We start from the raw sequence: 144179 nt of genomic DNA, 5'->3' as shown, positions 1-144179 counted from the left end.
ATCGACATGTGGGAGCTAGCTAGCAGACAGCCACACAGGAGGAAGCCCAGAGATCAACTGTTTATTCGGGCGCATAGCGCGTGCCCGCTGTTGCGGTAGTAGTCTTCTTCGCCGATAGGAGGCCGCCACAGATACTCCCCCGCACAGACACAGCGGCAGCTGTGGTAATGCGAGCTGTGGGCGAGAAAGGTGGTAAGGACGCAGCATGGTATGGGACGCAGCATGGGACGCAGATGGGTGATGCGATGACGGGAGGCAGGTGCGGGGCTGAAGGGCGCTTTGAGTCGCGGTAGAGGCGCTTTGAGTCTCTTTAGAAGAGCTTAGCGATGTGCGCCAGAAGGTTTGCGAGGCCGTGAAGAGAGATTTGCGGGGCCGTGAAAGCCGTTGTTCGCCGCGCTGATGAGCTGCTGAGACGTCGGCTCCAGGGAGGGTGACGTCGGCTGCCGTCACGAGCGCGACCGCTCGGCGAGCACGAGGCTTTGGTGCCACGGCCGGCAGGTGATGGTAATGCGGTGGTAATGAGGTGGCGTTCGTGTGAACCTTCCAAGCTGACCTCATGACGTGGTGCTGACGGCGATGGCTGCCGAAGGTGGAGTTGGCGCATGGTGGTGGTGTGCCGTGCGGTGAGTGACCTCTGTTGCCGGGTGGAAAAGGCAGCTTCCTCCTGGGAATGACGTTGAGTGGGCCTGGGAAGCTCAGTGCAGAAGATGAAGAATTTAGGGTGGTAAGAAGGCCGAATAGTCGGAGGTGTTCGAATGTTCGGGTCACCAACTGTGGGAACTAGCTAGCAGACAGCCACGCAGGAGGAAGCCCAGAGGTCAACTGTTTATTCGGGCGCATAGCGCGTGCCCGCTGTTGCGGTAGTCGTCTTCTTCGCCGATAGGAGGCCGCCACAGACACAACGCTCATTATTGGAGCCAAACAAACCCACACTGGCTACGGGACTGCAAGCATCAGTACGAGTGGGGATTTAATGTATGGGCCAGGGTTTATAACTGAGCCATTATGGGGCCAATCTTTTTCACGGGACCCCTAAATGCCAACCGCTACTGTAGCGAAATTTTAGATGCCGTGTTCAGCTTTATTGATGACCTGCCTCTTGCTGAACAGACCCGCGTGTGGTTTCAGCACGATGGGGCTCCACCTCACAGCGCGCGGCGTGCAGTACAGCTGCTCCGTCACATGTTCCGGGAGAAGTGGGCTGGCCAATTTGGTCCAGTGTCATGGCCCGCCAGGTCTCCTGACTTAACGCCGATGGACTTTTACCTCTGGGGTCGCATCAAAGACGAAGTATACAAAAGCGAACCACGATCGCCGGCTGTCCAGCAGGGGAAAATCACTGCTTTCTGCTCGTCGCTTTCCAGATCCGAAATAAAAAGGGCCGTGGAAGATACAATTCGGAGAGCCCACCTGTGCGTTGCAGCAGATGGCGAACGCTTTTACGCTAATGATAACCTAATCAAAGTACACAGGAAGTGCGTTGAATGTGAAGAAATCCGTAGCATTTTGAAACAAACGAATTGAAAAAAGAAGAGAGCTGACAGACGTTCGCGTATACAACTCCCTCTCTCCCACACACATACACAGGTTCATGACAATAAGGTGGTGCAGAAAAACTACGAGACCGCTATCAGCGGTCATAGTGAAAACAGCCGCGTACGCACCCAAAAGCAAACAAACACACTGAGCAAAACACGAATAAAAGAAAAAGAGCGCGACCCTGAAACTGACTTGGGCAAAGCTGATACCTGTACCTGGCAGCGGAACTTTTCTGTGGGTTGGGTTTGTAACCCCTTCCCCCTCATCTGGCGTGTCAATGTAACCTCCTTTCTTCGCAGCTTTGCCTTCAAACTTAGAGCCGTCAAAAAAGAGGCGGTGCCAAGGGCTCTCATTTCCACGATTTTCAGCGAATTTATTTCGGCAATTGCCATTGCATTACGAGTGGGGTTATGCGCTATACTAAGTAAAATGACGACGGGGAACCCATTTCCGCAAAGATTACGTTAGATTGCCTTGGGAAATTTCGGAGTTCAATTCAAGAAATTAACTTTCCGTCAATTGAAATGAAATAAAAATATTACAAATATGTGACAAAAGTTACTGGCAGAAAAGAATCCCTTCACCGCATGTCTCTCCAGGGCCTACGCTTTTTACTGTGAATTTCTATCAGGGTTGGTGGACCACCCTGTATGAAGGCTACCATGAAGAATCTCACTTCAAAGGGGCATGCGACTTTTTCATTAGTGACCTTACAGATAAGTCATGAGTTTCTTAGGCGGTCACGTTATAGTGTTGCATAAGATAAAACCCCGAGAATAGGGAACACGATTTCGAAGTCGTGTTTTGAGTGCCACACTACCTCTTGTGGATTCGTTTTTCTGAATGTTTACTGGAATAGCAGCCTCGTTTGGAGAGGCCCTGTACCGCGTTTTCGAAAGCGCATGCAGCTGCTTTCCCACCGCTAATTTCGAAGGATTGTAACTGGACACACGCGGGCTGTGTCGTGCCAAAGGTGCCATGTGCGGTGTTTTTGTATTTTCTTTTTAAACAAATGTTACCGCTGCTGGGAATGTAACGATGCTTTCTTTTTATTTTGACATCCCTTGTTCTTAACAGCATAAAGCTCAATGTAAAGCAGCCTTTACCGGGCTCCCCAAAGTCTGTGCGACAGCAATAATGAAGGAAGTAGTAAGGAAGGGACTAACAAAGCTGAACAAACAAATAACAATCAAAAAGATCTATGATGAAAAACCCGAGACTGGGGAAGAGACAAAAACCAGACGTTGAAATTGAGAGTTTGTGAGCGTCGTCTGTTTTTCGTCTTTTCCCCAGTCTCGGGTTTTTCGTCATGGAGTTGTAAGAATTTCCAAAATCCTTCTTTGTCTCCTCAAAACGAAGCCAGGAAAACTGGAATCCCCGTGACTGTAGCCCGCCTTTGAAATGTAAAAGAAGGAGAAGAAAAAAAACAACAATAAAAAGGCACTACTTCTGGTGCGATTAAGTACAATCCTTGTGCCCAAACACTTCAGCTGTGAGCGTATCCTCCGATTCTGGCAGCAGCGTCATACGGTTCTGAGAATCGAGTACAGGATCTCTTCAAGCACTATTCCCCGCCACCACCCGATCATTTCCGTAACGGTACATATACACTGTAGTATTTCGGGTTCCACTTTACTGATGTCAAACGCTAACGCTAAACCTCACTGTGACAGTAACAACTGTCAGCACATTTATCTAGCACAGCACGAAACTTTGTAAATAGTTTAATGCCGCGCAGCATCATTAGTACCAACTACCGACACAGTAGATAAACGCCGACGTCTCATGTGAACATGACGGAAAGTTCTTTTGAGGCTCACGTACGTGTCTCCCAGTGACTTGAAGACACATGAGGCCATGTGGGTCCTCATGAGGTGAAGGTACGTGAGGCCATGAGGGCCCTCATGAGGTGAGGGCACGTGAGGCCATGTGGGTCCTCATTAGGCGAAAGTACGTGAGGTGCCGTGAGGACATGAGGGCCCTCATGAGGTGAGGGCACGTGAGGATGAGGACTCCTGAGGCCATGAGAGCCCTCATGAGGTGAGGACAAGTGAGGATGAGGACCCTCATGAGGTGAAGCTACGTGAGGCCATGCTGCAGGTGCCCCGTAGGAGGCACCTGCAGCAAGGAAGAAAATGCCCCAAGGACATCGAACATGAAACCAGGGTGTCGAACCGCAAACAATACGGGTTCGGTTCGGGTACGGGTTCGCGTTGCTTTGATTTCGTTCCGGTTCAGTTCCGGTTCGGCCATGCCAAAAACCGAACCGGTTCGCAAACCAGTTCTCAACCTCGAACCGGTTCACGAACCGGTTCAACGCTTCTATTTTATATGTTCCATAAAACTGCTTTTATCAGGAAATGCGTGGCTAATAGCGTACCGCTGTTGTCTGCATTGACGTTTTTAGCGGTCAGGTACTCCCTTTAGCGAGAGAAAGGAGAAATGGATGAAGCGTCGTAGACCTGCTACTTTCTGTTCCTAAAATCTCTTTTTTCACACGCACGGTGCTAGCAAGATACACTTAAAGGAAGCCTAATAAGATGGACAGCGTTACATAGACGACGGTACTTGCCGGCAGACTGTATTCGCAGCGTGAATCGATCTGAAACCGTACGGAAGCATGTCGAAAATAAGCCTGCCAGCCTTACTCTGTCCGAGCTCACAGCAGTGTACTAGTTAATCCACAACACAAAGGCAAAGGCAAGACAAAGGCAAAGGCAACAGGCGACACAACTGCACTACCAATAAGCAGAACTGCATTTACTTTTCAAACCACGGCCAATCAAACAGGCACTGTTCTGCGTACGCTGCTTCTCCACTTCTCATGTTTCTAACTTGCGTAATTTTTACTGCTCACGTGTAAAGAGAAATGTTGGGAGCTTACTTAATCACATATTCGTCCTATAGAGCTACATAACTGGCCTACTCCATCCCTGTTTCATTCGCCCGCTTGGCGCCTCGTTTCTGAAGAGTAGACGCCGCAGCGTGTGCGTGGGGCGCTAGACACGGCGCTCACAAGGACAACTGCGCTTCAGCGTGTTAAAAAGACGCTGAGAGTATACTTACTATATGTCCTCGTTTGCCTGCTAGGTGATAATTTCCGAAATTCATGATGTGGACGTGTGATGACGATACCAATGTGTCTTCGTTATGGGATTGAGAGGAACTCTTATGCTGACTTCTTTTATGTTCGAACCGTTTTGTTGCGAACCGGTTACCGCTATTATTTTTTACGGTTCTGCTCCGGTTCGGCTTCAACAATGTCATGAAAATTTCGGTTCGGGTTCGGGTACGGCTCCTGCAAAATTAACGGTTCGGGTACGGTTTTCGGTTCGGGTTCGGTTCGACACCCTGCATGAAACACAAAAATTTATTGGCTTGCACGTACCTTTAAATTGTATCCAGTACATCATCGTTTGCCGAAAAGCAAAGCATACACGATTCACTAATCCCAACACACACATAGGAGCACACGTTGCACGGACACACAACCCATCGTATGCACCAGGCAGTCCTCCAAACGTCGAACACACAATCCTCGAAAGTTTGGCACTGCAAAGTTCAATCAAGATCACCCTTACTGACGAACACGACAGTTCCTCAAACGGAATGGTTGACGAACAATTGTCCAAGCAGGTGGCACCCAGACACGCTTCGGTGTGAGAAGCAGTTGCAATTTTGAACGCGTATGCGTGACCGTTGAGACAGGAGACAACCTGTAAAGAAACCGAAGTGAATATCACGCTGGTATTGTTCCAACGGGAATGCTGGAATAGTACACCGTTTTCTAACTCACGTCCTTGCAATCGACAGTCTCACGGTCACCTATAACGAAATAATATAATTAATTTCGCTTGTAACGTACATTGTCGCTTCACCGATGTAGCCAAACCTCTCCTGCCACCATTTGCAATGCGTCCACCGTCTGCAAGAGAATGTACTTCGATGGTTAAACACGAGCAAAACGCAGGTGCGCTTCACAGCTTAGTGCACCGTCAAACAGGAAGGGAGATAGCGCGGATTCACAATGGATGCTGAGCATCGTGTCCTTCTCCGTAGCTCTCGCGAGTGGGGTAGGGGGGGGGGGGGGGGTTCTGCGGGAAAATGTACAAGGTGGCTCAGTAGGTGGGGACGCTGATTTATGTCAAGGAATAGAGAAAGAGGCGGTTGCAGGGCTGGTTTTAGGGAGTCGTAATTATAGGCAGGAAGGAGGATTATTGCTCATTAGAACGCAGTGGGTGCTCAAGAGAAGATGCTACGCGTTGCAGGTGTTATAGTTTCTGGCGCCTAATAGACTATTCGCTTCATAAAACCAAACGTTTACATATTCGCTCTTACCGCACCCTTTGTTTTCTTCCCTTGTGATCCTATTTGCTTGCGTACGTGCCGCAAGCGGAGCCCATCATGGGCCCAAGCGGTAGCAAGCAAGGGATGCACTCAATGTGGCTTTTACAGCTCACAGAGTTACCCCTTGAGACATGCTGTCTCCCGAAGATGCCGTCACTGCGGTGATTTGGAACATCTAGAGAACATCCTCCTTCATTGCGTACACTATCAACCTTCCCGAACCACACTTTCTGGGTCTCTTAGGGTCAGTTTGCCAACGCCGCTTAAAGGGGCCGTAAACAGGCCACCAAACATTTCTGAAACAATGATACTCCATGAAGGAACGCAGATCATAATACCCAAATATACATTTTGTTCGGCTCCTGCCAGCTCATTGACCCATATAACTGCTTTCAAAGATAAGTAACCAGCGAGCCTCTCTCCTAGCGCCTACGTAGCGTTTTGCCGTCCAATCGGGGGGCCGAGCTGCGCACCATGACGTTTCAAATTCCCAGCCAATAAACATTCTTCGTTATCAGCTGTGAGTCGGACCGCTGAGTTTGTTTCTGTGAAACGACGTTTTGCGCTCCGTGGTTCCGAAATCCAACGTCATGACATCTTCAACATCTCCGGCTGGCGCAAACGTCAACAGTTGGGCTGCAATGACATGACGTGATTCGAACCCGGGTTCCACCCCGTCACGACGTAACATGGCCAGCGCGCTATCCACAGTACCACGCGAGCTGGTGACGCGATGCCGCGTGGCTAAAACCAAAGTACGACAGCCCAGTTGTCTGAACCATTCGAAGATGACGAAGATGTTCCATCGCGCACCTACCTAAGGTTCCGGAACTGTAGTCCCGGATATTCATTCGCGCTCGTGGTGTGCTGGGTGTTACTGCCCAGAAAACGTAGTGCGCGTATGATACCTAAATTAAACGCATTTCTCTTTCAGTTTGAGGCTGTAAATGTTCAGATTTTTGAATAGAAGAGGATTCACGTTCATCTAGTCCAATTCCGCATTTGAAATAAAATCATACGTGAAACACTCGATCGTAATTGGTGAGGGAAGCGCTACGTCAAAATGACGTAAAGTTAGAGCGCGGGGCGGAGCTAAAATGCGAAACACTGCAGTGAATATTTCATCTGTATGCAAGTGCCTTTTGTTTTTGAGCGTTGGTATTTGCAAGGAGTTTTCACTGCATAAGTTTCAATAATATAACACAAAGAAATGTGCACCTTTCGTACCTGTTTACGGCCCGTTTAAGCGAACATTAAACTTGTAATTAAAAAGCAAGGTTGTCATCCTTCTCAAAGGCAAGGTTGCAGGTTGCAGGGCAGGCAACGGGCAAGAACGCGGGAAGCGGGAAGGGCACACATATTCAGCCGTTACACACATCACACGGTACACGGTACACACGATAATGTTAGGAAATCTTGCCAGTGGAATGCAGAAGACACATGGCGTCTGCCAACTGCAAAATTGTGAACCCTCTCTAGTTCGACAGTGGGACTGGATGTTGAAGCTGCCTGGGACCAGTCGAAGTATCTGCACATCTGATGTGTCTAGTACCCCTGTCAGATGGCGCGCTTATGTTGTTTACAGTTATGGCTTTAGGTGCATTCAGCCATTATATGTCCTTGCAACAGGGTCAGCTATACAGCTCCTGTGACAAAGGTGCCTCAACACACTGCCGAAGCCTTGCTACCAGATGGCACGAACACTATGCACATACTTTGCTTAATTCAGAAGGGAACGTTTCCACGGTACTTGATTTGTTAACGTTTTCTATGTTTTATGCCTTTCATTTCTCTGATGAATTTTTGTGCGTTGCTTTACTGTCGCATTTTCAAAATTGACTAAACACCAACCAAACGTTGTCTATGCATACTTAATGCCGTAACCTTCAAGGCTGTATACGTGCCTTTTTGACAGAGGTATAAGGCAGGTTTCACTTACAAGAGTGTTATACAATAGCAAAGGCAGAAAACAGCAATTAACAGCATTTCCTGTGCCAGAGGGAGTAGTGGAGGGGAAGTACTCAGCCTGAGGCACGTGCACAGCAGCAACAGGAACGCCAGTCACTTCTGTACTCTGAAAATCCGAAAAAGACAAGTTTTAATGTGGAAAGGACATTTATAGTATCCATTGCGACCTACGATATTAAACGTATCTACAATCTACCAATATACTACTATCTACTATACTGCTATCTACACTATTTGTTAATATGACATCAATGTATCTGCAATTGCGGTATATCTAATCTGCCTGCAACACTCAGTGATTAAAGAAACAAGCTAGAGAGGGTTCAGCAGAAATTCCATCAAGACCTCCAACCGCATGGTGAGCAGACAGCTACAGTATTATTGTGAGCCTATACATCCCACGATTAATTAAATTAGCCAATTAAACCCATTGGCTGTACAAAGCAATGCAGTGAGCATTCGCTGAGAGCATTACACTTTTCTGGAGGACCTGTGAAGCAGAATGATTTTGTAGAGGTTTAGAGTTGAATTATCATCTAATTTAAGATGTGTACTATTCTCCTGTTTATAATACTGCATTAGAAGTTAATGTTCGAGTAAACGGATTTACTTTTACATTTGGCAAGTTCCTTTAATTCGGTAAGGTTTTTGGGAATCAGGCGAGACCCACTCACCAGGGCCATCGCCGGTTTCACGCAAAAGAAGTGCAACGCAAGAAATATAATGCAAACAACAATTTGCTGCATACCAAAAGAATTCCCCGTTTCGCACCGTCTCGCCGACAAACAGGAAAAAGCCCCCTCCCTCACAGCAGCGTCGCTTTTTAGGCACTTTGGAGCGCTCTCTTCGCGACACAAAACAAGTCCAGACAACGGGACACGCCCCCCCTAAGGCGTCGGTGGCGAAGGTACCGAGATAACGATATAACGCGTGCGTATCCGAATGAAGTCAGCTTCAGCTTTGCTGGAACGTGGGCACTGTGCTCGATGAAAAGGGTATACTGGCGTGAAATCAAAGCACATCTTTACCCCGATAAACTGTAGATACACTTGATAAGACAAGCGAGGGATCCTGTCTACAATACGCTCGCCGACAAGAGAGGAAAACTCCCGTTTTGATCAAGGACCAGTGTCATACTCCTGCACAGTAAACGGCGGTAAGCGGCTTCGTCCTCTGAAGCTATCTCGGAAGAAAACCGCATATCACGCCCCCAACTGTTAAACCTGGCGGATGGGTCAGTGGTGCCTATCAGAGTACACGCCTGCGTTACAAGCCTTCGCGCGAATACGAAAGAATAAAACACGCTGTGCAAGAGGCGCGTAGATCGCCACTCGATTAATTGCAACTGCGCACGCAGCGGAGTCTATTCGTGTCCAGCAGTCGCAACTCCCGCTATTTGATGACGGCGCTGGTGGGCGCTCAATTACTGAGACAAAGTCTCCATGAAAAAGAGTGAAGGCTCCGAGCCGTCACTGGAAAGGAAGGTCTCGAGCGATGTAAGCGAGCAGCCCGCACGTGCGTTCAGAATTGGCATCCTTAGAGCGAGCTAATTCTGTCTTACGGCTGTGTGCCAGAAGGGATCCCGTGCTGGGATGAAGTGGAGGTGACGAAAAGGCACCGCTAGGGCGTCCTGCCATGTCTGCAGTGGCACCACCCGGCTTTTCCTGGATCAGGGTTTCATACGCCCTCGATCATAGTCGCACTGCCAACCCCCTCGGTGGCCAATATGGCGTCCTCGGTTAGGCGGGCGGGAAACTAGGGAAGTAGAAAATCCAAAAAGTACTCCAAAACTCTACGACAGACACTACTACCAAAATGGGAACGATTAAAATGCCAGCAGCACGCGCCTAATTAAAACCGCACAACTCTTAAGCCAACCGGCGGTCGTCCCCACGTTGGGCACCAGTTTGTGGGAATCCTACTGCCCTCCAAGGGCAGGCGGGCAGACCCACTCAGGGCAGACCCACTCAACGGGACCGCGCTCGCTTCGCGCCGCAAAACAAGTCGCGACAATGAGACACGCCCCCGTACGGAGGCGGTGGCGAACATACAGAGATATCGATAAGTTATCACAACCTTTCCCCACAGCCCAAGCAGCACAATGTACTGAAAGTCGAGTGCAATAGGGGTGGACGGGTAGGTGGAAGGCCTTCAACGGACTTGTGAAACTAAATAACATTGATAAGACACATACCGGCCACCCCTATTGCACCTGACTTTCAGTACATTGTGCTGCTGGGGAGGTAACAGTGGGCTGTTGCTATACGCTGTTCAATGTCATGAATGAGGGTCGTTACCTGTGTGCGCAACATCTTTCTTTTCTTGAACAGCTGAGGCCTTTCCATGATGCAGTAGGTATCGATGTAGCCTTTCTGTAGTCCTCCCTGTCACAGTACGGTCAGCGTCAGAGGTTTCGGCACCAGTTTGTGGAAGACTAGACAGAGAGACGGGTAAACGATGGGTTTATTGGAATGTGTGGAAAAGGCATGAATCAGGTGTAAGGAGCGTGCGTGGGAGGCAGGTGAAGATCGTTCTCCTCTTGATATAGATTCAACAATGCGGAAAGCTCTGCTTGTGTCTTGCGCGTTTATAGAACCACCAACGCATCCTTTACGTACGTAAAGAAGATAGCGTACGAAATACAAAAACTCAGTATTATTGCTCTACCACAAAACGTTAGTTATTGGAGACAGTCCGCTGTCTTCAAAGGTTCGCAACCGGTTAGCAAAGAACTAACATAGATTATTGCGATGGGGCGCCGGAGGAAATACTTATACTGGCATCGTTTTGTGTACAGACAGCATCAAACACATCAATGAAAAGTGGGACCTGGGACAAATAAAATTATACGCCAATAATACAAGCATCGCGGAAATCGCGATATTCGGATACCGCACACTGGTTGCGTAAGTCAGTGCAATGCGACGTTTCGAAAGTACAGCGATGCGAGGCGCGACAATGAAGGAGCTATTATGCCAGAACCATACACGAATGATTCATCAAGTGAAGATACTCTCGAGGACGATTTTGAAAGTGCGTGGATCTTAGACGACGATCCTGAAGGTGGTCCATTCCAAGTGGACCCCAGACCGATCGCGAACCAGCAGCACCTAGCTCAATCACCAGATACATACTAAGCAAGAGGACGAGCTGCGCACTGCTTTCAGGTATGTTGAAGTGCTGTCAAGTATAATTTCTTGTACTTTTATCTGCAAAGGGTTCGTGACACGTTTACAGGTGTGGCTGTTGGAACCCCGCTAACCCGTATAAGTATATGTGCTGCAGTGAAATCATTTAGAAAGTAACAAAAGCTGCATCCTGAAATATTCCTATGCATACCAGATAGAGGTAAAAAGATACATTAGCACAATTTTAATACTTCTGACACCGCTGCACAGCCAATTTCTTGTTCTGCGAACCTTGCCAGCAATTCTGCTTAGGAGCATGGAAAACTAGTAACTTTTGGGCTATGAAAACTAAAATGTGCGACACATGATTGTTACCGTGCTCTGTTGAAGTGTGTATTCCACCAGCATGACTTGTACCTAGCACATTTCAAAAACATAAATGATTTCGGCAATCGTGCTCGCATTACAATACAGGAAGAGGCACAATATGAAAAGCAGCTATTCTTTTTCATATCCTACGAAAAAACGCAATATTAAGATGTAGTAACTTTCAATAATTTAATTAACAGTGATTAAGCCCCTCTCAATAGGTAGGTTGTAACCCCGCTTTGCTCGATGTGGTCTGATGTGTGCTACAACTTTGCTTGCTGACAATAAATGTCGATCACAACTAGGGAGAAATTGTTTAATGCTGGCAGATTCTTAACTATATGTGCAAATTTCATAAAGGAAGTGCACTTGCGCTAGAATCCTCATATGTCCTAGCTGCCAACCTATCAGTTCTCTCATGCTATGTTCGCCACTTTGTCATGCCAGACTAAGCTGCACCATTCGGTGCTTTTTTTTCTTTTTTTTGCAACTATCTCAACCTCTATATGGCAGGATTTGAAAATGTAGGCATTCATTACATAGGATTAGAAAAGGCATTACATAGAATGAAACTTCATGAAGTGGCATGCTTCATATTGTTAGCTTCAATTCCAGGCATTTCATGAATTTTGTAGAACTATAGTGGGTCAGTATTCCACCATAGACATTACTCGAATAATTAAAGGCAGAGCATTTTTTGTGCACGACTATTGTATGCAATATTGTATGACAGCAGCCACTCCAGAGGGTACCAATCCTAACTTTTCTTGATTTATTAAGCCATTTGTTAAGTATTACCACAAAACCTTATGGAGAGCACAACTATCACCACAAGAACAAAAGTTAGCTGTGCTTACCGAGCACACATGCCATCAATTGAGAACTTTGATGCCTTTGGTGCAAAGTGTATGATGACGGAGTGGAAGGCGTCCAATCCAAACGTTTGCTTATATGGTGAGAGCTTCGGGTTGTCTTTCACCAAGTAGGAAGATGCAACAACTTTCTCCAACTTTTTGAAAATCTCTGTTCCTGTCGTATCAAATCAGAAAATTGAGTACTGTTATACGTTGCATCAAACAAGAAGCTTCACCACGTACCTTCGTGCAGGCAAAGCATTTCGCCAATGTCGTGGTGTGCGCATCTTTCATGGAGTCTACCTGTCTGTTGTTCGTGAATGTCAATGACATGGCGGAGGACAGTCTGCCACTTTGCCAGAACTAACTCGCCATCGTCGTTACTCGTTCGCGCACACCATAATGGTCGGTGACCACCTTTGTAGAACTTGATGCTGCTTCGAGTGGGATGCAGCAATGATCTTTTTACTGATACCTGGACGTATGTCAAAAGAAACATAGAATATCTCCCCCTAGGTGACACAAAACATGATACCCCAGTGAAAAGTAGCGTTACACTCTAAATCCGGCACCCGATATGTACCGCATGAAAGAGGACCCGCCAGGCCAAGTGGGCCAAGCGGTGCACATGAGGTACGGTCCTCAACCGGCAAGTACAGTTCGCGACCACTGCGAAATTCAAGCGGTACAAGGGCTTCGACACCCCATCCGTACCGGCTAGGTACCTTTTTGAGCGCGGTCTAGCAGCTGTACCTCATGTGTACCGCGTGTTTCCAGCGCAGGAGTACGAACGCCTTCTCACGATCGCCATGCGCAGCAAAAAATATTGCGCGTGACTCCGAAAACGGGGCAATAAATTCCCTTATGTGGCAGTGCCGTAATGGGTCTGCACTATCATTCTATCAAAGAAGTTCAATAACTAGAACCCGTGACCGTGAGGGATCGCACGTTTGGGAAGAATGCGTTTCTTGCAACCGCTGGCAAGTCAGTTTCTTTTGAAACGCCGTGGAGCGAGGTCGAGTCTGCTCGGTCTTTGAAGAAACTCGTTCGGCGCTTTCAAGATCGGAGTCATTTAAGGTGCGTGTTATATATATGAAGTAATTATTCGTCCGCACGACGCATTTTCGTTCATCTTCGCTCTGATTCCCAGTCGTCCTGATCGCCGTCAGGCTGGACACAACGACTTAGGAACGGAAACAACAAACTTTGCACTTCATGCACGAACGTTGATGCGTGAATTAGAGAAGCCTTGATTGCACTTTATACCTGGATTACACAAGCCAGTATGCATGATTCTCAAGCACGCTATTTCGGTTTTTAGATTTTTGTACAGTGTATTTTCTCGTAGGTTACGTCCAGGCGATGTCGTATATGGTTGAGTCAATCATCTTGTGTGGTTGCTGTTACGTTCTGCGGAAGAAACGGAAGTTGGAGAAGAACAGGAATCCAAAGGTGTGGAAAAGATAAAGAAGTGTGACCACAGAGCAACCGCAGTGGTGGAGGCGAGATGCAGGGGTCAGCGTTCATCCATATATGTTTTGCCCTGGGGCTATTAATATATCGTAGAAGAGGGGAACCACCCCGACGGGTAGGCCTAAATATGCGTTGCATGTACCGCATGTGAGGACGCATGTACCTCTTAAATTTAAGAGGTACATTTTTTAAACAATGTACCTCTTGGCCAAGCGGTACTTAACCGTTACATATGCGTTACCTGGTTTAGAGTAGTGGCACCTTTTGCTACATGCCACACATCGAAACCGTGCTGCACGTCTGAATGTGATGTCTCCATGAAGGCATTGATTTCTGTACGTCTGTCTCTAATAAGGGTCTTCACCCTCATGTCTTCGTCTGCAACTGCATTTAGTACACGCTCCAGTCCCTGCTTCTCCATCTTGTTGCTGGCGGACACTTCAGTAGACTGAAATAGGTAGACTGAAGTAGTAGGTAGAAATCAAGACAACAGGGTGTTACACCTGAAAAAAATTGCCACTGGAGCACTGACAAAAGAGAAATAAACTTTGACTTGTAGTTGCTATGTGTAATGAGCTGTAGTTGCTATCTGTAGTTCTATTTGTAGGTTCATGAACCTTTTATTTGTACACTCTAAGAAAAAAAGGGAGTCACGAGGCGTCAGATGCGCGCCTGACCCCCAATCGCCATTTCTCTGGCAATGACTCCCCCCTTCGTTCTCGCACTCCTTCGAGCGGAATCTGCTGCGTGCGGGAAGGGGAGGAGAGTGGACCCGTGGAGCCGCTAGCAGTGCCAGAGGAGGCACAGTAAGCGGGTTTCGCCGCCGCGAAAATAGTGTCGCCGCTGTCATTTCCCGCCAAATTCCGGCTATTTACTTTCCATTGGCTCCGGTCCCCCACGTGACCTTTCTCGATCATGATTGGCTGAGGCTCATTTAACCGGTGGAATCTCCCGCGTTCGTCTCTCCAAGGCGCAGACCCGTCTGAATGAAAGGTAAGCAGACAAACGTATGATGCATGTCAGTGATCAGACGTTTAATACTGTCGCCTAACTGTGTGCATGGAGGTACGCCTTGTCCCGTATATACACGCGTCCCGTATTACATCGCTTTCTGCCGGTTGTCAGTCATGATCTGGTAGACGATTATGCGTGGCGTTACTTGTTGCGTTTTGTTGCGCTATTTGAATGTGTCTGATGTTTAATACACTGGTGTGCATGAAAAGGAAAAGAGCGTGCATCGCGTACACCGGGCTCCTCGAATTTTGTCATTAGGCGCGTAACGATAGCATGTCTTACATAGCGTATTCAGCCAATTAACGTTGCCTGTGCTCGGGTTTACCATATCATTAACAGGTTCCTTTTCTTTTTGCTTTCATTCAGACGCCGACAGCTGTTCGTTGCCTTGCGATCCGCGAGCATGTGGCCCCTGTCACCTGAAAATTCTACAGTTGTGCTGGGATGAAGCGGACGGCTTCTGCGACTCATCACGTGCTATGTACGTGTGTAATAATTACTTTGTCCAAACCTAATAGGTTCCCTTAAGGATTGTATAATATGATAGTCACGCTTTCTGTTGCTCGGCACTATTTATTCTTTATTTATTCTGCAGTATTCTGTAATATTCGTGTAGATTTACTTGCATTAAAATGTTGCTCCTTGTTTATATGTTTACCGTGTCAATAAATTTGTACATGTGAATTCCTTCGTCGTCTGGATCTTCATTTTCTGCTTCTCGATAATATTAGCATTAGCAGATGGCCTGGCGAAGCGCTCGGAACAGGGGGGGGGGAGGGAGAGAGAATTCGAGTGAGAGGGTGTGGAAAGGGCACGCGGCGCACATGCGCAGTTCGATCAGCGAGCGCGCGCTTTTTGGCGCCGTTTTCCGGCTACTTTGTCGTGATTCGTTACGGATGATCACGTGGTCAAGGGAGGGGGGGCGGTGGTTTTCGTGGCGAAACTGTGGAAGCTACAGCTGCACTCCACTGGCAGTGCCCTCAAAACTTGAGACTGCATGAAACGGCTGCTCGCATGCAGTAAAACGCATAGGTGAAAAATTTGCTTCGCTAATGTGCCATGTACAAAGAATGATTGCGCACCGCTTAGACAACTAAAAACTAAAACGAAAAAGTGAAAACATGCACATACACGCATAATGCGCCTCCCAACTCATATTTGAGGCTCCCGGATGTGGTGCTCCACATTTTGGATCCCGTCAACGGATTTGGAAGATGCAGAAACGCGCGAGGGTGCTTGCACATGGTCTTTCTAGTTTTGTAACTTTTCCTTCATCATTTTAGCGGGACGTTTGCGTGAGGATAGCACGAGTGTCACTCTGTTTGTGAAATACAAGTCGTCGACGAAGCAAAATCTCAGTGGGAGGCGATCACCGTGCAGATGACATGAAGAAAGCATTACGGGGCTGAAGCTTTCGATACCGTAACGGACAAACTGTTGATACAGGTAAATGGATCTCTGATTTCGTTGTATTGCATGCGTTTTCTGCGCTTCTTTGCACAATGAATACAGGGACAATTGTGCTGTGTGAGGAAGAGTGTATGTCTAAGGGTACAAGCAAAAGTCGATCGTAAAAACGCACATGCTTCGAAGATGTTGAAACAGTGTCGCGTCTGCCTTCATGTTGCTGTGTAATTGAGCATACAAATCAGTTGTTTTTCGCCCCCCGTTTTTCGAATGTGCTTATCTGCCTGTGGTCTGCCTTTCCATTATTCAGGTGAAAGGCAGACTGGTTGGGGAATTTGCGCAGTTCAACGCAGGACGAAATTTTCACATAATGTCTGATTTTTATATAATGCAGTTGGTAGATATGTTATGATTTTGTGCACGTTTTGTTCTTATGGGAAGCTTTTTTTTTGTGTGTGTGTGTGTGAAGCATGTATGTCTGCGCAGTATACAGCCTCATCTGAGCTGTGCTTCAGAACACCGCATCAGCTGAGATTGCGTTTTATATCTCCATGCATTAAGCGTCTGTCTTTTTCCAGCTCCTTGCCTTTGAAATGGAAGCACAGTAAGCGTGTGCAGACACCCATACATGGGAGGAGAGAGCTGGAGCCATGGTTTTGTTGCTGTTGACCTTGGCACCTGCTTTGCAGAACTTAGATGCATATGTAATCCTCCCCTCATCACCTTTCTACTCTAGCAGTTCAGATAATTCTTCGGTACACCAGAACCATGCGAATACCTGCTTCTCCCCAGTGGTACACCTTCTGGTGTGGTTATTTATGAAGGTGTCTGCTCATCAGAAAGCAGTGGCTCTGTGTTGAAGGTATGATATGTGCACAATCTCAATTTATTAAATAATATAGGTGTGTCACATATTTAGTCGCCATTGTAATTTGCCAATCGCATTAGGTGCCCTGGTCAGTGCTATGTTCTGCTTCCTGCCACCACTCCAACAGAGAAGACAGATGGAGTCATCAAGAAGTTGGTGAGCAATTCTGTGTGCTGTAGGTCTATTTTGCTGAGAAGGGGTGGGTGGGTCTCCAAGATATGTGGAATATTTATACACCTATCTGAGCCATCGTGCAACCTCTGATGAACATAAAGGCGCATACAAAGATTCTGCGTAAACATGCATACATTCGGTTAATATAGAGGGTTTTTACTGAGTACATGTATTTATTTGCAGATAAAGATAAAGATAAAATTATTTGTTTTAGGTAGATTCTGTCACTGCCCCGCGAACCTCACTTTCTTTTTACAGCAATACGAAGTCCTACACGGATAGCGCCCAAGAGGCCCAACGAAAACTGTGCGAAAATAACTGAAGAAGATGGCGTTGTGTGTAGAGCACACATAGTACTTTTTCAACAGTAAGCCAGCTTTGGGATTTTCTTTGACTATTTCGCTTATATTTGGTATTGTGGCTGCAACATACGGCAGAAAATGACTAATGGGAAATTATTGTCAGTTATCTATATTTTACTGTACTTCACTGTACTGTACTTCACCTGGAATTTTTGAATTTTGACACCGCTCTGGTCGAACACTGCTGTAATTTTTGTCATTACAGGTAACCTACTTCAACTGATTCCTGTACATGACAATCGCTACAAGGAAATGGGCTTCCAGTTCGATGACCACATGTACGTCCCTCTTTTGAAAGTATATTAAAAATAAAGTACATAGTGTGTACGTGATGATGTAGCATATCTGCTCAAAAGCACAATTTTTTTGCTTGAAAAGTTTTTTTTTCCTGCAGTAGGTTCTCAAAAAATGGCTTGGGTCAATCACATCACTACAGTGCTGATGAGAAACATCATCCTTTTACCTTGTTTCATTCAAATACAAAAAGCACATACCAACTCAATTTTAACCCCTGAATTATCATATGGGATTTCTGTGGAAGAGATAGAACTTATGAAATTATATTATTATCTGATAATGTGGCACTGTTTTCCTGGCACTCTTCATAATTTCACTCTTAAAATACTTTCATTGCAGAAGCCAGGAGAGGCCCATGTGTATCCTACCATCATCCATCACACAATAGATGACCTGCAAGCTTCTGCATCATTCTCTGTTTTGACCGAATGGTTCACGGTCGTGCATCCAGCATGCTACCTTCTTTACCGTTAACGTTGTGTACAGTCCTAGAGCTTAACTAATTAACTCTTACCTTAACGTGGAATCACTGTTTGGAGCATATACAGGTAGACGCTGTGCACAAATTTCATAATGTACATCGATTAAGTACTACTAGTTGCTGTGCTTCATTGATTTCCATGTAACCCTCCATTGTAGAGGGGGTTGCCTTGGAAACCCCACCCTTATTCAGCTTTTGCGTGCTACAGCTGAGTGACAAACGCCTGTGAGATTGCAAGGACATAGCACATGTTCTTGTTATTAGGGCAAACTGGGAATTAACCTGGAATAGCAGTAAAATGTTACTCGAATGTATGATACAAAAAGATTTTGAAGACGCCGCGTACGTGTTACTAGCAGACTTCTTATACAGTAACAATGGCAGCATCAACGGAAAGTATGCAAGTGTTACTTGAATTCTGTGGCAGCATCACCAGCCTGCACATCAGTAAGACGTTCGTGCTGTTGCCAGACACCTTTTTGCATTCTATTTTGCGCATTTTTTAGGCAACTTTTCATATCGAATCACCATCCGAATTGTTCTCTCAGGTAATGAGAACTCGGTTCTCTCTCAGTTCGGAAATCCACAGGTACCATTTCCGTATCTGCCGTACAGGAAATATCAGGCTGGTGGGTTTTTGAAGGCACCACCGTGTAGATGACATTTGGCCTCACCGCAAATGAAAATAGAACAAGAACAAAAACATTCATTCTGGTGAAAAATTAAATAATTCAGCTCTTCCCGCTAACTGGACGAAACTGGTTTCAAGAAGTATAGGTCAGACAATAGCCACTGCGCTCAGCAAATGCTAGTTCTTAATCGATATGAATCATCAGATTTGTGCAGGGCTGTGAACAACGTCAGAGTTGAGTAGGTGGTTCAGGTGTTTCAATTTAAAGAGCAAAGCATGTGTAACTTAGTCACTTAGCCTGCTGCTGCTATCTTGTCTCAAAGGAGTGCTAATTATCAAAGCAATAAAAATATCTTATGTTAAAGGGACGGTCTCGTACCCCCTGCCCCTCTCATAAAGTGTACCATTCGATTGCCCTTTGTTGAAAATGGAATACTGCGAATCTACACGACAAAACACGCCACAGTTATTAAATAAACGAATTAAATTGATAAACATTGCAGAGCATGCCGCGATCTGTGTTGGCGACAATAAGACCGGCCACGTCGCCCTGCGGGAAAGTCCGTGATGGGATGCAGAAATCGTCTGCTTTTGGGCGCGCTAGTGCATCGGCGTGAGCAGACGACTCTCAGAAGTTACTGGGCACCGCGGCAACTCTCGTACATTTTCTTTCAGTTCTCAGGTGAAAAATGCACATTCTAAGAAGTGGCAATCATGGTGGTTTAGAACAACTAGGTTAATCCTCAGAGACAAGTTAAAAGTCGCAGGACAACCCCACCCACAATCACAGCTCTGAAGTCCCTGGCCATCGGCGCGCGCGGTCGCATTACAGCTCAGACCAAAAATATATTACGCGCGCTTCCATTACACTCCCGGTTGCACACTGATCATGCTTCGAAATGAAGTGTCGCTGACGACGTACATGGGGAAGGAGTGCGTGTTTATTTAAAAACCACATTAAATACTCGCGGAAAGAAAAGACGTGACTTAGCTTCCACGTATCCGATTATGCGCCACATCGTCGGAGACCCCACAGTCAATGCTCGAACTACATTCTCCGCTCGCGGAGGTATATGCATGAGTGTCCCCATTTCGAGAGAGAAGGGGATGACTCAACCCAAGGTGCTTCTGCAAGTTACAATTACCATGACAACGACGACGCACCCGCAGGCCGACGTCATACGTGACATATGCATGAGAGAAGCGCACGTTTCGTCGTCTGCTATTACGACACGTTTCGACAAGTTCCTCGAAAACGACTTGGTTATTCCGAATGAAACTTTGACGGTTGTATGTGTACAGTACTCGTAAAGCTAGTTTTGGCTAAGTTTCGGAACCGCCCCGGCTGTACGAGACCGTCCCTTTAAGCCTATAGTCTGGAACCATTCAGTAGCTTGTTAAAAATGTTGAATACCATTTGCAACAAATTATGTATTTCTGCTGTATGTTGGAACTACCAGTGCACCTTGATGTAAGTGACCAAACTAAATTTTTATTTGTACGTTCTGGCCAGGAACTGGTGCAGTTAGCGAGTACTGCAGGGAAACATAATTTATTGCAACGATGCTTCGTGGAAGGTGGAAAGTCGTGGGGGTGGAAGGTCCCCGCCACTCCCGCGGGCATCAAGTGACTACCCCTATGGCGTGACTTGATGCCGGTAGGAGTCAAACCAGATCCATGGAAGAGGGAGTCAAATGACTTCCTTGAATGGCATCAAATGACCCCCTGCCTTGGTGGAGTCATAGTGACTCCAGGAGGGGGGGGGTATATATGTGGCAGGGTTTGACTCCCCCAAAGGGAGTCACCCTGACTCCCTTATTTTTTAGAGTGTATAACAGACATATGCACACATCTATACGCATATATCTTATGTTGCCATTTATGTGAGGAAAGTAGGACCTGGACAACCGTGAGGTTAAACAGTGATCCCAACTATCAAGCGAAGTGAGAAATAGGGGAAGAACTAAAAAAAGAAATGTACGAAATTGGGAGCTATTGAGTTAATATCTAGGTACTTTGCCATGCCACAAATATATGCTGCAATAAATATAGTCTGCTATATTGTTCAAAGATGAAAGTCACTGAAAAGGTTAGCTAGCTGTAGGACTCGAACCTACATCTTCTGGATTGCCGGTCCAGGGCTCTACCAATTGAGCTAAGCTAACACGCCTTCTCAGCGACTTCCAGGGTGCGTCATCTGAAGGGACAAACCAGCCACTCTCTCTCACTCATCCTCCTTTCACTCTTACATTTTTGCTGACTCATACACACATTCATACGACGGGATCGACGCAGGCGGCAACTGTTGCACGTGAAAGAACTGATGTTCTGAGGCTGGAACAACATAGAAGGGACGAATACATACAACGCCTCAATTTGCCTAAGAAATTAACGATCAAAGATGAAAGTCACTGAAAAGGTTAGCTAGCTGTATGACTCGAACCCACATCTTCTGGATTGCCGGTCCAGGGCTCTACCAATTGATCTAAGCTAAACGCCTTCTCAGCGACTTCCAGGGTGCGTCATCTGAAGGGATAAACCAGCCACTCTCTCTCACTCATCCTCCTTTCACTCTCACATTTTTGCTGACTCACACACATATTCATACGACGGGATCGACGCAGGCGGCAACTGTTGAACGTGAAAGAACTAATGTTCTGAGGCTGGAACAACATAGAAGGGACGGATACATACAACGCCTCAATTTGCCTAAGAGATTAACGATCAAAGATGAAAGTCACTGAAAAGGTTAGCTAGCTGTAGGACTCCCCTTCAGATGACGCACCCTGGAAGTGGCTGAGAAGGCGTGTTAGCTTAGCTCAATTGGTAGAGCCCTGGACCAGATCAATCCAGAAGATGTGGGTTCGAGTCCTACAGCTAGCTAACCATATAACACATAGAAGTTCAGAAATAACTCACCAATCGCCTTCGCTGCACAGTTCAGGATGATAGGACTCATCATTCGGATCCACACTGTTCACAGAAGAAAAAAAACAAGAGCACATGGTACTGTAGAGCGAGAAATGAGGCGACCAGGCTCTACTGAGGTTGATGGGTTTAATGACGGTTAATGGCGATGAACCGAAAGCGAAAGCTCGGGTCACGCGCAGTGCTGCGCGTAACCGATGGCGGTGCTGGTGATGATTATGACGCTGCTGCTACAGGGCTCCCCCCCGTGGCGGATGACAAGGCTGGCGAGGAGGGCCGAGGTTGGCGGAAAGGTCGGGCGCCGAGGCCAAGGAGTGCAGGAGCCGGATCCGAGGCGGCGGGCGGCTCGTAATGTGCGAGCTGCGGCGCCCAATGCACCCGACGTGGAGGGGAAGGAATGCTGGAGACAGGAGCTGAGCACGGACGTAGGGAGGGCGGGTCGGGCGATACCAGAGGTGCCGACTCCAGGAATGCGGGCTTGAGCCTGTCGATGGCCACAGTGTCAGGTCCCCGCGGAAGATCGAGGCGAAAAAACTTCGCGGCTCGCGAGATGACCCTGTAGGGGCCGTCATAGGGAGGCTGCAAGCTGGAGCGCACAGAGTCCCGGCGGACGAAGACGTGGGTGGCTTGATTAAGGTCGGGGCTCACGAACACGCGTGTTGCGGGACCGGAGCGGGTAGGCGTGGGCTTGAGGTCCCGGAAGAGCTGGCGGAGACGGTCGATGTAGGAGGAAGGGTCGTGCACGAGCGGGGCCGAGGGGGTGAAGAATGATCCGGGAAGGCGGAGCGGGCAGCCGTAGACCATGTGGGCCGCGCTGCAGTCATCCTGGCGGATCGCGGCGCGAAGGCCAAGCAGGACGAAGGGTAGACGCTCGGGCCAGGTTGTGTCGCCGTGGTCAGTGGCGCGGAGGGAAGCCTTGAGCTGCCGATGAAGGCGCTCGACCAGGCCGTTGGCAGCCGGATGGTAGGCCGTGGTTCGGATGTGATGGGTTCCGAGGGCGCTGCACAGGTGACCGAAGAGGGCCGATTCAAACTGGCGTCCTCTGTCCGTGGTTACAGTGGACGGGACGCCGAATCGGGAAACCCAGGAGAAGAGGAATGCGTGGGCCACCGTCTCTGCCGTGATGTCAGGGATCGGCGTTACCTCCGGCCAGCGGGTAAAGCGGTCGATGCACGAGAGCAGGTAGCGGTAGCCTTTGGCCGGAGGAAGCGGGCCGACCAAGTCGATGTGGACCTGGTCGAAACGTGCATCTGGCGGAAGGAACCGCGATGGAGGCGAGATGGTGTGGCGGTAGATTTTGGACCGCTGGCGGGCCAGGCAGGCCCGCGCCCAGTCACGGACGTCGGCATTCATGCGAGGCCATATGTAGCGCTCTGCGACGATCTTTTGCGTGCCGCGCACGCCAGGGTGGGACAGCGAGTGGAGGGCGTTGAAAACATGCCGGCGGAAGGCCAGGGGAACGAAAGGGCGCGGGGTACCAGTAGAGGTGTCGCACCATAGACTTGCCGTCGAACCGGGGAGCGAGATCTCCCGAAAAGTGGTGGATGAGGCGGGGGATGAACGAAGGGCGGCGAGCTCTTCATCAGCCTGTTGCGCCTGGGCGATGCCGTCCAAATCGACCGCGGGGGGCGGATGGAGAGCATTGACGTCCGGCCGCGAGAGTGCGTCGGCAGCGGCATTGTCTTCGCCTGCGACGTGTCGCACATCGGTCGTGAACTCCAAGAGGTAGCACATGTGGCGGGTTTCACGAGGCGAGTGGTTGAGGGAGGCCGATCGCAGGGCGAACATGAGAGGCTTGTGGTCGGTGTACAGCATAAACGGGCGGCCCTCGAGAAAATGGCGGTAGTGTCTGCATGCCAGGAAGGCGGCGAGGAGCTCACGCCCGAAGGTGCTGTAGCGTGTTTCGGCTGGCGAGAGACGTTGGGAAAAGAAACCGAGAGGTTTCCAGTGGCCATCCTGACGCTGCTGCAAGACTGCGCCGACAGCAGCAGTGGAGGCGTCGACGAACAACGCTGTCTCGGCGTCAGGACGAGGATGGTGGAGCAGCACAGCATCTGCCAGGGCCTGCTTGACCTCTTCGAACGCGCGTTCTGCTGCCGGTGTCCACTCCAGAGTGGCAGCACGGGCCTCTTTCGGATGGTCAGCGCCGAGAGCTGCGTAGAGAGGCTGGAGCAAGGCAGCACAGCGAGGCACAAAACGTCGGTAGAAAGTCACGAGGCCGAGGAATGAACGAAGTCCTTTGCGAGAAGTGGGGGCAGGAAAGTCTCGGATTGCCTGGACCTTGGATGCGAGTGGCCGGATGCCTTGCGGGGTGATGGTGTGTCCCAGGAAGGTAAGGGTGGTAACGCCAAACTCGCACTTCGCGGCATTGATGGAGACTCCGTAGTCCTCCAGGCGCGAGAACAGGGCGCGCAGATGGGCGCGATGAGCCTCCGGAGATGGACTTGCGACGAGGATGTCATCCATGTATGCGAATGCGAAGTCCAGGCCGCGGAGCACTTCGGTGATGAATCGTTGGAATGTCTGCGCAGCATTACGCAGGCCAAAGGGCATCCGCACGTATTCAAAGAGGCCAAAAGGGGTGGTTATAGCAGTCTTCGGGATGTCAGGGGGATGGACGGGAATTTGGTGATAGGCTTTGATGAGGTCTATCTTGGAGAAGATGGTCGCTCCGTCAAGATTCGCGGTGAAGTCCTGAATATGGGGAAGCGGGTATCTGTCCGGTACCGTGACGATGTTGAGTGCACGGTAGTCCCCACATGGGCGCCAATCACCAGGTGTTGCTTTGGGCACCATGTGGAGAGCGGAAGACCACGGGCTGGAGGAAGGCCGAATGATCCCCAGTTCGAGCATGTGCTCAAATTCCCTCTTGGCAATGACGAGGCGCTCTGGAGCCAGCCGTCTCGGGCGAGCGAAGACAGGGGGGCCCCGTGTCACGATGTGGTGAGTGACGCTGTGGCGAGGTGGGCAAGAGGCGTGAGATTGGCGCAGGACAGCGGGGAACTCCGTGACAATGTCGGCGAAAGCAGTGGGCAACGGTAGCCGTATGGTGGGACTAATGGCGGCTATATGCGCTGGGGCTCCATAAACGTGCAAAGAAGTAGTGTTGTCGACGAGGCGCTGGCGTCTAATATCCACAAGAAGGTCGAAATGGTGGAGGAAGTCGGCGCCAAGGATTGCGAAGGGGAGGTCGGCGATGGTAAAAACCCAACGAAATACTCTGCGCAGGCCGAGGTCGAGGGTGACGGAGCGTTGACCGTAAGTTGAGATGGTGGACTTGTTGACGGCCTGCAAAGCCAAGTCTGGTTGTCGGTGTCGTTTTTCTGCGGGGGTTGGTGGAACGACGCTCACGTCAGCCCCGGTATCCACCAGGAAGCGACAGCCGGACACGCGGTCCGTGATCCGGAAGAGCCGGCTGTTGTCGCCCCCAGCCATGCCAGCCGTTAATGGTTGGGGGGAGCGTTTCCCGGCCACGAGCAAGGGGCCTGGCAGTTCCTTGCGGCATCGCCGAATTTTCGATGATACCAGCAGAAGTGGTGCTGAGAGGGCGAAGGAGACCGTTGACGGGATGGCGAGCAGCGACGGCAAAACGGGCGCCGAGGGGAACGTGGTCGCTGCGGGGGAATGGCGTCCACCCGGTTCACCAGGGCCGCCACCGTAGTCTGGAGTTGCTGGAGCGACGTGCTGATGGCATTGATTGCAACGTCCACCGGTGGAGGGGAGGTGCGGGGGGCCAGGGCGGCAACGGCTCCTAGTGATGGAAGGCCAGCAAAATCCAGAATACGGTCCGCCATCTTCGCCAAGTCATCCAGGCGGGAATTTTCGCCGGCGGCCAGGATCATGCGGACATTGTGGGGCAAACGTTGTAGGAAGAGTTCGCGTAGTAGTGAGTCGTCCGTGGTAGGGTTGCCGGCGAGGTCGCGCATGCGGCGTAGGAGCTGGGTGGGCCGTCGATCGCCGAGCTCTTCCCTGTTCAGAAGCTGCTGCAATCGCCGCTCCTCCGAAGCAGATGTACGGCGAATTAACTCGTCCCGTAAGGTGTCGTAGGGCAACTCGGGGTGAGGGTGGATGATTATGTCGCGGACTTCCGCCGCAGCTTCGGGAGGAAGGTTTGCGATGGCGTGGCCAAACCTTGAGGCTTGAGAAGTGACGCGGCGTCCGTCGAAGAGAACCTCCGCCTGCGCGAACCACAGCTGAGGATCGGAGATGGAGAAAGGCGGCAGGCGGAGCGGTGCCACAGAAGCCTCGAGCGGTGGAAGTGGCGGTGGCCGGCTGGGAGGCGAAGAGCTGGTGGAGTGCTGGTCGCCGTTCATGATGGTGGAACGTTGGATCACGTTCGGGTCACCAGTTGTAGAGCGAGAAATGAGGCGACCAGGCTCTACTGAGGTTGATGGGTTTAATGACGGTTAATGGCGATGAACCGAAAGCGAAAGCTCGGGTCACGCGCAGTGCTGCGCGTAAGCGATGGCGGTGCTGGTGATGATTATGACGCTGCTGCTACAGTACATGTACACCTGCTTGAAAATCATTAGGAAGGCTGGGAAACACAGTGAGCAACACCGCTGGGTCGTTTCATTTATAATCCAATGATGCCCGCCTGTCACATTTTTTTTATTTCTCTGGAAAAAAATATATGTTATTCCACCCACAAAGAGATGCAAAAGGCGCCTGACCGCAGGTCTCTGCGATATTTTCTTCTCCGTCCACGGCGCTTCGAAGCAACCGGCGCGATTTCGTGGCTTAAATTTTTCCCAATTTTGTGACCTTGTACCTCTTGAACGAGATGTCCCATTTGAACGAAATTTTTGCTGACAGAGTGGATGGTGCACGTTCCACCGTGGGCTATTAAATTTATGTGGTCACGAGAAAAGTATACGAAAAAAAATCCCGAAAACGCAACAGAGAGCGTTTTTACCGCACGTTTGGAAGGTCATGGCCGAGGCCCTGGATCTCCGACTGTGATGTTCTCTGCGTGAGCAGAAAGATCATTCTTTGCTCTTTCGTTTAACGTTAAATACATTGCTTTATCTTCAGCCATTATGCCGTAACAATGCCGTGAACACGGAAGGGTAGGGAAAAATTCTCATTTTCGCCGCAGTTTTTACCGAAAAAGGACATCTTCAAATTTTCCGATATTTTGAACTAACATAGCTGAGACATAGCCCTTTCAGTATATGCAATAAAATGTTTGCTTATTTTGGTCCCACGGGGCGCGCAATTTTGTTTTTCGAACCCCTATTGGGCAGCGCTCGCTGGGGTCAAACACACGTAGGAAGAGTGGACTTGTACCCCATCCCCCGTCTTTTTCTTTTTTTTCTTTTGCTTTCGGTGAGGGTGCCGTCATGCCACAGGCCGACGATAGTAATATGCACAGATCACTGTGATGTCTGCAGACAAGCAAAAGTTTGTTGCTTAGGCTTTCTCACCCGGTTAATCCCTTCAACGTTACGTGCTTGAAGGAAATCGGACGTGGGAACATGGCATTTGTAAATACTCCTGCTTCGCCGAGCCGAAGCGCGAGACGTCTATTCTCTTGTAATTTTGTTTTGTTATTTGCTGGTTTCTTCTACCTCTGTTTCTTCTACTTCGTCTACTACGGGTGCCTCAGTAGGCTCACACCAGTATCTTGCTCTGAGATGCTCCTGTTCACAGTCTGCACAATTTCGGTGGGGTCACTGAAGTCAGCGTCGTCAGGGCTTGAAGCCGGAGGATCTTGTTCACGTGAAGGCCCTGCCTCAGCAACCTACAGTCGAAACGTGTTGTAGCAGTTCACACGTATTTCTTCGGTGTGGTGGACATGGACTGCCTCCGAGGTGCTCAAGACGGTCTTCAAAAGCCCTGATCCTATGAAGGATACAGGCCTGAACTTCTTGTTCCAGGGTATTTTTTTCTTGTGTCGTTGAGTGTAGTCCGGGCAGTATAGTCGACTTCTGGTGTGGCTACGGCTGGCCATGGGGAGTGCAGAAGTACACGCTACGCCGACGACAAAACGAAATCCATACGTAGCATCGAGGAAAGCAAGGCCCTTGTCTTAAAATGAGGACAGCGGCGGGAACCCCGTAGACGCCTAAAGACCGTCTTTTCCCACGCAGCGCCCCAACTTTCTCACCCATTGGAAGGCTAACTACTTCAAATAATATTTCTAAAAGGAGTTCACCTTGAAGAAATAACGGACCGGACACGTCCTATAATTCCCAGGAAGACCAGACGACCAGTCCTTGGGCGATCTGTCGGCATCATCGCACATCACCTGAGTGTTTCAAATTCCCTCTTTGTTCACAAGTAGAAGAAACCAGCAAATAACAAAACAAAATTACAAGAGAATAGACGTCTCGCGCTTGGGTTCGACAAAGCCGGATTATTTACAAATGCGATGTTCCCACGTCCGGTTTCCTTCAAGCACGTAACCTTGAAAGGATTAACAGGGCGGGAAAGCCTAAGCAACGAACTTTTGCTTGTCTGCGGACGTCACAGTGATCTGTGCATATTACTATAGTCGGCCTTCGGCATGACGGCACACTCACCGAAAGCAAAAAAAAAGAAAAGAAAAAAAAGAGACAGGGGGTGGGGTAGAAGTTCACTCTTTCTACGTATGTTTGACCCCTGCGGCCGCTGCCCAATAGGGGTGCGAAAAAAGAATTGTGCGCCCTGTGGGACCAAATTAAGCAAACATTTTATTGTATATCCTGAAAGAGCTATGTCTCAGCTATGTTAGTTCAAAATATCGGAAAATTTGAAGATGTCCTTTTTGGGTAAAAACTGCGGCGAAAACGAGAATTTTCCCCTACCCTTCCGTGTTCACGGCATTGTTACGGGATAATGGCTGTAGATAAAGCAATGTATTTAACGTCAAACGAAAGAGCAAAGAATGCTCTTTCTGCTCATGTGAAGAACATCACAGTCTGAGATCCAGGGCCTCGGGTTATGACCTTCCAAACGTGCGGTAAAAAGGCTCTTTGTTGCGTTCGGGGGAAAAAAAATCGTTCAAATCGGACATATCGTTCAAGAGATACAAGGGCACAAAGATGGAAAAAATTTAAGCCGCGAAATGGCGCCGGTTGCTTCGAAGCACCGTGGACGGAGAAGAAAATATCGCAGAGACCTGCGGTCAGACGCCTTTTGCATCTCTTTATGGGTGGAATAACATATATTTTTTTCGAGAGAAATACAAAATGTGACCGGCGGGCATCATTCGATTATAAGCGAAACTACACCGCTTTGATGAACACTTCATGGGCGATGTTGTCTCTTCCACAACTAGAGCCAGTATTCTATTTGAGCCTTCTGCACACTTGAGCATGAACTAGGTAATGGGAAACCAGATGCATTGGTGTGCTTGTGCCAATTAATGCCTGTTAGTGCATTAGTGCATAGTTCGACAAAACAACCATCAAAAGTATGAGGTATCTTCATTGAAAAGTGTCTTAAATAACACTACAGTTCCTCCGTAGCTTCATATGTATTTCTCGTTCTATACAGTGTTGGCAAGCGTGTTATTATGCTTGTCAGCAGGATTCGTTTTGTCAGCAGGGGTGCATCCAGGATTTTTCTGAGGAGGGGGTGTAGTTATGGACAGCATGCTAGATACGCGATCTAGGGTCACCTAAACACTATGTGAAGACAGAGATTCAGGAGGGGTTCAGGACATCCAGACACTCCCTCTAGATCCGCTCATGGTTTTACAGTGGGATCTCTATCAGTATTTTGAGCAGTAAATTATTATACTGTCTATAATGCCATTTTTAGTACACAATTTTTTTTCGACATCTTCCAGGTGCCTAAAACTTCTTTTTTTTTTTACTAAATCTGAAATTTACTTGTAAGACCGGAAGGACTTTGCAATTTTAGCTTTTTTGTGTATGCCACCATGCGTGAATGGCACTCAGGATACTTTTGGTAAACAGCGTAAAGGAACGGCAACGATTAGCTTAAATATAGCTTACCATTCATCGCCCTCTTAATTCTCTTCAGAAAATGAGGGGTCATTATGCCAGAGCGACTCCCTTTCTTCCGTCACTTGTGATCGGTGTTCAGCAATGCCAATAGAAAATCGTCCCAGAGACAACAAAGATATATTCTAGTTCAATGCAATGGCTCAGCAACAGAACTGTGCCCATGGGGTACTTGACAAAAAAAAAAAAAAAGAATATTGGTGAGAGATCGGCCTTGACAAAGAGCATGCACATGACCCGCTCACGATCTTTGTGCTGACGTTCGTCACCAGCGTCTTAAAACATGCTAAGTCAAGCTCAGTAAGTTACAAGCATAAAGCATAAGAATTATCTGCCAAATGTACCTAAGCAAAGATGGAGCTTGCTCAAGATGGAACACCTCATCACCTGCATAGAATTGCAACAACATTAAAGGGACCGAAAAGTGAAAAATAACCCCCATATTTTTGCCCACTGTCGTGCACAACATCGTTGTTTGATAAGATACAGAAAACATTACTTCTCAATTCGGCATAATTTTTACGTATAAATATTTTGAAGATTGCCGGAACATGGACGGTGCTGCCAGCGAACGGTGAAAAAGAGCAACTTGGGTTTCAGGTCCAGGGCTCCCAGGGATTGGTCAACCCTTACCACGTGAGAGTTAATTTTGTAGAGAACAAAGCTGACGCACATTATCTTACAGCTAAACACTACTTTAAAAATGACGCTCACTTCCATAGCTTTTACGTTAATAAAGCATTCAGCTACTTCGCCGCTACGAGCTACGATCCGCCGCGCCATCTGTAAGGCCGTCTGTGTTATCGTGTTTATTGTTTACGTCGTGGGTGGTCGTGTTGGTCGCGCGGAGAGAAGTGAATGACATGTTCGTGGTTGTTGTGGTCAATTATTCGAGAGACCCACATATGCCTGGTGTAGTTTTGGTAACAAGGGAAAGGGTGCAGGCTAGCTGGTATAGATCCATGAAGAAGACCGAGAGACACGGACACAGAAGACGACACACGTAGGTTCTCTCGTAGTTTTGGTGTTCGGGGATGCAAAAATCATGTTCGTTCACCATCGGCGGCGGGCGTTTTCTACCACAAGATTCAACAGGAGAGTGCTCAAAAGCGAATGTGGTTCGAAACACTCGGTGATTAGATGTGACAGTCGTGTCGTTTGTGCTGTTCTCATTTTGCTGCCGATGACTACGAAGATGCCGTAGAAGGCGAATTGCGAAGACGTCCGAAGCACACTGATGCTCAGTACCCAGTGATTTTGCTTCACCGAGGTGACGAGTTCAACACAACGTCTTAGGTATGTACAGGCGTCACACATGTATAAATTACAATATAGCGACGACGTATTCCATTTCACTTATGTTATCCTACTTGTCCCATACTCAACATTGTCAACATCAACAAATTTAATTTTAGGGGCCTTCCAGTGTTGAAGTGGCGCAAGACTGCTTCGTGTGTGTGTGTGATCCAGGCACTCAAGTTGACATGACAGAAATAGCTGAAAGCAGGTAGGCAAAGTCCACGTGTTGCAGTGTGACATTTCTTTTTAGTCTTTGGACAGGTGCAGAACATTAGTATGACGTCAACAAGAGGAGAAGAAACCGATCAGAACTACTAGCTTGTTTGAAGGGTACAAGAATACTTCCTGTTGAGATGTAATTATGACTTTATGACTAAGGAACGCTAATTAATTTTCTAGAGATGCATCCTCTGCACTTGAATGCCCAGTGAAACAGCAAACGTTCGTTGTCTTTGAAGTCCCACTACTGGAATTGTTCAATGTGTGTCAGAGCTGCAGTGAGCCATGCAAGGTTACCACATCATATTGGTCCTAAATTTGCAGAGTTCCCCTATCTAGGACGCAACTGTCATTTCTCTTTATTGCTTTTCCGATCCTACCTTCTCAGAGATTAATGTGGTTCACCATACACTGCATGGCACTGCCTTTCTCTACACTCATGCTTTCGGTTTCTTGTTCTGTTGAATAAATCTTCACTTGAGTTTGCAGCCATCACGCTGTCTACTGTGTTTGCCCCTCTATCAAGTGCCATGCCAACAACCTACCAAACACCCTTGCCTAGTCTTACTTTTGAATGGAAACTACACGATGTGGTAACATCCACATGTAGAAGTTTTAGTCGACGGAGATTTGGTGTTTTTGTACAACCTTCATTGTACATTTCTTTTGTCTCACTTAGCATGCCTGAAGAAATGTTCTGATCTTCATCAAGATGACAGGTCATTGTTCGATCTGCAGCATTATTGTTCCTGTAATCTTTTCACCAACAGAGAATACAAAAGTGAACAAATGGTAAAATATAACTAGCTTGTTAAATTCAAACGGGAAAGACAAAACTGTCTATACTTCTCTTGTTTATTTTGTTGCAGGTTTTACAACTCTATCAAGCACATCAAAACATCAGAGGGCAGGAAGTCCTACTCTGTTTCCTAAATCCCTGGACAATAAAAAAGAAAGATATTGTTTGAGTTGTGACAAAATGTTGCTTCTGCTCTTATATTATATTTCAATTAAATGTTACGATGCATTTGTAGTGTACACTGAAGCCAGTTTCAATTTGCAGGGCTGTCAAAAGTACTTTACAAAAGTACATCTCAATTACAGTAACAGAGAACTTATGCAATAAATTATTTAGCCATTTCGGAGTACTATGCACAGTTGCACACCAATGGTGCATGGTTAACTTTGAACCCAGATCAAGGGTTAATAATACTTGAAGTCAGCCCTCAAGTCCTTCTTTACAAATGTTAGTTGGTGACGTGATAATGAATCAGTTACAAGTACTCCGTTTAGCAAAACAGAGTTAATTAAGTGTTAAATCCCAATCTTGGTTCAATTATTAGTTGACATTTGGAAACGTGGTCACTAAGAAGTATACTGAAAGGTTATGAACACAGTTCAGCTGAATGACACTGATGAAAATTATCTTACTTACTCCTCACATATACAAATGAGACATAAGTATAACCTACAAATACATCTATGCCCACAGGTTATTTAACCCTCCAGGAACAAACTAGTAATTATAATATGATGTGACAGCAAAGAAAAAGCAATGAGAAAGCTTGAAGTAAACAAGAAATGAAAATATGCTGACAACATTTCTACAGGTCAGCGCACTGATTGGAAAGCATCCCTAATAGCATGCATGACGCAGATCGAGATCCAGTGGAGTACTTTCTATTCTATTTTCTCGGAGCACCCCATATCCTCCTTGTGAATGGCCGACAGGTGGTATAACGGAATTTCCTGCAGAAATAAGGGTTTTCCGTCCAGTTTGCCGTTCAAGTAGCGCGTAAAGACCACACGGCGCTGCCGTGTATGTTGCCATGCTCTTCGGTTTCTCGGATGTATGTAAAAGACACTTGCAGTACTTCGGTGTCAAGGCACAGTATTTCGAAATATTCGTTAGTTCTGGTGCAATCGTCTGTCTGCTTTTCACACGCATTCTCTACCTCTCGGCTGCAAAAACCGTAGTATCCATCCGTAATATCCGTCGGTTTGCATTTCACACATGAACACCTGCACGACGAAAAAACAGCGCTTGTTTCGGCTTACACAAGTGTTTCTTCCTGATACATGGAAATTTCACAAAGCAGTCCATGTTCACGGCACGGTGAGCTACTGCTGAGGACGAATGTGACTCCGATTGATCTCTGGACGAGGAATCTTCTGCTGCGAAGAACACACTTTCCTGCACGCTAACGCACGAACAACAGTTCTGTGTGAGCGACAGTTCTCGAATGCGGAATTCCAGCGCACTCATGTTCAAAAGGCTCGACATTCTCGACGTAGAAAGTGGTCACAAATGCCCACTGCCATTTTCGTTTTCGCCGGATTAGCGCCCGGAAGTGCGCGTATTACATGCGTCCTCGACAGATGGCGCGGGGTCATGCAATTGTTGACAGACTGCACGGTTTCCTACTAGGTCCCTGGACATGCAATTATGGAAAATTCGATTACAGAAAAACTACAGCGACTTCAGCGGAGTTCTTTGATATTCGAACTCTTGAAGGTTCAAGGTTTTCGCTGAACATAAAGTTTCGATAGGTTTATATTCACGTTTCGGTCCCTTTAACAGAACAATGTTTCTCTTTGTTAAGGTGCCATGAAATACAACACTATTTAGCAAAGAAATGTCTTGCGTACCGGTGTCTATTAACAGACTGGTAATTTTGTGATGCTTCGCCACACGTTTTATTGCTTCTAAAAATTACCCGTAGATATATGGACGCCTGACCTTGCACGTGCGCTCGGCTCACCTTTGGGACGAGGATTCGGCATTGTAATGCGCCCTTCACGGCTCTGCACTCCCCGAGACTAACTACAACAAAGCCCTTCTCACTGACCCAAACCTTGAAAGAATCGAAGAGGCAACCAGTGCTGCAGCGTCTTTACCAGCGAAGAGCATACCACGATGAGGAATCCCCAGAACAGAGAATGACGTACAACCTAACCTTCAGACACCGCAAAAAGAACCAAGCAGCAGACAGCGGTTCCTAGAAAACTGTCGCGCGACAGCCTTGTCAATGAGGACGCACGTCCCGCTGAAAGGGAAAAGGAATTTCGGGAGAATGGGACAGGCCGACGCAAGAAGGTCAACCGCGTCCGATGGTCTCTACAAAAGCCGACGGCGAACGATGGCTGACACAGTTTTCCTGGGCCACAGTGAAGAGTGTTGCTGCGAGGAGGAAGATCGGCCTGCCTGTCACCGGAGAGCTGCCCACGAGGATCCGCTACCCCGACTTGCGTCGTGAGGCCCTTTCCGGACACGGACACCGGACTCCTGCACTCAAGTGAAGCTCTACTGTCCACTGGCGACGTGCGGCCCCTTTCCCACACGGACGTTGGCCTCCGACTCATCACAGCGACTCTACGAGCAACAACCCCTAGTGAAAACGTAAAGCATCGGAAAGGAAAGCCAATCCAGAGGAGGACGGCGACGTGGACGGTGCAAGCAATCGCCGAAACCAAGTTCTACTAGGTGAGTCCAGAGCGCACCCGGGGTCGAGGCGTTGGTTAGATCGAGAACGGGTTTGTTAATAAACAGTTCCCATTGTTATGAACTGTGTTGTTGTTCTCACTCACTCTCAGTCTCGCCCAAAAGTGGATCCTTTAGTATACAATTGCTCGCACTCAAATCGCAAGAAGCCTTGAGTTATAACATTGGTGGCAGCGGTGGGATCTTTTACTTTTGGGAAGCAGAAGAGACACTCTTTGTTCCCTCTTCGGCTGAGATTGGGAGTCGAGTGACGGCAACAATATTCTAAGTGTTGATTTCGTGAGGCAGAGTGATCCAGTGTTCGTTATGGAGGGAGCTGCGATGGCAGCCGCCGCAGGCAGTGTTAGTCACAGCATTCTGGCTTTGAGTAGTCTGATTCCTCAGTTCTCAGGGGATGTTCAGGGACCAAAAATCGGGAATGTCCTCGGGATGATCGAACAAGTTTCGCAAATGGGAGGATGGAAGGAGAATGAGGTCGTGTGCATGACGAGGTTCAAGATGATAGGAGCCGCACAGGAGTTCGTCTGGCACGACGAGAAGGCAAAAAACGCGATAACGTTCGCAGAGCTAAAGGACGCCCTCCTTAAACAATTTGATGTCGAACCGCAAAGCGCGAGGCTCCAAAAGTTTCTTAGTGTGAGGCAAAATCCTACGGAAGATGTTCGATCGTATGCGACTCGCGTCCAGATACTAGGTCAGGCGACATTGTGTAGCACTGATAATGGCGAGGAAGAGAAAGTAAAGCTGCGCAGAGAAGTGTTGCAAGAGCAAATGTGCACCCAGTTTGTCAATGGACTCCGCGATCCTGTTCGCCGGTTCGTCCTCTCCCGGACACCAAAAGATTTCGCGACAGCAGTTGGAATTGCGGCCCTCAGAGAGATGATCCGCAGATATTCGTCAGTATTCGCGAAAGAAGATCTCGACCTAGGTCGCTGTGACAGAGTTAAACATACGATAAACACTGGGGATGCTGCCCCCGTCTACCGGAAAGCATATCGGATTCCCTGTTCACAACGAGAAGAGATGGACAGACAGATGTGTGAACTAAGAAAAAAGGGGATAATTGAGCCCTCAAAGTCACCGTGGGGAGCCCCCGCTCTGTTAGTACAAAAGTCAAATGGTAAATTTAGGTTGGTAGTAGACTACCGAGAACTAAATAAGGTTACAAAAGTAGACCCGTACCCTCTTCCCAACATTCAGGAGACGTTATCGCAGCTCGGGTCTGCTAAATACTTCTCAGTTGTCGATATGGCCTCCGGTTTTTGGCAAATAGAAATGGATCCCCGAGATAAGGAGAAGACCGCCTTTAATACGACGAGTGGCCATTTCCAGTGGACAAGGATGCCTATGGGCCTTGCTAATAGTCCAGCCGTTTGGCAGCGCACGGCGGATGTAGTCCTAGACGGTCTCATTGGTCACCTCTGTCACGTGTATATGGATGACATAGTCATATACAGCCCTACCTTTGAACAACACATCGCGGACATTGAAAGAGTTTTGAGGGGACTGTTAGGGGTCGGGCTAAAGCTAAAGCCATGGAAGTGCCAGTTTTTAAAATCAGAAGTCAAGTACCTGGGGCATATAGTGTCAGCTGATGGAGTACGCCCCGATCCCGAAAAGGAAGCTGCAGTGAGGGACTTCCCGAAGCCACAGAGTGTAAGGGACGTGCGAGAGTTCTTAGGATTAATTGGTTATTACCGTCGTCACATTCACAATTTCGCTAAGATCGCCAAACCACTTGCCGCCCTAACGTCCAAATACGCGAAGTTCGAGTGGAACGAGGAAACGCAGGCGGCCTTCGAGAAACTGAAGGAATGCTTGCTTCGAGCCCCTATACTAAAATACCCCGACTTCAGTAAACCTTTCATTCTGGGAACCGAAGCGTCCCAATACGCGATAGGAGCAGCACTTTCCCAAGAGCACAATGGTCTAGAACATCCGGTAGCCTTTGCAAGCTGGCAGTTGAACAAAGCAGAGCAAAATTACAGTGCGACCGAAAAAGAGTGTTTGGCAGTGATCTGGGCGGTGCGACATTTTCGTTGTTATCTTTATGGAAGAAAATTTAAGATCATAACAGACTGTAGGCCACTTAAGTGGTTGATGAATATCCGTGATCCCAATTCACGTCTAGCAAGAGGGAACTTGCAAATGCAGGAATATGATTTTGAAATTGAACATAAATCAGGCAAAGCTAACACAAATGCTGATGCCTTCAGCAGAGCCGTCCCTGTATCAAATATAAACGCCATCAGCGAATACGTCCCAGTGATTGAGACAGCTCAGATAGAGGAGGAACAGCGTAGAGATCACGAACTATCAACTATCATTCGCAATATCGAGCAGAATCCTTCCACTAGAAATGATTACGTGTTGGACGAGGCCGGCTTGTTGCGTAGAACGTATTATGCAACGAGAACAAGACATGTCCGGTCCACGGGTAACGATAGGGTCGCTGTGCCTCGCAGCATGGTGGGCATGATACTAAAGGCGTATCACAGTGCCCCCTATAGCGGCCACTACGGTGGAAAGGAGACTCTGCAAAGAATAGAACGCTCCTACCATTGGTCAGGCATGAGAAAGGACATTGATAATTTTTGTTCATCTTGCGAAGCGTGTCAGCTAAGGAAAACCCCAAAGAACAGAAGAGAGGCGCCTATGCAAATTTTCGACGAAGTTAAAAAACCCTTTGACAGAACGGCGATGGATATAGTGGGTCCGCTGCCAGTAACAACAGAGGGCTGCCGTTATATTCTGGTATTTGTAGATCACCTCACACGGTTCGCGGAAGCGTTTCCCATGAAAGACCAAAAGGCCGACAATGTCGCTCGCGTATTCGTAGAAAAGATAGTGATGAGACACGGTACTCCGAAACAGTTATTAACGGATCAGGGTAGCAATTTTACATCAAAAGTAATGGCCGTGGTATACGACTTACTGAAAGTTCAAAAGCTTCAAACGACGGCCTACCATCCTGAGACTAATGGAGCCGTTGAGAGGTTAAACCAAACTATGAAAGGACTAGTGTCACACTTGGTTTCGGAAGACCAGCGCGACTGGGACCTTTAGAACCCATACGTGATGTTTGCGTACAACACGGCGGTCCACGAAAGCACAAAGGAAACACCGTTTTTCTTATTGTATGGGCGCGACCCCGATTTACCGCATGAGCTACTGGAGGCCCCGAGGACGCCACACTACGGGACACTCAATGACTACCGCGCAGAGTTAGCAATTCGTATGCAACTTTCACATGATATGGCTCGCAGAGCCATAAATTTGTCAGGCGAAGCGCGGAAGGCTATTTATGACAGACGGGCAAAGGATCCTATGTTCAGAGTGGGCGACCGAGTATATCTACAGGTGGCACACACGAAACCTGGCGTCTCGCGGAAGCTGTGTCCACATTGGAAGGGGCCCTACAGGATCACACAACAGCTGTCACCGGTGACGTTCAGAATACAGGAAATTCGGGGAAGGAGTTCACAGATAGTCCACGCGAACCGCCTCAAGATAGCTCGCGACGAAGTTAAATATTCCGCTGCTATTTCCGAAGATGGCGACCCCGATCAAGCCAAACACGGCAGTACAGTAAGTGATAGGGGACCGGTAATGGCTACCGGGCGTACGGGGGGACGAACCAGGTCGATATCGCAGGAGCTCCTGACATATCCACAGAAAACTGGGTCCAGCGCGCCTGCCGATTACTTTATGGATTTCGTCGCTTTAGAAGAAAGGGAACGTCAATTAGCGTGCACGACCCAGTCTCCCCCTGAAAGCGCAGCCGAAGTCACGTCGGATGGACCAGCACAACCGGCCTCAGGAAATAGCCAATCCGAGGACCAGGACACGCAACCCACAGAAATCGTTTCTGCTGATAATGGGTTACCTCCAATCATGGGAAATCAAAACTGCAGATATCCCCTGAGAAGCCGAGGTATAGTAGTTAATGACAACGTGTGGCAATTCACATACGCGGGAGAAGGAAAGGAACAAGATACCTAGTTGTAGTTGGCTGTAGAGTGTACTTGTCTTTTAAATTGTGTGTTTTGTATGTATGTATTCTGTAGAGCCTGTAGAGTTGGATGTAGAGTGTACCTGTTTCTTTTGTATTTTTTTTTGTATTTTGTATGTATGTATTCTGTAAAGCCTCTCTGACCACTTTAATTTTTATTTATATTATATGGACACTTACATTTTGCAAATGGTAGTACCACCCAGACATGTCATGTGTGTAATTCCAGTGTTCAACCTCACCCTGCCTCATATAATCACGCCTGTAGTCAGTAATGTAAACATCTCTGCATTTATTAGGCAATGGGATTGCGCTCTGGGCTCGAGAAGTACATTGTGTGCGGACTGTAGCAATACAAATGAAAGTGCTGTGACGTTCATCTCTGTGAAATTAACCGCAGTATACGCTACACGAATATTCCTAAGTGTGGATACAGTGACAATGATTGCAGTTGATTTTTTTTCTAAAAAAAAAGGGAAAAAGAATGGGCGAGTGTGATGCTTCGCCACACGTTTTATTGCTTCTAAGAATTACCCGTAGATATATGGACGCCTGACCTTGCACGTGCGCTCTGCTCACCTTTGGAACGAGGATTCGGCATTGTAATGCGCCCTTCACGGCTCTGCACTCCCCGAGACTAACTACAACAAAGCCCTTCTCACTGACCCAAACCTTGAAAGAATCGAAGAGGCAACCAGTGCTGCAGCGTCTTTACCAGCGAAGAGCATACCACGATGAGGAATCCCCAGAACACAGAATGACGTACAACCTAACCTTCAGACACCGCAAAAAGAACCAAGCAGCAGACAGCGGTTCCTAGAAAACTGTCGCGCGACAGCCTTGTCAATGAGGACGCACGTCCCGCTGAAAGGGAAAAGGAATTTCGGGAGAATGGGACAGGCCGACGCAAGAAGGTCAACCGCGTCCGATGGTCTCTACAAAAGCCGACGGCGAACGATGGCTGACACAGTTTTCCTGGGCCACAGTGAAGAGTGTTGCTGCGAGGAGGAAGATCGGCCTGCCTGTCACCGGAGAGCTGCCCACGAGGATCCGCAACCCCGACTTGCGTCGTGAGGCCCTTTCCGGACACGGACACCGGACTCCTGCACTCAAGTGAAGCTCTACTGTCCACTGGCGACGTGCGGCCCCTTTCCCACACGGACGTTGGCCTCCGACTCATCACAGCGACTCTACGAGCAACAACCCCTAGTGAAAACGTAAAGCACCGGAAAGGAAAGCCAATCCAGAGGAGGACGGCGACGTGGACGGTGCAAGCAATCGCCGAAACCAAGTTCTACTAGGTGAGTCCAGAGCGCACCCGGGGTCGAGGCGTTGGTTAGATCGAGAACGGGTTTGTTAATAAACAGTTCCCATTGTTATTAACTGTGTTGTTGTTCTCACTCACTCTCAGTCTCGCCCAAAAGTGGATCCTTTAGTATAGAATTGCTCGCACTCAAATCGCAAGAAGCCTTGAGTTATCACAATTTACCTCTCCAGCCCTTCTTGAATAAAGGATTCACTGACAGGGACTAGGTCCCCAAAAAAGGGAGTTGATGACAGTAGAATGTGTGAGGGGATCTCTGGCATCCTTGGGATCTGCGACTAAAAGTATGGTTGCTCTAACCCAGTTAGCAACAGCAAGGGTATACAAATAATAGAAGCGCAACCCAAGTGATGCAACCCACCTGATTCACCAAAAATTGAAATAACAGCAGCGCCAGCTGCAGGTGTCTCTGGGTTTGTCAGGAAAAGCAGGCGAACTTTGAGGGAGCAGTTAACCACAGTGGTGGCAGTATTCTCCAGATTCAAGTACAGGGGGTCGAAGTTGGGATGTGGATGGCAAATTTTTCAGCTGTGCCAGGGTGCATGCAGAGTCATTTAACAAATGAAGTAGACATTGAATCAATTATAACATCCAAATGCTATACATGTTGGGGGCTGAACGTCACTTTCTTTCCGCAAAGAAGGCATACCAGTTTCACTCTCACTTTCAACTTGTGCCTGTAACCATTCAACAAATGGGTTATCACTGCTTCGGTAATCAAGACGAGTCTACAAGATGAGGCAACGAGTGACACATTTTTTCTTTCCTATCAATTGGCATTGGCACCGCATGAGTGTTACATTGCTTAACAACTGAACCGTTACTGTGACTTCGACTTATAGCGTCCTCGATAAACTGCACCGGTGCGCCCCAGTGCGACCTGGTGCGGCTTGCCATACTCGATAAACTGCACTGGTGCGCACTGAACATCCTCGATTAAAGGAGTGCACCCGTTCAGTGCAGCACTGAGTTGCCCCGAACCCACACCAAGAAAATCGGCCGAGCGCCAGAGTGCAATCCCAAGAAGCATCGCGATTGCCGGAAGCACGGAGGAAGGCGGAAGCGGCAAATAGCCAGGTGTAGCCGGGCAAGTAGCAGCAGACAGTCATCGTCAGCATGGCATTCGATCGGTGCCGCTCGCCAGGTGCCTCTCGCTACGGGTCGCGCAGCCTACGAGCCACAACGAGCACAGATCTCTAGGTGGCGCATGCTAGTATCCATTAGATCCACCAGTGCAGTGCAGTTTCATGTTCTATAATGCCTCCGCCCAGGGCACCGCCAGTGTAGAGCACCACGCACCACTGTGGTTTCGGGACAATTCCGGAGCAAGTTTATCGAGGACGCTATTACTTCCATCCGCTGTCTTTTCCTGCCTCATTGATCGGCAGCTGCTGATATCGTTGGCACAGCATCCCGGTTGAGATACCTTCGTCCGCAGACTCCAAATTGCGGTTCCAGTCCCGCGTTGCTTCCGTAACGTTCAGAGGCGAAATGATAGAAGCAAATCGTTGCTTTCGAAGGCGGCACCCAATCGAAGCTATAACCGATCTGTGCAATCCATAAGCTTCTCCTTTCGCGGAACGAGAACTTGTGGAATGAGACATCGGAATTGCATGCCGAATTGTTCTTGCAGCCGGGAGCGTAGTACGTAGTTCTTGCTGCGGGGAGCATAGCAGCAATGAGGGGGAGGAGGCTTCCAGCACCGTGTGTCAGAGATTTCCGGCGCACGTCAAAAGAACCCCAGGTGGTCCAAATTATCCGCAGTCCTACACTGCGGCACGCTTGTAGGCCCCAGCTGATGAAGAAGCTCGTACTGTACGGACGTGTTCCTTTGCTGCTCTTCTTATTTCGGTTTCCAAAGCCACCTTTCTCCGAAAGTAGATATTTCTACCTGTTTTCATGGACGCAGGCGGAGGGCGCCGCCGTGTCCTTCGAGGGCGCAGCGGCAGCTGTTCCCCGCGTTTGCACTTGCCTGACAGAAGTCGGTCTCCGATGAATAGAAGCTCGGCCACCGGCCTGGAGGGCGGTGACCGTCTGCCAGCCGTGGTACCCACGCCACAAACCTCCCAAACGGAGATTCTGAACGACGAGCTCGGCCACGTCACCGGTATCCTTCAAGATAAATGTTGCGTGGACGATATGCAAGTCGCTGAAGACAAAGGTGAGCAGCCATTCCAAGTCGTCACGTACCGGAAAAGCCGACCGGGTGGCATCCCAGTCGTCTTCAGATGTGCGACAGAGTCAGATTCATTCTGGCAGGTTGACCCCAACCTCATAGCAAGAGAGATCTTGAAGGCTACTCAAGAAAAAGTGCGGCACAACCGTATCAACAAGCACGGTACTCTCATCGTCCACGTGTCCTCTGAACAGTCTGCCCGCAGCCTGGTCGCACTACGATCACTTGCTGGAGTCTCTGTTCATCCCTACATCCCAGAATCCTATTTGCGCGCTATGGGCCGCATATTTAAAGTTCCGCGCCGATACAGCGAAGAACAGCTTCTAGAATATCTGAAGCCCAGCGGAGTCCTTCGTGTAAAGAGAGAAGTGGCATATACCCGCGAGAGCGATGGTTCCGCCAACGAAATCGTCAAATCCAGTGTCCTCCTAACGTTCCAGCCCGGGCTCGCGCTCCCGCCGGAAGTCTACATGGGATTCTCCTGCTACCCGGTGTCAGAGTACGTTGAGCCGCCAGTTCAATGCTTCAAATGTCAAAGGTACGGCCATTATGCCCGAAATTGCCGCGGACCCCTGCGGTGCAAGGTGTGTTCCGGTCCCCATGACTTCAAAGACTGTACGACAAAGCGCGAGCCCAAATGCGCAAACTGCACCGGACCTCATACTGCCACCTATCGAGCTTGTAGAGTTGCTAAGGCGGCAATGGCCAGTCATCGACGGAGAGTCTTGTGCGAACGGTCAATCTCACCTCTTGTCAATAACCGGCCGCAGCCTGATTTTCTGCACCATCCTGAACCTCACTTCCCGAGCTTTTCAAGTACCAGTCAACAGCCTCAGGTTGGAAACAAGAAATTAAATAAAACATTCGCCTCCGTCGCCAGGAAGGCTCAGATGGCCACGTGTGCTTCGTCACCCCAAACGCCCTCAAAGGAACATTAACCGATGCAATCTGTGACTGGATCTCAGCGTCAAACTTGCTGTCAGCCAGCGCTCCAAAGTCACGACAATGTCTTCGGTTCCGTCCTCACTATGCTGTTCGCAGCACTACGTGCCATCGTTCATCGGATTCCCTTAGCATCCGATCTACCGGAGGTCAGAGCAGTGCTTGCTCTCGAACCACTTGTGAGCAATGGTGCCTCCACTTTGGTACCCCGGAATGCCTAATAGGACAGCGACCTTGTCAGCGCTTCGATATCACCAAGCAACAGTCTTTCAATGGAACGCAAGGGGTCTGCAGTCGAAGTTGTCCGATTTCCGCCAGTTTGTGTGGCGACACAAATTCCCCCTCATGTGCATATCTGAATGCGGCATTACCGAAGAATTTCGTTTGTCGGAATATGTCACCTTCGTCTCCGAGCCCCTTGGAAGAAGAAGCAGAGCAGCGCTCTTCGTGCGCTCCGATATACCTGCAATACAAAACCGCGTGCGGATAACAGGGGCTGGCGAATACGTATGCTGTACCGTTCGTTTGGCTTCTCTTGACATCACGGTCGTCTCCTTATACATTCCGCCGGCAACTAATTACAATGTGGATGACTTAAGCGCACTACTGGACAGCATTCCCTCTCCGTATGTCATCTGTGGGGACTTCAACGCCCATAACATTATCTGGGGCAGTACACGCTCGGATACGAGAGGGGAGAGGCTTGCTGCCCTGTTTCAAGAACGGGATCTTAGGCTTCTCAATGATGGCTCCCCTACTTTTATACAAGGCGCACTACTTTCATCGTGCTTGGACCTAACAGCCGTGTCTGCATCGATAGCGCATCGTTTCACCTGGTACGTTGACGTAGACACGCTCGGGAGTGACCACCTGCCCATACTGCTTAACATCCGTGGCGCCCGCCGGCCCCACGCTAGTCACTGCATCAAGCGGACCAACTGGGAGAGTTACAGGACTGCTCTCGAATCCATTTTCGCCGCCAATACGCCCGACAATGAAAGTGGCTTTTCTCGGGCAATCACTGATGCAGCGAAATTAGCTACAAGCGTTATCCGCGTCCCCGTCCATTTTTCTGCGGTTGATGCCGAATATGAGAGGCTCCGTGCCATTCGTCGTCGCGCCGAGCGCAGAGCTCGTCGCACCCAACTTCCAACTCACCAAACTGAAGCTCGACGGATCCAGAAGGCAATCCAAAGGCGCCTACGTAAGTTAGCGCGCGACCGCTGGCGGAACTTCGCTGCATCTTTGTCACCCCGTACACCGATGTCTCGTATATGGACCGTGCTCAGGGGGCTTTCTGCCCCAGTTGCTCAGCGGAACCCATTCCTATCGTTATCACTAGCTTCTGGGCGCTCAGTTCTGCAGATCGCTGAAGAGTACTGCGCACGTCTCACCACGCTCTCAGCCTCTGCGCTGTCTTCTGCACGTGATATCCCTATCGTGCTGGATTCCTCTTCAGACCCTGCCTTGGACGTACCTTTCTCGCTTGTTGAGCTTGAATCTGCCCTGAGGAATTCCCCCCAGCACACCTCGCCTGGAGCTGACCAGGTGACGTACAAAGCCCTCCGGAATCTCCCCTTATGTGGGCGTCAGCTCCTCTTGAGGCTCTTTAACAGAAGCTGGCGGACAGGTGAAGTTCCACGCGGATGGAAAACTGCAATGGTTGTTCCTCTTCTGAAACCAGGCAGGTCGCCGCATAATATTGATTCCTTTCGCCCGATTGCCCTCACAAGCTGCGTTGCGAAGACAATGGAGCGCATGGTTTTCCGCCGCTTGAACTGGTACCTGGAGAGCACGCGCTTTTTTCCTGAGGTGATGGCAGGATTTCGTCAGGGACGTTCAGCAATTGACAACGTACTCGATCTCGTCGCTGAAGTCCAACAAGCAAAGGCTGAAGGCAACCTCACCGGTGCAGTTTTTCTCGACGTAGAGAAAGCTTATGACAACGTGTTGCACAGCACCATCGTCGCGACGCTACAAGAGGCGGAAATAGGAGGTTGCGCCGCCGCATGGATCCAGGAGTTTCTAGCTGCATCTTCGTGCGCACAATGGAAGGTGACACCGCTTTCCATCCAGTCCGTCGTGGTGTCCCACAGGGAAGTGTATTGAGCCCTCTCCTCTTTAATGTTATAATGGCTTCGCTTCCCGCCCAGCTTCGTGATCATACCCGCATCACTTTGTACGCAGACGACATCTGCATATGGACCTCTGCCACCCGTCGAGACACCGTCCAACGCCGGTTACAATGCGCCTTGGATTCTATTGTAGAATACCTTGCCGACCGCGGCTTATCGGTCTCTCCTGCTAAGACCGTTGCCATGGCTTTCACCCGACGCTCATTCCAAAGGTATCCATTGTTCGTCAGTGGGTCATCGCTAGACTTTGTGCCTCATTGCAAATACCTTGGCGTGACATTAGACAGAGGCATGACGTGGTCCCGGCACGTGAAAACAATAGCCACCAAGACCAGCGGTTTTGTAAATGCTCTACGTTGCATTGCTGGATCGTCGTGGGGCCCTTCATGCGCTGACCTCCGTCACGTGCACACAGCGTTGATTCTGGGCACATTGCGGTACAGCCTGCCTATTCTACACGGCCTCAGCGTATCCGGAGAGCGTGAGCTTCTCAATATTCAGGCCCGAAGCCTCCGCGTCTGTTTGGGAGTTCCTAGAACGACAGAAACCTATTCTGTCCTGGCAGAGGCACGCGAAACTCCAGCAGGCGTCCTACGAGACGTGGAAACACTCCGGATATATGCGCGGTACCTCACACAGCATCCTTACCATCATCTTCGGCTCATTGATATTGACTGTCCGGACTCCAGTATTGGTATTGCTGTTGACCGCCTGAAAGTGCACCTCCCCACCACGCCATCAGTGCTTTCCTATGCCCCGCCGATGTGGACTCTTCGCAGGCCTCCTGTATGTGATCACATTCCTGGTCTTCTGAAGAAAAACTCTGTACCTCCCGTTGTTGCTCACCAACTTACACTGGAGCACCTTAACTCAGCGTACTCTCAACGACTCCCTGTGTACACTGACGGATCAGTGTCTCAAGGCGGATCTACTGCAGCCTTTTATATGCCAAATGAAAACCTTGAAGTGGCGCACAAGCTCCCCTACGAAACATCATCTACAGAGTCCGAGCTATTCGCCATACTGACCACGTTGAACCACATAGCTGTATCACCGCCTGGCACTTGGGTTGTGTTCACGGACAGTAAGGTGGCGCTCGAAGTTCTAGCAAATTATTGTTCCAGAACAATCGGCGGCCTAGACACCATGATAGTCGCAATATACAACCGACTTCTATCCTTTGGTCATAGCCTGTGTTTCCAATGGGTGCCCAGTCACACCGGCCTGCACGGAAACACCCGCGCAGACGCCTTAGCACGTCGGGCACATGGGGACGGCACCTCCAATAACTGTCTCCTACCACTTTCAGCCTCATCGTGTCGGTTACAGACACAGCGACTCCGTTATAACGGCACTCGGCAGTTTCAAGAGGACGCTGTCCGACTAAACGACCATCTCCGGTCTATCGACCCGTCGATGGATTTCGTTGCCACACACCACTGCTCGCGTCAAGAAACGTCCATTCTACACCGACTGCGCCTTAATGCCGCCAGGACACCTCTACTCCTCTGTAAAATGGGTCTTCTCCAGTCGCCCAAATGCCCCACTTGCGCTGTTGTAGCTGATGTGCCACACCTTCTTCTCGACTGTCACAGATTCGACACCCCTCGAGCCACGTTGAGACGACGCCGTCTGTGACCAAAGCAGTTCTGACTTTCTTGAGAGATTCAGGTCTGATGAACAGCCTGTGAACTCAGTCGTGAAATCTCATTCTTCTTCTGTGATTCATCTCATCATTCCTTCACCGTTTGTTAGTCATCTTTTTTTCTGTCATCTTTGTCATTAATCTACCTCATCCTTCTTTGATCATCTATTAGTTTTTCGTTATTTCCCCAAATTCTTTTTCTTTATTTCTTATTTTCTTAATTTTCTTCCTTTAATTCTTTCTTATTCCTTCCTATTTCTTTCTTTCCTTAATTCTTATCTTTTCTTTTTATTTATTTATTATTATTTCTTATTTCTGGAATAGCAAGCCGACGTCCCGTTTGGCTGACCTTTCCCCGTTTTTTTTCCTTTTCGTCTAATAAATATATCCCCCCCCCCCCCAGCTGATGCGAGCTGAAGGCAGCTGAATTGAGCGGCCCAGCTGAATGAAGCAAAAACTGCGTTCCTCGTTGGTTCAATAAAGTCACAGAAATATAATTGCTCAATAATCCCACATCACTGTTACATCATTGCTTGAATCTGCTTAGCAGACATCACTGTTTGGCGGAAGATGCCAAGCCAAATGTCATGCCGAGCGAAAACATCCCGGACCTCGAGTGTGACGTCCACACAGGGTTTGCGGGCCTCAAGCCGGAATGTCAGTGGAACTAAATATGCACTTTTCTACAAAACAGCTAAAAATTTGGGAAAAATACTTTGCGCAAATAATAAGTGTATATTTCTTTCTTTACCCTCAGGGCAAGAAGCGGTACAGAGGGGAGTGGGTTGCAAAAAGCTTACAACGACAACATGATAGTAGTATAGCAAGTAATAGCAACTTTCTGTGTTGAGAAATTTCACGCTTGGGTAACGCAATCATAGACAGCGGTTTCCAATATATTAATGGATGAAATCGAGGTGAGACAACCAGGAAGGTAGTTCCAATCCTGACTTGTACGGGGAACAAAAGAATTGGCGAGGCATGTTATATGCGAAATAGGTATGTGCACTTTTTGGCAATGATTGGTGCGGTGGGAGATGTATGTGGCAGGATGAATAAGGTTAGTTCGCAGCGAGTCATTGTGGTAATAGATTTTGTGAAAGAGGCACAGTCGGGAAATTTTCTGCTGTATCGCCAGATTATTTAGGTGAAGGTTAATTTTCATAGAAGTGACACTTGCGGGATGTTGATAGTTCCAGAGGATTAAACCGCGCAGGTCTGTTTTGGATGGTTTCGAGAGTGTTAGTAAACGTTACCTGACCTGGATCCCAGACGGAAACTGCATACTCGAGTTTAGGTCGAACGATGGATTTGTAGGTTAGCTTCAGGTGAGAAGGTGCGTGATGAAAGTTACGTCGAATGTAACCTAGGGAACGATTGACGTTGCTAGCTATGAAGTCAACATGAGCTTTCCAAAAAATTCCTAATGAACACGTCGTGTGAGTACTGCTCCGTTCTCTAACAATCGAAAATCGGTGTGGCTGAGCTTCAAATCATGCATGGAATGTACATTAGTCACCTGAACTGTTTTTTCCCTCGTTGAAGCCTGACCAAAGACAGCAGGGCTTTCCCACACGCACGCACGATGTAAGGAGTAATCTAGACGGATCCCCTGACCTACACTCTCAATGTCGTCCCCTTTATTTAAAGGTAAGGAACATGGCCACAAATTATCTGCATTTAGAAGTACTAACTGTTACCTTTTGTTTCTTCTGAAGGAAAGCTACATGATCACCTCTAAAACTATCAAAATTACCTTTATATTAAGGGGGCTGTTTCCTCTAAAATATACCTTTCCTCCTCTCTCATTTTTGTAGCCTTTATTTACCCTCTGTACCCTGTGAGATTATCCTTCTATATAGCTTAATTAATATTAATAATAATATTAATTAATATTAATAATAATATTAATTAATATTAATAAACTTAATATTAATTAAACAGGATCCCTGGACCTTGCCAGCTCAAAGGTCCTGTTTAAATAATATTTCCCAAGCATTGCCAAGGTGGCTCTGATAGTGCTTGGGGACGAGTCTCAGCGTTGTTGTGGAGTGTAACGAGAGCTGTATATAGATTTTGGATATAAGCTGCACACACGGATTATCCCAGGCGAAAGCTGTACAGTATGTTTCGAGAAAAAAATAAAAATAAAAACAAATCCGATTGCCGAACAATTTGGCACCGGTAACCATCTCCTCAACCATTACCTTGTTGGTAAGTTCACTTGGCATACCAATAGATGGGAAGCGTGTACAGCTCACTATACAAAAACGCGCACTTTAAACTGGGAACTCGTGAAAATTTTGATACACGAAGGCTGCCAGATAGTACCTGCATTAAGGCAGTTGTAGTAGTCGGTACATAAATAATAAATATTAAAACAATAAGCAGTAAAATAATCTATGTCATTCCTAACCATTCTTTCGCGAGTGTAATCGAATGTGTTAACCATGACGAAGAGAAGTGGGTGTCGATAACATTCTTCGTCTCTAAAAAAAAAAAAATGAATAGAGAGAATGTCGCTGTGCATGTTTTTAAGTGATGCGCCCGATCAATGGCGCTGTCACACAAATCTTCTAGTTTTGAATTTTTGTTTAGAAAAATAGTGAGCACTAACACACGCGCATCCATCAGCCCGTATAAGCGTGGGCAGCTTACCAAAAGGAGACTTTGCTGGTCTGTGGTGTCGAATTCTTCCGCCAGGGCATTTTTGTGAAGAATTCCGCTGCACACAGTGCTGTCACCATTAGCTCCCACGTTTGTTGCGACAACAATAAGAAAAGGCACAAGTAAGTTGATCCAAGAATACATTATCAAGTGATATACATATCACAACGTTGCGAAAACTACACAGAACTTGGATGGATGAACTGAAATGGATTACAGCCACAGCCACAGACCTTTTGCGAGCTCCTACATTTAGAGGATGATATAGTCAAAACTCATTGTATCAGTAGCAACACAATGTCCTTTTGCCGTTGTCGGCTTCACCAACGTCCATAACGTGGCCAGGACATGGACAGTCGGCACCAGCACATTCGACGGCGAATGCCGTGAATGTCTTTGTTTGAAACCGGCATGGCGTGGACGCCTGAAACAGACATGTGGCGATGTCTTTCTCATCAACGCATAACGAGTAATGCTTACCTGGTAGCTGTGCGCGCGGTGTTGTAATTGATAGAACAGAGGATAAACTGCTAGGCAAAAACTGTTTGCCAATTGATGCGCGAAACAGGCAACTTACCGACAATTTTTCAAATGGTGTTCATAGAGACGCGCACCACACGACTTCGCATAATGACAAATGCATGCCTTGACAAGACGACGAATGGAGGAAAGGGTGGGGTGGATCACGTGCGACGCGAGCCTCCGTTGTAGAGGTGACATCAAAATTGCTTCTATATTAAGGGGACACGATAGCACGGCGGCAACGCTGCGTCCCTGACCAAGCCGTCACTTTGATTTTGAAGTTAGTCACCTGCGTATAACTTGTAAACTGGGTGTCACCTTAAGGAAATTGATATGCCACTTCTGAATTACCGGTCACGGCATTTTCAGAGTAACGCGTTAAAAGGGACGACAATGAGAGTGTACTTGCATAGCATATTGACCTGGAAACGCGAAAGGTAAAATCAAGTTCAGTAAAAAGAAGCAAAGAGAAACATTCTCTTCCACCAAATCACAGGACCTCGCTGATCCATTGCCACAAAGAAATTCGTTGATTGATTCCGTGCAAGCGCCGCGAAACAACTGTGGCCTACAGAACGACGTGGAAGAGATGGAAAGAGACCAGAAGGGAGGATTCCCAGGCGAAAATCTGGAATGGGTCCAGGAATGGTTCTCCTTGAATATGGATGGTCCCAGTTGGGTTCCCTTGGGGGGAGGGGGGTGCATGTCGCCACCTGTATGGAGAACAGGGGTGTTGCCTTTTCTGGTAAGACACAAGATGTGAGGTGGTCAACAAAAGGCCATGCTCGCTGTGATCCGCGAGTGCAGCGCACAGTCAACACAGGCATATACCTATGTGACGGACCCTTCTGGTAAACGTGGGACATGAACAGTATGCTGGGTGTGTCAGGTAATGCAGACCAGGTGACGTACAAAGGAGCAAGCGACACGATAAGACTCCGCGTCTGGGAGCAATTAGAGGGCCCCATCACCTCACGGTGGCACCTGACGGCGGCATCAAAGGGGCGCGTACTTCGAGCCGATTCAAAACCATATGTGCGGGGTGCTCGAAGGGAAACAAGCAGGCGAGCGAGAAACAAAGGGACCGAGCCTTCGCGTTAAGGAAGAGCTTTGACGGTGGACAGAGGAGACCCGACAACCAACGAGAAAACATCTACTGACGATTGGGACCTCTGAGATCGCCTGCTCGCCGGTTGACACTAACCGCCTCCCGGAACAACGCCGACCAGGCCCAGCGTCATAGCCGACATGTCTGCGTCCCCGGATCTGAACTGAACACCAACGTGGTGCGACCGAGACCATCGCCCAGGGTGCCGTCGTCCACGAAGGCCCGTCAGCCAGAACAGTCTGCAAGCCACGTCGAAAGGGTGAGCCTGTCACACATGATGCGATGTTGTACGGCTAGGAAAGTAAAGATGCTATAACTGTAAAGCGGTCTCGTCTCGTTTTTCCTCGCTTCAGCGTGGGCCCAACCGTTTTGGTTGTGTTAAACATTAATGTGGATGCAACGCGAGCAGGCGGGTGCATCACACCTACACAGCGAGTGAGTGATCACATGTACAAAATGTGTTACGTAGATACAGATATATTTATTATTTGTTTCTGCTCAGTGTATGTTTTTAGCATAAAAAGGAACCTTGTCTTGAACAATATGTGCATCTCCACCTATTGTTTTCAGTCATGCATTCAGTGGTCCAAGCAGCTAGGTGACTGGATCCGGGACCACTTAGCAGAGGGTACCACTTGATCAATTCCACTGTTTCCACTTTCAACGTGCCCCCGCCACTAAATGTGGGACTTGTTCAATAAAGCACTTAGAAATGGTCCCACTCCAGATTTTGGCCGGGCTGATAGACAACGGGGCGACAATGCGTCTTTATTCAGGAAGAACTGCGCTGACGTTCGTTTGCAATGTCTGCCGAAAAGCCCAAGGTGAACCTGAGACAGCACAGCCGTTGGTAGCATTCCTACCCAACACCTCCCTGCCCAAAGCACGACATTGGTTACCACAAACAAGCGGACGCTTTTATCCTCTGGGGCATGGCGCTGGCATCCCATGGAGAAATAAGCGTATTCTCTCCACGGCGCAGGACAGAAGAGATAGTCCTCCGCGCGGCAGCTCATCCCGGTGCGGGTGTGACAGCAGGCTATAAATAGGCGCGAAGCCTCTACGTTCGTGAAGGAAGGAGGAACCGTTTGGCGCTCGACGCTCTTGTAAGGGGTGAATAAACCCTTGTATGTTTGTTTGAACTGCTGTTGTGCCCCTCGTTCCTCTGAGCGCTGAACGGACGGGCTTACCGACTGAGGTTATGGGAACTTACGTTTCCACAACTGGCGCTCAACGTTTGGGGTCCGTTTATCTCCTCCGCGGCGAGGAACACGCGGCACTGTTTGTTTGACTAGTTTGTAATAATTTTTGTAGTAGCTAGTATAGTACTTCATATGGCTGTTGCTTTTCGTGTTTGTGTTTTCTTTTTTGCTTGAGTGTTCTAGGTCCCACCCGGTGTACGAGCCATCCGGAGCGAAGGTGCCCACGCTGCAGTAAGACGCCATTGCAACGGCAGGACTCCTGTCACGCACGACTGAGTTCTGCTCGTTGGTGGTTCAACGCCTTGCTGCTGGGTCGGTTTCGCCGGCGCAAGCACAAGCGTCTCTGCGAGTTAACTTACCGGTGCCTACCTTCTCGGGGTGCACCGATAAAACGTCTGTTGCCGATTTCCCAGACGACCTTACCGCCTATCATACGGGTATGGGAATCTAGGAAGGAATTCTAATCCAACGCATGACACCGCCCACTGGCTTCGGTTGCAATCGGAATTTAAGTCCCTTCAGGACTTCCAGAAGGGGCTCAAAAACGAATTTCTTCCCCAGATTACGAATACCGTGTCCTAAAGGAATTGCATAAGCGTACTCAGCATCCCGGGGAAAGCTTATCTAAATTTCCCCTTGCGTCGATCCCTGTCATATGAACTTGTGTATGAATGTGCAAAAATGTAAGAGTGAAAGGAGGATGAGTGAGAGAGAGTGACTGGTTTGTCCCTTCAGATGACTCACCATGGAAGTCGCTGAGAAGGCGTGTTAGCTTAGGTCAATTGGTAGAGACCTGTACGGATAATCCAGAAGATGTGGGTTCGAGTCCTACAGCTGGCTAACCTTTTCAGTGACTTTCATCTTTTATCTAAATTGGTTCAGGCATTGCAATATCTGTACGGCAGAGCGGATCCCACTGCTACAGAAGAGCAGCGCGTCGCACGGGCTATCCGTCAGTGCCACCCGCGCTTCTGGCCCTACTTAAGAACCCATAGTTTACTACCCTTGAGGCGTTGGCCCACGAGGGTCGTACAATACAAGGCGGCCTCCTGGTAGAGCTCGAATACTGACCCCTCAGTATTCGTCTCCCTCCGCCCCCGGAGCTAGCGTTGGAACCGCGGGGTGCGTCGTCGGGTGGAGCCGCCTCGATCGAACGCCTGCAAGCTACAGGTTTGGGTGACAGCCCCCGTAATTTCTACAATGCGGAGTCATCCCATCGAGCCCTAGATGCCTTCCTCTACGACCAGAGGACGATGCCTGCAGGAACAAGCCTTTGGAGATCCGTGCCGCAGGGGTGTCGTGGTCACCCTGGCCTTTAGCTAGCGAAACCCCACGGCAGCGGGAGCGGCATCATCCTGCGCCCCCGCGGCCACGAGCGCCAAACGCCCATTCGAACTGTGGCAGCCTTGACCATTTTCGTCGTGAATGCCCGCAACAAGGACCCAGAAGGGGCCTCAAGATACCCCCGTAATGTGCCATCGGGAAACAGTCGCAGCCGGCGTCCACGAATGCTCGCTCAACAACGTCGGCAAGTTGCGAAGAAAGCGAGCAAACGGTTACCATCCGTGGCCTTGATTAGTCAAAAACTAGCTTTGCAAGCAGTAAGATAACGGGAAGAGACGCTTTGGCTCCTCTTGCTTTTTCTTTCCGAGATTTCATCGAGGATAAGGAACCAAACATGGCTGTTCGAATTTTGGGAAGAGATTACATTGCCCATATCGACACGGGAGCTATACGCTTTCCGTTACCAGCGACAGTGTTTACGAGCATTCCGTATGACGGCACGTGGAATTGCAATCCACAGATGCCACTCTTCGTCTTGCTTCCCGTGACGCCATTTCAGTACAGGCCGCAGTTCTCTGTGTTCGTTTTGATCGGAGACGACAAAAGCACCGCTTCGTGCACCTTCCTCGCCTGGCAGTTCCTGTTATCCTGGGCAGATACTTCATCATCCGGCAGAAGTTGACGCTGGACCTGCCTAATAGAGGATGTGGCAGCGTCCGTTGAAACCTCTGGGCTGCCGACTGCCTTGGAGTCATTCCACGGTCCTGAGGAGCAGCGCCGTCAGCTTGAACAAGTACTGCTGCAGTTTGACGGAATCTTTACGGAGAAACCGGGTAAGTCGTCCGTGTTACAGAATAGCATAGTCACCGGTAACGCTAGACCCTGGCGTTGTAATCCGAGACCATTGAGTGTACATAAGCGTGCATTATGAAACGATGCTCTTGACGAAATCTTCGAAACTGGTGCAGTCCAAAGACCTCAGCCCTTGAGCCTTTCTTGTTCTCCTGGCTCCGAAACATCATGGTACGGCAAGGTTATGCATCGACTACCGTCGACTTAATTCAGAGACTGTTAGGAACTGTTACCTTTCCCGTGCATTGAGTCAGTAATCTATTCCATGAGGAATGCAACTGTGTTTTCAACGCTTGGCTGTAGTAGAGGATTTTTGCAAATCCAAGTAGCCCTGGAGGATGTCCCAAAAAGAGCCTTTACGTGTCATAGAGGTTTGTTCGAATGCCTTTCGGTCTAATTCACCCTCCAGTTTCCAGCGGTTGATGGATACAGTGTTGGGAGATGAGAAGTACAATTTCGCAATGCATATATGGATGATGTCGTAGTTTTCTAGGAATTTTCAGAAACACTTGGAACACCTGTCAATTGTCCTGGCAAGGATGAAAGAAGCGGGCATAACATTCAACCCTCGCAAGGTGCAGCTGGCATCGTCTAGCCTCAGCCTTCTGGGCTTTGTGGTGGACGGAGGTACCATCCATCCTGACGACGACAAGCTAAGGGCGATCACAGAGTTTCCGGTTCCCGATAACGTCAAAGCCTTGCAGCACTTCCGAGGTATAGTTGGTTTTTCAGAAATTTTATTCCTAATTGTGCCGAGCTAGCGCAGGCGGTTAACCAAAGACACGCGCTGGAATTGAGGAGAAGAGCAGGAACGATCATTTCGAGCTCTATCGCAAGCAATCGCTGATAGGGCTAGGCTTGATCTGCCCGACCTGAACAAACCATTTGTTGTGCAAATAGATGCTAGCGCTTATGGTGTTGGTGTTGGCGCAGTTCTTTTGCAGGAGCATGACGCTGTTCTTTGTCCAGTGGCTTTTGCAAGTCGCACGCTGAATCAGGCAGGGCAGAACTACTCCGTGGCGAAAAAGGAGTGCTTTGCGATCAACTTCGCTTTCAGGAAGTTACCCTTTGGAGGGGGAGGTGCCCCGGTCCCTTCCTCTTCTCCCTCTACCGGAGGCGTAAGAGGCACCGAGGCGCCGTCTCAACTTCTGGCAGCAACACAAATGGCACGAGACGCATCTTCGTCTTTGGGGCACGCGGTGGTGAGCAGAGAGCAGCTCGGATAGCGGACGGCCTTTGTCAGCGGGTGTCGCAATGGATAGCTGAGCATAGACTCGGCGGACACCGGAACGACTGACGGACGGCACGACTGCTATCTGCTGGGCGAGGAGGGCATCCTGTTAAGGTACATACCCGAGGTGGATGAGGACGACGGCTCATCCCCGTGCAGAGTCGTGGGGCTACGGAAGTTGCGTAAGTCTTTCATACGTTTACTTTCATGACTCGGCCTTGGCAGGTCACAGCGGCAGCAGGAAAGCTTACGAGAAGTTGTGTCGTGTTGAGACATGGGAATGAGGCAGGATGTAACAAAGTATGTTCGTGCTTGTTCCGTATGTGAGAGAGCAAAACCCTCGGGTGGTTCCCCCCCCCCCCCCGGCTGCTTAGAGCCAGTCTGATGGGCCTTGAGGCCACGCTGGAATAATCAGTCCAGACCCCTAAGAGGCAACGACCTGTCGGGGACCCCGGTTCCCTTGCGTGGTCACACTCTTCAGGAACGACACCCTGCCGAGCCTCTGCCTTGACAACCGAAGAAATTCAAACTGACGCGTAAATATTACACCGCGTACAGAAAATTGATTGACGACAGCTGTTTCGACAGTTAGTTTTCGCAGAAACACAAACCTATGAATCAAGTGGTTATCTTTTATTTACTGGCTTTGAGCCATCACCTATAGTTTATCCACACAGTAGCCATAACCATTACACACTCCCATCCGGGCAGCCCGTGGCACCTGAAATAAGCAAATAATGAGAGCTGTATGTATCATATTTTTTTAGAACCAGAATGCGTCGAACTCCAGAGCAAGTAGTATGAGACTTAAGACAATATACTGTATGAGAGTTAGTCATTGTAAAAGGCCATTTGCACTGAAAAATACACGACCACATTATCAATGAGCGCCACACGTGATGCAACGTACTAAACAAGTCGAAGGCTCCACGCATCCGGGGACCCTTTTATGCCGCGGTTAACCGTTAACGTGTTACACGCTTGGGGTTCAATTTTCAACGATCTTCTTGCGATCGCATGTGCTCCGGTGGTGAGTGCTCCAGCGAGGCCTTGTCGATGTAGTTGCCTTCAACAACGGCGTGGTGTCAACGAATTGTAAGTATACTTTTGTTGGTGTGTTATCCGGAATCGAGAGTGAAGCTTGCTGTTGGGGGCTGTCGAAGACCGTGGGGAGGAGAAATTCATAATGGCTGCCAATGAACCTATTGCTCTTGAATGATTCTCAGCACCGATTGTTTTTTTCATATGTCCCAACCCTTGTCCTAAAAGATACCTTCGGTTTCTCCCATCGAGAACAGCTTGCCTGGCAGAGAATACCACCGGTGCTACCAATGAGGGTACTATGAAAGACGTGGAGAACGCAGCCATGTCTTGGCTTCGTCATTCACCACAGGCAGCCGAGAGGCAGCAAATCAAGGAGCAGAGAAGCCATGGGATTGCCATGGGAGCGACAGCACATGAGGCTTTCATTACCACACTTCCAAAACGGACTGGAATTTTCGTACCTGAAGCATCATGTGTGCTTCAATATGTGGCTATCTACACTTTTTACATTTTACAAGTCAGTATTTTTGGACCTTTCATGTGTTGTACATGCTGATAAGTGCACAATGCTCGGAACTTCGATACATTTGAGATGGTCTCCTTGTCCTATTTGAACATGCCATCGCCAAAGCACCATCCTTTATTCACACACTGTTGCGAGAAGAACGACACCTGGTCGCCGCATCTCATCAACATGCTCAGGCAAAGTCAGTCAGAGTCTCGTTTTCATCGGGACTTTTCTTAGTGTTTGAATGCAAGGGTATTATGAAAGGTGGTATTTTCCGGTTAATTTTACAGATTCTTCAGTGGGTACCTTGTAGTGTGTTGCAGTCTTTGGTGCCATGATATTTTTATGGTCATTGTTCATTTTTGTTCAACTCGGATATCACAAAGTTCATGTGACAGAAAAAGGAGCACTCTCTAGCCAGGTCTTTCGTAAGGTGATATGCCCAGCGATTAAATTTTAGGTAATCAGGTTATGTTTTAAGCTTTCTCTTATTACTGTGCTATTTGTTTGATAAACATTTTGGAGCATCTCCCTTCCAGCAGCGCAGTCTGTTATTGTAAGGCCATATAGCACATCTGATCTCGTAAGGCATCCCTATGTGCTCTCCTGCTCATACGTATACGTATATTTTTGGTTACATTAGCTGCAGAAGTTATCTATTCCCCTTAAAGTGCTCATTGACGTTCCCTTTATCATCCTGTTCTAAAAATGTGCCAAGTGTATAAGTATACTGTGAGTACGCGTTTTTTGTATTTCGTTGCATGGCACACGGTGTGACCTGGTTTGTTAGAGTTTGTATTTCTAGTACTTGAAAAAGTACTTGTACAACAACAGGACAAGACAATAGTACAACAGGAAGACCACAACAAAGCTGATATGTTGTATACAGTTACTGTGGTTTGCTCTTTATACTGTGATAATTTCATTTACTCTTATGCCAAGTGCTTCAATTCCGCATGCAAAGGATGTATGTAGAATTACATTTGCGAGTCTCAATAGTAAGAATAAACTAGTTGTTTTCTGAACTCGCTGCTTCAAATTTCCAATCGCCGTTGAACAGGCGCATTTAGTATTTAGTGCGGTTTTTTTTTTGTGTGGTGGCCAAGCAACGCAGAAAAAGGGAGGGGGTAGGAGAGAAGGAGCGCCCTCCGGGCACATCCCATTTGCGTACCATGCCCATCCCCAAGAAAGCCCCATGGGACTAGCCAGATACGTCCCAGAGGCATATCTGGGTGTACCATGGTTACGTGATAGGGATCATTTGGTGCTGTATTTCAGATGTTCTAGAGATATCATCGTCTTCCCCAAGTGACGTTCTAGAGGTGTTTCTCGGACCTGCATGTGTTGTCGAGGGCATTGCTATGACACATGGCGGAAGGCGAGATCACGTACACTTCCATTCAACGGGTGGGTGAGCTCGTAGCACAGTCGGTACAGCGCTCGCTTGGCATGCGTGAGGTTCCAGGATCGATTCCCTACGCGCGGAATGGGTACCGGTGGTGATGGCACTTTGTTATGAAAACTACGAAAACGGAAAGGGCTTTTTCGTAACTAAGACAACAGGTGGCGCCTAAGGGCTAGATGAGGGTTGAATAATACCCCGAGAAAGCATGTCTGACACCTCCTTCTCGATAGTCGTGCGCTCGGAAGCAGAAACTCTGTACGGGCGCTGAAGAACGGGAGGGGTAGCGCCGGTGTCGATGCGGTGATGCACACCTTTTGCAGCTCCCAACGGTGTATTGCCAAGGTCAAAGAGGTGGGAATACGTCGTTACCAGTGAAGTGAGGGATACGCGGTCGTCAGAGGAAAGGGTAGATGCAATCATCGTGGTCAGAGCAGTAGAATCAACACTCGCGTGCAAACATGCGTGCCACCGGGAAAAACAGATTTCCATATTCACATGCGTGGTAACAGCTGGCACGGAAACATACAGTTTTGGTGTGGTGAGCGAAGACCTGTCATCATTCAGCATTCTCACTGTTGGCTTCCGTCACTATTGAAGAGTGGCTTGACGAGAATGTTCCTGTTGCAGCTAATGATTTACGTGTCACATGGAGCAGCGAGTCATTTTAAAAATCGGCATGAGATCTCCAAATCTAGATTTGCGAGCGCGACATGGCTGTTCACAGGAACAGGACAAAAGTGCGGGTGACAGGATCGCTGAAGTAATCAACCACCATACCACGACACGCAACTTGCGTTCACCCTTGAGCAAGATGTCATCCTAGGGTCACAAGTTGCTTTAGCGTGCTTGCCGAAACACCTAAAGCGCGTCATTTACTCCATCTACGCGCTGAGGATGTGACTTGTTTTAGAATGCACAAGAAAAAGGAATGGGCAAATGTGTACTGCATCAAAGTGGCATACAAGGTTCGCATGCGTGGCAAAGCAAGACATCGGAAAGTGGAGGCCGAGAAACATTCATTGCTCGTACCGTGGACAGTGAATGCAGAAAAGTGACGTTTTCATAGCAACCGAGTGAAATCATTTGTCGCTGTCATTGCAAAATACTGCTTCCGCTTTCGCAGTCTTGTAAATATATCGACATAAACTACAACTTCCGATCACACAAAACTGTCCCTTTCCTTGTACGGCATCGACAGGAGGCTCGCAATTCCGCAGTGCCGCCAGCCGGCCTCCGACACGTACGCACGCACAGTGGGGCCGCGTTTTAGCGGTGTAATCGCCAGTGTACACCTTTTGAAGCGTAATTATTCTACGTCAGATGAAAGGTCTAACATCGGGCCATGTCGTGCCAAAATATAAATGAAATCAAAATGATTTTCGAGAAACAGACGCGCAAAATCCTTGTTTTTCGAAATATGTCAAAACATTTGCTTGTTCCAGCAGATATCTGTAGGAGGCATACGTACGATATATATATCACATGAAAGAGCATTAACAACTGAGTAAACTAATACCAAGTATGGTAATGAGGGACATCTACAGCCAGAGAAATCACGCGTCGAAGTTGAAACAAAACTGCGCGAGAAAACATACTCGCAATTTTTTATAGCACACAGCGTTGCACCTGCGCGTCAAAATTCGCGTTCAGGCTGCTGGCCTGTAGGCATACTTAAGCATAAAAAAATTTCACCGCAATATCTTTTAAAACTCACGAGATATGCGCGTGCAAGCACGGCAAAACTGAAACACTCGAATTCGGGGCCGGTTTTTCACGATTTTTTTTTCATGATAACTATTCGGTATAAATTATTCGTTTGACCGCTGTTGCTCATCATGTGCGATGAGCTTCTAAACATAAAAAAAAAATATATCGAGGAGGCTGATGGGACGTCCCTGCCTGAACTGATGTGAAACCGGCCTACTACTCTTTAGCACTAAACACCTCAAGAGCATACAGTGAGCGCCAAAGCATTTTGTGAGCTGCTATGTGCACACCTGAACCACGCTATACGAACAAAATATCGTTGACTGCTCAACGATAGAGTTCTCCTTCAACATGACACGTATACTTCTCATGTAACTGCTTCAGCTATTTGCGATCTTCGGTTTGATTGCCATTTCCATCCCCCATATTCGCCTGAGCGTGCACAATCGGACTACGACATACTTGGTCGCCTCAATGAGCATCTTGGCGGCCGTAAGTTTGTATTAGATTGAAGATCTGAAGGAAGCGGCGCATGAATAACAGCGAATCGGCCAAATGACTCCTCTGCTGCAATACAGGTGGTTCCCAAATGATGGCTCAGCTGCATTGAAAAACCGTGGGCTGCGTTGCAAAATGATACATTGTTTCTATGATTCTGGATTTCGGAATAATTTTAAAAAACTACGGGAAAACATACGCCGCTCAAATTTTCGGCAATTCAAAATCCGGTTTTTAGAGATCCCAGAAGCCACGAATTCGGCAGTCATGGTTTCACTTGGCATGCTGGTAAGGCCTGTGATTCACCACGCTGTTAGTGTCAATGAATGCGGTAGTTGTACTCAACCCCAAGGACATATGCCGTCATTCCAACCAGTTCAGTTGTACGCCTGGGTTTTTCCTGGTGGCTTTGTCCCATTTTCCTTATCCTCCACGTGAATGAAACACTACAATGGAGCGTTCAGAAAGGTTGCTTGATGGCGTAAACAAGCGCGATGGCAGGAAAGCCGAAGCTGTTCGAGGTGTTCAAATCGTCGGGTGATCGCGATGGCGATGTCATTGTCTGCAAGTGCCCTCGCATAACAGTAAGCAACGCAAACGGAAAGGGTGTGCTAAGAATTGCCGAGCACCTCAGCTCTCGGGACCACATTCAACTGAACAAGCCACGGGTAGACACGTGCAAGTAATTCCTTGTCCAACGCACATTATTTTTGTAATCATCTCATTTTGTATGTAATGTAAGATTTTTACTTTGTATCGCGAGAGAGCACGTGGTTCGTCAGTGGTCACATGCAATACTAACACCAATGGTCCGTTGCAGGTGATTACCAACAGCAGGCGTCCCTGGCGGACTGTATCATTGGTGAACGCAAACTGAACGACGACGCTGATGTCATCGTACACCAGTTCTGCCGCGCTCTTTAATGTACCACTCATTCACATACGTCGCAAATTTTTCTCTGAATTTCTGATATTCACTCAGCCCTGAATATAAACTTCGAAAATCTCAAATTTCCCTGAGAAGAATAATGTCCGAATTTGCACAAAATTAAACTCTGAAGACCCAGAACCCTTATTATTTCCCACATTATTCTTTTTTTTTTTTATCGTTCGTCAATGAATTATTCAATGTTTCATGTAGAACCACTCTCGTTACGCCTGGTGTCTGGATGAATGAGTGAGAAAGATGTATTAGAGAATAGGAATAGCGTGATCGGTTGCCCGTTCCCCTTGTACTTGAGGTACCCTAAGCTCAGGAGCGAGTCCAGCCTGCCTGGTCTAACAGTAGCATCCCTGATCGGAAATAACGAGGCTAGGTTCGAGCTCTGGCGTTAGAGCCTTCTTCGTGAGTTGCTTGATTTCATTCATGATGAACCTCGTCTTCAGTACTGATGGAGCGCCTACTTCGCTCTACGATAGCTAACTGGTCCTGCCGAAGATCTCCGATCGGAAGATCTTGGAGCTGTGGGGTGTTTCGCGAACATTTACCAGTGTGCGGTGCCAGAAAGAAGAAATACAACTTTGATGTGTTTCTGGAATATAGGCCAAATATGGTCGGTACTTCTTCGTAAATATCTCCTATGTCTTCCTGCTTACCTTCAGCCGATGTCGTACACCAATTCACAGGGAAACTTTTTACGGTGATTGCATTTTTGAAAATCTAGGTGCAGAGACACCACCTCCGCAGTAATATTACCCAACAGCACTGGAAAACGGGTCAAGGAGTAAATTTGAGTAAATAGCTAAATTAATAAAAATAATATTAACAAAACTAAATGAAATAAATAAACATTAGTCACAACGTCGGTTTGAAGTCGTCGAATAAAAGTATATCTTACAACGCCTTGAACAGATCAGTCGTCCTTACCAGGCACTTTATTCCGTCCGGACGGTTAGCCTGGCTCCTATCGCTGCCGCAGTAATGTTTGCAGCCGAAAAGTCCGTGCTCGTTCTGTTTACAACAGAAAGAAGGGTCGTGGGTGAGGAATGATCAGACTACTGCACTTGGGAGCATACTGAAATTACAAGGCTAACTGAGATTGAGAATGATTATCGCACGTATTTTCTACTATCTTTCTGCTCGGCATCTCTGAAATACTCGTATGCCTGTGGTACTGAAAGTCGTTAAGAAATATGTACCTAGCAGGACAGAGCATAGCGGTGACATACGTGGATATACGGGCGATATGCGACGGAATATAGAATAAAAAGAATAAATAGAATTAGATTTAATGTGGTAAGGCCACAGCCGCCCGATGCGATCTTCCCCTGAGGGCACGACCACGTGAAACCACCCACTAGACGCCTCTGTAAACAAACTAAAATAAAATCCTCGCATGTAGTTCCGAGATCACTTGATTACCTCAGGATCACTGATCACAAGATCTCTGGACTCTCATCTTTTGGTTCAACCTAGTCTCTGAACCTAAGTGCAAAGTTGAGGTAGTTCATAAAACGCTGAAGGTATGGAGACCAATGACAAGTTAGCAAGATAATATTTGAAAAAATAAAATAAAAATGAGGCGGTTGAGAGCATATGTTTCATATACAAAACAAAAGTTTCGTACAGCACCTGAAGAAGTACAGTCTGCTCTACAAGAATATTGTTTTGTATACTGTCAACTGCCTTACTTTTATTTTTATCTCGCATAATTGGTATGGCACTAGCTAAGCTTCCGAACTTGCCGTCGTGCGCCTCCACTGGCGAAGGCACACGGGGCAGCTTCCTCACCCGCCCGTCATCGGGATGGTACTGAGGAAGGCTGCAATGCTCCGTCCGTAAATGACTTCTCATAATGAATTGTGCAATAATTTAATGTCGGTCAGGGAAGCCCACAGAGGATGTATGATATACGATACAGGGTGTTTCACATAAAGTGTTGAAAAATTCTAACTGGCGACGTGCTCGCCGAAGGGTTGTGGGAATTTGGGCAATTATCTGCTGGGAACATTTGCCGCGATTTAGGAAGGCTTTGGACAATTCTTACTTGAGGGAAATTTATTTTTTACGTTGAAATATGCAAAGAAAACCTCACTTCTATTGCTCAAATATGAAGTGCTCCACGGAAAACCACAGGCCCAACAAAAACTATGCAGTGTATTGCAACAGAAATAGTAATTCAAATAAGTAGGAAAAAAATTAGTAAAAATTCCGGTTTAGCCCCGCGTGTTTGGTTTTCGTAAAGAGCGCAGGCAAGGCGCGGGGAGAGGAGAAAGTGTTCCCACCTCTTGCTTTATTTTTTCCCGACATCTTGGATCTTGATGCTGATGACAACCGCCTTATCGCAAAGAAGGCAAAAGAAATGAGGGCGGGTATACTTCCTTCTCTAGACGCACATTTCGCGCGCGCTGCTTTGCGAAAATCAGGCAGGCGGGGCTAAAGCGCACTTTTTTTCTAATATTTTTTTCGACTATTTCTGTTCCTATACTGTGCATAGTTTTTGTTGAGTCTGCCATTATCCGTGGAGGACTTCAAATTTCTCTAAAGAAAAAGTGAGGTTTGCTTGGCAATTTTCAAAGTTAAATTGAAAAATATAAATTTCCCACAATTAAAAGTCGTCTAAAGCTTTCCTCAATGCTAGCAAAAGTTTGCAGACGGTAATTGCCGAGAGTCTAATCTTCCGACGTGTACGTCCCCAGTCCCGTTATAATTATTTATTCCGTTATAATTTTTTATCACTTTAGTTGAAACACATTGTATATTTCAACCGATGACCAAAGAAGATGGTTTCAATGAACCGAGTGTCATGGTAGCCCATGACAGCGGTGCAACAACACTTTCAGTGATCCAATGATCATGATTCATCGCAGTATGAGCGCTGTGTACTAACGGTCCCTGAGATGTGTCGTGTAGGTATCTTGAACTATTGAACTATTATGCAGTTTGAAAACAATTTCAATACAATACTTACGTATAAATAGTCATAGCCTACCCCGCAACGTGAAGTTGTTTCCAGCTCTGCCAAATACATAGAAAAAAAAAATGGAGTAGGGATGCAGAAGACTACATGGATCCAACGGTAACATTTGAGCCTTTTGATAACGTGTGGCGAATATAGCTTTTTGTGAAGTGGTATATCTACGAAATCGTAAGGGCTCTCGGATTCCGTATCATTGGCAGTAAATCAGATATCACCAAAGCGATGTCAGCCACTCCAAAGGAATCAGGCGATTGGCTTATCATGTTTTCTGAAATGTTTCCATGAAACTTGTTCTTCATAAAACTCTCTAACAGGGAGTAATAGTAGACTGTTGATTATTTCACCATGTAGTTCTCGTATCTACCGGAACGAATGATTGCGTGCATGACTCAGAGTCTTATCTATGACGTGCGATAGACACGGTACTTAGGAAGCCACGTTGTCGACGGTCTAGTAACACTGAGTAATACCCCTGTCACACGGGCATTTTCGATCCTGCTCGACCGAACCTGCTTGAACCCAATGCAGATCGGATGGTGCTACACGGCCGCTTCCAAGCAGGATCGAACTTTGATCCTGCTTGACTCAAGACAGTTCCCATAACAGGATTGAGAATTTCAAGACGGCTCGACGACCGCCATTTGCATCCTCGACCCCGGTAAACTGTCATAACTTAAGACGGACATGCGCGCGAAGCTACAAATGATGCTTACATCGGTATACGATAAATTACCACTAATATCGCTGTTATATAGGAAACGCGAAATTAATGAGTTCCGTTTATTCATTTGCACAGGTCAACCATTCAATGCGCATTGAAAGTGGCCGTGTAGCAGCGTCAAAACTCGAGCGTGCTCGGGAAGTTCGATACAGATCGGATTCGAGAAGGATCGAAATGCCCGTGTGACAGGGGTATAATATTCGCTCTTCCCAGGCCCCAGCCCATCGCATTTGCACATCAGACTGATTGCCCTTGGAATGCCTTTAGGTCTGCAAATCTAAAGTCGTTTCAATGTCGTGTAAAGACTTCAGCATTAGAGGCCAATATTGTCTTGCGTTCGTAACTTTCTAGTTGATTGATGGCGTTTTATTTTCAGGTTTCTTGTCGGGGGGGGGGGGGGGGGGGTTCGTGCGTGCGTCCAGGGAACTGTGGCAGCACTTGTCGCCATTTGTTTCCAGGTCTGCATTACAACCGGCATAGTGTTTTATCTGGTCTGCACATGTTCTCCAATGCTTTTTTTTCGAACACTTCCAGCGCGGCCATAATTTTTGCGCTACATTCGCAACATAGTCCATAAGAACTGTCATGACAATCACATCAATGCAGTCGAAGTTCTCGTGCAAGCTTACCCTTTCCCTTGCTGAATTGCTCATAGTCTGGCTTTTGATAACATTCTCCTCCGAAGCATATGCCGTAAGAAGGAGGGTCGAATATCTGTAAAATTATAGTACTCTCAATATTGTATGACACAACATGATGGTATGATTTAACGCTTTGGACGTTAGTCATGCTCCAAGTACAATCACTCCTTCAAAACTTGCGCAGCCGTGCTGTGTGCCTTGGTACTGTCCGGTCAGTAATTACAGTATCCCGTCAGTACCCCGTCAGTAATTTCCGTAATTCCAGTAATCATTCCCGTCAGTAATTACACCATAAACGAAAGGTCCGCCAAGTAGGACCACACCTTTACTTGGACGTAGTTCATTGCCCTAAAGTTGTCGCGGAATATTGGGCTCTTTCTTCTTCCAGGGTAAGGAACTTCGACGGTGGACCGACGTGTGCAAAGGGACACCAGCGAAAGTAGGGCATGTGAAATACTAGCGAAGGTACACTTGGCTTGGTGGACCGTCATTGCCCTACCACACACAGAGAGCCCTCTCTATTTAATATCTAGGAAACATTTGATATTTTCCTTTGCGGTAGGACTAATCATCGTGTGCCTATTATATGTTTTTGCTAAGACTGAGTAATATCCACAATTTAGCCTTCAGTGTCTTCAGCTTGGAATTTCCTCTATCCGCACCAGCGTGACCAAGTTCACGCCTACAATGAGAAGCATTAGCGTCTGTTACTGTTTTTAACAGCAACCAGCAAATATTCAAACTGTCTAGTCTTCTCAGTCTTCCTTCCGGTTCCCTAGCAACCGATTCAAGAAATGATTTGTATTGCCGTTCTGGTGGAAACCAGAAACGTATCAGAGAACGGAACGTTTAGCGGTACGCAAAATATGGAAGAAGCTCAGAAGCTATTTGTTAATTCTGTTTGACGCTCCGAATGAATTGTGGCTATCAGGAGCATACAGACATAGGCAACTGTGCCTAAATTCGTCTGGAAAGTCTACCGGAAAGCCCAGCGTGAAGCCAGAAAAAAAAAAAAAGAAAACTCACACAGCACAGATGGTACCGGATTTGGATCTGCATCACGTCCCGATCTCGGTGTGGAAGGCCGTCCTAACCACAACGCCATGCGAGCTGGTAAATTCGAACCGCTGTACTCCATGGCTGAAAGGAATAAGCTTCGTCCTCTGGGGGGCTTTGTTGGAGTGGTGACGTTGGTTATTGTTGAGTACGTGTTTCCTGTCGCTGTCTGGGTTTTTCGATGAGTGCTATACTTCTATCTTTCATGTTCTTAGGCACTTTGAAGCTTGTGTTGTGTTTATTAACACAACACAAGGTGTGACTTTTCAATGGCTTAAGATGCTTTACCGAAAGCAACGCTGATGAGCAGGAGACTGTGACGCAGCCGGTGTGATTTAACAAGTGTAAGCTTCCACAAAACTCAAACAGAACTAAAAAGGTATCTGCGCTTGCCTAGCTGTCTCTTGTTTCTGAAACAGTGCGTCAGTACAAGCGCAGACAATTCTCTGCACTTTTACTGTGTAGCACATGGTGGGATAATAGACGCCTAACCCAGGGATAAGTTGTTACTTTAGGACTAGGTCTAAAAGTAGACATGTATTAGCCTTTTACGGGGTTAAATGTTTAGTCAATGTCTGCAACTAGATGTCTGCTACACCTCTATCGGGTTATACGTTCAGTAGACATTTTAATTTGGAAGTCTACTCGACCTCTACAGTTTTAGATCTTCCTTATACATGTACAAAAAATGGTCCACGAGACACCCCTGAGACGTTCGAAGCTAAAAATCTTTTCGCGTCGTATAGCAGCTCATTTTGAACTGTAGACCCTACTTAAACATTCTCAATGTTGAGATTTTTCTTTTCACATGTAGAGGGGATGGGAGGGGATATGTAGAGGTAAAATACGTGGAAAGGTTTCCAGGTTGGTGAGAGCTACGAGGACCTGCAAGCGCTTTTTGCCTCCAAGGAAATGAGGTGTACTCACTGAGCATTGTGCAAAGCATTGCCGCGGTTCTGGGCATGCGCAGTGACGACCCCTCATTCGTTTGTGGGTCCAGAACCCTTGTGTACGATCTTATTCTAAAAATATCTGTACTCTTCATCTGCTTGATGCGTACTCATCATTCGTTAGCTCAGGCTGAAGGAAGGGCCGGAAGAGAGGGTAGGGCAGCCGCGGATCGTGCCCCGTGACCCGTGCCACTTCAGGGCCCCGCAGGATCCAAGGCCTGTCGTAATCATACAAAGAAGAAATGCTTCAACTGTGTTATCACGACGGTATCGTGAGGAGGAGGCCCAGGCAAGACTCACCCCCGGGGCCCGTAAATTCTCTCGCCGACCCTGGCTGCAGGCAGTACACACTGAAATACATGTGTAGCTGGGACACTGGAGTGGTCACAGCCAAAGAGTGGCAGTCAACGTCAAGACGCGGTCAAAGCCTCCAGCATTGTTCTGTCAGGGTCAGGAATCGTAGCAGGGCGCCTGCCACAGAGGGTTGGGATGCTGGATTGTTCCAGGGTATAAGAAGAACTTTCGGATACTTTTGTATGTGGTTACTATTTCTTATTTGGAATTAACCTTGAAATTGTTCTACTCTGTATGGTTATTTCTGTCTCCTAGCAGCTGCGCTGACCCCACAGGTGATGGAGTCAGCAGACAAGCTCTACCAGAGCATTGTATGAGCTCGATATTTGGCAATCCTCTCTCTCCCCCTCCCTCACCCCATCCCGTGCTTGGGGTCTCAGATAAACCAGTTCCATAATGGAGCTCGTAAATGCGACGCGTAATAGTTGTAGAAGAAACGTTACCTAGAAAGCAAGTGGTTCGGGTAGCATTGCATAAGCGTAAGCAAAAGACCATGTTTTCACACAAAGCGAAGTATCTGTAACAGAAGTGGAGATGAAAGAGACCATTTGGAGCGAAAGACAACATAGCCAGCTACGACAAAAGGGAGAGGGCGCAGACTAACTGGTCTCTCGGGTATTCGTTCCTTCATAACTAGCTTGTCAGCCGCTTTTGTGCTCTCCCGTTTTTCTAATATAAACAGTGAGCGCAAAGCATATATAAGGGACCGAAGGAAACCGTGACGCTCATGTCAGAGCGTCGCACGTCCAAGTCACGTCTTCGCAATTACGCAGAAGCTCAAAAGAAATGGAGCTGCTGGTGCCGACTAGGGAGACCACATAGCTCCAGAAATCATCCACGTATTTCAAGAAGAAGGTAGCATGAAGAAGGCAAAACACACAAATATGTGCTGCATGTTACTCGAGCGCATGCACAGCTTTCGGTCAGTAGTAGCATATAAAGATCCTCCATACCATCAATTATATAGTAGTATAGCTTCACTCCAGGTAAAATTACAAACGTTAAGGATGTCGCCCACAACCATCGAAATTTCCTCCTACCGAAGAGCTTCCTAACTTCGACGCTTCGAGGGAACAGAAGGAAAAAAGATGACACCAGGCCTCCTCTATTACTCCATGCCTCTCTGGTTTACCCTCTCCTCCTCTCTTTCCACCAGCGCCACGTGACTTCAGCACCAGTTGACCCTCTCCTTTTGAATCTGGAAGACGGTGCACACGCTTTTCGTACTGACAGCCACTACAGCCACCTCGTCCGCGTTGAAAATAGTTCGCGTGATTTCAAATGTGTGTTCCAATTTTTCCGGGACTTCCAGGATTTCAATTCCTTCGTGGTACAGGTGCTGTTGTAACGTCATACTGAAGGTCTTACTTTTTTTTTACTAGCTTTTGTTTTGCGTGTGCGTGGAAGCGTTTCAGCAAGTCCCTGGCGGTTTAATCTGTTGAGTCTGTCGGTTATAGTTATGGAACGTCGAAGTTTGCGGTTAACTTGTATGTTAGTTTCGAATCTGAACATATTCCCAAGTTCCTTTGCACATGTTAAAATCTGCTAGATTCAAAAGGAAGAACCAAAGCGCTCAGCTTCCAGCAACAATTGATTTAGTATGCAGGCATGAAGTTGCGCACGAAGCTTTGTGCGCAAGCGCACGACCGCGCTTGCCTGATGCATCGCGTTGGTCGGGCAGCGGCGCCACAGGCTCCTCCTCCAGTGCCAGCGAAAGGCTGTCCGACCAAGTAACGTGATGTTGACGCTTTGTGGTGGATGAAAATGGCGGCGAAGGGTCCATGACAAGGGAAACTGGCATGTGCTCATTGTCGATGAATGCCGGCTTAAGCCTGTCAATGCTAACGGTGCCTTTACAACACTTGATGGAGATGCAACTTAGGTTCTGTGTTGTACTCGAAATTCCTTACAGCGCTTAATAACAAAACATGATAATGATGAAATTATTAGTGTCTCAATAGTAGCGATCACGTCTCAGACTTTTTATAACAACACAGTTTTGATTGTAATCGCATTAATTAAGATTGTCTTCTTCACCTAAATGTAGTGTACTTTGTTATAGATTTTATTTCCTCTTGTGCTCGTGTCGTCCCTCTGTGTTCATGTGGTCTTTCATGGTCTCTGTTGTGCACAATTACATGTATCAGAACTGTAATTGAATTGCCAACCCACTATCCCAGCAAACCATTAATATCCCTAGAACATCCCTACAAGGTCGCGAACGTCCTGAATATCTTGACATCCGTAGGATATCTATGGGATATCGCACAATTTCAATGCGTGTTGGGCTTACTCCAGTAAACAACAGATGTCCCTGTACATTGGAAGGATATCGCGCTCTGGATGTTTGAATGTCCCATGACAGGCAGCCTGCATATCCTAGGGATATCTATGGGAGATCCAGGAAAGATTTGTTTGTCCTTATAGAGATGGTAACCTGAATTAAAAACACTTTAGTTGATAGGAAGGGATGTCAGAAATGTTGTTGGGTATACCGTGAGTTGATGCAGAAACACAGGATGCGAAGATACACCCTCATCACCATTACAAATGGTTTGCGCCACGCTACCCCTAACGAACGTGTGTGTAACGATTTGTATTTCAGTATATGTTCCATCCAGCTCGCAAATAGAGGTTACTGCGGGTTTTCCCAAGTGGTCAAAGTAAGGCGGGCAGGGTTCGGCACTTATGTTGGCAGGTCCCACAGTGTTGCTGTACTGTGATGAATCCTGTTAGGCTAAGGTAATGTTTTGTTCCCCAAATGGGAACAATAGTATAAAATGGGTTAAAACACACAAATTTTATTTGCAGGCACAGAGTTGCAGTGTTCTCCACGCACTCTACGAACACCAAATATGTGATGCACTAAATTTTTAAAAGCAAAATATGTACCATATTCGTAATCTCCCTTATATATCCAAATATCCGTGACAGACGTCGCAGAGACTTTCAGTGGACCTACAAACATGGCAGAAATGCTAGTCGCTGGGATATCGCATGGATGTAAAACGGATCTGTGGCAAACTCCACTAGATATCCAAATGTCCCGGGCAGGATATCTTATAGACATTTGCTGGATGTACCTGGTTTGCTGGAATTGCAATGACAGTGGTCGCGTCTCAAACTTTTTATAATAAAACTTGAAATTTTGATTGTTATCATATTGATTAAGAATATCTTCTTTGATTAAAAGTCACGTCCATTTCTCGTTTTGATAGAGCACTGTTTCGCTATTATTTCCCTACATGTAACTGTTGTTTGCGTGTTTGAGGATGCGTCTCTTTTGTTTCTCATATAGTGCTAGCTATTAATTGTCTTGTGTTGATTAGAATTATTTGCTTACGTCTATGCTATTCACTTAATAAGTAGCTGATAAATTAAATTTGTGTCATGTTGAAATAATGCATATTCAACTTAGCCTCCCTATTGTGCTTGAAATTACATCTATCAGAACTAGTAATTGAAATTAAAACTCCATTATTGCAATGCTGGTGCTCACGTATAGGAATATTAGACTTTTTACAATAAAACTTGTAATTTTTATTGCAATCGTATAGATTAACATTATCTTCTTTGATTAAATTAACTATTCCATTTTAATACGTCGAAAAGGGAAAAAAAGAGAAACACTGTCAAGGAGCCCGCGAAGAGGGAATCACACAAGTAACATGAAAAACGGTTAGGAGCAACTAAGATTTATTTGAACAAGAACTTTCGTGCAAGAGACTGCACTTCTTCAGGTTACACAACTAAGTGCGACACAAGTATATATACCAGGAGAACAGATACAATAAAACAGGTTTCCAGAACTAAGTTCCATTTTTCTCTGATTCCATTTTAATGGATTTCCATCACGTTCCATCATCAAATTCCATTTTAACTCTGATTCATTGAAAACTTGTGTGTATGATTACCATGAATAAAAAATACTGTATTTGATTCTTTCTGTGTGATGCCTCTTTAATGCTACTGCGCCATACCTGTAATAAGTATATTCTTTATTACGTGAATTGTATTGTAATGTGCTTCTTCTGTTTCAGGTCTTTTCGGCGGGATTTTCAGCTTCACAGATTGGTATTAATATTATTATATATTGGTATTAATAAATATAAATTTCCACATGTACTTTTATGTATGACTGTCCTTTACATGTAAAGCGCCCACCGCACAGCTGCTGTGTAGGAAAAAAATTGCCATTGGGGTCGGCCCAGGCAGAAAAATCGCGAACGAAGTCGGCTCAGGTGCAATGATGGCATCGCTTTGCGGAGTTGCCGGCATATATGTGCATACTTGCATGTAAACTGCCCACCACACAGCTGGTGTATCAGAAAAAAAATTGCGAACGAAGTCGGCACAGGCGGAAAAATGCACGACGGTAAGCGCGGGCAGCCCTCCACCCGCGCGCGCCACCCACCAAAAAAATTGGCGAGTCAAGTTGGCCGAGCTGTCAATAAACGCCCCTACCAGCGATGCCGCTTTTCCTACGGCATGTATCTATACTACTGTTAGTATTAACGAAAGCTAATTTGTCATTGTTATATTTGTACTTTTTTGCGTTCCTGCTCCCGCAATGAATGATGCGTTTACTGTGCATGTGTAACGACCGCTTGCGTAGCAGCACTCCTGAACTGAGATTTTTTTTCTCCTTATGTCCTTAGCGTGATGTGTGACATAGACGTTGTTCGTATAATCTAAAAGATTTGTCTGCAAGTTATGACAATGCGAGAGTACAATGAGCGCCAGCGACTTCTGTACGGCTGGGCGGGTGTCATATAGGATTGCAGCTCGCCCACAACTGTGGAGACCGCTTCATCTTGAGCACTATGCTGAAGTGCTTTTTCTTATGTATAATTTAGAAATATTACCTCCACTAGAACCTCTGTGTTCCGCCTCACATTCGTGGTACCTGCAAATGGATGCCGTTTTACGAGTAACGTCCGCGAACGTTACCAGCAACTTTTTCACAACGGCACATGTTCATTCTCGTGTTTTAGATCCTTCACAACACGGGTGTTCTCGGACCAGCGTACCGCGCTAGAGTAGCACCCAGTTCCACCGAAAGCCGGCGAATCTCTTAGTTGAAATGGACAGCTACTGCACAACGGAAATAGTGAGAGATTCGCGTGCTTTCATTGCTTGACTTGCTCCACGACTGCTCAAACTGAGTGACAGCCCAGGCACACACTACAATTACACGTTGTAATCACATGCATATTTAGTTGTGTCTTTTCAGCTTTCCAGAAACCTTAAGCTGCTGCTTAAGGGCTCAAAATAAAATATCGATCCATTGTGTGCTATTAACAACATCTCAAATACTATGTTGGACTATTCAAGATGCCCACATGACAGTCAAGCAAAGGACCAACAAAACATGAAATATTGTATTCCATGTATCTGTGTAGTTCCTCAACTGCTATCATTTAATTACGTTATTGTTATTCTGGATGTACATTGGAATGTGCAATGTTTGACTACAAATAATAGCTATGCACTTTTGTGTTGCAGCATTGCATTGGATGTGCCTATGTTGGGAACAGCGATCATGCAAAGGGGCACTGGTTACATACCACTTGGGCTGGTACCAGCTAAACTCTGTTCGAACGGGCAGCACTCCAAGTGGAGCCACTTCAACCTGTCCCAGCTCAACAATGACCTTTGCAACTGTTACAGCGGGAGCTGTCGGTGCTCCGATCTAGATAAGTTGAGCAAACTTATCTGTCACACCTGTGGCGCTATGGTGTCAAGCTGTACTTAAAGAGCGCGGCTCTCGAAAATAAACGTTTTTATGTGGTATGCCTTGACAATGTAACACTGGCGACGGGGTTTTCGTCTACAACCCAGCGGCTGTCTAACAAGCTGCTTGCGATGTACATACACCTTGTAGCAGCCCCAGCGGTGCTATCATCATCCTCGTTCATCATCTCGCGCCCGCGTAGCCGCGGAGAATAGATCAGTTGGGCTCTCGCCGTCAAACCAGCCGGTTCTCTTTGTCTCTCCTTGAGTTCCAACAACTGGTGACCCGAACGTTCGGTGACCGAACATTCTAGAACCTTGGCCCGTGCTCCGCCATGCCTCTCGGGGACCCGCAGCTCTGCTCCATCCCCGATGTCTTCACTGGCTGCCGTCGCCGTGAAGCTGCCCCCGTATTTCGACCGCAACCCAGCTGTGTGGTTTCTCCAAGCTGAGGCGCAATTCAACTTGGCTGGCATAACCGCACAACAGACCAAGTTTTACCATGTCATTTCTGCCCTTACTCCCTCTGCTGCGAATGAAGTTTACGACATACTGGCAATTCCTTCCCCTTCTACGCCGTATGACCAGCTAAAGAAGGCTCTTCTCCAGCGAACGACATTATCAAGCCGCCTACGCCTGCAACAGCTTCTCTCGACAGAAGAGCTCGGTGATCGCAGGCCCTCTCAATTACTGCGGCGCATGCGACAGCTGCTCGGCGATCAATCAGCTTCCGTGGACGATGCCCTTCTGCGTGAGCTCTTTCTTCAGCGACTCCTGCAGAATGTACAAATGGTCCTGGCCACAGCGGCTGACATGACTCCCGACCAGCTGGCCACTCTTGCTGACGCGGTTATGGCGGTGGCCAATCCAGTTGTAGCTGCTGTGTTCCCTGCATTGCCCCCTTTGGAACCTGTCCGACCTCAACCGCACCAGCCCCCGCAGTCCACCATTGACGACCTTTGTCGCGAGTTCCGCTCCCTGGCCGCTGTCATAGCCGCTTCCCACGCGTCAAGACCAGACACCCATCTCCGACGGCAAAGTCGCGACCGAAGTGGCCGCGGGACAAGACGGTCGCCTTCCACCAACCGAGACCGCAGTCTTGCAATGTGCTGGTACCACCGCCGCTTCGGTGCTGACGCACACCACTGTTTCCTACCTTGCTCATGGCAACAACAGGGAAACCAGCCGGCGGACCATTGATGGGGACCAATGGCCCAGGCTCTTCCCCCAGTCGCCTCTTCTACGTCCGCGAGCAAGCTTCTGCCCCACGCTACCTCATTGACACTGGGGCGGAAGTCAGCGTAATCCCCGCAAGCCGTACAGACCGTCGACAACAATCCTTGTATTCCCTTACTGCAGTGAACGGTTCCCGAATCCCGGTCTATGCCCAGCGGTCGCTCACCCTAAACCTCGGCCTCATCTCGGCCGCATCTTTCGGTGGATTTTTCTCGTGGCTGACGTAACCCAACCCATTATCGAAGCCGATTTCCTTACCCACCACCATCTCCTCGTCGATATGCGCCGTCGCAAACTCATGGACTCCTCCACCAGCCTCACTGTGTCAGGTATACGTTCGTCCTTGCAATCGCTTCGAATTGCCTTCTACCAGGACTCAAGCAACCCCTTCCTCGCCATCTTGAGGGACTTCCCGCAGCTAACTCGCCCTCCTGACTGGACCCGGCCCGTGAAGCACAGCGTGGTTCATCATATCGAGACCACAGGTCCCCCGGTCTTTACTCGTCCCCGCCGTCTTCCGCCGGAGAAGATGGCCATTGCACGCGCGGAGTTCGACCACAGTTCGATGCTAGTTCGCGGAGTTCGATGCTAGAAATGGGAATCATCCGCCCATCCTCCAGCAGCTGGGCGTCGGCGCTGCACATGGTGCCTAAGAAGACCGACGACTGGCGCCCCTGCGGGGACTACAGAGCCTTAATTCGCGTTACCATCCCCGACCAGTACCCCATCCCCCATGTCCATGACTTCACAGCATCCTTACATGGCGCTACTATATTCTCGAAGCTGGACCTCATACGGGCATACCATCAGATCCCCGTTGCCGAGGCAGATATCCCAAAAACGGCCATAACGACCCCTTTCGGGCTCTTCGAATTTCCACGGATGCCATTTGGCCTTCGTAATGCAGCCCAATCGTTCCAACGGTTCATCGATCGTGTCATCCGTGGCCTGCCGAATGTCCATGCCTACATCGACGACATTCTGGTGGCCAGTCCGACACCCGAACAGCACGACGCCGACCTGCGCCAGCTATTTTCCCGCCTCACTGATTTCGGCATAATAATCAACGTTAACAAGAGCGAGTTCGGCGTTCCCGAATTGGACTTCCTGGGCCATAACATTTCCTCGGCTGGCATTTCTCCTCTGCCATCCAAAATCCGAGCGATCATAGATATTCCGCAACCCGCCAACTTGCAACAGCTACGGACATTTTTGGGGATAACAAACTTCTACCGCCCCTTCATCCCGCACTGCGCGGATATATTAAGACCACTCGAATCGTTGCTGTCCATCAAGCGCTCCGCCACCTCGTCTCTGTCCTGGGCTGCTGGCACTTCTGCCGCATTCGCCAACATCAAGGAAGCTCTTGCTAACGCCACCATGCTGGTGCACCCGGTACATGGTGCACCAACCGCCCTCATGGTGGACGCTTCCTCCACAGCTGTAGGCGCGGTCCTCCAGCAGAGGACATCAGGCGATTCTGTATCATGGCAGCCCCTGGGATTCTTCTCCCGCAAGTTGCGTCCACCGGAAACGCGCTATAGTACCTTCAGCCGGGAGCTACTCGCAATTTACCTTAGCGTCAAGCACTTCAGACATTTCCTCGAAGGCCGTGCTTTTTCAATTTTTACGGACCACAAACTGCATGTCTACGCATTCCGTTCTTCCGGAGCCAACTACTGCGGTCGTGAGCAACGACATCTTGCCTTTATCGCAGAGTTCACCTCAGACATCCGCCACATCTCCGGCCCCCTCAACCCCGTCGCCGACGCCCTCAGCCGCGTTGACAGAGATCTCTCCGCCCTCGCGTCCGCGCCGCCTGCACTTGACCAGCTAGCCGAACTTCAAGCCCAAGACGAAGAACTGAAGTCGCTGCGGTCGGCGGCGGCGACAAGCTTGATTCTTGAGGACGTAACCTTCCCCGAAGCTCGTACCCCAATCTGCTGCGACGTTTCCCGTGGCACTCCTCGACCATTCCTACCCCCTGCAGTACGCCGCTCGGTGTTTGATCACCTCCATTCTGTGCCGCACCCCGGTATCCGGGCCATGCAACAGCTAATTTCGTCGTGTTACATCTGGCCTGGTATGCGCTGCGACGTCAAGCGCTGGGTTCGCTCCTGTCATGCTTGCCAGAAGTCCAAAGGTACCCGGCACACGACTTCGAACCCCGGTCGATTCCTTGAACCAGACATCCGTTTCGCGCACATACATCTTGACCTCGTCGTCCCTCTGCCTCCATCAAACGGATTCCGCTATGTCCTCACGATGATCGACAGGTTCTCTCGATGGCCGGAGGCCACGCCTATTGGTAACATCTCCGCTACTACGGTAGCAGCTGCCTTCGTGCGGACATGGGTCGCCCGATTCGGCGCGCCCGCTACCATTACAACGGATCGAGGCAGGCAGTTCGAGTCCCGTCTTTTTGCCGAGCTCTCCGCCCTGCTGGGCGGACACAAGACCCGTACCATGGCATACCACCCCCAAGCTAACGGAATGGTAGAGCGCCTCCACCGAAGCCTTAAGACTTCCCTCAAAGCCACTACCACATGCCCTTGGACAGAAGCTCTGCCTCTCATACTGCTGTCGCTACGAACAACCGTCAAGCAGGACCTCCAATGTACCCCTGTTGAACTTGTCTACGGGACCACGCTTCATATTCCCGGCGCCTTCTTCCCACCTTCTGCCCCGACCATTCCAGTCGACATAACTTCCTATGTCGAGCGACTACGGTCCTGCCTCGCCGACCTCCAGCCCCGTCCCCCCGATCTAGCGCCCGCCCGTCTTACCAGCACCGTCTCCTGCAGACGGCTACCCACGTCTTTGTCAGACACGACGGGGTGCGCAAGGCCCTCCAGGCCCCGTACGACGGACGCTTACTGATCGTGTCCAGTGGCCCCAAGCACTTCACAGTCCAAATAGCAACCGCACGGAAACGGTCTCGCTCGACCGACTCAAACCGGCTTTCCTGGATGACGAAGTCGACGCGCCCCGGCTTCCACCACAGACTGTTGATTCCCCAATCCTCCCCAGTACTTCCCCCTGCCACACCCCTCAACGACGTGTCCGCTGGGCCTCTCCGCTACCTCATCTCATCAACCGCTACGCTGAGGGGGGAGCCATGTAGCAGCCCCAGCGGTGCTATCATCATCCTCGTTCATCATCTCGCGCCCGCATAGCCGCGGAAAATAAATCAGTTGGGCTCTGGCCGTCAAACCAGCCGGTTCTCTTTGTCTCTCCTTAAGTTCCAACAAGCTCAAGCTAGGACAAAGCCGCAAGCCACAAACCAACTGATGACGGAACAACGGAGCTCGGCAGACAGGCAAGACATTCAAAATACCACAATGTCTCGCATAGGACGTATTGGAGAGTTTAACTGGAAGACGGAAAATTTTGATTCTCTCATAGAGCGGTTTGAGCACAACATCCCAGCCAATGACATTCCTCACGCAAAAAAGCTCGTAGTTTTCCTGACTGTCATTTGTGCATGAACATGCGAAGTACTTAAAAACTTACTCGTTCCTAGTTTACCCAGCGAGAAGACATACGAAGAGGTCAAGGCCGCATTAAATAACTTTTGCAGATCAACAAAATTTGTAATGGCAGAGCAATGCAGGTTTAATCGCAGGTTTCAACATGAAAAAGAAAGTGTAGCGGACTTTATAGTGCAGTTAAAACAACTGGCTAGCAAGTGCGAATTTGGACAATTTCTACAAGAGGCCCTGCGGGACATTGTAGCAGGACTACGAAACGAACATACGCAACAGGCATTACTTGCGGAACCAAAGCTCACATTTGGAGCGGCGTGCAAGATTGCGCTAGAGAGAGAGCAAGTGGAGAAGGAGACTGAGTATTTGCACTCGGATGCTTCTAGAGATAAAGTAGAAGCCGTACTAAAGACAGAAGTGACAAGAAAGGGTCAAGAAAGTGAAGCGTACTCAAAAGGGTCAGTGCCATCAAGAAGTGGGAGGTGTTTCCGATGTGCAAACCAACATGACCCACAAGTGTTATGTTATGTGTTGTCCCGTCAGGACGGCTCTATGTAACAAGAGCGTACCGTGAGGCCGGTTACGAGCCGGGGAAAAAAAGGAAGCTTTATTCTCCGTCGATAACACTTAAATAGCACTCTGACGGAAGCGGTACACGCCCCCATACTTCCACCTTGATACCATCAAGGTAAACAACATTATAACATTATACGATAAGGCACGTATCATGCATCCCCCTTTCCCTCCAAAGCTAAATGGAAACACTGACACTGTTTACATTCACCATGTACTATTAAACAAAGCGAAAAACATCTCTACTTTGTAGATGTGAAATACAATCAGAACCCAAATCTATCAGGCGGCTTAATACATCGTCTGCTCTTCGTGTGCCTGTGGAAGTTATCTGAACACATGGCATCAAGGTTCTCAGTCACTGGCACGGTCGCTTGCTTCCCTTGCTGTCCCTGTGCATGGTTTGTTGAATCAGGCAATCCCGTGGCTGAAGTCGGGGTTTCTTGGCGAGAAACTGAAGTATCACTTGTCACGGAGAGGGCATTGTCACTGTTAGAGGTGTCTTTCTTATACGGTACAAGATGGGTCCGCGTTCGACGTACTTCTTTGCCCCTCGTAGCTACCCAGATTTTTCTAGGAGTTGTAGCTTTACTTTTGACGACTCCTTGGCGTTTAAGGTCTATTATCCATACCCTACCTCCAACTTCGACTCGTGGTACATGTCGAACACCATGTGCTGTACCAGATGGCGTGTTTGAGCTTTAACAGCTCCTCCAGCTTCCTCAGGTCATCGTAGTTCAGCGTCTTGGGTAAAAGTACTTCAGGAGAGATTGGGATAGTAGTACGCAACTTGCAGCCCATCAGAAGTTCCGAGGGGCTGTAACCGTTGGCCAAGGGAGATGTCCGGAATGGTAAGAGCGACTCATAGGGATCATCTGTTTCCTTCAAGGAATTCTTGATGAATTTCACTGCCGCCTCCGCGAGGCCGTTACTATGGGGGTAACGCGGACTTGATGTAGTGTGACGAAATTTATATGTTTGTTGCGGCAAAGTTCTTAAATACTGATGACTGCGCACCAGAAAACTGGGGACCGTTGTCACACATTACCTCATCAGGAATACAGTGGCGAGCGAAGATGGACTTACAGTGTTCGATCGCTGTTTCCGATGAGGTACTTCTTAACGGGGCGATTTCAGGAAATCGTGAGTAATAGTCGGTCAGAACCAACCACCAACGATCCTTGATGAAGAAAAGATCCATAGCGACCTTCTGCCACGGTCTTCGGGGGAATTTCGTCGTCAAACACGGTTTCTTCCTATTCAGTGCGTGCTCCTTACACGCAGGGCAACTGCTGACAAAAGTACCGATATCATGTCCTATGCCGGGCCACCAGACACTGTCCCTCGCCCTCGCTTTACATTTTACGATGCCTTGATGCCCCGAGTGGATCTGTTGTAAGATGTACTTCTGATATGATAGGGGTACGACAATTCTACCTTTATACATCAGCAAGGTGTTCTTGAAGGCGATGGCGTCACTATATTCCCAGAAGTCTTTGAGTTCCGGATTTAGGTCACGCCGAGATGGCCATCCTTGAGTGCTGAACCTAACCAGCGTCTGGCAAGTTCTGTCCTTTGTTTGCTCCGTGGCGATGGCCTTCAGACTCATTGACGTCACAGAGAGGGTTTTCTCAAGCAGATTGACGTAGCCGTGAAGGGCTTGCATATCGGAGTGGATTGCGGGAAAGCGCATCTGCAGCGACCTGCTCCTTGCCAGGGACGTATGCCACGGTGTATGAGTATCTCATCAGGCGCATCCTGATCCGTTGAAGCCGTAGCGTGAGGTCATCCAAGAACTTCGTACTTAGGATCGCGACGAGGGGCTTGTGGTCGGTTTCAAGGCGAAACTCTTTCCCTATGAGGTATTCTTGGAATTTCTCACATGCCCAGGTGAGGGTCAAGCCTTCATTTTCAATTTGAGTGTAGCGGCGCTCTGTTTCTGAGACGGTTCTCGAAGCGTAAGCGATCGCCACTGGCGACCCGTCGTCTTGTTTTTGGAGGAGGACCGCTCCCAGGCCATACGAGGATGCGTCCGCAGAGACCACTGTTTCTCTGTTAACGTCATAAACTCCCAGCACCGGAGCCGAAAACAGGATGCTCTTCCATCGTGAAAAGGGTTCTTGCTGTGGTTTTTGCCATACAAACTCTTGTTTACTGGTTAGCATCAAAGTGAGCGGTGCTAGAAGGTCCGCCATGCGTGGAACAAAACGACCCAAGTATGTGGCCAAGCCCAAGAGTCGTCTCAGTTCGGTTTTCGAGGTTAGGGCGGCGATGTTCTTGATGGCTTCCAGTGCTCTTCCGTTTGGACATCCGCCATCCTTGCTAATCGTGTTTCCCAGAAAGTCGATCGTGTCCACTCCGAAGATACACTTTTCGGGATTTAGAGTCATCCCTGTCCATGTTAGACGGTCCAGTACTTCATGGAGACTTGCGTCGTGGGCTTGCTGCGTTGAACCGAAGACGACCACATCATCCATGTGACATATTACTCCCGGGAGTCCCTCGAGGACTTCCGACATACGCCTCTGGAAATGTTCGGGCGCTGATGAAATTCCAAACGGGAGTCTATTGAAGCAGAACGAGCCAAAGGGGGTTATGAAGGTCGTGAGTAGGCGACTGTTGTGGCTTAGCGGAACTTGCCAGAACCCGGCATTGGCATCAAGCTTTGAAAACACCGTTGCCCCCGACAATCGTCCCAGTGTGTGCTCCACCGAAGGAATGGGGTGCCATTCTCTTAAAACAAAGCGGTTCAGTTCCGTGAGATCAACGCAAACACGAGTAGTAATGAATGACCACGACTATCCGAAAACGCTACAAAGCTTCTGGACACGTTTAATTAGCAATTAGAGCTAATTGGGACCCCCACCTTAATCAGCACCCTCCAGGGAGTCATTACACTAATTGGGGAGCGTCTTACTCCTGTCCAGACCACCCTGTGCGTTTCCGGATAGTTGTGGTCATAAAAAAGAAAAAAATAGATAGAAATAAAGTGGAGAGAAACAATTTATTCGAAAATCAACAATGCCGTTGCGAAGAAACCGCTACGGAAGACCCGAGTGACCAGCGCCCGCCATGTTGGCAGTTGTCGGCGGCAGGTAGTTGCAGAGATCGACAACAGGTGGCCACTTAGTTGCAAGGCATCACACCAGACGGTGCCATCATCATAGCTCTAGGTAAAAAAGACAGAGCAAGATACTAGCGCCAGGTAAAAATGTCAACACTGCTGAACAAGTCTAGGCATGCAAGAGAAAAGGTCTAACCGCTACTGCTAAACAGAAAACAGTACACATCGGGGAAAAGGCTTAGGGGGAGCGATCGCTTAGGCCTAACCACAGCACCTCAACACTATAACCTAACACAAGGCGGGAACCGCTAAACGTGCGTCAACACGGAGAAAAGGCTTGGTTACTGCTGAACAAGTCTAAACATGCGACAAAAGGCTCAACACGAGCACAGTCAAACATCGGCAAATCACCCGTTGGTCACCGTTAAACACGGGGGGGGGCACGGCAAACATGCTAGAAAAGGAGCGTGGTAAATCACTCACCTTTTCCCCCGCGGCGACTGCTCATCAGCCAGGCAGAAACTGAGCGGGTGCGGGGACTGCGGAGCATCCGAGCACACGTCTGCTCTCCGCTACAGCCAGCCAGAAACTGAGCGAGCGCGGGGACTGCGGAGCAACCGAGCACACATCTGCTCTCCGCGACAGCCAGCGAGCAACTGACTGAGGCGACGCGCAGGCGACATGCCCAACCACGGGTAGTTTCGGTTTCAGCTCTCTGCTCCTCCCGCTGCACGTGCGGTCCTAGAGGCGACGGGTGGCTTCTGAGTTTCGGTTTCGCTCTTCTTTCTTTGCGCGCGCGTTTATCAGTATCAAGGCAGCGCGCACCACGCTCGCATCATCATTCTGACCGATACGTGGAAAACGCCATGTGTGGTTTATTCTCCTGCGTTTCTTGTTGTCGCAAGGAAAAGACAAAAAACGAAGAACTTCGCGAATTTATTCGCGGCATCGTAGAGGAAGCCTTTCAAGTCCACCACCTGGAATGGTTGCAAGCCCGTCAGGAAATGTGTCAGGACAAGACGAAGACGCTCGACCGCATCTTAGCGGCGGACAGACTGACGAAAAAGAAGTCCAACTTTAGCCTGGATAATCTGTATTGGGAACACAGTTCCGATGTAGACGACGACGACGTGCAAATAAAAGCGAAGCATTTCTCTTCGAGTCTCAGTCTCTTCTTTTTCTTCGTGCAACGTGTACGCACGCAACATGTCTTCCCCCGAACCTTTTCGTTTCCGTCATCCTTTTCGCTGTATCTTAAGCGGTCCCTCCATGTGCGGCAAATCTATGTTCATTGCGAACGTGCTGAGGAACCTGAACGATGAGGTGGACAAGCCTCCGTCACAAATATTCTGCGTGCAGAAATATGCTGTGCCAAGCATGCAGGACAAATTTGGGGACTCCGTAAAATTTACCAAGGAGCTACCGCGAGAGTGGGACACGTCGCGCGCTACGCTGATCGTCGTCGACGATCACATGACTGACGCCGGTTCCTTGAAGGAGGTCACCAATCTTTTCATTCGGGGTTCTCACCACGCCAACGCGTCGATCTTCTTACTCGTTCAAAACATCTTTTCCGACAGTAGCCATTTTAGAACTATATCCTACAACGCCAGTTAATTTGTCCTGTGGCGCAGCGTGCACCAGATGGAACATTTCGGGCAACAGCTATTTGGCAGAAAAAGATTGGAGTATTTTCTGGACGCATATAAACAAGCGATGTCGTCGCCTCATGCTTATTTACTCATGGATCTTCACAACTATACGCACGAGGATCACAGGTTGCGTAACAATATTTTTCCGGGTGAGCGTCAACATATCTACGCTCTGAAATGAATCACCGCCCCCACCTCACTTTCCTCAAAGTACTCTCCACCCTACCCCCTCCGCGCCGTCGCGACTTCTTGAGACGTTCTTCCTCGTCCGACATGGAACACCTCTCCGAAATTTGCCTCAATGTATTGAACGGAAAGGTGGTTCTAGCTCCAGACACGTTCGCGCGTTTGAAGAAGCACAAACGCTTCTTACGACGGCTCGCCTACAAAAAGATTCACAAGAATCCGCAACGTTTGAAGCGCTATCTGTCTCAGCAGCGAGGACAGGGCGTTCTTTCGTCGGTGGTTCCTCTCCTGCTTTCCGCCATGTTGAACGTTTTCGCCAATGGCCAAGAGAATTGAGGTGACCACCTCCTCCTCCTCCATCGAAAACATTCTTTCCTCGAAGGCAAGTGACGACGTCAAAGTGAAACTCATACTTCAAGCACTGTATCGCATACTCAAGCAGTACGGATTTGACCCCTACGACAATTAAAACAAGGCGTGCGACACTACAAATGACTTTGACTATTCGCTCCTCTCTCCAGCGGTGGATGAAGAGGAAGCGGAAAGGGTCGTCTTTGAATTAAAGAAGGTTCTTTCCTGGGATCGTGAGGGTTGTGTCTCCGTGTCGGGCAAGCCCATCAGACACTCCTCCGTTTACGAACTCGTCAATTATTTGTTGCAACGTAGAACGGAAAAGAAACCTTCCTGGTTCCCCAAAGTCTCGAAACTATTGCGTCTGATTTATCTGCCCATATCTCGCGAGCCTCAGCAGCAGCAGCAGGCCTCCATTGCGTGGACGACTTATGGAGGGATATGAGAAACCAGCGGGTGGTTTGGGGTGTGTGGACCGCTATAGAAAAGCGCGTCACTTGAGCAAAAAGAAGGCTCTCGCCATTCTCAGAAAGCTGGATGCCTACACGCTTCACCATCCGGTCAGAAGAAAGTTTAATAGGAGACGCATCATCGCGCTCAAGATCACCGACGTGTGGCAAATGGACCTCCCCGACTTTCCAAAATACAAGAGATTCAACGGCGGCTACCGCTACATTCTGGTGGCAATCGATTCCCTTTCCCGCTTTCTGCGCACCCTCCCGCTAAAGACGAAAAGGGCCATGATAAGACTTTTTCGGGGAGGTAACGCACCTACACACATCTTTTGCGACAGAGGAGGGGAATTCTACAACAAGACCGTCAATGAGTATCTCTCACGAAAGAAGGTCCACATGTATTCCACCTTCTCTCTAGTAATCAAAGCATCGCAGGCAGAACGCGCGATACGCACATTACGCGACAGAATATTTCGCTATTTTAGAGTAACCGGAAAATACCACTTCGTTTCCGCGCTTCCCAAGATCGTGCGCGACTACAGCAACACCAAACACAGGACTTTGGGCATCAGCCCGTCCGAAGTCACACCCGAAAACGAATTGGAGCTGTTCCATAAGATAAATGGGAAGCCCGTCGTACCCTCCGTGAAAAAGAAGCTCAATGTGGGGGACAAAGTGAGGGTCCTACTACACAGAACAGGTTTTCATAAGAGCTCGGAAGGGAGTTGGTTGCCTCAGATTTTCACCGTCTCCCGCTTGAGAGACACCTCCCCTCCCGTCGTGCACCTGGAAGATTACCGGGGTAAGGAAGTGGACGGATCTTTCTACCCGGAGGAGGTACTTGTCGTAACCCAAGACGCCAATCAGCCTTGGCCAGTAGCGAAAGTGCTGTGAAAGAAGCAAGTGAACGGTCAGAGCTTCTCCTTGGTTTGCTGGTTCGGTTACGACAATGAACACGACAGTTGGGTTCCGAGCAGCGACGTGGTCAAGATTGGGAAATGACGTCAGACATCTACGTCCACCTGCTCTCGAACGCCAGCATAGACAAGTTTCCCTCGAAAAAACTCAACGCCTTCACGGTAGCTTTCGATAGTCCACTTCAGCTCTCGAATCGCTATAAAGTTGGTCTGATGGATATCAGCATAAGCAACGATTTTTTAAATATCGCGTACGAAAGGCAAGATGCGAAAATCGAAGATTCTTTCGCGGACACAGTCGAAGCTGGGATAACTTTTTCGTGTGGCCTCGGATCTCGAGAGGGATTTGGGAAAAGCCCCTTCGGAATTTAACGTTTCTTTCACGTACAATAAATCGCAATACGACTTCGTCTTACCCGTGGACGTGAAGGCCGTGGAATTGAACCCTCGGCTCGCACAGGCGCTCGCCGCCTCGCTAGCGTCCCGCGAAGCGGGTCTTGCGGTGAAGCCTCCCAAATTCAGCGAACGCGAAGCCACCTCCATCTTATTGGAGCACGCCGCACCCGTCGCTTTCAGCGACGTCACTCTGAATTCAGCAACCACGTCCCTACGTAACACACTCAACAAGTATTTCCAGACGCACAAGCTGGACGCCTCGGTAGAATTCGCGGATAACGTCTACTCTCTGAAAACGCCGAAAGGGTTGCACGTACCGGAACCCTTTGTCAAGCTGCTACATCTCACACATGTCGAGGGACACGAAGAAATGCTACGCGTCTCTCTCCCCGTAGCGCGCCAATTTTCTTTCACGATCAAGACGAAAATTCCTCGATCTTTGCAAGTACTCTGCCTCCCGGCTATTATGCGACGCCGCAAGCACTTCTGGATGCGATTAACCAGCGCCTAGGCGAACGCGCGCGCTTCAGCTTCGACGGAACCGAACAGAAATGTAAAATTCGGCTTTCCGAGGGTACCTCCACCTTAGAACATTCCAAGTACCTGGCCGTGCTTTTGGGCTTCGAATCGCGTACCGTGTTCATGGGGGAGGAGGAGGATGCCATGAGCTCCGTCGAGGTACTCCTGGAACCCCCATTTCACAACATAATCGTCTACATGGATATCGTGGAACCCACGTACGTGGGGAGCGGGAAAAAAACGATATTAAAAATACTACCCTTTTATTACGAGAAAGACAACCACGTCGTCACCTACACATTAGATAACATCCAGCATTTTAACCTGTGTCAATTCGAAATTCCCTCAGTGACGATCGTTCTCGCGGACGAAACGGGAAGACGTTTGCCGTTGCGGTCCAAAGGCAGAACCAATCCAACGTTGCATTTCAAATATGTACCGTAATTCCCCCAAAATAATTCCCGTGTACACGGGACCCCTTTTCCAACGAGGGGGCGGTGTGTTGAGCAACATATCCAAGTTTATCGTTCCCATCTGGCAGCAAATAAAACCTATCGCCAAGAGAACGTTGAAGCGCTTGGTGCGGAATTTGGCCGATGGCGAAGGAATATCGCAGTATCAGTAAAAAAGATGGCCATAGCAACGGGGAGAGAAGTGCTGGATTCCATGGAGGGCTCTGGAAACAACAATGGGAAAAAACGACAACAAAAGACAACAAAAGGCGCCGACACACGACGCACCTGCAGATATCTTTGGTACACCGTGAAGGTCACACATCCGCTGTGCGCGCTCCGTCCTTCATGACGTCAATGGAAGGAAAAATACAGACGCCGATCTGTCTAACGAGTGATGTGATAATATTCGAACCCCCTTCCATTCAATACGGCGTGGAAGATACTTCGTACCAACTCTTTTATCCGGTCAACGGGGTAAATAATTCCGCGATCGAATTTTCTATTCAAAATTTACAAAGGGCACACTTGGATCTCCACGGCAGTTTCGCGTCTTCGACCGTGCGCATTGTTCGCGACGACGGGGGAGAAATGGACGAGAAAGATGTCGTTTTCCCAATAAACCATCTGTTGAGCGGCATGTTTACGACGGTCATCGTTTATGCGAACAACAAGCTCGTCAGTTCCAACAAGTTGTATGCCTACAGGAGTATTTTGGACGTCGTGATTCATTCCACGCCCATGGCTCAAGAAACCGTGCACGCGGCTGGACTCTATGTCGAGGACAACGAACATTTAAAGAACGATTACGACGTCTCGTCTCGCGGTCCGAAACAACGTTACCAGGCGACGAAGGGTGGCAAAAAATCTTTAACCTGGTCGGTCAGATCAATACCCACCTGTGTCAACAGCCGCGCCTGATGGTACCTGCCTTCGAGATTTGCGTCGTTTTCCTGTTAAACAACGACGAATTTAAACTCATATCGGTCCCCAACGACAAGAAAACGTACAATTACGAGGTGGAAATTAAAGAAATGACGTTACACTTGAAAAAGGTGACGCTGGCACCTTCCCTGTTTTTGGAATACGAGTGGCGGCTTCAACCACGCTGGCCATCTACGTGTTACGCGGATTGGAAACCAAGGTGCGGAGCTTGAGTGCCGGGAGTTTGGACGCTCACTTTGAAAACGTTTACCCCGAAAGGGTACCTTCCAAATTATGCGTCGCCCTGCTCGCCACGTCCGACTTTCTCGGCGACATCCAATCGAACCCCTACAAATTCCGTAATTACGACCTGTCTCCTTCGATGCTCTCCGTGGACGGCCAGCAAGTGCGAGCCGAGTACAACTTTAAAAACGACCTCGTCAAAATTCCCTACTTTAACTTCATGCAAGAACTGAGTGAAAAACATTTCAAGCATAGCTACGAGCGATTTACAACAAACGGGTTCCTTCTCTACTTCAACTTGGACGTGGACAGGTGTTTTTCTCCTTCGCATTTGAACGAGTGGCGAAAAGGCAACGTTCGCTAACGCCCTTCCACACGCGGTCACCGTCCTCATGATTTCCGAGTGTCCCAAGCTCATGTGCGTCGAGAAGGACCGTGCGGTCACCTTCCCATAGAAAAGATGTACGAGAGCGACATTTTAGAACTCGTGTCCCTGAACCCCCTCGCTTCCTCCATGCTGAGAGGCATTTGCACTTCCGACGAAGCCTTCGTTTTACGCAAGCCTATTTAATCATCAATACGGAAGAGCGCGCATAGCTGCCGCAGCGCGTCGCCTCAGTCAGTTGCTCGCTGGCTGTCGCGGAGAGCAGATGTGTGCTCGGTTGCTCTGCAGTCCTCGCGCTCGCTCAGTTTCTTCTGGCTGTCACAGAGAGCAGACGTGTGCTCGGTTGCTCTGCAGTCCCTGCACCCCCCTAGTGAAAAGACCCCTCAGGTCTAATGTGTTATGGGACTGAGAGATCCTCTCAGGCTGGTGGACCTCTCAGGCTGAGAGGACCTCTCGGATTGACAGGACCTATCAGGACCTCTCAGAAGCTAGTGCCCAGAACTGACATCGGAACATCAATGTTCAATTTCGCCGTCTACGCTGCACCTGTCGTCGGAGAGGTACAATCATACTCGTACAGTGCTATGATACACCAGAGATAGATACAGACAAGTGCATGTCACAAAACTCCACATATATTGAGGTCCTTCGATTGTACAGACACACTCAAGGCATGCACACTGCTATCAGATTATCTAATAGTTATTTCAAATGTCTTGCAGAATTGTGAATATCTAATATTTGTTGAAGGATCGCTCGCAAGAAACTACACGAAACGGTAACTAGCAGCAACAGAAACTAGATTTAGCACTTACATGTCTACAAAGGCATACAAGTCATCATCAACACATACTCTGGTATTCCACAAAGCGTGAACTCATGGGACACATATTCGCAATATCCGTACAGCGGCGATGAAAAATATTCTTGAGGAGCTCAGCTTCTCGGTGATCAAGCTCGTCTGTTTTACGTATACTTGGGGAGTCGCAATGCATCGTCTAGTTTCTAGTTGCTTGCGTAAGATGCCAACTAACTGGCGAGATTGGGTTCTCATCACCTTGGGTTCTCACCACCTGTCGCTTCGTACGAGATTCATCTGTAAGAAATACAATTTCAAAATGTCAGTGTAAGTCAGTGTGTAGGCATCGAAATATATAACATACCGTTTGGCACAAAGCGCCCTTGGTAACCTAATGTGGTTGGTAATCTTCCTATCGGCGCACATAATGCGTGTCTGCGAACAGTGGTAATAGCGTAAAGTGAACAGGAATGCCTGTCACTCACTGTCACAAAAGTATATTTGATACATCGTCTACATACCTCAAAAACAGTTAGAATCCTGAAGACAAAACGCAAATTACTTGCGATCCGCGGCCGACGTCCTCACACTTCAACGTTTCAAAACAGACTTGTTGAACCGCTGGCGACTGGCCGAAACGCTTCCACTTATGTGCAGTGCAATAATGCACGGATTGCAAGAACAATAGCTTCAAGGGGGAACAACAAACGGCACGTGTTCCTTGGAGGAATAATGTACATACATGTGAAATCTTGCGAAGTATTTCCCAAAGCGGACGAGGTAGCATGTCCCGCGGCACGGAAAACATGTAGGAACATGCTCTGAGAGGTGTTGCACGACGCACTGTCGCGAAGCTGTCTGAGAGGTCCCCCCAAATCCCTCAGGGCAACATGAATGATTCTACAACGTCTTCCAGATTTTCTCTAAAAGGTCCTCTCAGACTCCTCTGTGCTGCCTGAAAGGTCCTACCAAACCTTTCAAGATTTTTTGAAAGGTCCTCTCAGACCTCTCAGGAAATTTTGAGAGGTCTCTTAGACACATTTTCGATAGGGCCGCTCAGTTTTTGCCTGGCTGATGAGCAGTCACCGCTGGGGAAAAGGTGAGTGATTTACCGCGCTCCTTTTCTCGAATGTTTGCCGTGCCCCCCGTGTTTAGCGGTGACCAACGAGTGATTTGCCGATGTTTGACTGTGCTCGTGTTAAGCCATTTCTCGCATGTTTAGACTTGTTCAGCAGTGACCAAGCCTTTTCTCCGTGTTGACGCACGTTTAGCAGTTCCCGCCTTGTGTTAGGTGTATAGTGTTGAGGCGCTGTGGTTAGGCATAAGCGATCGCTCCCCCTAAGCCTTTTCCCCGATGTGTACTGTTTTCTGTTTAGCAGTAGCGGTTAGACCTTTTCTCTTGCATGCCTAGACTTGTTCAGCAGTGTTGACATTTTTACCTGGCGCTAGCATCTTGTTCTGTCTTTCTCGCCTAGAGCTATGATGGTGGCGCCATCTGGTGTGATGCCTTGCAACTAAGTGGCCAGATGTCGTCGATCTCTGCAACTACCCGTCGCCGACAACTGCCAACATGGCGGGCGCTGGTCACTCGGGTCTTCCGGAGCGGTTTCTTCGCAACGGCATCGTTGATTTTCGAATAAATTGTTTCTCTCCACTTTATTTCTATCTCTTTTTTCTTTTTTATAACCACGACTATCCGGAAACGCACAGGGTGGTCTGGACATGAGTTAGACGCTCCCCAATTAGTGTAATAACTCCCTGGAGGGTGCTGATTAATGTGGGGGGTCACAATTAGCTCTAATTGCTAATTAAACATGTCCAGAAGCCTTGTAGCGTTTGCGGATAGACGTGGTCATTCATTACTACTAACACGCACCTTACCATTTTTTTTGGGTACTATGACCATTGGCGCGCACCATTCGGTCGGCTCTTGGACTCTTGATATTACCCCTAAACGTTCCATGTCTTTCAACTCCTGGCGTGTTGAGTCATATAAAGGCAGCGGAACCCTTCTTGGCGAGGTTACCGCAAAAGGTATGGCTTCCGGTTTCAGACGGAGATGATAATCGCCATGCGGTATTCCGAGTCCCCGGAATTGATGTGGGTGGTCTGCTTTTGGATCCCTTGGGTTCGCTTCGACGCTGCCCAGCTGGCCAAGTAAACGTAGCTTGATAATTACCGGCTTGCCTAGCAGGTTTTTCTTCCGATTCTGGATGACGAAGACGTTCTGGTCGGACGCCCTATCCTGACAGACAATGTTCAGTGTAGTCACCCCGACTACTTCCAGTTGCTTTCCATCGGGCCCACATAGTGTGCGATGATGTGGGCGCAAAGTCAGTTCTGGAAAGTGTCTCTTGAGACATGTTTCTGATATGACGGATTTATCTGCTCCCGTATCTATTCAAAATGGTACGGGTACCCCGTTGACAGAAACGTTACGGTCCCATTTCGATGATGGTGTAGATAATGATGCAATTCCGAGGAACCCCTGCACTGCGACTGATATCTTCCTGAACGACAAACAGCAGCAAGGTGACCTCGTTTGTGACACTTATTACACGTCGAGTTCTTTGCTGGGCAGTCGGTTCTAGGGTGAGAAGTGCGTCCACATCTTCGCACATTCGTTGCTTGCTGGAGTTCAACTTACGGTCATTGGCTGAAGAAGGCTGTTGAATGTGTTCTTTCGGCGCCCTTGAAGTCTTGGCAAGAGTCTTGTCGCGCTTGATAGTGATATGAGAAAGCTCAGCATCATCGGCGACTGGGTGCATTTCTGCTTGTTGAAGCTTTACGCTCTCGTATTGGCGTGCCGTTGTCAAAGCCTTTGCCCATGTTAGCGTTGAATCTAACTGCAGCTTCCCCGAAAGTCGTTTATCACGAAGTCCAACCACAAAACGGTCACGTAACAGCTCTTCGTTCAGGCTACCGTACTCACATGTGTCCGCCAGCTTGTAAAGTGATGTCGCAAAATCATCAACTGATTCTGCTTCTGCTTGCACTTTGCTGTTGAACACGGCACGTTCATATATGACATTCCTCCGAGGGAGAAAATACTTCTCGGACTTTTCTAGCACATGATCGAAGTTCGAAGCTTGTTCTGACGTGAGCTTAAATGTCTGAAAGACGTCTTCAGCTTGTCGCCCCATGATATAGACTAATGCGTCCACCTGCTTTCGTTCCGATTGCTGGCTGAGGCCCGAAACCGTGTGGAAGCGTTGGAAACGTGTTCTCCAGGCTGTCCACTCATTTGGCGACGAAAAGTTGAAGCCCTCCGGCGGGTCCATCCGGAAAGAGGTTGTCAGTGCTGCTGACGTTGTTGCAGATACTTCTGCGTTGGCCATGCTGGAGGCGCGTAGTTTCCGTGGACTGTGGGCGTGACTAAGTCTTTCCAACTGGTTCTGACACCATGTTATGTTATGTGTCGTCCCGTCAGGACGGCTCGACGTAACAAGAGCGTACCGTGAGGCCGGTTGCGAGCCGGGGAAAAAAAGGAAGCTTTATTCTCTGTCGATAACACTTAAATACCACTCTGACGGAAGCGGTACACGCCCCCACACTTCCACCTTTATACCATCAAGGTAAACAACATGATACGATAAGGCGCGTATCATACAACAAGAATGCTAGTACAAGGGGTACCGTTGTAATCGCTGTAAAGAAAAAGGGCATCTGCAAAAAATGTGCTCGCAGGGACGAGAGAAAAGAAATCCGCGAATAAGCTAAGGAATTGAATATGTGTCCGTGTCCGACAATGAAAGTGATGAACTGAACTGCTACGCAGTACGAGTTTACACCGCGGACGGCAAATAGCCTAATTATACGGTGTCTATGAACGTCGAAGGGCAGCCTATCACTATGCAGATCGACACGGGTGCCGCCGTGTCACTTATACCAGCAGCACGTTTCGAACGTCATTTTTCTCATTTACGGCGCCGGCCGACTTCAGTATGCTTGAAGACCTACTCAGGTGAACATATCGCAGTGAAAGGAAAAGCGGATGTAAACGTTAAGTACGAAGGAAGGAGTCGTGTTTTACCAGTCTACATCGTGAAAGACCATGGAAAACCATGGACCATGATTTTCATGATGACCATGGATTTTCGGTCTTTCTAGGAAGAGACTGATTGGAAAAGCTCCAATTGAACTGGAAAGACATTTTCTCGGTCAGCGTAGATGATCTTGTGAACGAACTGCATCGCAACCTTCCAGTTGTGTTTTCATCACAACCCGGCAGAATCGAGAAGTATGAAGCAAAAATCTTAATGAAGGAAGGAGCAGTCCTCGTTTTCTGCAAACCCCGGCGCATGTCTTTTGCCGTCTGGACACAAAGTAGCCCAAGAGTTAAACAATTTGGAGGAAGCCGGCATTATTAAACGTGCGTCACAAAGTGAATGGGCGACGCCACTGGTGGTTGTTCCTAAGAAGACAGGGGACGCCCCCAAGAACACACGCGGTCCTCAGGATGTCCTCAAAGTGTCATCACGTCCTCGTCCGTGATGGGATGAACGGAGGAGGTCCACAGGCTACCATCATAGGAGCTTCCAGTGATTGTCATTTGCGTATATCCTGCGGTCGTCAACCGGAGGACAGGCACAGGAGAAGTAAATTATTTTAATACTGCGTTGTGCATTTTAATACCTGCTAGCCAGTAATCAACTTCCCGATTTATTTCTCATTACCCAATACAATCAAAGAAGGAGTGCTCATGCATAAATTTAAAAAAAAACGAACAAAAATATAAAATAAAAAGAGATATAGCGGCGCAAATACTGATCGTCGGATTTTAAAGGAATCGGTCCATGTGCAGCGTTTGACGTGCACTAAAATACAGTTTGCTAGACCTTTCACTGCGGTCTTGTTGCATGAGTGTCCGCAAAGGGTCCCTGGCAGGAGGTTGCGCGGAGCCTTTTATTTCCGAAGAGACAAAAAATAATACCGTTTCACTGCTCAAGCTTCACTTACTATGCATGCATCAAACCAAAGCAGTAAGAAACACAGACACTACCTTGATGGCGATTTAATACTCCAAGGAATTTCTCACTCCATTGTTGGTTATGTGCGAAATCAAGTTAAACTTAGATACCTCACCCTTTGTTTTGACTGAGATGCGAAGAGGACTCCCGAATCTGCTGAAGTTCGGAAGACAAGCATTAACTTGTATCTGTTCTGTCTTGGAAAGGAAATGCTGCTGCATCATGTGCCTTTCTAAGTGGTTTCGCAGGTTTTAGTGGTCTAGGGGCCTCTTATATATCTCTCTTTTTTTTGCCTTTTAAACTGTAACACTCATTGTTTGTGATGAGAAATACGCTGAGAACACAGATACGAACGAACGAAAGATAGGAACGAAATACAGATGAGAAACCACGAATGGTAGCTGGTGACCGAGGTGGAAAATATATAAAAAACACACACACGATGACTGGGTGCTGCAAATGTGCCCTCACTTCCCAAAATAAATAATTCACTAAGGTGTCTGCTTGCTCCCAGAACTGTACTAGCCGCGTCATTTGGTAGCTCCCATAGGAGGTCCTGAGGATATGACGGGGAGTCTCACTTTGTCACATTTCTAACAAATTGAGGACCTGGTAGGGAAGTCCTGGGGATGTTATCCCTGTCCGCTGATGACTTTCCTCTAACGTACCGAGGAGGTCATTGTGTTCTTGGGGGCAGTAAGACTTTATAGAGATTACAAAGTCACCATCAATCTCGTGTTAAGAACAGATTACTACCCACTGCCACACCCGGAGGACCTGTTTGCGTCGCGTACGAGATGCAAGGTGTTTTCAGTGCTGGACCTAACATCCGCCGACCAGCAAGTTGCAATCGGCCCAGAATGTCGCCCTTTCTTGACTGTTAATACCCAATGGGGTTAAAATGGGTAGAAATCTAACGAACCGGTAGAGTATACCCAATACCCAATGGGGTTATTTGGGTGTCAAAGACTGCCTTTCGGTATTGCTAGCGCTCCGGCCATTTTTCAGTCCCTTATAGACCACGTGCTGACGGGAATTGCCAAGGTGGGGTGTTATATCGATGATGTCATCGTTGGAGGCGAAGCTACGGAAGAAGCACAACGTTAACCTTGAACAAGTGCTACAGCGTTTTCAAGAGTATCAAGAGTTTCAAGTTCATACGCATTCGCTGAATGAGAACTTGCACCCTGGCCCAGACTTAAACCCGTCCATCGTGGCTGTTCTTCTTAATTTCCGGCTACATCCTGTGGCTCTAATAGCCGATGTTCAGAAGGCGTTTCTACAGATAGTCGTACGGGAAGAGGATAGAGACGCACTGAGATATTTATGGTACGAAACAACCCTACAGCAAGGGCAGCCGCTACCAAAACTTGAGACGTGGAGAATGTCTAGGGTAACATTTGGGACCACGCCTAGCACCTTTCTTCTGGCAGCGACGTTACGCCATCATCTGCGATCGAACGCTAACCCATATCCGGAGACTGTGGGCCCCCTAGAGAACTCTATTTACGTGGATGATGTGGTGTTGGGGGCCAGGAATATTGAAGAGGCAGCGCAGAGATACGCTGAAACACAAGAGATTTTTCGTAACGCCTCCATGAAACTACAGAAATGGGGTTCAAACAGCAAGGTAATGCGCGACAGATTTCGAAAGGAAGAGGACGCAATCTTGCTGCACACAACTACGAAAGTTCTTGGAGTGCCATGGGACCAGGCCAACGATACCCTATCGTTACCCATACATGGCACAGGAGAAGGTGACATGCAAACTCCGAATGTTACAAAGCGACAGGCCTTGTGTAAAATTGCGCAGATATATGATCCACTGGGGTTCATTCTACCGTATACTGTCACCGGAAAACTGATACTGCAATCCATCTGGAAAAGAGAGCTGTGTTGGGACACGCCACTACCAAGTGACCTCAATGAAAGGTGGCGCGACTGGTACAGCCAACTCACCCTCCTCACAGATGTACAAATTCCACGGTATTATGGCATGACAGACTCGGAGCAGGCCGTGTTAGAGTTGCATTTCTACTCGGATACAAGTCCTGCTGCCTACGGGACCGTGGTCTATTTACGCCTCAAGGATGACTCGACAGGATACCGGACAGAACTGCTAATGACAAGATCTAGGATTGCTCCCATCAAAGAGATGACGCTCGCTCGACTAGAGCTCCTAGGAGCACTGATGGCGGCACGCCTTTCAACGTACTTGAGGGACAACTTTAAACTGAAGACTCTGAATTACTTCTGGACTGATTCGATGATCATGCTACATTGGATTAAGGGCGATCCAGTACGTTGGACGAAATTTGTCTGCAATAGGGTAATTGAAATTCAGCAAAGCGTTGGGAAGGAACATTGGCAATATGTGTCGAGCAATACGAACCCAGCCGACCTCTTAATCAGAGGCATAGCGCCGAGACAATTACTGAACTCTGACCTGTGGTGGAAAGGACCGTCATGGTTACAAGTTTCACGTCATATGTGGCCCTCGCCGGACAGTTCATCTATAGTCGAGAGCTTAGAAGTGCACCATGTAGTGTTGCAATCGAATCAAGAGACAGCAAATCCCATAGTGGATGTGGGAAGATTCAGCAACTTAAATTTCCTTCACCGGATGACAGCATGGGTGCTACGCTTCATAGCTAACTCAAGGAGAACGAATGTGCAGGTAGGGCCGCTGTCGGCGGAAGAAGTCGAGAAAGCACAAAATTATTGGATCAGGATAGTGCAGAGTTCGGCATTCACAGACGAGATCAGCTGTTTAAAAAGGGGGAGGCCCATTCGCGAGTCATCCAAGCACCGAAATCTCAGGCCATTCGTGGACGACAGCGACATTTTCAGAGTCGGCGGACGTCTGCGCTCAAGTCAGCAGTCATTTGCAAAGCGTCACCCCATTCTCATCCCAGCACACTCCTACTACGGCGACCTCTTGATATTGGCATCGCACCGTCAGGTACTGCATTCTGGGGTACGAGATACACTCGTCCAGGTCAGAGAAAGATTTTGGATGATGAAGGCACCGCAACAAATCGAGCGAGTCATAAGGAATTGTACAACATGTAAGAAGAACGATTCTAGGCACTTAACACAAGTGGATGCTCAACTACCGGCTGAACGCATAACAATGTGTCACCCTTTTGAAGTCGTCGGCGTCGACTTCGCCGGGCCTCTAACGCTGAAACGCAGAACTAAATCGTACCAAAAGGGATACATTGTCCTGTTCACGTGTGCGGTCACCAGAGCCGTACATATCGAACTCTGTGAGGACATGTCAGCGAACAAGTTTCTACAGGCGTTTCGCAGATTCACAGCTCGTAGAGGAAATTGCCATACAGTTTATAGTGATAACGCAAAGGCTTTCAAGAGAGCAGCTAAAGAGCTTGGCGCGCTATGGAGTGTAATGAGAGCTCCCATCATTCAAGACTATACGGCCATCAGAGCAATCATGTGGCGTTTTATAGCAGAGCGGGCTCCGTGGTGGGGTGGATTCTATGAGCGGTTGATACGCTCGGTAAAATCCGCAATTCGAAAGACTCTATCCAGGACAATTATAGATTTCGCCGAGATGGAAACACTACTCACCGAAGTGGAGGCCATGATTAATTCCAGACCGATCACGTACGTCTATAACGAACACACAGAGCCCACGCCATTGACGCCGGCTGACATGATTACTGGAAAACGACTACTAGCGCAGGCTGCAATGACATCAACCACTCCCGAAGATGCACTACAGGATGCCCTCCAGTCAACGGAGTTAATGAGGAACACATGGAGGATGCGCCAACAACGCCTTGCATTGGTATGGGAAAGATGGCAGAGAGAATATCTCAGCGAGCTTCGTTCTGCACATCACTCAGAGGGCTTAAAAGGGACTGATGTGAGTGTCGGTGACGTTGTTCTCATCGAAGAACCGAACCGAACCAGGCTACAATGGAGAATGGGGGCCGTGGAGAAGGTTTTCCCGGGCTCCGATGGAAGGATCAGGGTATGTCTGTTGAGGACATCCTCTCGGACCACACTCAGAAGACCAGTGCAACATCTCTATAAGATTGAGTCTTCACAGCTACAACGGCCAAACGATTCTGCTTCTTCGCGGGCGGCAAGCTGTTGAATGTTATGTCAACATTCTACTGTCAACAAAGAAGATGATGACTCATTGTCTGTGACACTCGCGTGACAGACGTCGCGTTCATTCTAGTTCCTTCTAACGGAATAAACACATCGTCATCCCTCTCTGTCCTGTCTCATCTTCAACAATCATCAACCACTACTGGGCATCCTCGGACATGAGAAGGGAGTCCCAGCTTTTGTAGCTGCTTGAATTCGTCGGTGGGCACTTTTGATGTCGGCGTTCAGCCACCGTCTGAAACACCGCCGAGGACAAAGCCTGGAAGTAGCCGATGCCCTGTCACGTCTGCCAATACCAGATACTAGTGACCAGCCGGAGGACACACGTGAGTGTCTAGCTGTATTTCAATCAACTCAACAGATGTCACAGATGTAACAGCAGATGTCATGACCAAGGCCACAAAGTGGGATAGCACACTAGTAAGGGTTATGGACTTCGTTAAGAGGATGGCCATGTCAAATCAAGGACCAGAAGTTAGGTCCCTACTGGACACGAAGGAATGAACTGTCCACCGAACAGAGATGCCTAATCTGGGGCGGAAGGGTTGTGGTGCCTGAGAAACTAAGGATACAAGTGCTAATGTATAGGAAAATGCATGAGGAACGTCCCGGAATGTCTCCCATGAAAATGTTAGCGCGAAGCTATGCTTGGTGGCCCGGGATTGACTGTGACGTTGAAAAGCATATACGTGACTGTGCGATTTGTCAGGCAATGCAGCCCTCTGCACAAAGGGCGCCTCTGCAGCAGTGGTCCTTTCCCGCCAAGTGTTGGGAAAGGGTACGTGTTGATTTTACGATGAAAACCCCCGACACCTTTCTGGTGCTGGTTGATTCGTTTTCTAAATGGACAGAGGTCTTTCGAATGACATCTACATCAACGACGAAAACAATTGTAAAGTTAAGACCGGTGTTTGCGGCTTATGGTTTTCCAGAGCAGTTGGTGAGTAATAACGGTCCCAAATTTACACCAGACGAATTCGCCGAGTACATGAGAACCTACGGAATTCGTCACATCCGGAGTCCCCCTTATCACCCGCCATCAAATGGTACAGCAGAGAGGCTCGTGCAGACAAGAAAAATTGCTCTGGATAACCACGTACTTTGCATTGCAATACGCTGGATTGCAAGGTCACCGCGACCGTTCCAATGATACCTTGCAGGAAAGATTAGATGCGGTCTTTTAGCATACCGGAACACGCCTCACTCGATAACAGGACATACTCCATCGGATCTGTTTTTAAAGCGGCAGCCGCGAACTAATCTGTCTCTGCTTAAACCCACCCAGGAAGCACAATGTACTGAAAGTCGAGTACAATAGGGGTGGACGGGTAGGTGGAAGACCTTGAACAGACTCTTGAAACTAAGGGCACATTTATGCTGCAGCATCGCTGCTCGCTGCAGCTTCAAGCACATCGCTGCTCGCTTAACCGCTAGGGTGCGTTTACCCTGCAGATTGCTCAAGATGCTGCTCGCTTTCGCTATATCAGTCGCCTAGCAGCGTTCACTGTGGAAGTATGATTTCTTCATCTGACAGCGACAGTTCGGACTCTCTTGCGGTCAAGTTATGGTTCGCGTCAAGGAGGAAAGCCAGAAGATATGGAGTTCACCCTTTGAATCAAGAACGCCCTAAAGAAGGCTATTTTCACACGTATTTTCAGCGCTTGAAGACCTATCCCGAAAGGTTCTCTGAACACGTCAGGATGTCACTGTCCACATTCGAGTACATACTGAACATGATGACACCTGAAGTGGAAATGCAGCTGAATATCCCTCCAAACGTCGTGAACCCTATATCTGTCGAGGAGCGGCTCGTAGTTACATTAAGGTAGGTTGCTTCATGCATTTTAGTTTATATGAATTTATGCTACTGTTTATTGTGCTGCTTATTTGCGTTTTCTGACGGCAATTGTGTTTATTAAAGCTTGAAAGGAATACATACTGAGCGACAGGAAAAGTCATAATCTGAAGCAGTACGTTGGGGAGTAGGTGGATATATCCCGTGGCTTGTAAATGTTCGCATCGTAGATACCATTGACTTTTTATTCGTTTCCTCGTATCTTTAACGGAATTTAGATAGCTGCTGCATGACGTCTACAGCTTTTTTTTTTTTTTTGCGGTGAAGACAACATATGCCTAACGATCTGGCAGACCTTTCATTCCTGTAGTAAATGTATATCCTTTCCTCCCGCGTACCCTTTGCGACCAACAACGGAACCAGAAGACAAGAGCAGAATTACAAACAGCAGACGAGCTTTTACTGCGAACAAAATAGAGACGGCATAGCTACGGCATTACTCTTGGCTCTGCCACGTTCTGGGTTGCGACAGTTGAATGCAACTGCCGTCGAAGAAGGCAGTCCCTTGTGACGGCGCTGGCCCACTGTTTGATGGGGATTGGCGGGAGACCACAGTTGCCGAGCGGGGACTGGAGTACACAGGTGTTACTGGCGGAGTTGAATATTCTCCCCTACAAAAGTACGACGATGGGTGATAAGGATCACTGAACCCGTGGCCCTCAGGAACCGTTCTCCCTCCGTCTGTATGGTACGTGCCTGTTGGTCCGTAACCAGATCCGTATGCCCGTTCCATCACAAGTCGTTGAACGTCAATTCTGAATATCATCTTATTTACAGGTGTCATACATCTCACGTGAGGAAGAAGGGATGTGAAAAACGCAATATCTTCATCCTGTCTCGCAGCCGACTGGGACTCCTTTTCTTTACGTAATCGTAACTTTTCTTTTTCAATTCTGACGAGCTCGCTACCAATTAAATCAGTGGGCCGCGTCCTCTTCCTGTGGACAAGTGAGCTTGTCGGCATCTGTGGAATGGGAGTCGAACGGATCGGTGGGCATGCAGTCGATGTCGGTTGAGACTGAGGGAGCACCGGGGTGCTGCAGCTTGAGGTTGGTGTTAGCGGGCGGGAGCTCGCATCAGCCTCTTGGTCACTGTCGAGGTTTTCATCACGCGCTTCAGTATCCCCTTGCGCTGGATCGGTGAAGATAAGGTTTCCACTTTTTTCCCTTGGCTCAAAAATGTCACGCAAGAAAAGTAGAGACCGAAAGTACTGCCACTGTACAGCGTCCTCGGGGGCTGGGTCTCCCGATGACGGCTTTGGCAGAGATTGGTACTTGTCCTTGAACTGCTGGCGCAACGGCTTCCATTTGCCTTTAGCTTCGGCTATTGCTGAAAAAATGACAGAAAGGAACGTTTTTGGTGTGACTCTGAGTAGCTTTCTACCAGTTCTTTTCCTTTTCAGGTTTTTAGCAACCGGAAACTCCTATGCAAGTCTGGCAGCAGAATTTCGACTCGGGCATACAACAGTTTCGGATATCGTCAAACAGATGTTACCACTGCTGTGGAAAGTCTTACAGCCACTCCATATGAAGCCACCAACCGCGGAAGGCTTCAGAGAAATTGCTCACAACTTTTACCGGAAGTGGGGATTCCCAAATTGTGCCGGAGCCATAGACGGCAAACACATCCGGATACTATCTCCAAAATGGTCCGGAACTATGTTTTTCAACTACAAGAGCTATTTCTCGATAGTCCTGCAAGCTGTCAGCGACGCAGAGTACAGATTCATTTTCATTGAGGTCGGATCTTACGGGAAGGAAAGCGATGGAGGCATTTTTAGGACCTCAACGTTGTACGACAGGATTACAAAGGGTACACTTGGCATCCCCGAAGACAGAGGCCTCCCGGATAGCAACGTAGCGGCACCCTTTGTATTCATCGGTGACGAAGCCTACCCATTGCTCAAGCATCTGATGAAGCCGTACGCAAGAAGAACCCTTGACCCAGCAAAAGAGAAGTTCAACGTAGCCCTTTCTAGAGCAAGGAAGACCATTGAATGTGCTTTTGGCATTGCCGCTGGAAAGTGGAGAATACTACGAAAGTCAATTGAGACGAATGTGGGCATAGCGGAGTGGGCAGTTAAGGCAGCCTGTGTCCTGCATAACGTCGTTATTGACAAGGAAAACGTGGATCTTCACCATGCCGGGGACGTACTTTCCAGGGCCCCAACGGGAAGAAGGAATCATGGTGCTTCTGCCGAAGCCGTTGAAGTGCGCAATCACTTCAAGAACTTTTTTAACGATCTGTGAAGCCTGACCCGTGACGAACTGAACGAAAAATTCTGTTGTGAGACAATGTGACCTCATTCCTGTGCCCCTTTTTTGACATGCTTCTTGGTATTATTAAAATACGTACTTGTTCCACATTTCTCCGCAATCTCAGTCCAAAGCTTATCGAGCTTGAACCTGTTGTGATGGTCAGCATGGCGTTGGTTCCAAATAGCTGTTCGTTCAAACACAGCCGATATTAGCACATCTTTCATATTTTCGCCCATAGCGGTACCACGCGAAGGGTCAATTGTTATCGGTGACAGATAAACATAGAAAGCGGTGAAAACTGGGGAAGAATGGAAACGAGGAAAAGTGGGAAGGAGGAAACCGACTTCATCACAACCAATCGCAGGTCGGATTTCAAGACGCCAGTCATCAATGATACCAGGAAGACAAACATGTTTACATTCCTAGGTGCAGCGAGCAGAGCGGCAAGCAGCGGCGAGGATAAGCGAGCAGCCAGGCTGCAGGGTAAATGCACCAACAGAAAGCTCAGTGTTTGACCTGTCATCGCCAGAAGTCAGGTAGTCCCCGGGCATGTTCAAACATGTTTGGCAGCATTGTTGTGGCGATGATCATGGCGTGCATCTTTGGCAAGCAGCGATGCTGCAGCATGAACGCGCCCACAGAGATACATGTGTTTGTTTCGTCATCGCCAAACAGCGATGTGCCATGTGCCAGCAGCGATGCTGCAGCATAAATGCACCCTAAGGAACATTGATAAGACACATACCATCCACCCCTATTGCACTCGACTTTCAGTACATTGTGCTGCTTGGGCAGTTTCATAGAGCACATGAAATCGAAGCAGAGTGTCATTAAGGATCACCCAGGCACCAGAGGAGGGTCTGGTGTATGTCAAAACCGTGAAGGGTGAACGGGATTTATGGGTTGCTGGTGTTGTCGAGAAGTGTGTAAGTCCTGTTACCTTTTTAGACGAGATGGGCACCACGATACGATTTACGCACGCGGACCATCTCCGCGTGCGCCACTCGATTCCAGGTTCCAGTGGTGAGAGGCCTCCGCGGTCTTCGTCTTCGTCTACAGCCCACACACAGCTCTCTCCTGCCGGTGCAGCACCACGCGAAGACGTGCAGACCGCAACACAACCTCAAGAGCTCCCTACGTAACTGGAGATAGCCGATGCACCAGCGCGTTCTGCTGAGTTAGAAGAGCGTCAAATCAAAACCAGCAAGACAGCCCGACAAGTCAAGACAATGCGTCTACCATGGTGCGGCGTAGTCAACGTGTGAAAATTGTTCCTGACAGGTATCAGGCAGTGGACTTTCGCAAAAAGTTATTTCTTTTGGGTAATGTTACGTACTGTATATATTTTGTGTTTCATAATTCCGAGGAGGAACATGTTACAGCGGGAGCTGTCGGTGCTCCGATCTGGATAAGCAGAGCAAACTTATCTGTTACTCCTGCTATCTGTTACACCTGTGGCGCTGCGGTGGCAAGCTGTACTTAAGAGCGCGGTTCTCGGAAATAAACGTTTTTATGTGGCATGCCTTCACGATGTAACAGCAACCAGTCCCAGTCGAGACTGGGACCGGCCTGAAACCAGTATGGCCAACTGCTACCGGTTGATCCAACTGGTCTTGTTCGGTCACACAATTCACCCAGTCCCAGTTACAACCCAACAAGTTAAACTGGGACTTGGTGAACTGTGTTATCGAACAGAGACAAGTTCGATCAACTGGTGCAGTTGGCCCAGCTGGTTTCTGGCCGGTCACAGTCTCAATTGGTTTCTAACCGGTCCCTGCTCAACTGGGACTGGATGAACTGTGTTGTCGAACAGGGACCAGTTGAGCTGGGGCTGGTTGCAGTAGTTCTACTTGAACTGGTAACTGTTCAGTTCAACTGGTACCCGTTGAAAAAAAATTCGCCTGGGAAAATGGACGGAAAATCACGAGTTCCTAAGTCTGCTAACACGCAGTACATCATCATCGAGGAGCTGAGTGCTTGAAGGAAATGTTTAGTAGTCGTTATTTGTTGGTCAGACATTGCAGATACGTGCCCCATGAGTTTAAGCTTTGTTGATTTCGGCGTGTGTGTTGATGATGAATGGTACGCCTTCAAATATATCTAAGTGCTGAATCAAGTTTCTGTTGCTATCGGGCTACTGTTTCGTGCAGTTTCTTTTAAGCGATCTCCATCTCGATGATGAATGCTCACGCTTCTGAAAGCCATGTAAACAACAGTTGTGTCATTCGAGGCTGCTTTAAAACTGCTACTAACAAGGTGTATATAGACAGTAGCGGAACTCCAATCGGCGTCTGCGTCTTCAGAATGGCGCCACGATAGAGACGGTCAGCGCCATCCATCCGTTGCGCGGATTACTACGATGATAAACAAATGACGCCAGATATGACGTCAGCAGTATCAGTATAAATAATAAGCAGTGGATAATTAACTATGGCGTGTTTGCATTCGCGTACATCGTTTTCGATGTGTTGCCTTTCCCTTTTCCTGACCGAGCCATACTAATCACCCAGAGGAGCAATACCAGACGAGAACAGATAAAAATAAACCATATCAGGTTTAATGAGACATATCAGTTCGAGATATATACAGTTATTACAGACTTTAACGAACGGTACGTGATAAACACAAATAAACCGGGAGTTCCGCTCAATGTCCATTTCTCACCTAGAGTTAAACATACACGTAATCATCCGTCGTGTGTATTTCGTCAGTGAATGGGTCTATTGCAAAGACAACAACAAAAAAACATTGCATTGTTGGTGCACAGCTGATTCCCTAACACTCACGCTATCATGACCGGTATCGCCATGACGAAACACTCTCTCGTCATATCACAACAAGGGCTGCATTGCTCTCATCTGTTCACAAGTGTTAATCTTGGTCTACAGCTTCGAGATGTGAACGTCGCTTCTATTCGAATCCACAAAATACGAACTCCGCATTACAATGCACGGACACACGGCACGTACCGCACGGATACAAGGATGGACGGACAAACAAGCCTACTGTTACACATACGCAGTGGAGCAGGATATTTAATATCAATATTTAGATCAATAGATCAATATTTAGATTAGATCAGTAGATAGATTTAGATAGATCAATATTTAAATTATGAATAAACTATTAGTACATACAAGGCCCATGCGCGCGCCGTAAATATTTTTTTACTGCTCTTACCAGCCCTGGACCGGCAACCCAGAAGACGTGGGTTCAAGTCCTACAGCTACCTAACCTTTTCAGTGACTTCTTTCTTTCATCATTAATTTCTTAGGCACTTGAGACTTTCTAAGTATTTGTCCTTTCTATGTGTTCCAGCCTCAGAGCATCAATTGCCATCATGTTCAACAGATGCCGCTTGCGTCGATCCCGTCGTATGATTGTCTGTATGAGTGAGAAAACATGTAAGAGTGAAAGGGGGATGAGTGAGAAAGTGGTTGGCTTGTCCTTTCAGATGATATACCCTTCGAAGTCGCTGGGGAGGTGTGTTAGCCGAGCTCAATGGCTGACCTTTTCAGTGGGTTCCTTCTTTCATCGTAGTTTCTTAGGCACTTCAGGCTTTGTATATATTTGTCCTTTCTATGTGTTCCAGCCTCAGAACATCAATTGCCACCATGGTTTTCGTCTTTTGCGTAACTTATGTATGACCCCTCGAAACTGAAGAGCGGTTAAATATTTTTCGCTAACTCTTTGGCAAATGTTTACTGGCACGACGAATTATCTATGGTATTTTTTCTTCTTTCTTTTTCAAAAGAACTGAGGGACGTCGAACAGGACGTTTGGATCACTTGGGGTGGAATAGATGACACATAAGAATTGCTTGGCGTCGTTTTTTCATAGGATCAATTTACATTGGTCGAATACTTGTCAACTGACCACAAGAATGTTCAAATGACAAATATTGAACTGTGGTGTTACGAACATTACTATCTGGTCAATGCATTTCTCTATGTCACTAATGTCACCAGGAAAGCACTATGCATGCAGGCATGCTACCAAAAGGTAGTACATTCGACTGCTATTTTGGGCGCTCAGTGTCTACTGAAATCTGCTCGTAAATTGTTTGAACTTGATATTTTGCGTTTGAGGAATTAGAGTCAGCCTTCGGGAGTTGAAGATGTATCATCAGGGAACAGAAGTAACTGGAGTTACTGGAATATTTCAATATTATTTCTATATATTCAACAATATGTGTTGTGATATTATGGACGTTATTGTCAAGTCATTCTCTAGCCCTTGATAGGGGCAACGCTGCGCCAACGTAAAGTGGAGACGCTAGTCACTTTTGTATCGTTTTAATAGATTTACTTAAAATAAAATTCTGCCAAAATGTGCTTCACGTGCGAGCTACTGCGTGTCAGTTTCACACGCACAGCGCACATTTCTGAAACAGTGCACACATACAGGAAAGCTTTTAAGTGTGGTCTAAATAAAGCAACGATAGTCCTAGACATTACGGCTAATTAAGTGCTAGAAGTCGCCACAGTACGGTACATAAAAAGTATAATGTTGGGCTAGGGCGAGACTTTGGACGTCTTTGTTTGGACGACTTTGTTTGGTGTCTAGGTGGTGTAACCAGAGCTATGCTATAGAGGAAGGCTAGATGAACTCCCCTAGACATTAAGGCTATTGGAAGACGTGTACTAGACCTGTCAGTTGTCCAAATAGACGTCGATTCAACATGTATTATCCCACTTTTCGCTACATGGGAACTTTGATACCCCCCAACCCTTATGTGGCGTGGGGACATAGTGTAGTATATAGGAGCACTGCGGTATCTAGTCCGATCGTGTCACGGCCCACCTCCCGTTCTTTTTTTTTTGTTTTATTGTTCCCCTCATCACCCTTATCAGATAGGTCTCACGGCTCCATGCTGTAAGGGAACTTTCTCAAGAGGAATGCGGGTTACGTCGGAGACGTCAGAAATGCAGTCCTCTCACTCCCTTTGGACAGACAACGCAATATAGGACATTAACTTACCAAACAAGATGATCCTTTACCCTCATAGAGGTAGCATGAAAGGTACTTCGCAGGATTGCACATATAACTGCAGCTCACCAACTTGTCGTTATACTGCAAGTGATCGAAGCAGAGGTGGACATTAGAAGCAACATACATCTTCCAGTCCTGATGTCAGATCATACTCGTTGCATCTGAACAGTTTTCCAAAGGTTTCCGAAGTTTCGTTTCAGATAGTGTTACCTCCTGGTCAATATTCACGTGTAGAAAGTTTGTTGACACTCATGTTATGATGACTGGATTAATTTGCGCAATGTTGGTTAATTATGCAGTTACATTGTACACCGCGGCATATGTTTCGCAAGAGTACATCGCTCTATAATGTGCCTCAAATCGGTTTTACGTGCACACCGTTCTAAATGCAGTGGAAACTATTGCTATCTCACGAGACCCACGCAGCCAACAAGTATACTTTAAGATGATGAATGGGGAGCTTCATCGCCAGGAGCGATACTCTACCCCATGGGTGGTGGTGACATGGGGAATGAAATAATGAGCCCCTTCAAAATAAGGATAGAAAGATTTAATGCAACTCTGGACAATGCGCTTTACACTGAATCGGACGGAGCATTCATGGCAATATTTGTCCGCAAAAATATCAAAATGTGTGTTCCAATGCTGTGCCCCTCTATGTTTGCATTACTTACTATAGTAACTTTCTGGTAAGCCAATTACCAGCGGGGATGCAATTTTGAACCACGCGTGGCAGTGTGCTAATAAGAACATGTCAAACATGATGTTTACTACAGTCACAAGGTACGCATAATTGAAGTCTCGCCTGAGTAACGCGTTTGATGTCAGTGCTATTATTTGTAAGATTAACTCTTTCTTGAAAATTGTAATCGTAGTACTTTCAACGCTAAATACATTCAGGGGGTGCAATACCCTGCTGCCTTAATAGAATTCCTCAAGAATTTTTCAAACCACATAACTTCGAAATGGAACTGCTCAATTTGCGTAAAATAAGTATTGAATGGAAGACCTCAATGGGTTCTACTACTTAATGACGCCAGAAATTTATCATTTGTTCGTAAATTTTTCCGTAGACGTCACAAATAGCGTTTCGTGCTTCTTTCAATTTTGTTGTCCGTTTACGAAGTAAATAGACCTGAGGTGAGATTTATAATGTCATTAAGTGTCAAGTGTCACATCATTCTTCTGTGGCACTCATCCTTTCTGAAATTTATTTGAAAGCTCTAGAGAACGTCATTCAGCTCTTAATTTCTACTGTTCTTGGCGGCGTGTTACTTCGATGATATAATTGTGATTTTTGATCTGCCTGGCTAATCTACGGAAAGCCTGGTTTCTACCCTCACTTCAATTGTCCCGGAGCTCAAATTTTCTGTTGAGTTCCCCTCTTGCAAAAAGCACAATCTTCTCGACATCATTTTTTAAATACGATTTTGACTTGTGTTGGTGTTATGGCAAAGAGGAAGCAAAGTCCCTCTTGCTTTATTCAAGTTATCATTCTAAAGTGGTGTATTGGTGTTATCTCTTCCTTGCTCAATGACTGTTTCTAAGAGCTGTTTTCATCACGTCGAATTGAGTGTTCACGTCGATGTACGAAGTTATAGTCTGCGAGTTTTGACAGAAAGGTTATCGCATTAGAGTTTTTTTTGTTACGTAAATTTTCTGGTCTCAATACTCTTGAACATGCTGTCAACGAAGAAGCTATCACTAAGAGCGTTGCCATTCCATATCCGTTGCCATTGCCATTAGTAATGATCCTTTTAGACCTTTGCTTCAGTCTGTGGGATAGAAAATGGTGTTTTTATAAGAATACACCTGTTTTGAGCGAATACAGGTGCAAAAATGATTTATTGTGTGGTCTGTATGAGAAAGTCCTTGGTATATGCACACATCCACTTTCTAATATTCCATGGACGTCCATGGAACGTCTGTGGTTTACTGGGATTTGTATCGACGGTGACAGGCGGAGTTGAGACTCCTTCCACTACGCATCAGCATATGCATCTGCAGTTGATGTTCATAGCATTTAGTTATTACACTGAGCATTGTCAGAACTGAGAAGCACTAAAAATATTATTCACCAGCTTATGCGAATCCCTGGGAGATTTTTTCCTTACTTACGTGATCCATTTGGCCTATGATTTAAATCATTGATTTAAAACGGTGATTTAAATCACGATTCAAATCAATTATTTAGATGTACATGATATTATTCTCACAACTTCTAAGTCGCTCCCCGCGTCGTCGTGGGCTGCTCTGATATTTCCCCGGGAGAGATGTATCGTTTCAGTGCGCCTCTAGTCTCCAACTCACATGTTAGTCTGTTACACATTATTCTCAAGTAACCTCCAATGCATGGACTTAATTCAATAATGGTATATAGTTTAAGGAAAGTCAACATACAGCTGTCCATCTATGTTGAATTGTCTTATCCAGGGCGTGGAGCCGAAACGTTTTTGCGGTCTGTTTCGGGTTCGGGTTATCGGCCATAAAGGTTCCGTTCCGGTTCAGCTCCGTAGTTCATATATCGGTTCGATTAACCGGTTCAGAGGCTGCAAACAGGTTCTGAACCGGTTCGAGGTTCTAATATGCTACCAAATTATAGATAGCCACTAAAAATTATAAAATATCTCTTAATTACGCTTTTATGCACTTATTTCTGTTTTTCGACCAACAGGACCACCTTTCATCCCTTCTCCGAGCAACCTGCCGCCAACCTAGGTAGGCACACTGCTCGAATCCACACACCAACCCGAAGCCGAACCAGTATCCCTAAAGCGGTAACCGAAACTTTTATATGGGTTTGGTTCCGTTTCAGCTCCAAGATGGCGCTAGTAATTACGGTTCAGTTCCGGTTCAGTTCCAGCTAAAAATTACGGTTCATTCCGGTTGTCGGTTTCGCTTCCGGTTCGGTTCGACGCTCACAAGTGGATTTATATTGCCTTGCTTACCGTGATCCGCCTGTAGTCGAGACAGCGTCCTCCAGAAACGAGGCGACTGATCCAGTCTATATACACATGGATGCCGCAAGGTATGTTGCCACTGACAGGAGTTGTCGCTGCAGTTGACGAACGTTCATTTATTACATGTTAAAGGACAGAGTCAATCCCTCGCATAAGCGTAGCCAGCAACATGACTGCAATGGCTGCTGGACGTTCATTTCGACATTTTATAGCGTCAACAGAATTAGCTGCTTTTGTACTTCCAGAGCCGTGTTCCCCAGGAACGGGACGTGCACGTTGTGCTCAGCGATATCATTTTTTTCTCCCATATTTTTTTTGCAAACAATTCCAGAATATTAGTCGCACGCACAAACCACCGCGCCGCCCGGTAAGCATTTTCTGCAATAGCCAATAATAATAATAATAATAAAAACAGTAATAACGAGCTATATTGTTTTTATTTTATTTTTATTTTCTCTTATCAGTTGGTTAGTGCAGGAATTGCTTCTAATGGACGGCCTGCTGGTGTGTGCAGGAAACAGAAAATCTGGAATTGTTTTGCATAAAATATGGGACAAAAGATTCATGCACCTCAGCGTCAGCAGTGTATGATGAGCTGAGGACACATTGAAGTTTGTATACAAAATATTTATTTCACTATCGCTTTGTGGTCGTTGAAACGGTGCTATTGTCAGAGCCTAAAACGCTCCCGGATTCACCCCAACAACAACAACAACTTTATTTTGGACCTTCGAGAGCGGGGAGTTTCATCGCCACAGGCAATACTCTACCCCATTGCTGGTTGGAATGGGGGGAATAAAATAACGAGCCCCTTCACAATAACGATCGAAGTCCGATGGTGTCCAGCAATGTCAGAAGAGCTTTGAGCGCAGAGCGTTGCAGGGCTGGATTGGGCCAGAAACCAAGCAATTTCGATAGGGAGAAAGGGCGAGAGTCCAGCTGACGAAGAGACTCGGAGAGTGTGGTTCGGGAAGGTTGGTAGTGAGGGCAATGAAGAAGAATATGCTCCAGATCCTCAAGAGCACCACAGTGGCAGCAGGTGGGAGAGTCAACTTGTCTCAAGCGGTAACGCCACTGAGCTGTAAAGGCCACATCGAGGCGCATTCGGTGGATTAATGCAGCATCTTGACAAGAGGTGTTTCGTGGCATGCGGAAAGCGACCGTTGGATCAACTCTGCTCAACATAGAGGGGGGAAGAATGTCGGTTGTCCGTTGGCGGGAAGCCAGGGGTGTCACTAGGCGTCGCAGAATTGAACGGCGGTCTCCTCTCAGCAGAACAATACGGGTCCGTTTCCGATACGAGAGTGCTGCTTCTGCGGCGCTGTCGCCTGCTCGTTCCCCACGACACCACAATGGGCTGGGACCCACTGGAGAACTAGCCTGTGGCCTGCGGCGTAGATAGTGTGGTAAGCCATTAGCACATCTGTGACTAGGGGTGCGGATGGGCCTCGTATGCCGGAATTTTCAATTGCTTGAAGTGCAGATTTGGTGTCTGTAAAGACTGCCCATCCCCGGGGTGTAAAATCAGCGATGTGTTGTAGAAGGAAAAGGATGGCATAGAGTTCCGCAGCTGTGGAGGAGGTTGGATGTGAAAGGCGTCTTCCGTGCACTACGCCTTCGGATGGTATGACGAATGCTCAGGTGGACTTGTTGTTGCGGGATGCACCATCGGTATATGCTGCCGTAAACGTAGAAAACTTCTCGTCTACCAAAGCATGAAAATGGACTCGGCGGACTTGAGGCGGGACCTGATCTCTTCTTTCCAGAAGGTTTGGGAGGCGTACAAAAGTGGGCGGTACCGGTAGAGACCAGGGGGCTTTCGGCGGTATAGTGTCCTTAGTTGCGAAGCCAGTGAGAGTCTGGTGTGTCCTCTGCGCTACTCGATAGAAGTCGCTTTCAGGGCGGTATCGAGTTTTCCTGAGCAGCGGATGGCAGGGAATGTGAGCGCGCAGACGCAGGTAGTGCCGAGCCGTTTCCCGTTCACGGGGAACTTCAATCGGGAGCTCACCAGCTTCAGCCAGTACTTGCCGTGTTTCAGACATTCTTGGAACTCCGAGGCATCGACGAAGGCTTCGAGCAAACAGGGACCAAAGTGTGTTTAATGAGGTTGTTGATATCCTGTGCAGAATAGGAAAGCTGTAAAGCACAGTCGCCCTCATCCTGAGCCAGAAAGATGTTGAATTGCGGGGAGCCATTGCTGCACTTTAGTTTCAAGGTGTTTGATGTGCCGAGCCCAGCGCAAGTACGAGTCGATTACCACGCCAAGGAAGCGGTGAAAGCATATGGGTTCAAGCTTCTTTGTACCAAGCCACAGAGGGAAATTGGCCATAGCATTACGCGTGAAAGGGAGCTCGACACACTTTTCGGGTGAAAGGTCCATCCCGAGGTGCGTGAGGTACGTATGGTTATTGTTTAAAGCGAGCTGCAGGCGGCGCTGGAGAGCTGGGCGTGATTTTCCTACTGTCCAAAGGGCGACGTCATCTGCATACACGGAAAACGACACTTTGCGAGGAATTACTGATTGTAGGCCGGCCACCACCACGTTAAAGAGTGTCGGGCTGAGAATGCTTCCTTGGGGGACTCCTTGAGGAACAGGATCTGAGGGCTTTGGCCTTGGGACGTACGGACAGCGACAGTTCGGTCCGTAAGGAAGTCTTGGAGCCAGATGAAGAGCCGACCGGATACTCCAAACGAGCGCAAGGCGTGCAGCACACAAATGTGCGAGACGGTATCATATGCGCGCTTGATGTCGAGAAAAACCGATCGGACGATCCGTCGATGGGCAGGAGCATGTTGAATTGTAGAGCCTAGGTCGGGAACTGGATCCATGGAGCTTCGGTGGCGACGAAATCCAGCCATTTCGTGAGGGAACGCACGTTTTTCGAGCCACCAGTCGAGGCGATGCAAAACCATTCTCTCCACCAGTTTCCCCATACAGCTTGTCACGCTCACCGGGCGAAAGGAGGATAGGGCATTTGGGGGCTTGCCTGGTTTCAGGATGGGAACAACCAATGCCTCCTTCCATGTATGTGGTAAAAATCCTTGTTGCCAAGACGTATTATACACATGAAGGAGAGCTTGGAGTGACCGCCCGTCAAGGTTTCGTAGAGCGGCATAGGTGATTTTATCGGGTCCAGGGGACGAGCCGGCGTTCATAAGCTTCAACGCTGCCATTAGCTCGATTAGTGTGAAGTCGCGGTCTATAACTTCCGGGGGTGGGCCAGTCTTGGTGAAGTTCAGCCGTCAAACTGTATACAAAACTGCGGTGTAGTGGTGTGGTCGAGGCAGCCGGCGGAGTCGTTAGTACCACACAGAAGTCCGTCGCAAGCGTGTTTTCGTCTACACCCTTAACGATAGCCAAGGCCGCGAGATGATTCTTTTGAGGGGGCGCCTCCTTCAGAGATCGGATTGTCCGCCAGATCTTCGTGGCCGGATCAAACGGTGAAAGGTGGTGGCAAAACGTACGCCAACGCTTCCTGTCGTCTTTCTTAAGTTCTCGTGTTACATTAGCTTTCATCCGGCGGTACACTGTAAACTTTTTCACACCTTTAAAGGTGTGCGCTATGAACATTCAACCTGGTTGCGTAACATTGCATCTCCAGGGTGATATTTTACAAAATTTGGAAAGCATTACTAAAGATCAAGTGTCAGTGCAAATCTTGCTTTCATTATGTCTTGGATATCGTAGGTACGAGCTAATGCATATATGCATCGCTATCGATAATAGAGCAAGCGCAAGTGTCTACAATACTGTTGAACAATGTTGAGATGTTGCAAGACTGAATTTTTGGAGGACAGACAACACTCGAGTAAAGAAAATTTGTGCGAAACCGTGCTCCATTATGGTGTTACGAAAAATAAAAAGGCGTGCGCCATGCACGCTATTACATCTTTAAAGGTGTGAAAAGATTTAGAGTGTATTCCACAATATCCGTTGCCCTGTCCGACGAGCCTTTCTTTCTGCTCGGCGACGTAATGCTCTAAGGTGGTTAATTGCTGGGGAATGACCGACATGGCCTGTTACCCTTTTAGACATGACCACAGCGGTTCACCCCATAATGCAATGTAATCATAGCATTGTGTGAAGTGAATGACTGTTGATTTCGACGGACGTCCCATTCTTTCGTTGGTCGACACTGCTGCTGCTCTCTGTTGTATCGTCTGATTTTTGCGAGTAGCTACAGAAAGTGACTACTTTGACAGGCCGCGTAATGACTAGTCCCGCCAGCGAACCTATTGAACCTGTCGCAGTATGCACAGCCCGACTTAGAATTGAAGATATCTGTTACCCGGCCAAGTTCCTAGGTTCTTCCTGCTTGTTCTTTCGACATATTTCTCCGCTGGGGCTTTCTGTGCGACAACTCAGCGATCATTGCTATGCCCCCCCCCCCCCCCCACGAGTTACGTTCTATCTGCAACGCCGACGTGAACGATGTCGCACCACCTCCTGCGTTGCCAAATATCTGTGCAATGGTCCACGTGCCGCCCCCTCTCCCGCTTTCCCGTTCCGCCCTCTCCTGTTTCAGAGCCGTTTCGTGTAGAGCTACACGGACCACGGAACTGCCCGTAGGTCTTCACATAACACCTCCCGCTGTAAAATGATATAACTTAACACGCTGCACCCCTGATGCGTTCGGCTAAAATCAGAGAGAGCTGCGTCACTGCTTCACGCACAGACCCAAGAATACCGCCCTTGAAATACAGAAGAGGCTAGCTCTTCTGACACAGTAGAACGTGATTCAAGCTCTCTCGCAACGCAGGTTTACTAATATATTCTAACAGTTTCAGCATTCCCACCTGTCGGCGTTTCTGCCTCGCTCGGGAGTGGTTACTTGAACACTGATGGAGCCACTGCGGTGATATTGAGGATCGTTCTATGGGGGATATTTGAAAATGGCGGACCAATTCTATTGTACCCAATGAGCAGGGCCTACCATGCACGCAATAAAGCACGAGGCGGGAGCTTCTCGCCATAGGAACTTTACCGGCGCCCCCGAGAACACAAGATTCTCGCTCTTGCAGTGGTGTGAAGTTATAACAGCATTATTTTGTTTCTCGGGCAAAATTTATAGTCATGAAAAACATAAGCTGTGTAATAGCATTGTTCATTTCAATTGATTCTACTTTAGCTGGATTTTTCTCTGCGCACTTTCTGCGAGCCCGAGCGACGCCAGTTCGCTGTGGGGTGAACCACTTTTATAATTGAGTACCCGAACATAAATAACCTACAAAAGGAGCCGGTTGATACATGGTTTGTTGTTCCTTCTACTTCGTCACCTCTTGAGGTACCCCAATATTTTAGGTACCCAAAGAGCGCTGTTCTAAGCGCTGTTCCGTATGCGGCCAACCAAAACCGCTCTCTGCACTCTTAAAAATGAACTTCACCACATAGCACGCTCCTAGCCAACCATCATCCCGAATGACAACGTTCTCGCCCCTGATTTGTTGAAAACGGGAGGAGGAGCCTATTTTGTGCCCATTATGCACGGCACAAAATAGGCTCCTCCTCCCGTTTTCAACAAATCTAGGGCGAGAACGTTGTCAATCGGGGTGATGGTTGGCTAGGAGCGTGCTATGTGGTGAAGTTCATTTTTAAGAGACGGCAAGCCCTATCGCCACCACCACCACCACCACCACCATCATTTTTAAGAGTGTGGGCATGCACTGTAAACCTAAAAAGCGATTTTTGTACCCGCAGCACTTGCATTTCCAATTCAAACCTTCCCATTGAACTCCACTAAAGACTAAAGGGTGGACGACACTCTTCATTAGAGGATACCCTGCTTTGCTATAACTCGTTATACGGAAGGATTTGAAGGGGTAAAAATTAAAGAGATACAAGATGGGGTAACAGTAACCAAGGGTCCACTTACAGAATTCCAGATATGCCAAGAGGACTACGACGAACGTGACGGGCAACCGAACCATATCTGCTCCCCGCTGTGAATGCAACACAGATGTGATGCGCGACACGGTTGAAGGAGCGTGCCCACATGCGGGAAAGCTGACGCGCAGAGCCCCGTGACGGCTTCAAGGACGCCTTTGATCTCGCCTTACGGGCAGATTTCCCTTCCGCTGAGGCAATAGACCTCTCGCTGTTTGTAAACAAATGACGCCATAGTGTTCGACAGCGCCACGAATTTGGTAGAGTTGAACTACGTTCAAATCTATTGGCGAACAAGGTCGCGCCCGAAAGCCACGGTCTTGAGGGGTTTACGATGGTCTCTGAAAGGGGCGCGACCTTCCGTCCTGCTTTTCTTTCAATAGGAGGCAGCGAACAATTGCCCATTTGTGGAACCCAGCTCTCCCTTTCCGACCTGTTTCGGTCTGTCTACCAACGTCATGATGACGTTTGTCGGGTACAGGTTTATCATGGCGATGCGCGACTGTTCGCGGTCGCGTCACGGCGGTTGACCAACGAGAACAGAGAAGGATGTGACGTCGTGCTGTATACTTCAACATGACAAAGACATGAGGAGCGTGGTAATACAGCGGTCTTTTGTGAAAATCATGGTGGTAAAAAAGTACGGAGATGCCCTAAGCGCCTGGAGGAGGAGGAGGAGGAGGAGTGTCGTTGGGAGGAACCCGAGAGGTCTGCCTGCCTGATTAGGCGGCATGTTTCTCGGGAAGGGAAAGGTGGTGGAGAGGAAAGGGTGAAGTGGAAGACCGAGCGGAATCCGCTCGGGGGGAGGATAGCTGCGTCCATGGGCCGACTTCAGGGGAACTGTGCCGGCATACGCCTATTACACATCTGAGGGAAACCCAGGAAAAACCCCAGACGGCACAGCCGGTCCGCGGATTCGAACCGCGGACCTCCCAGTCTCCAAGCGCACGCGTTACCGCTGCGCCACCGGAGCTGGTCCCTAAGCGCCTCACCCAATGCAAGCGGGCGTGCTGTGACACGCGCATGGCGCTGTGGTTAGCTGCCTACGCACGTGACCCGTAAACGTCACGGCAACACGTCATAAAACCTAGCGTCTTCCATTCCCGTGGCGTACCTCACGTGAATACGAGCTGTGGCCGAATAACTTGCTTCCGCTTTCATAACATCTTTGGAGTTCTATCATAGCCATTGAAACACAAAATAGACATCTCTCTGTGGAAGCAAGAGGTCACTCAATTGCTAGAAGGCGTACGTACGTCATCGTGACATTGCCTGGCTTCTCTTCCGCTTTGCTGAACTCTTGCTGTGATTTTTGGGATGTGGCAAATGTTAAAACACCCCATAACCTCCAAAGCGTTGTGCAAATGGACTCCTTGAAAGTAAGAGGACACTGGTAAGAGGTTTGCTAAAGATGAGGTTTGATAAACTTCCAAGCCTTTGCGCAGACCGCCATAACACCAAAACATGTGGGGACTCCGTGACCGGGCAACTAGATGAGCGTGGCATTGCCAGGGGCGACAGCTAGAGGAGTCCCACGGTTTCCGTGCTTATAGCCTTCTCCTTTGTTCCTTACCTCCATGGTGAAAGTAACATACAGGGTGTCCAGGATAACGTGCACAATTGTCTAAAAAAACACGGTGCGTCATAGGCGAATGAAAACTGCATAATAATGTGCGGAATCGTGTGTTCTAATCTCCGAAAATTTTCTCGGGAGTTATTAATTAAGTAGGCGTACTTAATCACTTCAACTTTTAAGTGTTTGTCCTAGGGTCAAGATGGGTATTCGAAAGTTCAAGAGCACGTCGAGAGATACCCATTGCAAATGGTTCCTACAACGTGCACCTTGCGTGGATTTTTTGTCCCGGCACCGCGAAGCCCGAAAGTGTGGAACGTGAGGGTTAACGCGTTATTGCCCTCGTCTTATATCACGTGGTAAACTAATTCACATCTGGAGCCTAGGACAAACAGTTAAAAAGTTAACTAATTAATTGCACCTTATTAATTAATCGGTCACCATGAAAAACTCCAGATCAGAACACGCGATAGCGCACTGTGCTCGGCAGCTTTAATTAGCCTATGACGCAGCGCGTTTTTTTAGAGCCCTGTACACGTTAGCCTGAACACCGTCTATACATAGAGCATGTAGTAGCATACAGTAGCTATGTATATTCATATAGCTTTCTATATGTATCCTCTACAGATAGCTAAGAATGTATACAAGTTCTACAGTTGGCAATACAAAAAGTTCTATACAGAGGCTTTTACACACCTTGAATACAAAATATATAGGGTTATGTGTATGTTATATATTATATACAGGGTGTCCCAGAAAACGTGTCATCCAATTATATATATAAAAAAAAACTACGCCACCTAGAATCATGCGGTCAAGAGCATTTGTTCTTATTAGGTTTTTGCTACCTCATAATGTGAATGTCATGTACTCCAAGTTTAATTATGTAAATATTTGCGAACTGAACTCAGAAATTTGCGAAGTAAAGGTCACTTTTTTACCCCACCAATATGAAGAGCGTGCCGAATTCACTGAAATTCGTGATCATTCACAGTGATATTCACGAGCTATCCCATCGGAAAAAATAGCCGAATATCAAGCTTTTCGGAGCACCGGACCATAGCGCGCGATGACTTTTTGAGCGCAATCGCTCTCAGCGCGACGAAAGGAGGTTCCGAAGCCAGCACACAGAGTGATAGTAGAGAGTAAAAAGTAACAGTTCCTAAAATTTGGAGAGGGAAAGCATTATCCCAGCGAAAGTCGGACGTGATAAGCCGTGCGTGTTTTATCTCTGTCTGCGATATCGGGGAGGGCTGGGTTTCCAGCCTCCTTTCGTCGGACTGACAAAGATTGCGCTGAAAAATTCATCGTGCGCTATTCTGTGCGACCTCCGTAGAGCATGATGTTCGGCTATTTTTTCCGATGGGATAGCTCCCGAATATCCCTGCCAATTTAATTTGACTAAATTAGACACGCTCTTCACATTGGTGGGGTAAAAGAGCGACCTTTACTAGGCAAATTTCCGACCTAAGCTCGCAAAAATTCACATAATGAAATTTACGTTACAGGACATTCACATGAGGAGGTGGCAAAAACCCAGTACGAACAAATGCCATTGACCGCGTGACTCTATGTGGTGTAGATTCTTTATTATAATTCAATGACACGTTTTCTGGGACAGCCTGTATACGTTATACTTCATAACAGCCTGTTTCACTTAAAGTGATAAATAATTCTAACTGGCGACGTAACCGCCTGAGGATTGCGCGACTTTAGGCAATTACCTCGTGGAAACTTTCGCCGCTATTTAGGAAGGCATTGGGCGATTTTTAATTGAGGGAAATTATTATTGTCGTTTTCAATCCAGCTTTGAAAATTGCAAAGTGAACCTCTTTTTTACAGAAATATGAAGTCCTTCACGGATAGCCGTAGGCCCAATAAAACGTATGCACATATAGCAACACAAATAGTCCAAAAAAGTGCTGCTTTTATATAGCCTCCTTGATTGTAACAAAAAAATAGAAATAAAATAAAAAATGCGCGCGTAAGGTGCGGGCGCCTTCCGGATCTGCCGAATTAGAACTGGCCGAATGCTTTGCACTGCGTGAGGCCGCCTGAATCCTTCGAAAAAAAATGTCGGTCCCAATTTGCCGAACGCCATAAAGGTGTAGTCCCAGTTCGCTGAAGATACTGGTCTCTTGCATGGTTGATTTAGTTATTTATTCAAGCTAGAATATCTGAGTGGCAATTCACATGGCGACGTGACGTACGAGAAACGTCCAGGTTACACATATAATTATAATTTATTCCAGATACGAGAGAAAAGTACAAAAGAAAAGAGACGGCATCAATACACTGCTGCAACGTTCGTTGGCCATCCACTATAGTTGCGCCTTAAGGACACTGAGCCTCTGGTTCAAAATTGGGTATTTTCTCTGGGTATTGCGGTAGAACCACGTGACTGGCCTGGAGCAAAAGCTGGTCCCGCTCGTTCACCTGCTGATCCTTCTGCATAAGTTCTATGTGCTTATCAATGCGCCCGTGGCGAATCTGGGAAGTGCTGTTGAGGCGGTAGTGCCAGCGTTCCACATCATTAAATGTTCTTTGTAAAGTGATTCAGATGGCTCCGGAAAAAAAAATGTATGAAAAGGAAAGACTTAGTGCGCGCTGAGCCTATGCCACCATACGTTAGCCGCGTTACCTCAGGACCATTGCGCTGCTGTGCACCCACGTGCCCACCATGTAATAGTGAAGAGGCTGTGGCATAGCTGTGATGCCTGTTCCTGCACCAACACGAATGCGTCATTAATTTGCGAAAGGGAAACGAAGGGCAGTGAAGCACACCTCCTTGTCCATTCACTGGCTTGTGCATGTGCTACGTACGGTGTCACATGGCTTAGGCTCTGGACTTTCTTCCAGATACATTGCGAGTAGTGGAAAAAGTAACCTTTGACTTCGGTCCTCGGGAAGGCGTCGCTGACTGCGGCGATTTGCAGTGTCTTTGATTTCGCACACAACTCTCTCTGGGCTGAAACCATATGCGAACACGGCAGGAGCATTCTTGACATGCATGATAAACCTCTTGTGGAATAACATGTAACAGATACCTGTCCGGGAGGAGAGCGTACACAAGGCGAAGACGGCGCCCAGATACTCTGCATGCACGGTGCACAACTGTGCCAAGAGATGTGGGGTAACCTGAAAGGTTCCGTCGTTGAAGATAGTTTTCGCATAGCAAGTAATTCGTAAACGTCTTTTGGGAGGAAATATGCCACGAGGTAACCAGAAGTACCTTTTCGCTTATCTCCAGTGCAATATGCCCTGCCCCCCACTCTTGCAATGCAGGTGAACTGCGACCATTCCTATCTCGCCTTATGCCTTACGTGCTCCTTCCCAATTTGCCGAAAGTCGGTGCCTTCCCCCTAAAAAATAACCCGCTTAACTCTATTTGGCCAACTGGGATTCGGCAGACTTGGATGTGACCGAAGGTGCGACGAGGAGAGGAAGTGTCCTCGTGCTTTCTTTCCCCAGTTCAATATTGATGCTGATGACGACCGTCTTATCACAAGAATACAAAACAAATGAAGGCAGAGACACTTCCTCCTCTCACCTCACATTTCGCGCGCGCTCGTTTATGACAATAAAGCTGTCGGGGCTATAGCAGCACTTTTATAATATTGTTTTCCTATTTCTGTTGCTATACTGTGCATAGTTTTTTGTTGAATTTGCGGTTATCCGTGGGGGACTTCATATTTCTGTAAAAAAAATAGTGAGGTTCCGTTGGCTATTTTAAAAGTTCGATTGAAAAAAATAAATTTCCCTCACTTAAAAATCGTCTGCAGCCTATCGGAATGGCGGTAAAATTTCCAGAAGATCATTACTGAATGTTCCAAAACCCTCCGGTTAGGACGTCGCCAGGTATAAATTTTTATCACTTTACGTGGAGCAGCCTGTATAGTCTATAGGCAAGCTGTCTCAAGTCATATTTCAGTCGAAGTATGTTGTCAGTCCATATTTAAATTCACATGAAAAAGCCGTTTGTGCCAACCAGTTGATTCAAATCATGCACCTACCAATAGTGAACGTTAACATCCAGGGGACATGACAGCAAACTTCCCACAATGTTAAGGGTGACGCGTCTGCACAATATTTCGTTCCAGTGCATCGCTCGCTAGTTGAGGGATACAGGAAGTCCAACGTTTGTGATGTGAGAACGCTTAGAAAAAGTTTACGCGTGCACTCCACCCCTGGTTCTACCACTTCTGCAAGGGGGATGAACGCGCAGCATTATTCTATTCTTGGGAAAGAAATCACGTGACCTTTGCGTCGGGCCAGTTGTTGGACGATGGTTGAGTAGCTTTTCGCTCAACTTCTTTTGACTCCCTGGTTGACGCGTGAAGCTGGCGACGCTTTCCTTTTCTCATCTGTTCTCTCCCTCTCCCCCGCTTTGGCGGTTCTAGCTGTTTGTGTGTTTTCGTTCGCGGCGAGTGTAATAAACAACAAAACGCGGAAGTGTTGGCTGTTTCTGTTATACAAAGTGCTTTATTTTTCGGGATAGGTATTTCCAAATCACAAATATGCAGTCTGCTGTAGCTGCACCAAACAGGAACATGACACGAACATCGTTACTGAAGTTCGAATGATATGCCGAATCAACTTTGCATTCAGTGATCGCTGATGTCTCACTTGGAAGGTTTCACATTAGAATAACAGTAGACTGATTGCACAGGCACACACATCCGCAGATCCGGCATGACAGACAACATGTTCATATCCCTTTCCTGCTTGTGTAGGCGTCTGCTTGACCCGAAACACAGAGGAACCTGTGACTGGTCACAAGTTCCTCCTCCCTTCAAGTCCCCCTCACAAGGGGGTCGTGGGAACTTGTGGACTGCAGCTGGTATGTCGAAAGATGAAGATGCTCCAACCACTCAGAGTGGCTGATCTATGCAGATGCTTTTCTGATGCAGATATGAGCTGAGTGTTATACCTGAGCCAGAGAGATCCCAAATGGAATCAGGAACGTGAAAACCAAAAATTCTGCCGTACTAAATGCTGCGTCTATGCCACATGTGTGGTGTTATGCTATGCTAAGCGACAGAAATGAATTGGATGTGACTTAGCTGTGATCGAGGGCGTAGCGGAAAAGCGCAGTGTTGGTCCTTCTTGAATCGCCGTCGCACCAAGCAAGCGAGGCAGACGTGCCTTTCACTGATATAGGAATGAATTGACTTGCAGAAGTATCGAAGAGGCCCAGAGCTTTTCAGAGTCAGTTTCGACAACACGTTAATATCAAGACACTAAAAATCGTACGAAGCGATATCGGCAAAAATGCTTTGCTTGCGTCCCTGCCGCACCCACAATATTTGTAAACTTTATGCCGAGCTGCTCCGGCAACGCCGACACGGCGTCACACGATTGCGCGCGTCATTATTTCAAGTCCACAACTTCAAACCGACGAATCAGCCTGCACGCAGTGCAACTTGTAGCCGGCAAGCAATGATTAGTAAGTAACAATAACCATAGTGCTTAACCATTAAAAAATAAATAACAGTAACCGTAAAAAAATGTGATTCACAAAGCCGTTTCGATGGGAGTGCGAGAGGGCCACCCACCCCGGACCACCAAGCCAGACGGAGCGCCGAACGGCATGCCCCGGCAGGTTAATTGGACAGCTTAAAGCGGGAATGAAGAGAATTTGAATTTGGGATGCCTGCAGTGCAAATGAGGGTTTTTCTTTTCTTTGTTTACAGAACTTCTGACGGCAGCGAAGGAAGGGGAGAGGGTGCTTACGTTTACCGTGCCCCGGGCGCAAACCGCGTCGGGACGGTTCTGTGCACAAGTTAATGTTCACATGGGCATTTGCAAGGGCTCAACAGCACACTGCTTTTTATTAATTTTTTTGTTTCACAGTTACCTTGTGAGGTCAAAGAAAGCAGTTGTCTTATCATGTTACTGTTGTTTTCCGAGGTTCGTGGTATTAATTGTGCTCCCTAATCTGACAGTAGAGTGAGCCCCGTAATTTCTTTTGTTAACAAAAAACTTCAATTGTAGTTTGTGGAATGCTTGAAGTGCATCCGATTTGAATGGGTGCAGTGTGATTGTAGGTTTGCAAAACACAACTGTTTTTCAAACGCTGTGAGAGGAAGCAGTGCAACTGCAGGTGCGACGCAGGTGTGCGACGCAGGTGTGCCAGAGGCTTGTTGGATAATTATACAAAAAGTATGAGCAGCGGGCAAAATGTTATTCAACAGGTGCAAATTTTTTTGTGCTACGTCTGTACTGTCGCTCCGTGATATTCTCTGAAGGATAGCACGTAATGCTTTCTTGTTTCAAGTAAACATCTGTCCGGTAGCATTGCTACGCGTGCATTATTATTTAAGCCAGTATTTGACGCAGGGATGCAGCTTTTGCTTTGTTTTGTCTTTCGAAATACGTACAGTTTTCTTTTTTATCTGCAGCGTATTTTATTTTTATTTTCGAATCCGAGGAGCGTCGATACCGTTTTTTTCTCATGGATTATGCGGCCAGACAGACATCCCTACAGATAGGGTCAGAAGTGAGAGCAGGATGAGGAAGGCAGTGCTCATGCCAAACCTTTCAAGCTTTAAACATCCCCAAAACAAGCATGTACGCTGAAATATTCATAGCCGAATCTTGCTGTGCAGAAGAACCAAAACTGTGCGGGTCAAGCACACACAGGGGACAGTGCTCAATACACGTTCAGCTCTTGCCCCATGCCTCGAGGATGTGTACATAAGAAAAAAGGAAATCCTTTGATACAAGCTACGATATCGCTTCCGGGACTTCTCCTACATATGTGCAATGCTGAGGTCCTTATAAGGCTGGGAAAGGGTCCCTGCAGTGATATGACAATGTTTCGGTCTTTCAAATGTATGTGTAACAGCAGACATCAACACGACATCGCATACCTCGTTTCAGCAAGCCTAGTTCACATTCTAGCGTACTTTTGGGAAATGCCAATTAGACCAGCTCAGCTTTACTTTGGTCGTGTTCTTGTGCAAATATCTGTAGTGCACTTCCTGCCTCGCATTTACATTGTGGAGACGCCTTTTCAATAATATCAAATATTATCTTTATAGAGTGTGCCGTTTATTTTCAGAGTAGAGTGGATTACTTTCTTTTGTGTTCTGATTATTGTAATTACTTAATTTTGCCACACTGGAGGTGTATTTTGTAAGAGGTTTAGTCCTCGAAATGTCATCTACGCTGTAAACTCTTTCACACCTTTAAAGGTGTGCGCTATGCGCATTCAACCTGGTTGCGTAACATTGTATCTCCAGAGTGATATTTAACAAAATTCGGAAAGCATTACAAAAGATCAAGTGTCACTGCAAATCTTTCTATTATTATGACTTGGATATCGTAGATACGTACTAATGCATATATGCATCGCTACCGATAATCGAGCACGTTCAAGTGTCTCCAATACTGTTCAACAATGTTGAGACGTTGCAAGACTGAATTTTTGAAGGACAGACAACATTCGAGTAAAGAAAATTAGTGCTAAACGTGCTCCATTATGATGTTGCCAAAATTACGCCGAAAAAGGCGTACGCCATGCACGTTATTAAACCTTTAAAGGTGTGAAGACGGTTACAGTATAGGAAGGAAATGAGCTCTGCAGAAACAAAGGAAATTTTCGTAGTGGCAGAAAAGATAAATATCAGTTTGGTAGTAAACATGAGAAGTCCTATGGCCACACGTACCATTATTACATAAAGGTGGTTCATAGTAATGCCACAACTTTGTTCTCTTTACAGTGGATCTGAGAACAGGTAGTCTCCCAGCCCACAGCTACGGACCACCTCAAACATTTGTTGAGCGCTTGACGCCTGTAGAACAATGAAGACCAGGGCACGTAGCAGAATGCGAACGCATCGCCTGGACCTTGCAGTAATCCAACAGCGGGAATACGTGCACATATCTGGTACGAGGAGCTTTGGAAGAGTATCTCGACTTGCTAGTATGTCATTGTTGAAAGAGGGGAAGTGCAAAACAGGACAGAAGGTGAAGGACAGGCAGGGGAGGAGACCCCACAAGCATTTGTGGTCCTTTCTTCCAAGTTTTGCACTGCCCCTCGGCCTCTTTTCAGTTATGGCTGCAATCTTTTGGTAGCAGACTGTACTTCCCTACAGATAACTCCTGGTACCACAAACTGCTGAGTACTTTTTATGCGATGCAGTGTTGAGCAGGACACATCTAGTAATTGCGGAGCATTGGCTATAGACAGCCATTTCTGCTGGCATCTGTACCTCCCATGTACAACAGGGGGAAGGAGGCATGAGACCAGTGTAACTTGTTTTATTACGATCAACCTCTCTCACATCACATCACACATTGATATCACTGTTGTAATACCACAATCTCCACAAGAAGGGTTCTGTACAATTAATTATTTGTATTGTATTTATTTGTATACCATAATATTCAGCCATACTGTACTGTTACTGAGCCATGCATCGACCAATTGCACATGAAGCTGTTCGGAAACATGCCTCCGTGTTATCACAAGCTTCAGACATCCTGTACAACATGTCATAAACTACAACCCACATGATCCAGGCTCCTTCGCGAAACTCTTCCTGAATGCTCCGTTCCAGTTTTGATGAATAAGCTTACAACTGGCACACTGCATAAGGCTTTCAGTTAAACGCATGTTTGGTTCTATTTTCTAGCCACAATGATACGTTGGAAGAAGCGCTGCAGCAACAAAGATCACACAGGGGAGGAAAGAAATGATGCGGCCGCCGCCACCACACTGCCAACTTTTCAACGCACATAAGTCAAACTATAAGATTCGTGACGAGCGACAAAGAAGTCAATCCAGTTTTATACTGCCTTTTGTACTGAAGACTTGGTGCACGGTTTAGTATGAATAAACGTTCATGCCAAGATAAATGTTTTCTGTCTAAATTATACACGTATAAATTTCAAATACATCACATTTCTGCATAAGCGCACGCCAGGACGGAAGCAGGACTACTGATGGTCTAAGGTACACCTAAGAGCAACTAAAGTAAGGTACAAAAATGTATAACCTGTTGCTTGAATGGAGGGCGAAAATTGACCTCTATAATGCATGGTTAGGTGTCTGACCCAAGCTATTTGACTGATATCTATGACTTGTTCTAGACCGAGCCATTCCATAGACATCTCTTTTTCTTTTTCTTCTTTAGACGTCATAATGGCGCCTACTAGCCCACCATGTGCTGCCTGGGGGCGTGGGGCGTCGGCAATGAATTCTTTATTGAACGAGGTTCAGAGTATCTCTTTCTTTACGATACCAGTCACTCCGAGTTCGAAGACTCTGCCTCAAAATGACTGTCTCTGTGTCGTAGAGTTTGTGGAGACCTGTGGGGGCGCCACCGGGTGGCCACCACGATATTATGAGAGGGCGCCGAAGCCGGTGAGTGGCGAGGAGGAGTCCTGGGGAGAGGGACAAGAAGTAGTTTAAAAGGGAGCGCGACGGGGTTAGTGGGATACGGAAGACGGGACGTTGACCTGGAACGACTGATGTAACTTAGTTGAGGAGAGGTACGAAATAAACCATTGTTTTGTTACTGAGTTGGCACAGCGTTCCTTCATGGGCCGGACGGCCGAGCACGACCCCGAGAGTGGGAATGGTTCCCACAATTGGCGCCCAACGTTTCTACGGATGTGCTCGTACGTTAGGTGGCGGAGGGCCAGGGTGAGCTTTGTTTTCTATGTAATTTGATTCTTCTTGGGACGGTTTAAACAGCGTCGTGCTGTTGTCCCGGTGCCAGTTGGCTTCCCTACCTTGGTAATAGGTTAGCCGCAAAACCGCGGAATTTTTTAAATTTCCTTATCACCCGAGCCTCATGCCTCCCGCACCATCGGGACTATTGGGTAACGCCCCGTGTTGTTCAACTTGCTCATACGCCCGGCCGTGTGCGGAACGCAGTGCGTTGCTTAAACTAATTCTTATGGGTTAATTAGAGAAGCGGATTACGGTAAAAATTGTCAGGTAGGGGAATAGTATCGAGGGTTTCTTTTCGTTTATTCAGTTATCGTGGCTCTTCATGGCGCTTATTTTGAGTTTTGCAGTCGTTTCACAAGCTGTCCAGGGCCTGCCTGGCGTCCAGCATCCTCCTCACAGCTATGGGTATGAGTCACGTTATAGTACTCTTTAGTGTGATGACCGTTACGCGGTCTTCGACTTATATTCGGGGAGTGCTTTTTCAGGTACTCGCATTGTGGAGTTTCCCTCTTACTGCTTTTCCCTTTGTTTCTTAGGTTCAATATGCAACGTCGTCGACAGCAAAACAAGGTCGCCAGGGGATTCCGTTCTTGGTCCAGGGCTACCGGCACGACGGACCAGCCACGATCCAAGTCCCCTGGTTCACGACAGAGATCGGCCGCTACTTGGACGGTAGTGCACCAGGAATACCCCGTGTTGTGGGCCTCGCATTCAAAGTGGTTGTCTCAGCCACGTCCACTCAGAACCGCCGGCCCCGCCATAGCCCCCCCCCCCCCCGCCTTTCCGGGGACTAACACTTCCAGAGAGGAACCCTACCATGGAGGAAGGAAACAAAGGAGCGGACGTTTCGAACAGATTTCCGAGGGACACCCCTGGCGGTCGCCCCTGTCAAAACCGCCATTCCTTCCTGTCCACCACGTGATCCTCTCTAAAGTTTCGGTTTAGCAACGCTTTGTTGCTCGCGCTGCTTTCCGTGCTTTTATGCTTTTCCAAAGTCATTTACTCTTAAAATGTGAGCACCATTGCGGAAACAACATTTTCTTAACGTGTTCTTACCGCGGTTGCGGCTGTCGTCCATCAGAAAGCAGCTCTGTCACGGGAATAACGTTTCATTCGCAAGTACGTACGTGATCGGTTTGTTTCGTATCCCTGTCTGTGAGAGAGTCATCTTATCGTTCGTCTGCAAGCTAGCGCTGTGCTACAGCTACAGATTCATCTGATTTCCTTCATTGTTAATAAGTTTCATTACTGGCACGCTTTACCACTTCAGCAACAAACACAAAACGTGGCCACGTTGTCACACAATGATGTATCTGGTACTGCCTGCTTGTCCCGCAGACCGTGACGGGTCTTGTAGTAGAAGGGTAAACCAAGAGTAAACCTCCGAACACGCACAAATAAAACTTGACGCGCGGCGCTCATCACGTACAAGGCAGATACCTGAGCGTCTGAGCTGCAATCACGACTCCCGTCGTCTGCTTAGGAAGCTGGCCTGCGCATGCTCTTGGGGTCAGGTGAGCGGTCACATGGTAGACAGGAGCATCCCAGAGTGCAATGCGAGGCTGGCACGCCCGTCCCCATGAAAAAAAATTCGAAACGCCGCTCGTGTGTTTCCTTCCTCCATGAACCCTGCCGACCCGTTGGAGCCCCTGTCCCCGGACAAGCAGCGGCTCTTGTGCCCCGTCTGCCAAGCTCCAGAACTTCACCGCGCCACCCACAGACGCAGCGACCTCCACCGGTCCCGTATTGCGCAAGCACGACCCGAAGCCGTCGACGTTGCCGCTGCGGTTGCGACGCTGCGTCATCTGCGCCCTGAGCTGCTGCGTGAGGAGGTAGCGCCAGCCCCGCTCCCTCGCCCTGAAGATGACTTCCTCATCGAACTTGACTCCGAAGAACAATTGTAGAGACTACTTGGCCTGGGTTTGTGTGTGTGGGGGGGGGATGTGGAGACCTGTGGGGGCGCCACCGGCTGGCCACCACCATATTATGAGAGGGCGCCGCTGCCGGGGAGTGGCGAGGATGAGTCCGGGGGAGAGGGGCAAGAAGTAGTTAAAAAGGGAGCGCGACGGGATTAGTGGGAGACGGAAGACGGGACGTTGACCTGGAACGACTGCTGTAACTTAGTTGAGAAAAGTTACGAAATAATTGAGTTGGCATAGCGTTCCTTCACGGACCGGACGGCCGAGCACGACCCCTTTAGGCAGACGTGTGCGCTCTGCAGCGTCTAGTCGAAGCTGAGGACGGCCAAAGTCCGGCGGATTCCTGTCTCCTGAGAAGAACGCGGGCAGGGGGCGAGAGCCATGCCATTTGCCACCCGCGCGAGGATAGACGGCGGCGCGGACTCACAATCGCGCAAGTGGGAACTAGACTTTATATATCGAGCGATTTGGAGGAACGTATAGGAGCTTCAAAGGACAAATGTGAACACTGTCCACTTCTTCAGCAAAAAATGACATGATACTGTATTCAGCAATACGAATATGGTCACTTGACCATGCTTGAGCTTGAGCATATGTGGTGTTAATTTGGGGCAGCGTTATTTAGCGGTCAGTCCTGGTTATTCTAACATGTGTCGGTGTTGCGTTCATATGTTGAATTTCTATTGTATTTGTGGTGTTTTCCACTCCTGCTAGTGCCAAGGCTCGCAGTATGTATAAACAAATAAATAATCAGACGACGGACTTCCCTGCCCCGTTTTAGACTGTGGACGAAATCTAGGTGACCATTTTCCAACCCGCGAGCAAAGCCCACACCAAACTCTGGAAAAACCCCTTCACCCCACTGTTGGGGAACGGAATCTTTTCCACGGGTATACAAGGTCTGGAAAATAGCTTTTCTAAGTGTGCAAACATTGTCGCTTGATTTCTATCATTCATTCCCTAGCCATTGTTATCTATCGATCATTTCCCTCCGGTTCTCTTCTGTAGAGCGACCCCACTACTACTTTAATGTCTACTGCCGACGAAAACAGTAAAATGGGCTTTGGATGTAGCAATAATCAGAATCAAGAGCGTTAGGAGGATTTTATTTGTAGAACTATTTATGAAAAAAAATGTTCCGGAAGGAATACTCTGTTTGAACGCTTCGAAACGTTCTAAAGTGGTGCTCGAGGAACTATTGAATATACCGTCGCGGTGCTTCCATGTGGAAATCATGTGGTGGAACGTGACGCATGTGAACCGGTCCAGAACAGTCCGGGAGACCACGTAGTGTGAACTGAACTCTCTGGAGTCATGAACAGTGGGTACAAGGAACAAACCTCTATGCGATCTATCTCTCCCCCGAATGGCGCGAAAAAATACACACAGAAAAACAAACACGACGGAGTACCTTAATTGTGTTTCTTCGAGAAATACATACATATAATACGCTCACTTTCACAGCAGGTGTTCAGAAGGGTATTAGCAAAGAAACTGACATTAATTATCGCGAGATTGCATATTGTTTTCCATTATAATACCACATCCTTCGCAGCAGACAACGCCTGATAGGAAAATATGCAAAGGTCAAAGAAGCTCATTATACCTGCGCGTGTTGACATTCTAAAAGAGTCTGGCCTGTGTTGTCAGCCACATACGTACATGCAGCTGCGAAGACGCGCAGTTATTGGAATATTACTGGCGTCTCTACCCAGTAAACCACCAACGACACACAGACGTGCATAAGACGTGAGGGTCCACCTTACATCCAGTGAGCATCCATGGGAGCTGAACTTTACTCCTGTTTTCTGATCCCAGGAATCTTCAAACGACGTCTTTCATGAATATGTGGATATGAGGTAGATATTGTAAGGTGCCAGTATAATAAACTTCGTAATTCAGAATTTTCAATACTGTGTGTAGCTTTTATACATGTATCATCCCTACTGAAAAATCTTACATATATAGGACCTACATGTATGGTGTTATTGGATACAGAATATAGGATACAGGAATTAAAGGATATATAGGATGTGGGTGATACAGGACATGTAGGATATAGGGATTCATTTAGGTATTGCAGGATGAATAGGATGATATAGAGGTATGTATGCCTAGCCCCCTCGACATGCAAGGTGTGTGTTGCAGAGTGCCTGATACAACAGGACATACTGATACCAGTGTGACATCATTTATTGAAGTCATTCAAGAGTTCAGCTATGAACCGATTCATCTTGTTTAGCCGGTCCTTCTGTGGCACCTCTGATGGAGTCTCCTCCACGTATATCTCAAAAGCACCTGTAAAGTTCACAATGTAAAGCATAATTGCTGTCAAATATCTAGCTTTTGCAATATGCTTCAAATGACATCACAACGGAATACTCTGCCCATTTTCAACTGACCAGATCTAAGGAGTACTGGCAGTGTTCACAGCTTCTTCTGATCAGGCATGACTATAGTGAAGTGTCAGTATCACTTCAGCAGCCACCAGACTCGAAAGAAGGAAAACCGTTGCTGTCTTCCTGTAACCCACGTGTCAGGAAAGCAGTAACAATTTTTCTTTTATACCTCTCTTTGTGAAGTGATCTGTCCTACTAAAAACTACATGTAACAACTGCACTTTATATATGCACACAAAGTTACTGTGGGCAGAAGAAAGAGGTCGTACTAACTTGTGACAGCTTGGAGCTTGACTGGCGTCAGCGCCTTTCTGGGCTTCACCCCATTTTCTTTGTTCGCAAAGCGACGACATGGAGTCCCAGTGATGCTCCTGCCCTTTAGTTCAGAGATCGGCCACAAGATCTTCACTGCCTCCTTGCAGAACAGAGAATCCCTCCTGCGACCCAAGAGCCACTGCCACTGCTCCTCAGTTACAAAGATGCCGTTGCCGAGATGAACCTGGGATGAAACGTCCAAAAATGAGCTTGTGACATCCGATGTAGAGCTTCGGATGGCAGGGTTCAGCATAGCTTATAAGGATTGCACCACTTCACTTACCCGTCCGTTCACCTCTGACAGCAAGGGCAAAGTGGTGAGCTCTGCATGGTATGCTGTGGGAATGTCCGTTGAAACCTAAAATAAGGCAACACTAAATATATGTTCCGAAATACCTTGCTTTATGTGATTTACATGCATGGACCCAAACAACGGCGGGCATCAGGGCATCGCAAATGTACGGAACAGGAGAAAGTGTGCAGGAAAGATGAAGACACAGTAGAATGTAGATATGCTAACATTTTCATGGAAAGCTAAGAGCGCACATTGTCATGAACTCAAGAGTACATCTACGCGCAGCATGCACTTACTGGGCTTTGGGGAGTTGTTACTTCAGCAGCCTCGCCGTTTGACGTAGTTACTGGGCTCCTGGGATTGGTTACTGCAGTAACACTGCTCTCCCCTGTAGGCGTCAAGGTAGCATAGCTGGTGCTGTCATGCACAATAACAGGTTCGCCAGCTGGCAGCTGCAAAGAAGCATATGCATGTAAATGCCATGACCATTAGATTAGACAGCTCCATGACACTGCTCTGGGCTACTCTAGAGATTTTGTTTGTACCTTCCCCCAAACCGAGATAATAGTTTGTGGCTTTACGTCGCGAGACAATTAATTGCGATTTTTTTGTTTGCACCAAGGGGACGAATGCTAGAGACAATTGAGACCTTACCAGCAATAGTAGTAAAGTGCAAAAGCCACGATTAGAGATAACGGTTTCGGTTTGTTATGAGCGGAACCCATGAAATTGGCACCAGATTATCATAGGTGCTCCACGTGATAAGCAAGGAAGTGTTCTTTCTACCGTATGTGCAAAGGCGCTGTATTCTTCATCAAAAATGTCTGCACGTGGTACGATGTCACGAACAGTCCGAGGCGTGCTTCTTGTTGCGGTGAAGTCAGGTTGCAGAGCCCGACTGAACCATGTCTCTGGAATGGCGGCAAGAGGTTACAGGTTTGAAAAGCAACGGAAAGGATGGTCTGCGACGAATGATTTCCACTAAGAACCATGTTCCGACTTATACACGGTCATTCATGAATCATATAATGTCATATGACTTAAGACAGCAGTACAACAAATAAAGATGGAGTAAACAGTCGTCGCTCATTCGTGGAATGCTTCGTGCCCAGGTGCGGGACTGACAAGTATTAATTTCCACTATAGTTTATTTCAATTACTTCAGCTGCAGTGCGGAGTACAGGTTAGCTGGCTTTCGGTATATCCACGATACTTATTCTGTCTCCGCAAGAAAAAAGGTGGGGCACGGGTGTGCAGGTGTGATAGGGACTTTCCAACTGTCGACCGAAGCTTATGGTGAAAAGTGCTTGTCTCAATCACGCGTCTTTAAATGGCACGAACGATTTTCGGAGGGCAGAAGAAGCATGCAAGGTGACGATTCATTTCTACAAAATTATTTACAAGTAGGAACATTTAAAACTAACATGTAACTTATATGAGCTTTATCAAATGTGCATGAATAATGAATGCACTGTCAACAAACTGTACAACCTTGTCACAGGTGCAACAGATGCATCCCAGGCCAGACGTGTTTGCTGGAACAGCATATGACACCAAAAGAACACATCGAAGCACTGGCGACGATGCTGAAAATTGACAAGGCAGAGAAAGCTACTTTGTCAAAGTGGAAGTGCATTTGTGAAATACAACTCGTGGCTTACCAAGCTTGCTCTCTAGAAGGTCCTGCAACCTTTCATTTCGAGCCTCCAGCCTTTCGTTTCTAGACTTCAATGCAGATACTTTTTCCTTCAGGTCTTGCAGCCTTTCTTGTAGCTTCTTATTCTGGGCACGCTCTTTGCGGACCAGTTTTTTCTCAATAAGTTCCTCGTCTGAACTTCCCTCCTCCTATCGAAGTAGGTCATGAAGCTTTCGTTTACGGGAAGTTGCAACTCGTTTCTCCTTTTCCTTTTGTGAACAGGCCTGTAAAATCAATTTTGGGATGAGAGTAGTGTGAGCGCGCAAGATGACGATACAACAGAGCACCTATGTTTGCACATGACCTCAACTGAAACTGTTTTGCTGCATTCCGGTGGTCACTTTGTCGGCACAGCTGCAGAGATTATGTAGCATTCCCTCAAAAATGAAGCACTGAATGGTATTTTGAAATCTGGTCGTGAGCGTACCCTTCTTCTATCACGGGGACACTTCGTCATTGTCATTCAAATTTTCTTTTATGAAAACTATGATTGTTGCATCGAAAAATAGCGCAGTTTGTCATTTTTCAATGCCGCTACCACGAAAAATGACCTTCAGTGGGAGGAGCTTACAAGCATGCCACGTCACAATGTGACGTAGGTGAAAGCTCTCTACACACAGCACTTAACAATGTCAATGTAAGAAAGGTCCAGGATGTGACTTGAAAAGACAAAGTTACAATGTAGTAGATCCCAGGGGGGGGGGGGGGGGGGGGGAGTCGGACTCACTCTAGAAAGCATGACCACAAGGGAGCTTTCAAGGGAACCATCCGTTGGTCATGGAAGGTGTTGCTTCCGTAGACTGCTTCATTCCGCCAAACCTGGCGTGCTTATTTTCCTAAATTCATCCCTTGCTATCTAAATTTGGTGTAGAATGTGCGTATCTCATGTGTATTTGTTAAACAAATAAACTGTGAATATTTTTCCACAACACCACATGCTTATGTGCTGTCCTTCATTCCCCCGTCACTCTATTATCACGAAACAGATAGACCAGAATGGAATGGTGGGTGTTTTCATTTTTGCAATTTCCGGTTCCCGTTGGACGTTGGTTCACAGAGCAGCATGAAGATAACTGTTTACTGTGTGTATTCATCTTTGGATTATAGTTGTCTTCGGAAATACATGCCTACATTCGTTACGATTGGTGACGATTTATTGACTTCGCTCGAAAAGCATACAAACGCCACTTCAACACATCATAGACGGTAAACATCTTCATCTGTGTTGGTAGTGTCGTAGGCAATCACGGATAAAATATGATTCACGTTTGATATCACGATGGTTACCTTGTGAATCTGATAGGACTACTCAATTTTGCGCGCATCACAAAGATTTGTATGTACGCAACACAATTACACGGCTTGCCTCGCTTCCTATGCTGGACGCTGTTCCCTTCATCGACCCGTTTCCCTGTTTGTCATCCCACATGACTGTGCAGTGTTTGGCAACAAACAGAGCAGCTCCGCTGTATTTAGGGAGCATGATATGTTGGAGGCCTATGACATGTTGAAGTGGAGTTTGCATGCTTTGCAAGTGAAATCAAATCGTTACCCATCGCAACAAATGGAGGCATGTATTTCTGAAGAAAACAGCAACCCGAAGATGAATGCACAGAGTAAACTGTCATCTTGATGCTGCTCTGCGAACCAAGGGGAACTGGAAGTGGCAAAAAACGAAACCCCCCGCGATTCCATGCTCTGGCCTTTCGAGTGTTGTGATAAAGTGACGAACGAACAACAGCACACAAGCAAGTGATGTAGTGGGAAAATATTCATTGGGTGTTTGTTTAACAAATACATATGAGACACGCACATAGTACGCCTAAATTAAACAGCAACTGATGAATTTAGGAAAACAAGCATGCCAAGTTGGGCTGAATGAAGCAGCCCACAGAAGGCAATGCCTTCCATGACCAACGGATGGCAGCTCCCTTGTGGTCACACTTCCTTGAGCGAGTCCGACCCTCTCAGTCTTCCTATAGATAGCTTGCACATCTTGCACCAGCCCTCCAGAAAGTGGGAAAAGCAGCACGCGTATAGGCGGGGTGCGCCGGACCACCAGAAAGAGGGAAAAAGCACTGGTAAAGCTATGGTGTGACGTCACGTGCAAGCCATCTATACTAATTCTACGGTTGAGTCCAGACAACCACAGCCCACGACCGGATGCATAGTTTGGAAAGCCATAACCATGATGCAAGAATAGAATTCACAACTTATCAACACTTTCGCTGCCTAGCACAAGCAAATACTGTAATCTTTAGGCATTTTTTTTTTCTTTTTAGGGGTGGGGGGTGTAAGTAATTAAGAAAGCAGAAAAAAAGTCACCACATGTAAACTTTGCAGCCCAAGACTTCAAAGAATTTGAAATGAACTGACATGTGACTAACCTGTCTGTTAGCGAAAAGTAACCTCACTACAGCTACTAAATAACGCATGGGTGACATACAGGCAAATATACGCACAAGCCGCTGATCAGCAATAATACAGCACCATACCTTTTGTGACAGCACGACATATTCACGTTCGTCGTCTGTGAATACGTTATCCGGTACTGGTATACCCTTCTTGTTCATTTTTTATTGAGGTCAGCCTTGGAAACTGCAAGGCACGGAAGGCATACATCAACGTACTTGCGGAGAAAACAGTACGAAAATAAAAGTTCAAACAGGGACCATTACGAATGGAATCGCTCAACAGGCGGGCTAAAACAGCCTTGGCCACACACATCTCCAACTAACATAACTGCTAGGCTTAATAAACAGGAAGCTTGTAAACATAGCCGCAAACCCTATCATAAAAATATCTCACATTAGATACGCTGCACTGACCAAATTACAGTCAACCCTCGATTTATGAACACCCTCGGTTCCCCGAAAAATCGTTCATAAATCGAGGGATTCATAAATCGAAAATTCAGTTAACTGAGTACTATCGAGCAAACGGAACAGTATTTCCGAGTTGGGATTGTGTTTATAATGCCATATATTGTGTAATTTTGCTTTTAACCATGCCTTCTGCTGTATCAATCTCACAAAGAACAGACGTTAGCGCATTCACACTCTGTTTATTATGCAATGCTAAATTGTTTAATTTTGCTTTGGACCATGCCTTCCGCTGTGTCAATCTTGGAAAGAAGAGATGTCACCACATTCGCACTGGACTGGTCTCGGATTTCCTCCGGGATTTTTAACCTCCGTTTATTAATCTCCGGGTGACAGCGACCACCTTATTCATCAACTGAGGTCAGGAACACTCGGTCGCACCTTGTGCGAGCCCGGAAAACCCGTTTGTTCCGATTTCGAGGGGTTAAGAACCGAGGGTGCAATACCTGGAAAACGTTTTGTTCGTTCATGCGTCATTCATAAGACCACGGAATTATCCCTTTGAAGGTTTCTGTTGACCTCGGAACGATCCGTTCATAAATTGAGGGCAAGAACGCTGGGCAACTCCTAGTTGGTTCCCAGAAATTCCGTTCATTATTCGAATATCGAGGTTCATAAAACGAGGGGAAAATGAATGGAAAAAGTTTGGTTCCCCGTGCTCGTGTTCATAAAACGAGGGAATTCATAAATCGAAGGTTCATAAATCGAGGGTTGACTGTATATCACTTTGTTCACTTCCAAACGCTGTCTTTGAATTTTAACCACCGAGAGTGTAATAATCTGAAACCTGGAAATGAACGGCATGCAACAGTGTAGAATATGTGTGCACTTACAACAGGCTTGTTCAACAAGCGTAGCGTACAACAAGATATTCTGAATGGACAAGCACAATGTCGCCAGGATAATAGTCCTCAATGGTTTCACCACCGCACTCAGACCGCCAGTAAACTTCTTTGTCTTTCGCTAATTCTTGCACGCTTGACGGCGCATACCTTTTTACGAGTGTCGTCGCAACGATGGCTTTGCCTCCATCCTTGTACACAACGTACGCGTATTTTGGCGTAGCTGACATTTCGCACTACAAAGCGTCAACCACAACACCACGTGCAAATACTTGACCAGCTGTCAGTTCAACGCCTACGGAATGGTCTACGGATTTGGATATGTTTAGCTTCGCGTTTTTCCTCTTTTCAAAGCCCGAAACACGGTAATATTTTTCTGTTGCACATGTTATTTCCTAAATCATAAAGTTTTACAAGAATATACATTTTTTAATGAAAACATGCGTGTAATTTAGGGACCCTTAGGCGCCTTAACATCGGACCTGCCTATTCGCCTGGCTTCCCGCTTTCCTTTGACTCGGTTACTACCTTTTGCAGCCGACGCAAGCCAACTATTCTCTTTCATCGTATTCTCGAATATCTGTCATCGAAGGTTACGTTATCACGAGCCAGGGCGGTGAGAAAAAGCGATGGAAACTGTATTGAGGTCCCGGTCAGCCGTTAGTCCTTCCTCGTTATACATTCCGTTAGGAAGCTAGCGGAATACCGCGGCGGCGACAGCCTTTCCAACTCGGAAACATCTCAGTGTGCGGCGGCCGTGGACTCCTCTGCAACTGACAACTCTTGATTTTCTCGTTCTGAAGCCGCATCGAATGTCTCTCCTGACGATGTACAGAACGTGGAAAGTGACTCCAGCAGTTCGCAAAACAACGACAGCTATGAAGTCGAGGAAGACGACTACACGGCATTAGATGACAGCAGTCTCCCTGCGGAGGAAGAAGAAGAGAACAGCGGCCAACTACACGGTGATATTAGTGAAAATGACGACGAGCATTTTGACAGTGAGACTCCCAGTGACACTGTCTCCGAGGATGAAGCAGATTTTGACGTCGATCACAATACCGTGCCACAATTCGACAACGCAGATTTGTTTGCGCGATGCACGGCTGAGTTTGGCTCAAAAACTCTTCCAGGTTCAACGACGACTATTTCAGTGGCCATAGTGCTGATTATGTCGTTCATTGTCGCCGATGGGCTGCCCTGGTCTGCTGTGAACGACATTTTGAATTGGTCCACGCCTTGTTTGGATTTCAGAACAGTGGTTTCCCGCGCACCAAGTACATTCTAAGAAAGCTTTAGACACCGAAGCGTGCGTCCTTGGTAAATTACAACTACTTTTGTGATGTATGTGGCTCGCTGCTGAAACAGAGCCCCGACAAATTACGGTCGTCCTGTGATGTGTGCTTAACAGTATCAAGCTTGACAAAAGTAAAGGGTGCTGCGTGTTTTTTTCTAATACTGGATTTGAAAAAACAGTTCATCGACTTGATTAAAAAGCTGAGAAGTGTGCTGTACAAAAGCCTATGTGAACTGAAGCGTGACTGCGACGAAGGGTGCCAAGTCATACGTGACATTACAACTGGTGCAACCCACCATCAACTTCGTCAGAAAGAGTTACTGAACTGGATAGACTTGACCGTGACGCTGAATACAGATGGAAGCCCACTTTACAAGTCATCAAATTCTTCCGTATGGCATATTCAACTTCTTGTGAATGAGCTTCCATTACCACAGAGGCACGAGAACACAGTCCTTGCTGGGTTGTGGTTTGGACGCAGGCACCCTGAGATGCTGTCATTTCTTGGGAAATTTGTTGAGGTCATGAGAAATGTGGGACAGTTGGTGTGGGAGTGCTGCACGGTTCCTCTTCGACCAAGGTGTATACTACATGCGTCTGCGTTGACTCTCCTGCAAGGGCTGCTGTGGCAAACCATGCCCAATTTAATGGATCATTTCGTTGCCCATGGTGCCTTTCTTGTGCAACTAGTGAAGAAGGTAAGCCTATTGTTAAAAAATATGTTTATGTAACATTTGCTGGAGCACCAATTTGCTGAAGCATGACCTATGTTGAAATTGCTTACAGGGTCAGCGCCTACTGGAAGCAGTGGAGGCACAAAATTGCCACCTGCTTGAACAGTGTTTGTGAGGGATCCGTAAATTTAGTTCTCGCCTCCCTCACATATAACAGTAGACGCTGGTCCTGCTTGCTTCCATTTAAGTAGGCAAAATAAAGAAATGGTATTTCTACAATGCTTTTGGATCTGTTACAGGGAGACGGGTGTACTTGGATGTTGAACCCCAGGTGGAGCGAACTGCAGCTGGTGTCCTCAGGGACATGAAGTTTGCACTAGAGCTTGGCACACCAGTTAATGGCCTCAAAGGACCCTCACCATTTGTGAATTCCCCACGATTTGACCTCGTGTGGTCATATACTGTGGACTACATGCACTGCGTTCTACTCGGTGCAAAACTACTCGCTGCAAATCTACTCGGTGCAGTCAGGCAATTCACCGACTACTGGTTAGACCCCTCAAACAGCCAAGAACGGGATTACATTGGTAAGTGTTGCTGTGTAGTGCAGCCCAAGTCATCCCAGCAGATCTTATTGTTGAGGCACTAGTTTTCCAAACTTTAATAATATGCAGCTTTTGTGTGGCAGGACGATACTGGTATCTGGTCATGCTCAGAATGTACTGCAGTTACACAACATGTTTATATATTTTTTAATCTTCCAGGGCGTCCAAGCATGCTTGAAGTGCTAAACAGCCGTCTGTTGAGCATAAGGCCTCCTCATCACATCACACGCTTGCCCCGAACACTACGTGAGAGGTGCTATTGGAAAGCTCACGAATGGAGAAACTGGCTTTTCTATTACTGCCTGCCGTGCTGCCATCACCTTCTTCTACTGAAGTATCTGCGGCACTTTGCCTTGCTTTCTGAAGCAATATTCATTTTGTTGCAAGAAGAACTCACGCTTGGTCAGATCAGCTATGCTGGTAAGTATCAAGCCATGAATTTTTCAGCCTCAATTTCATATTCCCAGCCTGATAGCACAATGGAGCACTGCAATGGCGGTTTCTCAGACGTTCTCACCTCTGACCCTAGCTGAGCTCAGGTCTCACAACTATCTTGACGCCCAGTGTGGACAGAGCTTGGGCTTTAGAATAAATTTTGGGTTTGGGCCTCAGCAGTTCATGTATGTGTGTGTTCTACCTCCTGTGCACGTACCTACTGTATTTTTCGGTAATCATCATCTTTTGACTTCCTTTCTGCGTGGTGACCTACCCAGCAACTCGACACTAACAAGGACCCCCAAGAACTTGTGGTTATTCACATCGCTCTGAGGATGTACAGCATTTTTCTCCCTACTGTGCATGTCTCTTTTCACACGTCATTCACCTAACGTTGAAAAGTGATGCCCATGATGCAGACGGTGCCTTGAAGCAGGACAGTCTCTGTTCGAAATATTGACTGTTTCCCACTGAGGTTCTCTGATTTCATTTTTAACTGGATCGCTGGATTCGTCCACGGCCTGTATAGAAGTAACCAGTTACTTTTAAGGTATTTTTTGGTTAAACTCACCATTAAACAGAGAGAACATTAAATGAACGACCGACTTATTTGGGTGGAGAAACACCTTTTTTTTACAAATTTGGGCTGTGAGTAGGTGGGAATCATAGTTACTAGCCACCGCAAAAACTTATGCAATTGACTTGTGCTAAACCCCATTTCAGAATGTCTTCTGAGACGCTTTGTGCAGCAAGCAGCAAACCTCTACGGTCATCGTTGCATGTGTTTCAACGTTCACCAGCTGCTGCACCTTGCCAACGCAGCAAAGAACTTTGGACCGCTCTGGGCCCATTCAGCATTCAGATTCGAAAGCGGCAATGGCGTTATTGTGAATCTAGTCACTGCTGCAAAAGGTGTCCCTGAGCAGAGACTAGAACGGGTCATCATGGCACAGGAGCTTCAATTTCTGCTCTCAGTGGTTCCACTCCCAGCTAACGTGGCAGAGCTGTGCCACAACCTTCTCGGTCATCCAAAGACTCAGAGTGCACGACGTGTCGATGGCGCTGTTATGTTTGGTGTGCCCAAGCTTGTTTCTTTTCTCTCACATCAGGAGACTTCTTTCCTGGAGTCACTGCTGCAATGTGTACCTCGTGTGCAAGAACACTTCAGATTCAGTTATTTATGCACAGTATTTCACAGTGAGAGGTATCGGTCTGGGAGAAAAAACTGTTCCATTTTTGAGTCTAAAGACGGGAGCATTTAGAAAATGAAGCGGATCTTAGAAGTGACTGACCAAAGTTCACCACTCAGTGGCAAGTCTATGTTACTTTGTGCTAAAATTATTCCCGAAGAAAGCGCTGCACAACTGCCATCACATGTTACACAGTGTTTTATATCTGTTGCACACACACTGGTTCTGCTTAGTATACGTGACATTGCAAAACCATGTGTTTTCATTTCATTTGGTGATGGTGAGGATTATGTGTCTCGCGTTCCAAACCTCGTAGAACGTGACTAGGCTTTCCCTCTGACGACAATAATCATGCTGTCTCAAAGTCTGTACCTGCATACCGGTTTCAATCATTCCATTGGCCATTCAGTGGTGTCATGGTTCCATGTCATGCACAAGTGCTAATAATGAAACCTAATGTGACTGTAAACGTTCATACAATTGTGTCATGGGCACAACAGCAGGCTTTGGTGAATCACCATATTGCATATACAAGTGTGTAATATTGTGTTTGTTTGAAATTTGTTGGTTTTGGTTGACTCTCGTCTATTCTTGGCTATCAGGTGACACCTTGAATCACTTCTAAAGAAGGGAGGTTGATTTTTCGCATAGGTAACAGTTCATTGGCGCACATGCACTTGCATTTCTTGTTCGTTCATCATCATCTCTTCAGCAGTAAACATTGTTACTTCTGGCGTTCCGACACTCCTGTTATAAGGGTATTCATTCCAAGATGTTCGCCTTTTTAATTCACTTTTTCAGTGTTCAATCGTACATTATACAAAATTTAATATTATGCTTTATCAGCACGGGACAAACTGAGTGCAACTACGCCTGTTTTATGGCATAGCAGTGAACTGCATCCCCATCTCCAAGCCCTTTTGATACAGGCCCAAGCGTGAACCCACAGTGTCTCCCTTTAAGATGAACACGGAGAGACCTCAAAAAGTTGTTAGTCTTACCAGCAGTCCAGCCTAACAGAAGTTCATCAGATTACAATATCCAAGTCTACTACTGAGGTGGGCCATAAACTCTAACCAAATGTATTGCGTTCTCCATAGAGTTGGCAAGGATGAAAAAAATTGTGCTGCTTTCACAAATTGTACGCCAATGCCAAATTACAACTTTGGATCACATTGTGCACTTCCTTTATTTCATTTTCTTTCCTGCGCTGGAACATGCATCACAATC

General features: G+C 47.6%; 4 protein-coding genes and 1 non-coding gene across 5 annotated transcripts; 1 reads left to right on the top strand and 4 right to left on the bottom strand.

The window, feature by feature from the left end:
* Positions 1–21004: 21004 nt before the first annotated feature.
* On the bottom strand, positions 21005–21077 carry Trnaa-ggc (transfer RNA alanine (anticodon GGC)). Its single transcript has one exon. It is a non-coding gene; the product is annotated as a tRNA-Ala (tRNA).
* A 35451-nt stretch (positions 21078–56528) lies between these two features.
* On the bottom strand, positions 56529–117236 carry LOC135383186 (uncharacterized). Its single transcript, XM_064612766.1, has 7 exons — positions 117135–117236; positions 111250–111356; positions 108290–108382; positions 66345–66429; positions 64986–65032; positions 62942–63025; positions 56529–56633 (listed from the first exon to the last, which is right to left on the bottom strand). The coding sequence occupies exons 1-7, from the start codon at positions 117187–117189 to the stop codon at positions 56571–56573; spliced, it is 534 nt and encodes a 177-aa protein (XP_064468836.1). The 5' UTR covers positions 117190–117236; the 3' UTR covers positions 56529–56570.
* Positions 100691–103414, top strand: LOC135383185 (uncharacterized). The gene is made up of 2 exons (XM_064612765.1): positions 100691–101021; positions 102454–103414. The coding sequence occupies exons 1-2, from the start codon at positions 100711–100713 to the stop codon at positions 103298–103300; spliced, it is 1158 nt and encodes a 385-aa protein (XP_064468835.1). The 5' UTR covers positions 100691–100710; the 3' UTR covers positions 103301–103414.
* A 15264-nt stretch (positions 117237–132500) lies between the features above and the next one.
* On the bottom strand, positions 132501–136453 carry LOC135384370 (uncharacterized). The gene is made up of 8 exons (XM_064613575.1): positions 136391–136453; positions 134990–135173; positions 134820–134914; positions 134115–134239; positions 133625–133780; positions 133317–133391; positions 132992–133217; positions 132501–132617 (listed from the first exon to the last, which is right to left on the bottom strand). The coding sequence occupies exons 1-5, from the start codon at positions 136451–136453 to the stop codon at positions 133726–133728; spliced, it is 522 nt and encodes a 173-aa protein (XP_064469645.1). The 3' UTR covers positions 132501–132617; positions 132992–133217; positions 133317–133391; positions 133625–133725.
* On the bottom strand, positions 132508–133454 carry LOC135384372 (BEN domain-containing protein 5-like). The gene is made up of 4 exons (XM_064613576.1): positions 133449–133454; positions 133317–133391; positions 132992–133217; positions 132508–132617 (listed from the first exon to the last, which is right to left on the bottom strand). The coding sequence occupies exons 1-4, from the start codon at positions 133452–133454 to the stop codon at positions 132508–132510; spliced, it is 417 nt and encodes a 138-aa protein (XP_064469646.1).
* Positions 136454–144179: the final 7726 nt, after the last annotated feature.

The sequence above is a fragment of the Ornithodoros turicata genome, chromosome 2, assembly GCF_037126465.1.
Source record: "Ornithodoros turicata isolate Travis chromosome 2, ASM3712646v1, whole genome shotgun sequence".
Classification (NCBI taxonomy): Eukaryota; Metazoa; Arthropoda; class Arachnida; order Ixodida; family Argasidae; genus Ornithodoros; species Ornithodoros turicata.
Note: the sequence above shows the minus strand (reverse complement) of the source record. Positions and strands in the feature narration are given on the sequence as shown.

Excerpts from the sequence above, each read along its gene's own strand:
- LOC135383185 (XM_064612765.1), top strand. The coding sequence starts at position 100,711 with ATGATTTCTTCATCTGACAGCGACAGTTCGGACTCTCTTGCGGTCAAG. Across the intron at positions 101,022-102,453 it reads CGGCTCGTAGTTACATTAAG|GTTTTTAGCAACCGGAAACT; the intron begins GTAGGTTGCTTC and ends TTTCCTTTTCAG.
- LOC135383186 (XM_064612766.1), bottom strand. The coding sequence starts at position 117,189 with ATGGTTCGGTTGCCCGTCACGTTCGTCGTAGTCCTCTTGGCATATCTG. Across the intron at positions 111,357-117,134 it reads CTTGGCATATCTGGAATTCT|CGACAACTCCTGTCAGTGGC; the intron begins GTAAGTGGACCC and ends CGTCAACTGCAG. Across the intron at positions 108,383-111,249 it reads TCGACTACAGGCGGATCACG|TATAACGACAAGTTGGTGAG; the intron begins GTAAGCAAGGCA and ends GATCACTTGCAG.
- LOC135384372 (XM_064613576.1), bottom strand. Across the intron at positions 133,218-133,316 it reads TGTCAGAGGTGAACGGACGG|GTTCATCTCGGCAACGGCAT; the intron begins GTAAGTGAAGTG and ends GTTTCATCCCAG. Across the intron at positions 132,618-132,991 it reads CAAGCTCCAAGCTGTCACAA|GTGCTTTTGAGATATACGTG; the intron begins GTTAGTACGACC and ends TGAACTTTACAG.
- LOC135384370 (XM_064613575.1), bottom strand. The coding sequence starts at position 136,453 with ATGTGGGATGACAAACAGGGAAACGGGTCGATGAAGGGAACAGCGTCC. Across the intron at positions 134,915-134,989 it reads CCTTCTAGAGAGCAAGCTTG|CATCGTCGCCAGTGCTTCGA; the intron begins GTAAGCCACGAG and ends GTCAATTTTCAG. Across the intron at positions 133,781-134,114 it reads ACAGCGCCTTTGCACATACG|CTGCCAGCTGGCGAACCTGT; the intron begins GTAGAAAGAACA and ends GCTTCTTTGCAG.